Below are 111,603 nucleotides of genomic sequence, written 5' to 3'. Positions count from 1 at the left end.
TTTAGCAAGTCATGTTTCCAGCTCTCAGTTCTGTTCACTGTAGCATCACTCACCATCACTGTGGCATTATGTTGTGCTGTGCGCTTTGTTTGATGTGTTGGCATATGGAACTTACAATAACGTTGGCAGGACTGTGTATTGCATCACTCGTGTTCCCAACTGTCCTTGTGTGAAAAACACTAACAATACAAGGACCCACTCTTAACAACACAGCTCTGCAGCACTACTGGTGCTCAAAAACGCCACACAGTACCTTTAATATAGGCTGTTAATTCATTTATTTGCCATATTTTGTTCAGTGTGTGCACCCCACATTGCTAGCTCACATTTAGCCATATATAGAATGAATCCCCGACACTGTTTTATGATCTGGCTCACGTAGAAACTGTTTCAAGATGTTCATAAACTCTGACTGGCACAGCCGAATCGACCCCGTCCATCTTTCCAGGCTAAAGCTCAGAGTAATCAAAGAGAATTGAGGCTTTGCTGTTCAATCACTGCATTTCGGCCTGCTTTCCGTTGCCTTTCTTCACTTATCCCTCACTGCAGTGCAATTTATAGACTGCTCGAATGTACACACACACACACACACACACACACACACACACACACACACACACACATGTCTGACTAATGGCTTCCCTTTGCTTCTCTGCTTTATTTTCCACCACTTTTCCTCAGCTTGCCATGCTTCAGGCAAACACTGAAGACGTTTTTTTTTTCAGCACTTGTGAGTTTCTCATGCTCTTTATTTGAGCATGTTCTCCTCTTATCTTCCCCTGAACTTGTCTTGTTCTTAGAAAGATGGATGTAAATGGAGTGGAGGCCAGTTGTCTCATTTCCCCTTTCTTCTCCTTTCTTTCAAGCATCACGGCTCATCTGTCCTTCTCATCTCTTACTTTCTTAATATCTACTTTATTATCCTTGCAACTCACTCCATTACCGTTTGTCTTTTTCCTCCTCCATTCCTTTATTCCTCCACTCAAAATTCTCCCATTTCTTTCTTCTCTTCTTAAGTTAATCATCGCAGTCCACTGTCAGTTCATCCCTCCCTCCCTCCCTCCTGCTGGAACCTGCCATCTCTCAACCACATATCATATCATTCCTCTCTCTGTGCACTTTCCCTCACCGATCCACTCAGCCGGTCTGTCGGCGTGTGTGTGTAGTTGTTTGTGTGTGTGAATGTGTGTTGATGTAAAATATAACGGCGGGAGCGCGTCACCTTGTTCCATCAGCGAATCAGAGAAAGAGAGAGAGAGAGAGACAGAGAGAGAGAGAGAGACAGAGAGAGACAGAGAGAGAGAGACAGAGAGAGAGAGACAGAGAGAGACAGAGAGAGAGAGACAGAGAGAGACAGAGAGAGACAGAGAGAGAGAGACAGAGAGAGACAGAGAGAGAGAGACAGAGAGAGAGAGAGACAGAGAGAGACAGAGAGAGAGAGACAGAGAGAGACAGAGAGAGAGAGACAGAGAGAGAGAGACAGAGACAGAGAGAGAGAGACAGAGAGAGAGAGACAGAGAGAGAGAGACAGAGACAGAGAGAGAGAGACAGAGAGAGAGAGACAGAGAAACAGAGAGAGAGAGACAGAGAGAGACAGAGAGAGAGAGAGATGTATGTTATACACAATTCTACACCAGTTTTATTTGAATTCCTGATTTTGTTACTTTAAAACCCCGTTTTAACTCAGAAGAGGTAAATATAACTGCACAGGCTTGTGTCAGGCAAAATGTTCCAAATGTATGTGTTTTACAAAGCAGGGAATATGTTCTTTATGTGTAATCTGATGAGAGCACATACTGTCTGATCACTCACAGTAAAGAGCGTTTTTGTCTGTAATTGAAAAAGGAGCTGTTAGTGGCTATTGACAAGCTGGACCAGCTGGGACAGCTGAAAGATGCTCGGGGCAGTTTATCCACTCGGCTGGAAACACAACTCTAACATTTCATTTTGGCAGCTCACAGGAGAGCTTGTGATCGGAGGGGCAGAGGGTTGGGAGAATCACGACTGTCAGCAAACTGGAAAAGCATTCTTTTAAAATAGACCTGCTCATGGTGATCATTTTAAAAGCAGCATAGTCACACAAAGACGAACACTTTCTGCACAGCTCGGTCGCAGTTTTTCTTCAGAAAGACACAACACAACCACTCGCACACGATTACCCCTGAGGGCTGTCGTTCTCTCTTCTCTGGGCTGAACCATTAATGGCTAATTTGCAGGCTTTTTGGGGTAAAAGGTCAGCACACTGATGGATGGAAGGTCTAAGGACACATCAATACTAACCATCCTCTGGTAACACACACACACACACACACACACACACACACACACACACACACACACACACACACACACACACACACACACACACACACACATCCATTCCTTGCTTGCCATTTAACCGCAAGCCAGCAACATTACCATCCATACTAGTACAATCTATCTTGATAGTGACAAGTGTGAAGGGAAACCCACCGCAAACCCACAATGCATTTCTCCAATGCAGTCAAACAGGAAAGGGGAAATGGGAGGAAGCAGCAGCTGAAGGACAGGCAGCAGAGAGGCTACATGAGAGGTGGGGGGTTGGTGGAGAGGGAGCAGAGGGAGCAGAGGGCCTTGGTTGCTTAAAATGAAAATGTAAATCTGTACCTCTCATCGACTGTGATTTTAAGAGGAATGCTGTAACACGGAGCAATTTGTATGCACTCTACTTGTATGTGGCCAAGTGACTGACTGCAGAGGGGCATTGTTCGTTTTGTGTCGCAGCTCGTGGCTTGTACTTTTGAAATGCATGACACATATTGCTTTTATGCTTACACATAATACACCTTTTCACTGCTTGTATTACTTCTCAACCTCAATAAAGGCTGTGGCTTAAGCCGCAGCCTCGTTACCATGGATACGCGCACATATGGTGACACAGCATCTAATTAATTAATCAATGACTGACAGCAGAGGATTAATCAGCTTTGATGGCTGAAACACGGCCAAGAAGCAGAATGTAAATGCAGACACGGTCGCTCTCGGACAAACTACCTCAGCTTTTGACGCATTATTATACACAAAATCTATTTAACTGTACATGCTAAGGGCTTAGGCTCAGCTTTAAGCTCAATTGAGATCAAATAAAAAGGATTCACTGCCTTGTAAACTTGCTTTCTCATATCGGTCCGTTAGATATAGAGCCAACAAATAGTGCATGTCTGGGAATCCATGATGCAAACACTCACTTTAAATGGAAGGTCACAGTAGAGAAGTGTATCATGAACAAGTATATCTTTAGCTCGGTCACAGTGTCACCCTAGTCCCTGCTGTGTCAGTACACACACACACTCACACACACACACACACACACACACACACACACACACACACACACACACACGCACACACATAATTCTTGCCTAGTCACAGTACAAACAATGAACCATCGACTGGCCTTGGAACTTGACACACAAACACATCACATGCACACGAGAAGAGATGATGATGACGATGATGCAGTTAAAGATGTGAAGGCAGAGGGCAGAAAGAAAGAGAGACGCAAAAAAGGTAAACAGACAATGAAAAAGGAGAGACAGGAGGAAAACAAGAAAGAATAAAAAAGGATGAAAGAAAGAGAGGAAAAAAAGTGACAGAGGGAGAAAGATGCGAGAGAAAAAAAAGGGAGCAGGGAGGAAGGATATGGGTATATGATGATATCGAAATGAGGAACAGTTTGATCCCATAGGGCGGCCACGGCTGCTAATCAATCAGTTTTATCTCTCTATTACCAGCATGTGTATACACACACACACACACACACACACACACACACACACACACACAACCTTCCTCGTCACCCTTGATCATGCAGACCGTTAGAAAGAAGCACGCCCTAGAGCCGTGCTGCCATTGGCCAGCAATGATGTCATCTTTTCCTGGAGGTTGAGAAGCGAGCTGAACAATTGGCTGGCTGAGGCAGACAGTGGGAGAGCGCCGCTGAGGTATCAATTCCATTCATACAGAGGCAGCAATGGAGCGTGTGTGTGCGTGTGCATGTGTGTGTGTGTGTGTGTGTGTGCGTGTGTGTGTGTGTATGTGTGACCACTCCCCACAGAGGCATACAGGCAGAGCTATTAGGGCCGTGTCCATCATTCAGAGACACAGACAGTACCTGCTGGGATGCTCCCTAATGGACGCTCTCTCTGTCACACACACACACACACACACACACACACACACTGGAATTTCGCTCAAATGCACACTATCAAATATGCAAGTAATCAAGCATGCACACACACACACACACACACACACACACACACACACACACACACACACACACACACACACACACACACACACACACACACACACACACACACACACACACACACACACACACACTCTCGCACACACAAAACTGATGGGGGTTGGGAGGGTTGAGATGGGTGTTGTCTCCCTGTTGTTACCGGGCTGTTGTCATGGCAATGACGATGGAGCTTTTACTGCTAGCTGGGACTTTGCAATAAACAACACACACACACACACACACACACACACACACACACACACACACACACACACACACACACACACACACACACACACACACACACACACACACACACACAAACACATTTTCATTGATGCACGTGGAGTTTTTGAGAGCAGCCTTGCCCTTGCAACTGCTTTGAAGCAACAGAAAAAAATAGAAGAAAAGAAAACAGAAAAAGGACTTGCTTTCAGTGTGTGTGTGTGTGTGTGTGAGAAGGTGTGAGTGTAAACACTCCCATGGGAGACACTAGAGTCGTTCCTCTAAAAGAAGCTCGAGGGAAATTAGCCTGTGATAGCCTGTTAGAAAGTGCTGCGCGTTCACTCGCCTTCTCTTTCTCTCTCCCCCCCCCCCCCCCCCCCCCCCCCCCCTTACATCTTTTACACTCCCCTCCCCCCTCTTACCACCCACACCTCCCACTCCTCACCCAAACACCCCTTCTTTTAGAGTATGATGTCACTCGCAGGCTGGTAATTGCCAGCATAGCTGCTGACTTCACGTGTGAACACAAGATGCAAGCCAGCAACGAATCTCATTTAAACATGCTGTAGTTGAGAGTTTATATGAAAAATTCAACATGCACACTATAGATAGATACGAGTCCAGATACGGCACACCGAAAGCCATTTCCCCAACCGTGATAATGCGATTTGAGATGTCCCGACACAGAAAATAATTGCCTTGCTGCAGGATGTTCTTTGCCTGTGCCTTGTCCATTACTCTCTTATATCTGGGCACTTCTATTGCTCACTTGTTACACAGCGGACACATAATAACCGACATCCACTGTTCCGTCTCTCTGCTTGAACTTAATCACTTTTACTGAAACCGTGCTTATGTATATGCATGATTTATATGTGTTGGAGCACACGATCTGTGTCCACACAGCATGGGTTCTATCTTATGAGCAGAATCTGATTTGAATTGAATTAGATCCGACAAAGCTATCACATTTCAGTCAATTAAATCTGTTTAATCTGTAATCTGTATCTGTATCTGATTCACATTAACACTCCGATCTGCTTCATTAATAACTGATTCATGTTATCAGTATCGTTAGCAAATTTAGACTATCTGCCAAATCTCTACGAGTGAGCACTTTGTGTATCTGCAGTAGTGCTGGAACAATTAGTCAATTACCGAACTGACAGAAAATTAATTGACATTTTTGATAATCGTTTAATCGCTTAAGCTGTTTGATGAGGACAAATGCGAATGAAATACAAACTGTTTGACACCTTAAAGACTAATCAATCCATAAAATCTGTAGACTCATGAATACATGTGTAGGCATGTACATGTAGGGTGTGTGTGTGTGTGTGTGTGTGTGTGTGTGTGTCATACGAGAGTGTGTTCACTGTCGTTCTCAGCTGCTCTATGCAAATCACCAAGAGACGCTCTAACAGCCCAAGTCTTTTCTTGAAGGAAAATGCTGCGTTAGAAACTCCGCAGAGGTCCAGGGCCCCTTTGTTACTCAAATACACTCCACCCTGTGGGATTTATTAGAGATTAAAAGAAGGAGAACTGTGAAACCTTAAGATTCTGCACTGACTATTCAGCCTACATGAATAGTTTCCTTTCAACAATATTAATAAGGACATAGAAACAATACATATACTGTATGTAAAACAAAAACTTCAATGACTGGAGTTGTTATACTTTTAATAAATCTGGACAACGGGCATTCCTATAACTGCACCATGGTGAACTGAAAATAGATCAATGATAGTTTTTGACTTTAACTAAATTAAAATGACGCTTACATCAGCACCGTCTTAACGTCTGAGCAGCTGCTATGCTCCCAGACTGCATCCATTATGTATCATTTCACACCAGCAGGCTCTACTTTTTGTTCCAAACAATGGGCATTAAAAGAGAGCACAACTCCCTGTGCGACAAACAGCTTTTTGGTTTCATTTGGGAGAACTGAGCCTGCAGAGCTGCGGCCGGTCGCCTTTGATCCGATAGCCTCCGCTTTCTCCGAGGTCGGCTGAGGTCAAAGATGGGGAGAGAGGACAATTGCCAAAACCTCCTGCTCCGAATCCCTTCAGCATGCCACGCTCCCTCTCAGCTGTGGCGTTCCCAGCATATGTGAGCGTGGTGTGTCTGTGTGTGGATCCACAGGCATGTGTGATTTCTTCAGCGAGAGACGAGTGGAGAGACTTCAGAGGATTGATACACACACACACACACACACACACACACACACACACACTCTCTGTTCAGCCCTCTGAGTCAATTCTAAAGGTTTGCTTGTAAAACTAACAAACACTTGATTCATTTTAAAACTCCACATTAGAATTTGTGAATGAATGCAGCAGTAAGAGAAGACGGAGTGAGAAGTGAGAGGAGAATATTATACTTGTTCTCAATCAATGGCGAGCAAAGTGGACGCAATACATACTGTGCTAATGGTCTATCAACCTACGTTCAATGTGAAATTAGACCTTCATGTGCACGGCTACCCAGAGCTCTTTTACCATTTCATCATCTAGTTCTCTTCATCTAAACGGAGCGTCAACACTTTGCAGCATTCATAGCTCCATTTAAGTCCACGAAACAATCAGCGTTCCATCACAGGCATCAGTGTGATGCGATGGTTGCTGTTATTTAGCATATCTTACCCAGCTCTCATTTTGAAACAAATCTGTCAGATTAAATAAATTGCAGCAACGCCAAAAAAAAGAAAATGTTGAAAAGTTACGAGTTTCTATTGAGGCAAAGCCACTAAAAGATAAAGGAGCAAAATGTAAATATTCACCAAAGTAATTACTTTCAGCCCCTGCACCTTAACTGTTGAGAGAGAAGACGATCATTATAACGCTGAGGGCCATTTCCATCTCTAACCTGCAGGCAGGAATAATCTTTCTCCTCCACCAGCCAGCTGTTTAAAGGAGCCTAGTCTAAGATTAAATGCGCAGCAGCACTCGCCATACGTTCCTGTTCGTACGCTCTTGTGTTCTAAAGCTTTCCTCTATCGTGTCACGAGAGGGAGCAGACGATTACATGAAGCACTGAGCTGGAGAACGCTGTGATCCTGGCCTGCAGCTAAAAGCCATGATATGAAGAGACACTTTTTTGCATTTTTACTTGTTTGAACGGTGAGCACATTAAGCACTTGGTTTGCTGAACCATACAGCGCCCCGAAGACACATTTCTACCAGACAGCCCGGCCACATTGATTTAAATTACAGTACTTAAAGCCTGTTCACTGAAGCCATCCCCTGATTGCTCTTAAGGTCTGACGACTGATCTGATATAGAGCAGATATATTAATGTTTGACATTTGATCTTTTATAGGAATCAAAGTACTCTTTCTACCTTTTAGTATAAGCTGCCTTAGAGTGACCTGCAGCTGAAGGACCACTTCACTCTCAGTGTTTTCTCTGACCTGCGAGGCCAAGATGAAGATTAAAAGAGAGCCTGAGCACAATGAATCAGGTGCACAAAGCACTGCTGAAGAATGAGATAGCAGTGGACTCTTTAGCGTGCTGTTAAAGCCAACTCAACACTTCCTGTATCACAGGAAGAGCCTGCAAGCGAAAGCCAATAGTAGCTTTCCGTTTGGCTTCTACTGTAAAGCCCTCGGACATATTTTCTGCGGATAGCTGCTGTCTCGTTCCGGTCAAAACACATGAGGTTCAATACTACAATTGAGGGTCCGGCTGGTCCAGAAGTTCAATGCTATTTGGCTGTCTTAGTATTCCTTTAAAAACAAATGATATAAATGTTGGGTAATGGGGGATCTCCTAACATAATCTCCCTTTAACACAAACATCCCTTTAGTTATCTTCTTTTTCTTCTTGGAAAAACCTCAGGTGCATCCGCCACATATTGGACTGGAGTGTAGAACAAAACTGGACCAAGCACAGTTGGCACGATTGCTTAGCATATAGAACGTACGGTCACACACTTTGGGCTGCACTCAGACTTGGACCCTGGCAGACACGGCGGATGAAGACAGTCACGAGGTTTAAATAGCGCGAGACGTTTCATCACCTCGTTGCTGCTTGAATTCTTTGAGAAAGAGTAGAGCCTTTTCCATCCCTTCAATACCTAGGATGTTATTACAGCGCTGCAAAGAGAGGTCGAGGCGGACAGTTGGGCGTAAAAAGGATTTTGACTCTGGTGGTTCGCGTCTCCAACAAACATGTGGTTTCTTTAAACCATGACCCAAATCATTCCATCACAGCACCCAAACCTTAACCACTGATGTGGCAGATGATAAAAACGTTGATATGGATTGTTTTTGTGTGTTATCTAGGGCACAAACAATGTTTTCCTGCCGATAGGAGCTCCAGACCAGAAGATGCTCAAATCGGTCACTTGGGAAGGCAATGACAAACAACGTGTTCTGGTGTTTACGTATGAGGACTTGGTGTAGTGTTACTTAAATCTCCAAAGCAAAGAAAGAGTCATAGAAACTTGTATAAAGTAGTTAATCTGAAGAATTGTTGATCGATTACTCCGCCTTAAGATAATCCGTCTCTTCAGCTAATGCAACAAACAAACCAAAGAGCTGAGAAATATGAATGAACAAAATACCAGAACGGTCTGGAGCTCCACACACACACACACACACACACAACATACACACACACACACACACACACACACACACACACACACACACACACACACACACACACACACACACAGGCGTGTTCCTCATTACTGCCAAAACATCACAGTGCTCTAATGAGGATATGGACTCTGGGACAAGGCAATTTAAGCACACACGCACGCACGAATGCCCGTGCACGCACACACACACACACACACACACACACACACACACACACAGACACAGCTGCCCTTCACACTATGAGCCTGAGGGTGTGTGACAAGCAGGCACGCCAAAAGAGGATTTGTGGTGAAAAGCTTTGGGAGGAGGGCGAGAGGGAGAGCGAGATAGGAGGAGTGGAGAAGAGGGGATTACATGGTGAATATTTCAATGCTAAAACATACCAATTGGCTTGGGCTCCCTTTCTGGCTTGGACAGACACACACACACACACACACACACACACACACACACACACACACACACATATAAAGGACTTAGCACGGCTGTATCTTCTACAGTTAGCTTTAGCACTGACTAGACAGAGAATGGGGAGATGAGTAAAGCTAATAAAAAACCACTGGGCCCCCCGGGGACCTGATCTGACCCCTTAACCTGCAGTGACTGACTGGACCGAAACCGACCAAGCTCTCCCATTCAGTTCAAGACGGTGACATCATCTGGAAGAAAGTCTAAAAGACTGGAAGTAGATGTGACTACCTTGCAGGGGAGGAGAATGTATGAAACTGTTGTTTTGTTACTGTAAAACTAATAACATCACAGCCCAGAGTGTGAACTGTGTACATATATATATATATATATATATATATATATATATATATATATATATATATATATATATATATATATATATATATATATATATATATATATATATACTGTATATATATTATGTAGAGGAGGTGCGAAGGACATGCAGCTAACGGTACCGGTTCAATTTCTGTTTATCACACTGTGACCTTCTCTTGGGGATAAAGCATAGATGAGACATACAGAAGGGACATCAATGCAATAAAGCTTGCCAATTTAATATGAATGATATATTTGTTGCAGGATTTCTTGAGAAAATCCTCCCGCTGGACGTAATAAATGGAGCTCTGCGATGATCTAACTTGTTTATATCACTACAGCTGAACATGTTCAGGTGTTATCTAAAGAATGTGTGAATATTTAAAAATCTGATTCACAAAAATCAAGCCAGGTAAAAATCTGACTTTAGCAGTGTAGTTTTGCAAAGGCCAACACCCTGTGGTTTTACTTACTGAGATGGACTCTGGTGCATAATCAGCAGCATGTACTTCTCATTTGTCTCTTCACGTTCTATAACCAGAAGCTGTGCTTGTCACAAGAGTCCTTCATTTTGCAGTAAACTAAGGTGATCAGGATGCTCTTGCAGCAGGAAACACAAACAGGTTTGTATGCACAGGGGACATAGAACCACTGTGAAAATCTAATCTAATCTTCAAAACGTTTGGCTTCATAGTCTACTCTACTGTCATATTTTCGCCTTATATTCTGCCACAGTACGTGGAACGAACACCATGTGGTGCTGGATCGCTGAGAATCCACACGTGGCTAACAGTGCAGGGGGACTGGATGGCGGAGAGGTGCCATGTTGCGAGGTTGGAGGTCGACAGCAGCGTTCCAGATACAGTCGGGCTGCAGGAACGCTAAAGGACAGAGGGGCCGGCTGCTGGCTGGCATGACGGCTGCAACATGCTGGTCAGGTCAGCAGGGAGTGAGGCTACAGAGACAGAGTAAGGGCGAAAGAGAGAGAGAGAGAGAGAGAGAGAGAGAGAGAGAGAGAGAGGGGGAGACAGAGAGAGTGAAAGAGAGAGAGAGAGAGAGAGAGAGAGAGAGAGAGAGAGAGAGAGAGAGAGACAGAGAGAGAGAGAGACAGAGAGAGAGAGAGAGAGAGAGAGAGACAGAGAGAGAGAGAGGAGAGAGAGAGAGAGAGAGAGAGAGAGAGAGGCTCGCAGAAAAGAACGGATTAACTTCAAAAACAATTTAAGTAGAGGGGGCAGTTCTGTGTTTTTGTGTGTCCATGCATATGTTAATGTATATGTGTGTGTGTGTGTGTGTGTGTGTGTGTGTGTGTGTGTGTGTGTGTTTTCTGGCAGCTCATGGGGGTTTTAACGTTTTAAAGCTGCGGGAGTCCAGCGGAAAGTGACATTACTCAGTTACATCGATGCGCTGGAAGCACTGGGTATATAGCAATGAGCTGCATGTCTGTATAAATGTGTGTGTGTGTGTGTGTGTGTGTGTGTGTGTGTCCATAGTTAGCATACTGCAGTCTAGACCAGGGGATCAAGTGTAATCTCTCTCCACTGATACAGCTGATGAATTGTCCCGCTGTCCTCTGGATCCACATCATCTCTGCATGTTACTTGTGTAACAGTGCAGCGTTCTAAATCGATTCAGTTATAATATTTGTATTATATACGGTATTTTCCCCTTTTTTCGACTGCGATTATGGTTTAGAAAATCAACAGTGAAGTATCAACATGGCAATGTTGTTTATTTTGAGTTTTGAAAAGGGAAAATATAATGGTTGAGATAACAGCGGTGGATGCACTTCTTCCTGACCACTAATGATCCCGGCTTCAACAAGACAATCTGCAGTCATTAGCGGACGGATTCTTTTTGAGGGGTAAATGATAAGAAGACCAAGATCAACACCACTGGCGTGTTCACAATTTCACACACCAGCCAGGCAGCGGGTAATCTTTCAGTATCAGATCAAAGAAGACTCCATCACACTTTGCAGGTGTCTGAGAGAAGAAGAAAGCGTGTAAACATCATCACAAACAGTTGCCCTCCCCGGAGGCAAGGAAGCAGCATCTACATGACATTGAATGCACAGAAGAAGTAATGATTAAAGCATCACTTCTCTGGCTGGCAGACACTGTTTGGGTTACATGACACACACACACACACACACACACACACACACACACACACACACACACACACACACACACACACACACACACACACACACACACACACACACACACAGCGTTGTGCTTGACAGGCTATGTTTAATTAGGTTGGATTGGGGAATCAATATGGGTCTACAGAAAAAATTAGCACCGTTTGTAAACAAACCCAAGTTTCAGGGAATGAAGTAATTATTTATCTTACAATAGAAAGACTCCCACTTAACACTTAACTCTAACCATTCAGCGACTGCTAATTAATTTACCCCCCCCCGCTCACACACACACCCCCTTCCACAACCACCACTTTGCAGGCACCCCACGACAGATTGAATTAAAATAACCTAATTATTCTGAGCTTTGAAACACTTCACTCTAAACAAAAGCAGATGCCTTCAAAACCTCGAAAGAAGAGTCTCTCTCTCTCTCTCTCTCTCTCTCTCTCTCTCTCACTTTTTTTTAAACAGACACTTGTTTTTAGACCAATAAAACAACTGGAGACACCGACTGCCTCAGCTAGTTGTCGGGTGGGACACGCCAACACCCAACATGAGGATTACTGCCCTGAAACGCAGTTAAACCACACAGACACACACACACACACACACACACACACACACACACACACACACACACACACACACACACACACACACACACACACACACACACACACACGACACACACACACGCACACACTTGCCTCTGCTGCTTCCCCGTTTAAAGTAAAGCCATAATTATAACAACACAGTCGGCTACAAACAACGTGGCAGAGAGAGGAGAAGAAAAGAGAAGCTTGTACAGCCACTTCAGTCCAGCACTGATTCATAACCCTAGGCAATAACACACTTTGGTTCTTTATAGTCTACCATTAGCTCATCTATTAAGCAATTATCTTTAAGTATTCTCCTTCTTTTGTCACCGCTCTCACTCTGAAGACTCTCATATTTGGTGATATTCTACAACCTTTTGAGCTTTGCAAAGCAAACCATGGCAGAAACTGACAGAAAAGAGCATCAAGTATCAAGCATAACAGACACACAGCGGCATACTGTACACACACACACACACACACACACACACACACATATACACACACAAAACAAACTGAAGGTGTCATTTTGTCCCAGGAATAAGGTCAGATATTAGGTTTCAGACATGAAGCCAGAATTAGACCACAGCAAAACTGATATGCTTCGCTCTACTGTACCCTTCACAGACACACACACACACACTTTCTCTTCCTCTCACACACAAACACACAAACACATATTCCTTCTCTCTTTTTCCACCCTTTAGTCCCAGACCCCATGTCCTCCCTCACCATTCCCCACACAGTCCATCTGACACCCAAGTACTGTACGGCAATCTATGATATCATCAGACTGCCAGCTAGCAGGCAGGCTGACATTGCCGGCTGCCGGGACAGGAGGGGAGCCAACGGCGAGCACACCTCCCGCGAATACACACACACACACACACACACACACACACAAGCACAAAACGCACAAACACACACGTGCGCATAGACAAATGTGCCAAATATAAGGAAGCTTGGATGGTGAATGAAATCAGGACACACACATATGCCTGGTATTGACATATTGGGTACTGTGAGCACTTTGTTACACATCAGGAAGCCCAGGCTCACTGCTCCTGCATCACAACACATGCAAACAAACAGAAACACACATAGCTGCTCACTCACCTGCACCTGCATGAAAGACCCCCGGTAGAAGCAGCATGCTGCAGCCGACAGGGCACTCCACAGACTACACCTCTCCGTCATGGTGGGTGCACACCTTTCCTCTGCTACCTTTTTTTTTTTTTTTTTTTTTTTTACCTCTTCTTTACCTTCTCCCTCTTCTTCTGTTCTCCGTCTCCTGTCCCTTCCTTTATCTCCACCCCACCCAGGGTGTCCGATCTGAACCCCAGCCCCTGGGCTAAGCCTGTCCCACCCCTGGCTGCCTCTCTGCCTGGCTACCAGCCCCTGAACATAGTGCAACCACTACAGAACCGGGCTACGAGCTACACAGCTAACGCCACAGCACTTGCAGGCAGCTGCTGGCGACCACATCAACTATAGCCCACGAGCGAGCCACTAACAGCTGGTACTGATGACAGCTAGAGATATTACAGCTCCTGACATCTCCACTGCTCCTGCCCTGCGCCGGCTTCAGTCGCTCACGCTCTCGCTGCTCTCCCTCTCGCTGCACTTGCTGCACTTCACGCGGCTGCTAGGGATTACCTCATTGCTTGCTGATGAAAGAAGTGTGGGTGGGGGGAGGGCGGACCAGTGAGAGAGAGGGAGAGAGAGGGTGGGAGGGATGGATGGATGGAGGGAGGGAGGGAGGGAGGGATGGAGGGATGGAAGGTGGTGGGGGGGGGGGGGGTGTATGCTAGCAGGCACAAGCAGAGAGGAGTGCTGTTGAATTGCAGGCAGAAAGCCCCACCCACCCACCCAACGACCCCCGCTCCACTGCTGAGACAATGCTGACACGGGTGGGGTGGAGGGGGTTGAGGGGGGGGTGGGGTGGGGTGGGGGGGGGGGGGGGGGGGGGGGGGGGGGGGGGGGGATGAACTGAGTAAAACAAGGAGAAAGTGGGAAAGGATGGGAGGAGAAGAGGAAAGATAATCAAAAGATGAGCTGATGAAGGAGGAGATGCGGGTAGAAGGAGAGAAAGTAGGAGGAGTGCAGCCTCCCAAAGGAATCTAACCTTTCTTTTGCCATGAAAGGAACCCAGCAGGGGTGCCCCCCACCCTACCATACACACACACACACACACACACACACACACACACACACACACACACACACACACACACACACACACGCTTGAATACAAATTAATACCTTTTATGCATTTCAACACACACGCACACACACACCACTATATATTACTAGAGGTGGCAGGAGCTACAGAGCTTTTGGTTCCTGTTGTGATATAATGTTGATAGAAATTAAATGTGTGAGAGAGAGAGAGAGAGAGAGAATGTGTGTGTGTGTGTGTGTGTGTGTGTGTGTGTGTGTGCACGCAGTAGAATATAATGATGTGTCTCTAAAAAGCCATGCAGACTGCAGCTAGACAGCTCATTATAGGCTGAAACACACAGGCAGGTGTTTCAAGGATAACACGGTGTGATTTTCACCGGCCCATTTCACATATACACACAAACACACACACACACACACACACACACACACACACACACACACACACACACACACACACACACACACACACACACACACACAGGCACACATACCGGCAGGGAGATGTCGGAAGGGGTGGGGCGCTGTCTCCAGAGGCCTGAGTGAGTGACATCATTGAGGACGCCTCACCATGGCAACACTGCCGGAGTACTTGACAGCATCCAAAATTCTGACACTGCATTTAGTTGGGTCTGCACCACTGCAGGGAAGCATAACGCAACATAGCCCGAGGAGGAGAGGAACAGGCAACATACCAACCGGGTGATCGAAAAAGAACAAAAATACAGCATGCTCCTTCTTTTTCTCTCCTTTCCTTACTGAGTCTTTGAGGTCATCTCAACAACACACACACACACACGGCATGAGATGATGCCAGTGATCACTCTGCTAATCTGCCTCTTGAATGCATGCTAGTGGGTCACAGGCAGAAGAGAAAAGGCCGACAGATAAGGAGCTACAAGACACAGGATGGATTCATTAACTGCAGCGACTCCTCTTAATGTAATCTCAAACCATCCAGCGCTGGATTAGACAGATTACACAGCGGGGACACAAATAATCTCATAAGAGGGGCCCTGTGCTCTCCTTCCCTCAATCCTCTGTAATACCTTTCCAAAACAATCAAAACATACAGCATGCTACATCTGGCTGCTGCGCCACACACACACACACACACACACACACACACACACACACACACACACACACACACACAACTTAAAATGCATGCTATGGAGGGGGAGACAAGCAAGTGACAACATGATGGATGCAGAGTTTAAAGCATTGATGGTCTGCTTTGAGTTTAGCATTAAAATTGGCAATGTTAGCGGTCTAATTCCCACTCAGACAGGCCATAATGAAAATGTATTGCACTGTAAGGTCCATTAGCTAAAAGCCACTCCACAAAATTAGACTTTCATGAAACATATACTTTTTATATCACACCTCCTAAACCTATTGACCACGTGTTTTGATTTGAAGTGAAAGCGATCCTGCTAAAATGAGCAGATCCTCTGGTTGTTTTGAGACGAATGCATCCTGAATGCTCCAGCTTGTGTTTCCACACGTCGGTCTGCTTCCTCAGATGAATGTAAGCCAAACAGATGTCAAACGGCTACTTTGGGAGCTGAAACATTAGCGCAAAGTAGCAGATTTACAGAGTCGTACCGTGTTCTCTGGAGATACTGGACACACTAAAGGGCAGATGTTCGGGCGTGTCAGGCACTGAGCTGACAAGTGACTGAATGTATCGAAATACCGATATTATGTATTTATTACAGATGTGGTCGATTCATAATTTTCAAATGTCTGAATCCCACATAATTTAACTTAGTATGTACAATGACACTTATCCAGCAGTCCATCCTGTGTACCATACTACATACTAATCAAGACAAACATAAAAGACCAAAGTTAAGATCACCAATATTTTAAAAACTTTCTACGACATATCATCAAGCTAGAGCCCTCAACGCTCCGTTTCCTTTAAGACGTTTTAAATATATTAGGCTGAACGCTCCACAGACAGTAACTCCACCTTATTCTGTGCCTTTGGGAAGACTAAAGAGTCTCATTCTTACTTTACTGTCTTGTTCACTTCATTACGCTGTCACGTTCTTTTCCTTTCTTTGCTTCATCCTCACTTCGTTTCCACTGTTGCTTCCCTTTAAATCCTTTTATCTGTCTTCCTTTCATTCTCCCATTCCACACCTGTCAGAAAACGCCTGCACAGGTACTCTTTCCACCATTTTCTTGACTTTGTTTTGTTTTTATCTTTTACTCTTACCGTTATCCATTCATTGAACCGGTCCTTTCTCTTTTCAGCATTCCCTCAACTCCCTCTCTCTATGCTCTATTGAATCCAGCCTTTCCCCAACCCCTCTCATCCCCGTGCTCCTCCCCTCATCTCTCCCTTCTCCTTATCCCGACCTCTCATCACTGGCTGAGCCTCCTCCTTCAAGCTTCCACCACTCTCTGATCTCTGTCTTTCCTTCGCTTCTCTCCTCTCGTCCTTCCCTTCTCCTCCATGGTCATCCCTCCACCTTCCCCTCCTTACGCACATCTATCTGTACATCTCCTCCCCTGCTTGGAGGCGGTCTTCAGTTAAATATTAATTAGTGAGCCCCATCCCGCAGGCTGATAGGAGCACAATGGAGAATCCCTGCATGTGCCTGCAAGCCTCCCACTAATGAGAGTGTGTGTGTGTGTGTGTGTGTGTGTGTGTGTATGTGTGTGTGTGTGTGTGAGAGAGAGAGACACACAGAGAGATTGAAAGAGAACATAGACAGCGAGAGTGTGTGTGTGTGTGTGTGTGTGTGTGTGTGTGTGTGTGTGTAAGAGTAAAATGTGTGTAGGTGCATGTGTGTGAGAGACGAGAAGAGACACACCGAGGGCAGATCACGATTACATGTGCACACACATCATTATGTGTGTCTATGTGTTTGCACACGTGCGTCTCTAAAACAAAGGCCCGGGCTCCGTTGGGGGTTAGCGGGGGTGCAGCTAATGATCTCTGTGTGTGTGTGTGTGTCTGATTGTCATCAGTGTGTTTCTTCACAAGGTGGACCCCATTCACCGACTGGTTAATCCGTATCGAACCACCAGATGTGTGTTTCAAAGGCCGTTTGAAACATCAGCCCGCGATAATGATGCAGCGAGAGGAAGAGGCCTGGTGGAAAACGCTGGGACTTTGTAGGGGGAAAAAAAAAAGATGAATTTAGGTGTGAAATAGCGCAATTAAAAATCAGCTGTCCTGCTTTAATCGCATTGAAATGACTTAGCCTTACATAAATGTGTTGCTGTAGCAACTAGACACATCTTGAGCGTGAATAAAGCAGTGTGTAATACTGTTTTAGAGAAATCAATGTGACATTATTCTGTGAGACGCGTGCTGCTTAGTGGCATGGGTGTGCTGGCCTTGAATGGGATGGACAAAATAACAGGAACACTTGAGAATAACATGGTCCTTCAGTAAATGGCACAGCTTTTGTTTGCTCATCGTTTCTGATCGTGTGCTTGGGCCTTTTTGTTAACACAGTTGTATTTTGCATGTGGTCACAGGGTTTTGGAGACTTTTCTCTTTACCACATCACATCATCTTTTTACCGTTTTATGACTGGAATACCAGGAGGTCAGACAGCAACCGCTTTATTGTAAATCATAACGACAAAGGCAATTAGACAATGAGCCATTTCAAGTGAAAACCAATTAGCAAAGTGTTGCCGATAGTCACCATTTTTTGGCCACAAGTGTGGCTCGAGGGATAGCGTTGGCAGTCGAGTCGGTCTGTAAGTCACTTTGGTCCAGATTGAAATATCGCAACAACCTGAATCCTCTAGGGACCATCGGCAGGTCAAAGTCTTCCCCTATCCGGTGAAATTATCTCACCATTTACTACAGCCAATCGATGGCCACAAGATTTGTTACAGACGTTCATGGTTCCCAGAGGATGGATCCCACCGACTCCGACGATCCCCTGGCTTTTTCTCAAAGTCAACATAAGGATGACGTGCTAATGTTAGCATGCTAACACAATCAGATCAGACATTACCTGCTGGGATTGTCGTTATTGGTTTGAATTTTTGGTCAGCTGTCATGTCACTCTGAACATTTCACTAAACTGGTGTTTACTGCAGGGTATTGTACAGTTTTGCATTTTAAGGTATTTCTATTATTTTGTCAAAGTCAAATGTGACAGATGACTATGTTCCATAATGGCATTATTGGCCTTTTTGTCTTTGGTGACCTAAATAAACAGATTCATGCAAACAATCTAGACGTGACCGCGGTGTATGTACTGTACATGTGTGCAGCAATGTGTCTGTACTGGCTCTCTGTCGGTCTGTCTGCACGGTGAAGGAATGGTAACTGGAGACTTTCCAGGGGTGTGTTACCGACGGCCAGCCCTGACAGTTTGCACCCCCTCTCATTTACAGAGGCGCCACATTAATTCATCTGCTGCGATAGTCACACGCACGCATACGCACCCACGGGGCACTGCCTTTAATTTAAGGCTGCGCAGACACACATACAGATTTAGAAAATTCAAACCATTCGCATAATCAAACATGCAGGAACAGATACGCAGCTGAGCCCCTTCACACTCAACAGCAGTGGGACTCTTGTGCCAGACGTATGTTAATAAAGCACATATGATCCGAACCCATTCCAACCCCCCCCGCCCCCCCCGCCCCCGTCAGAGTAACACCAAACCACTAAACAGGACGGTAGACAAAGCAGGGCTGGGCTGCAGGCAGAAACAAACGCACACACAGTCACAGAGCCACACACATGCAGACCATGAGGGAACAAGCTCACACTTCAAGTGAGACCGAACACTTTTTACTGGTTACTGAATGACTCAGTGTCATCAGGCCTGCTTTAGCACCAACCTCAGCCATTTTAAAACTGCTTTTTTCATCTTCCACTAAAAGTCATAAAAACAAAAACAGCAGATATTGCTTGACCAGCCGTGCGTCAACATGAAAAATTGATGATGATAGATATTTTATGATAAAGCCTAAAAGATAAATAACTTGTCCTGAATTCTTTCGGGGCTTTTCTTACTGATTGCTTATTTTCTTTGAGCATACTCACATCAGATCGGTTTGTCTTGCTCTCCGTCTCACCTCGTCTTGTTTTCATTTCATGCATACGGGATACAGCGTGTGTGTGTGTGTGTGTGTGTGTGTGTGTGTGTGTGTGTGTGTGTGTGTGTGTGTGTGTGAGATTAAATAAGTGTACGTGCTCATGTAACAAACCAGGGGGGGAGTCACTGGCCTGGTCTTTCCCGTTATAAAAGGGAACACTGAGGCCAACTCCTGATTTAAACATCAGTTGTCATAAATGTTTCAGGGGAAAAGGAAGGAGATGGAGGGATTGCTGGCAGCTTTCAGGGAGTGGATGGGGAGGTGGGTGGTGGTGGTGGTGGTGGCGGGGGAGGGTGTTATGGTGTTTGAGAGCGATTCAAGGAAATAGGAAACAAATTTGGGTGACAAAACATGTATGAGGATTGGAAAAAGGTTGGGGCTTAAGGCAGAAAACAATGATCCTACTTCATCCAATATCACATGCATGAAACATGTTAAAATGTCAAGCTTATTTCAAATTGAAAAACTTCCAGTGTTTACTTTGTGTCAGCATGAAGGAGGCACTAATGGTATTAGGTACTAGTTACAAGGTGACCTATATCATAAGTGGAGCCACAGCGTTTTACAGTGGAGGTGGGTCACCTCGCCTGAAATAAAGAGCGCTTCACTGACATCATAAAAAATGAATACACCTTTATGAAATTAAACATTTAAGAGCAGAGGCAGCATTTCGGACAGAGTTGGTCAGACCTTCATCTTCTGAGTAAATTGATGAAGAACACAGTAAACACTATGCAGTTTATAAGAAGGTATTCTGGAGCTATTAGAGGTTTGTTTACAGGAGTTATGTTCATAAACACAGCAGTAAAACAAGCCTACTACTTCTCCTTTATGAGGACTCTTCGAGGTTCACATGCTGTTGTTCTGCAGTGTGGTGGGGTTTAACTACGTGCTGTGATCAGAGGAAGTTGTATATATTTGTTTTACAAAATGAATACAGGTCGGGGTCATAGGAGACGGCTTTAACCACTTGCCTGTGATAGAAAATCAATAGAAACACTGATCCAGCTCAACACTTCTTCTTCTGCTCTCAGTTTGAAATCCAGTATCTGATTTAATGTGTCTTTCTGGTGTACAGGATGCATGAATCCCTCTCACGCATCTCCAAGGTCATGAAGCAGCTTCCCTTGCTCTCTGGTCCACGAGGAGTTCACATCTCCGGCGCACTGCCCCACCTAGTGGCCGCAGAGCAGACTGCTGGCTGTAGCCGCAGCACCAGCGCTGCCTCGCTCCAAATTCAGTTAGCCGAATTGGTAGACTGAATCTGTCTGAATGCAGAGTGAGCCTGATGAAATGAGCGCAACTGTTGAAGACTAAGGGCTAATACTCAGCTACAATTACATCAGAGAGCTCACATTAAAGAAAACCTAATTCAATAGTGTGGGAGAGAGGAGGACATTTAAACTACTCGCATCTACTGGCATCTCAGGCATTACATGTGTCTGCATGTGTGTCACTGATAGAGAACAGACCTTGTCTCGTGGAGCGAGAAAGATTTATGTGGGAAAATATTCAATTACACACACACACACACACACACACACACACACACACACACACTGTCTGTACAATCATACCACACAGACTGAAGAGGACGAGACAAGGGCAGAGACACCTTGATAGAGCAGTCTTACCTGCACATATTCCTCCTGGCTCTCTGCTGGATCCATGTGGCTGAAGAAACAGACAGAGAGACAAGAGAGAGATGAATAAGGGGAAATGTTAGGTAACATTTCTGACAAATTGTGTGATACACACATGTTCACACATGTCCGTGTTTGATCTGGTCTTGTAACAGGTGCAGTGCATGCTATCCCTGTATTCCCATGACCCACTTCTGCAGCGGCCTCTCCGGTGAGTACAATATTGTTGCAGGCCAGCTTCATGGAAAACGGGGAGATAACAAACCCCACCGAGCATCTAAGGTTGCCAAATATGGAGCTGGCCTCTCAAATCTCTCAGGCGCAATAACTCACACGTTTACACTCATGATGCATCCGGATCGTGTGTCAGAACCCCGCTCCACTGGAGTCTAGGGAGCCATGCTGTGGGTACTTTGTGATACGGGGCGAGCGCGAGCTAAAGGGGTAATTACACTCGCAGACAAGTTTTAAGATCAATCACTCAGCGCAGCTCGAAAACGGCACGATGGGTCTCAAAGGGCCCAGAGCAAAGCCGTGTTACACATGACCACAGAGAGGCCAGATCAAAGGGTCCCATCACGGCAGCGGGCTTGGGAATGTTAATAGGTCCCATGACAGAGGAGCTCGACATTCCCTTCACAAACTGTCCTGTGCCTGTACATTTTTTAAAAATGGTTGTACAAATGTAAAATATATTCCCTCCATCATTTGCGCTGACAATAACTTCAGCATTTATCCAGAGAAGAATGTGAGCTGTAAATAGAAAAAACATGCCGATCATGCATCAGGCTTTGAAAACAAACAACTAGATAAAAACAAAGGCCATCTAGCTCTATAGAGAGGAGCTGAAGTCCAGGTCAAGCATACCAGCGGTGGTTCAAACACCTACGGACATAACTTGTGTTCATACTTTGAAACAATAGAAAATGATTTGAACTATTCTTGCAAGTCAGATTAGTGTTAATAATAAACATTTCAGATGCAGAACCTACTTCTCCACATAATCTTTTGCAAATCCCCTTGCAGCTGTTTGATTACTGCAGTAAGGCGATCTTTATTTTGTTTCTAAATAGTTGATCAAACAAACAAAAAAGCCCAACAATCCTTTAGTTTACTAATGGGGCGATATGAAAGACTTTCATGCTTGATTTAATTGAACTCATCACACATAATATGTGTATTATTTACTCCCCCTACTACTCTCTACTCTGCAGGCAGCAGCCACATCCGACTCAACAACAGAGGTTGTCATGTGTTGTAAACTGGACAGCCTGACACAAACGTGTGATTTTGAGCAAATTTGCAGGGTTTTTTTCTTGATTAATCAATGTGTCTATTACATGTCATAAAGGAGTGAAACATATTCATCACAATGCAAGAGAATTAAAAGTAATGTATTGAAATAGTATGTTTTATCTGACCGAAGGTCCACTCCCAACAGATGTGAGTTTAATGTCACATATGACATCAAAAAGCATCAAATCCTCACATTTGAGATACTTGAAAACAGACTGAGATGATTGATCTGCTGCTGATGAAGTTTCTGTTGATTGATTAGTCCAGTGATGGTAGGGCATCCCCCTGTTCATCCTCTTCTATAATCAGGGCCCAACAAAGGAGTTCACGTGCACAGGCAAAACATGCAAAACTCATAATTATGCCAGCAGAGCAGACTATCCCAGAGACACCAAGACAGCCCAATCTTACCAGTGACGTGAGAACAAATGAATACGGTTATCCAGGAAAAAAGCAGGCCCAGTCAGGCATGGGAGAGCTGCAGGTGAGAGACATGGACAGCAGGCTGAGGACAGCAGGCCGAGAGACGGAAGGACTTGTGATTTAGGGCTGAACAGACAGGAGAGATCTCGAATGTGACTTTACTCCACCGTACAGCCGTTATTCCCACGGTCCCTGGGCTGAACTAATGGGCTGATGCTGCACGCTCGCACGTGCACGCCCCCCATGCATACCAGCACAACTGCAGCCACGCATGCATGCGCACGCACACACACACACACACACACACACACACACACACACACACACACACACACACACACACACGCGCAGACGCGGTGTAAATCCCACTGTAACACGATACACGCACGCACTCTGCTATTATGCGTGGAATTCTGGAGGCAGGGAGACCTCGGCATGTCACGGTGGAAGCAACGAGAACAACGCAACGTGCTCTGCTGAGAGGAGGAGTCACACGACTTTTTATTCTCTCATCAAACTCTCCAATAAAGTTCTGAGTGTGCTGATACATCCACTTCAACGTCACAATAACGCGCACAATGAGCTGCGCACCAAAAACAGAAAAGCTCGTTCGTGTTGGTCTCCTGTAACAAATCAATGTAAAATTTAAAAAATAAGATCAACAGTGCGGCGGCTTTCCAGCAGCATCCGATCAATACAAGGAATCAATATCACCTGCTGCCTTTAACCAGTGAAGTAATGAATCCTGTTATGGTCTCACCTCACACCCATCGCCCGAGGCAAGTCCTGTTCACTGCAAAGTCAACACGAACTGTGAACCGTCCATCTCCCCCGGTGGGTCCACGCGCAGGTATAAAAGAAACAAACCGCTTTGCGCCCCCTGGCTTACGCACAGAGCATGGACGGAATCACAATGTGCTGCAGCCGCAGTTCCTTCACTCTCACAGCAATGTGACTGTATTGTGTGGTAATGTTACCTAACATGTCACTTTAGGGACATGCGACATGTACAGGGGCCTGAATGCTTGAGCAAATATGCCAAAATAACAATGTTAAAATGCTCCATTACAAGTAAAAGCCCTTCATTGAAAGTACAGTATTCTCAGCAGAATCTACTCAGTGAAAGTAAAAAGTACTGTTTCTGCAGAGCAAATGGCAGTAATAAAACCAAGTCATTATAGAAACAGGACAAGGAGACTTTCCTTAGCCAGATAATAGTGCTGTGCATACCAAACAAATCTGGGTCAAACTGTTACAGGACCTTACATGTATGTCACTCTCCCCTCCTCCCCAACCAGTAGCTGTTCCTCCTTCAGGGACTGTGTTGTCCAAGAAGAACAACAGGAAGGTAAATGAGCTGTTGGCATAAGAAGGAAAGATAATCACCTGGAAATGCAGTCAGAATGTGGGTTTGCTTCCGTCAGCTCTCTGCGCTCTGCCTCCACCTTTGGGTCCGGTGCAGGTCCGGACTCTGACTCGTGTGTCTGATCATCCCCCCGGATGAGTGGAGGTGATGAAGTCTCCTTAGGCTTCAAGTTCTGCTCGTCACAAGACTCTGGTTGGAGTGCAGCTCTTGAGCCACCAGATGGCGACATGGTGTTTGTGACACCAGTTCCACCTGTAGGTTCAGACTGGGTCTTGGGATCAGTGAGGGAGCCTTTGCCGAGCCCGGTGTCAGCTTCATCTCCAGACACTTTGGATGAGGCTGCTGTGGGCCTTCGGAGCCCACGGTCTTGATCCCCTGCAGGTCGCTGGCTTTGACTTCTGCCGATGCCGCTCTTGTCTTTGCTCTTCTTACTGCTGCTGGGGCCTGCTAGAGAAATCACAGATGGACGTGTTAGTATCGTCACGGTGAAGAGTTATCCCGTAGGTGTTGTTCCTAACCTCTGCTGCCTTACCTTTCTTGTCTTTCCTCCTCCTCAGAAGCCGTGGCAGCGTACCCATGTGTGTGTAGCTCTCACTGGAGCGGACGTAGCTGGCAGTGCGAGGACGCATGGCGCCCATGTCGTCCATCGTCTCGACAACTGGATCCAGGAGTGACAGTGCAGTGTCCCCGCCGCAGCCAGTGCCATCTCCAGACACACATCCGGGCCTAGACTTGGAAGGAGAGGACTTAGAGTCCGATTTATCGCTGGAACGGCGAAAAGAGAGGTTGGTGAGACTACCAAACCACTTGAAGCCTTGAGAGAGGAACAGTTAGAGAAGAAGAGGAAGTGATCATAATGTGGTAACAAATCATATATGGAGATGTGGCGATACACAATTCTGTCGTCTGAATCAGTAATAACAATAGCAATCTATTATTCAAAAATAATAAAAAAAAATGTCTCTTCTGCTCAGTTGTTTCAGAGCTAGTGTTTTCATTGTGTTGCTCTACAGACGAGATGTAGAGGCAGTCAACCATTTACAACCATGAAGTGGGACGTGTGTGTGTGTGTGTGTGTGTGTGTGTGTGTGCGTGCGTGTGTGTGCGTGTGTGCGTGTGTGTGTGTGTGTGTGTGTGTGTGTGTGTGTGTGTGTGTGTGTGTTTGTGAGTGTGTGCGGATGGATGCATAAGGTCCTGCTTGGTTGTCCCTGTGTGTCAACATCAGCAGTCATGCACATGTTTTGTTATTTATATAAAGGCCTGCTTTTACAAAGCTGTAAATAATTCAATAATCATATAGTGCATGGAAATTAAATATAATAAACTGAAAGCCAAAGCAGGTCCAACATCTCTTCATTTTTGTACACATCTTCCTTTGTTAACTGCAAGTCGATTTTTGCATGCCGTCATTATCACCAAAATGTTGCATATGACACACACACACACACACACACACACACACACACACACACACACACACACACACACACACACACACACACAATACTCACTCAGTTTCCGTATGCTCATGGTGTGACTGCAGTGTGGGTATGAGATCAGCTGCAGGAGGTTGACAGATGGACCATCTGAGAGGAGCTGCAGAGCGACAGAGAACAGAGACCCAGATAGGGGAGGATAACTTGTTGAGGAGGAGAAAACCTCAGCGCAGACCGCAGTTCCTCCCTGAGAAGTGTTTGCATGTGTGACAGAGACAACGCTGAGAGATGAGAGGCAGCGACAGGGGCAGGGCACACTGTGACACTTCCTGTGTAAAGCTGAAGAGACCAATGGCAAGAGGAACAGATGACAGGGCTTGAAAGGATAATATATCATATCATAAATGTATGAAACGTGTGAGTGTGCCCTCTGACCCTCTGAATGAAAAGGTGACAGAAAGAGTGGTGATGGAAACAGAAGTGCTGATTGGTCACTTCTGTCCCATTGAAAGTAAAATAACTCCATAACTATCACCTTTGACACCACTGATTATCTGTAAGCTCGGAGTCTTTCATCTTCTCAGAGCAGTTTATATACAAAGAGTTCATGTTTGATAGGATCAAGTTACTGTAACCTCTCTGCTGCACACTTCTGCGTGTCTGAGACACCTGACCTTTATGAGGGAATAAATGATTCAATCAGAAGTGAGAGAATATTTCCGTGGTAATGGGGACCTGTTGTTGTTTGTCAGCACGTCTCAGATCAATGCAGGACGTTCTGCAGAGCACCTGGAATTTGAATTAGATTTCTATGAGTCACACCGGGTTCTGATGCATCAAGGACGGGTTTGTTGCTCTTTTACTTCAGGCAGCACTGATGTGTGTGCCACTTGCTTTTTCCTCTCGCTATTTGGGAGATCATCTTGGATTCCTGATGTGAGGGTGATGTGTTAGAGCTGGTGTGTCACTCAGCATTATCAAGTTGAAACTTCAATTATGTTTCGATTGAATTACACAGAATTTTGGTTATGTGTATAAAATGGTGCAAAAGACATGTAGAATGATGGAAAAGTCCAGTTCTAAAAACGCGGAGGATTCATCAAACATCAAACATTGTATGTATAGTTTGTATATAAGAGTTGATTTAAGGGGAATCATATGAAACATATGAAGAAAACTTGTTGACACATTTGATGAGAAAGATCTTCATGAGTTGTTGTTTTTGTTTAGACTGTCCATTCTAAAACAGTGACAGAATGTACAGTTTGTTAGTTGGTTTTTCTGACAGGTAATGTTGTCAATGATGCAAATAATGACTAGTTAAGCAAAATGGTATGAAACCTTAAACCAGGGCTGGCATCCTGTTCCCCTCAGCGTTTAGCAATGTTTCTTCTAACCACAGTCTGCTCTTTGTTTTTGTCATTTTGCTGTGAGGAGAAGACGTTTGTATCTTTCTTCCCCTTTTTTCAAAGATGATGAAAAAAATAAAATACAGTATTCTAATGAAGGGGCAAACTCCATAAATGCAAAAATGTATCTTTTCCATTTCATTTAGACATTTTATATGAGTAGTTCTTTAAAAAGAATGCTTGATATTGGTATATATATTATTATTATTATTATATATTATATTGTGAAGGTGTCATCAGGGAGATGAGTGAAGATCACAGTAGTATAACGTCTACTCGTCTATATGGTGTTTTGTAGGAGCCAGATGCCTTCAAGGGCTTTCACTTCCTTCTGACTTTTGGGCGTGCGGCTTCTGCAAAGACGCTTTTCGTCTTCCTGTCAAGACCAAACCAGTAAATATGTAGCCCTGAAACCGTGAAGTGTGAAGGCGTACAACATGTACATCATGAAGCAAAATGAAACTCCAGCACATCTGACATATTTAACCTGCCCCTCATTATTAAAAACAATACCAGCAGCTGAAACTGGAGGTCATTCTATAATTGTAACATATTTATTTTATTTCATATTATCGTTGAATTATTTTCCTCCATTTTCCACCCAAAGAGGCGCTGAAGGTAACAGTTCAGATGTTCCTGCTCACTTGTTTTATCATCACGTTGTCTGGTTTTATTGGGTCAACTAAACTAAAGGTCACTTTTAAGGTGTCGCTCAAAACGCTCTTCAGATTCACACGGGCGTCCTCAACCAAAGAGCTTTTTGTCACAGAAGTCTAGCCACAAAGAGGAACTGTGGTCCTTTCACACAGAAACCGTGAGAGATCATTATCTTCTGTTTGTGCCCCATGTAATCCTTTGTGTGTCTTAAAGTGTGTCTGTCCCTCAGGGTGACGCCTTGTTCAGGACAAGGTCCTCTTAGGGGATACGGTCCAATGGGACACCTGGTTTTGGTTCAGCCTCCAGACTCCACCAAATGAGCATGACTCTGTAATCCACCAGTATGGAGGTGGATGGAGTGAAGAAAAACACACAAGCGTGTGAGCACACACACACACACACACACACACACACACACACACACACACACACACACACACACACACACACACTGAAGCTGAAGTAATGGGTAGGACTTTCATTTTGGGCTTCGTGTCCCGACCATTTTGTTTCCCGCAGAAGTAATTTGTTAGAGTGAATGACTGTGTGTTTGTCGTGTGTTTGTGTTGTGCCTGTGTGTGCGCTGCTTTAATTTCACCTTGATGAAAAACAAGACTTCAATAATTCAGCTCTCCGCCTCCTCATACGATGACAAATATCAGTCGCTTTGACCCGAGGCGGCGCTGATACACACCGCCGAGTGAGAGACACACAACTGAAACCTTAGTCACACAAAAACAGAAGCGCTGTCGGCCTGACTGAGGTCCCTGCACATGTTGCTTTATTTATATATATATATATATATATATATATATATATATATATATAGAGAGAGAAAACTTTATTTCCAACATTTCTTACCACAAGTATAAATATCAAGACAATTGTGATCCTTCATAATTTGATCACGCATCTTAATAACAGTAATTATAGCACCAAATATGACACAATTGTTTCTTTAGCCCCTTAAGAAATATAATACAAAAGCAGGACTAAGTCAGTGTACTAACACGTTGATGTTCTTTAACAGGTTATAGAAATACTTGTTATTCTTGCTTATTGATTATTTAGGGTTATTTATGATAATAGATAATAAACATCTAATAGATGTAAGGTAACTATCTTCCTGTTTTATCATAATAATGTCAGAAATAGAACATACACATGATTCTATCTTATTAATGAAGACATTTTACAAGCCCAACAATGTAGCCTAAAAAACAGAAAAGAAATATGGTTTTATGGTTTTTCCTTCTTGCTTCCATTATAGTTCCAATAATGTCAGCATTAACTATATGTGGAGCGGTGGTAATATTGTATTTGCTGGCATAATTCAGTTTACAGCGGCGACTTTGCGATTGTATTTTCTATTCTTCTCCAGTCAGACCTGCTGTGATTCAAAACACATTTGCAAAACATTGTTTCAGCACCTGAACGCCACATGAATGAATTATCCTTGAATGTGAAATATGAAGTTATTTCTGGCTGACATCCGCAATGTGTTCCGTATCTGCTGTACATTACTGTGCAATACGGGTGGTGTGTTTCAATACATTCACTAAATCATCCTTTCTGACGTTACTGCAGCATCAACTGCGGTACAAGTCTTCATTAGAGTGGGATTGTGAACTTTGGTGTGATCCTGCTGTCAGCGTTCGGCTGCAGGATCGATGACATCTGCTCACTTTGATTTACTGAGGACACTCTGAAAGCAATATATATCCTTCAATGTTTAAAAGTGCAGAATATTATCAGTAAAAGTGTTACTGATGTAATAATGTGTAAGAAGCATTTCAAGGTTGTAAATAACGTCTAACTGCGTTAAATGCTGTTGCGCTACATAACCTGTAAAATGTATCATATGTGATAAACTACAGTAATGATATGAGGGTTTGAAACAGTTAAAGACTGAAAGTCACAGCTGCTGTATAACTGAACATTGTACACTTCATGTCCCTGTGTTGTCCCCGGGAGGACAACAGTCAGTTCTCGTACCTGTCTCTTATTATTGTACGCTGTCCAATAAAAGAGAAATGCCGCAAAAAAAAGATCATCGAAAAATGATATTTTGAAGAGGGGAAGGTTGAGACGACAGTGTGTTCCGACTGTGTTGTCATCAGGTGTAGGCACCTGGTATTGATGTGGCCTCTGTTCGTCATACAAAGGAGAGGCTGGACTGTTGAAGCCTTGTCATCAGGATGAAATTAAAGCAGCACACACTCATCCATGGCGTACATGGATACATCCTTTGCTGTACTTGTGGGGACCTTGACTTGACGTCACACTCTCAGTATTCTGTGTACTTTTTCCAAAAGTTAAGAACACTTACATGAAATTTGATGAAAGGCTCGAGCCGTCATGCCTGCTTCTGGATACATTAGGACAATATGGATGTAAAGACGGTGGACTACGGAATGAGTTTCCTCCAATACATACTCCTGTGCTTTGTTAATGTTTGTCTTCACCGTCTCTTCTGTAAAATATATTTAAATTGGTACAAATAAAATGTGACCACAAGTCAAATATAGGTATATTAGTGAGTGCATAGAAACGTTTCCATATCTGTTTACAAATGGTTCTGCTTGCAGGTTCTCTCTTGCAGGGAGAATCAGTATCATTGTAATTGGATAATGGACTTAAAATACAGTATGGCATTTAAAATGTGTCATCATGTTTCAGACTGCGGGGGGCGCCAAAGACAAATCAATTTTTCACTAGAGAGAAGATCAACATAGACGACTCACAGCAAAGAACTGTGATGCATAACACTCAAATATTCAACATCATTTATAGCTGTGGGTAACAGCATCTGTTGTTCTACTCCTCAGAAGAAAGACTACAACTTAGAAACACAATATAAACATAATGTACGGGATCAAACGTGTCATTAAGACATTAATTAGGATCTCTTTATGAATAATCATCTCATGCAAACACTCAATTACCCACCAATCTGCTGCTGTTCATGTCTCTGTCATTCCCTTTGTGCTTTGGGAGGGAAGTCAAGAGGCCTGCTTAGTAATAGGGAATACAGATCTCTGTGTGTGTGTGTGTGTGTGTGTGTGTGTGTGTGTGTGTGTGTGTGTGTGTGTGTGTGTGTGTGTGTGTGTGTCTTTAATGAGTCCAGCCAGCTGAAGGTGACTCATCTGCACCAGGGGCAGCTCTCATAGTAACACTCTTCTCTGTTGAATCACGAGGAATAAACAACGATTCTTCAATTAAATCTGCACTTCTTTTTGATTAAGTGCGGCTTTGATCTTAAGCCGTACGTCAATAACTGTGTATACATTTCACTTTATTTCTATATCAGTATTTTTTTTTCTGCATACAAGTGCATTATCAGGGATTAAGTGGCGGGTAATCAGGAATATCATGAATTATATGTTAACTCTGATATATATAGAATGTGTGCACTCCTACTATTAAACTGAACGGTAGACTAAATCAGTACAGTCCACACAGCAACACTATCACGTTAATATCACTATTAATGATGAAGAAATACCTCCTTAAAGCAGATCATGCAGGTCGTGTGTTAATAAAGCACTCAGCACTTGTTTTGAATGGTTTGTCAAGATTGACTCATTTTAAGCTATAATGACATAAACCTGGTTGTCTTATCTAGAAGAAGGCACATGTGCTAGAACAGTGTTGCTGTTTCCTGTTACAGCAGTGGGAGTAGCTGCAGGCCACACAGGGTCACATCCATGCACTGACCCTAAGCCGGGGTCATTTCGCTGCTACTTTCAGCCCCTGACGAAGTCCACCGGAGCAGCTGGGGATTAAGTACTTAATATCACTTCACTGGGAGTCGTTGACGGACGGGATGACTTCTTCTATTTCACTCCACCGTCTGGTGTTCTTGGCGTTCCAAGGATTCAGTCCGCTTGCATTCAACTCGTATCTCTAAAATGATTAGGCTGCTGCCGCTGCTTGCCTTCAAATTGGGGGTGTTAAGAGAGTCATCGGAGGCCATGAAAGTTAATTAACACAAGCTTATGACTATAGAACCATTAACTGGGAGGTGTTCACATGCCAGCATCTCCGCTTTCTACAAACAGTCTTCTCCAACAACATCAACGCTCGCTTTGGTACAGTGTAGTGTCAGTCTTCAACCACTAGAGGACTGCAAATGACTGAGATTGCGATACACGTAATGCAAATTTGTGCGCTCAATTTGAATGCATTACACTCACAGTAAATCATGTTGTAATTGTGGATGTATGACTGAAGATCAGACTGCAGTGGATGTGCAGCATTTTCTTTGGAAAATGTTTGACGTCATGAGATAGTATTAAGAGCATAATTCATAATATCAACACTTGGACATGCAAGTGAAATTCATGCAATGAATTGGAGGATGATAAATCATTGCATGTTGAGAAGCAGCAACAGCAGTAAGGGCCACCGCAGGTTTCAACCACAGGATTGATTTCCTGTGAGGAGTAAATCTGATGGTCGGGTAAGATGATAATTCTCAGACGGACACTGTGGAGCTTCAAAGGGATCTCTGTGATTACTGAGAGTTTCAAAAACAGATGGTTCGCTGGCTGTGCAGAGCCAGAGGCAGGTCCTGTCCTTGCCCTCGAACGATGACGCTCTCACATATTGAGTGACGGAAGATTATCGAATCAGCACAAAAAACATTCCAGGAGAAAATAATAATCTGGCTCAAATTCTGGGCATTCAGTCACACTGACGTGCTGCCTGCTTCATTGTAGCTTTAATCTCCTCCACCGCATCAGCGGAGGCCAAGCAGACTAATTCACGTGGTTTTGAGTCTCACATGTGCTGTGATCTCAGCACCATGGACAGCGGCCCAGAGACGCAGGAAACAGAACATGGATGGAAATACAAGGGTAGACTTACAGCTCCCTTTAAATGGTATTAGTCTTTGTCCAATGAGAGGTATGTCCTGTTGAGAGAGGAGTGGAGAGTCAGGCCAGTGTGAGCTGTTAGTGTGGAGAGAAGAGACAAAAAGGTGAGATTAATGAACGAATGAGTTAAAGCTACTAGTGCAGGGTGGCATCACCACTGAAGAGCAACTGTTTTACAAGAAGTTTCCATTTCACTGGATCATAATGGAAAATGTTTCCTTTTTACATTTTTACTCCTGACATTATGAATGTAAACCGATCATGGAATTATAATTATATTTCCCTCCATCACTTTTCACTCATTGATGCTTTTGAGGCTCTTCACCCATTTCAAGATATCACCGATAATCTTAAAAAAAAAAAGGTTATTTATGTATTGGTGTTTTGCATCTTTATCCGTCTCCCAAGCTCAAAGCCAGCTTCTATAAAGATCTATAACGCCAAACGTGTCACTTCCTCTCCGTTTTCACGTCGCTGCTGACAAGGAGACGGGGATAGAAGAGGCCCATGCTGTTCTCATGATGAGCGTTCTCTAGCTCACCTCTTGGGAACACTTCTCTGGACATCAGAGAGAGTTTAGAACATGAACATAAAGCTGTTTTCTTCTAGATAATTGTGTCTCGTGAAAGCAGCCTCTTATCAGCTGCTTGTCTCTCCTAGTGTCTTCTACGTACTTTGGCTCAAGTTGTGTCTCTCTTCGTCCCTCTCATGACATATGGCTGCATTGTTATCCGTGTCAGGGATGAGCTATGTCCCGCCATGGCCTCGGTGTATTAAATGCAGTTTGCACTGATTGTGCACGAGTATATATATATCACATTTGGAGTGTTTGTAACGTCTGCAGAGCGGGGCCATGAAATCATCCCCTTTAGTTATGACGGCCGATGGGATCTCGGCTCTGTGTCTGCAGATTGCAAAGCAGCAGGCGGGACGAGTTGGAAACCCGGACACCTGCAGCGGCTGAAGGTAACAAGCGTCAGCATTATGCAATCAGCTTGACACCTCGCCCCCCCCCCCCCCCCCCCCCCCCCCCCCCCCCCCCTCCTGTCCTGTGTTACAGAGCTATAAATACAAGCTACAACCAGCAAGGCAGCAGCAGAGTAAAATGTAAGGTGGAATGCTAACAGGATAGGCGTCTTCAGTTGCTGTTCGGCTCAAACGTTGATGAATTGCGAGTCAGGGATGAAACTCAGTGTGTGTGTGTGTGTTAGATGGGCAGTGGGGGGGCTATTTGGACCTTAGAGCCTCCCGACAACCTGCTGAACTCTCTGTCACCTAATCTCCTGACTGCCGACACACACGCTGAACTCATGTCGCTTTAGCTAGGTTTCCTTGAGTTACATTCTAAAAGGATAAGTTTGTCTGAAAACATTATTCACACCCATGTGTCCATTGGTTGCTGTAATTTCCCCCAGATTCCATACAAAAGAGATCCCTGGTACAATTACACTGTTGGAGATGGTGGAAAAAAAATCCACAGTTTTGTCTCTTGTAAAAATGACTTCTATAGCCAATTACGACATTTCAACAAATCAGGTGGGTATCTTCCAAAAGGAAAGTCTTTTTGGTACAACATTCAGTCAGTCAGGAGGGGCAGACAGGAGTGGAGTTAATAGAACAGAACACACACACCTTCACATTCTAGTAAATAGATCCTGATTTATAAATAGTTTTGCAAAATCAATAGATAAATACAAAAGTTTTAGATGATTTAGACTTTCAACGGTTGACTCTATAATAGGACTACATCACAGTAGAGATACAGAATATATATTTACATATCAGGTGCATAATTTCCATTGAAGAAAAGCAACAACTAGACTGAGCGACTGCCGGAGAAAACACGGAGAAGCTCAGATACCTAAAATGATTTAGGAAAGACAACCTGCCAACCATCCAATCAGTGCCGAATGTATTTCTTTACTGCTAATATTTATAGATATTTCATCATAACTTCACTTGTGGATTTAAATGTTTGCTTCCCCAGTTTAATTTCCATACACAGAACACAGCATGTTTTCTCCTTGGCTCACACACACACACACACACACACACACACACACACACACACACACACACACACACACACACACACACACACACACACTAACCTTTGCTCTTCCAACACAGTGTGTTGACGTTTGGTCGCTTGAGGGGGAAATCCTGAGCGCTGAATCGCGTTAGTCTCGTCGCTGTAATCTCATTTGTTCGGGAGAGAAGTGTGAACAAAGCAGAGCCTCCACCTGTTCACAAAAGATATTTTAACTGAGAAAAAATAAATTCACACTTCTCAGCTGTGTCCAAATCATTTCCCTCTTAATGAACAATAAGCCTGAGTCTGTTTCCTCATCTTTGACATCTGATTAGCATATAGCTTAATCGTGCTCCTCAGGTTAGATGTGTTGAGTGTTGAGCAAAATGACAAGAACCTCGTCTCTAAATACTAATGAAGTCATACTTCATCATGTCTTTGTTGTTGTTTCCCCTCACTTTGTAATCATGGACAGTACACTTATTTTCACACTGATAATAAATGTCACAATATACATCAGTTTTCTGTTCTAATTACTCCGCCTGACTGCTCTGGATTAATATCAAATCACTTCCACTCCGCTTCATTTAAATCAGGCGTGTTGTTTACCCAGCTGACAGTGTTTACGGGTTTGACGTCACAAAGACGTCAGATGCAGATGGGAGCCGACAGCGTCAGCAGGGGTTATAGAATGTAGAAGTTGTACAGTAAAAATGTACTCAGACTTCAAACTGTAATGCATGTGGATTTAAAGTTGTGGTGAAAACAAGGAGGAGGGGCTGGCTGGACACCATGTCTAACTGCCCAGAGTGTGGAGGAGCAGGACGAGGTCTGCACTGGTCTATGCAAAGGATCTTCCTGAAAACGTCCACAAGGCTCCTTTAATGAATCCTTCGGCTCTTCTCAGAAACGACAACGTTAGATAAGCGCGTTGAAGGTGGAGCAACTCTTTTGTTCTGTTGATCTTGAGCGTGAGGACTGAGGATGGGAGTTTTCTATCGCCTCTCTTTATCTCCGTCGTGAGCAAAACAGTGCAGTTCAAATTCAGTTTTCAGCGAATGGCATTATAGATTGTGGGTGAATTGTTAAAAGGTAAAACATGAGCGTGTTTGTTCTGCTCACACTGTAAACGTGGACGTCTTTATTGAAGCAGCTGGCTGTTTTCGTTGACCTGAGCTCATCCACATCCATTGATCACCGTCTTTATCTCGATCAAAACGTGGCCCTCAGGAAACATTCATGTTCACGCCATTGATCGGTTCCGTCTCAGATTATCAAATGTTATGGCCGTTTCTCACCGGGGAGATTTGACTTGTTATTGTAGGAATACACACAGGTGCGACTAAAACATTTATGATGGCTTTGTTCCAGACAGCAAGCACAACAATGAGACCCTGGAATTGAAGCTGCGAAACGGAATTCAACAGTCCTTAATGTTATCATTTACTGTTACTACTAATTATTATGAATATTATTCTATTTACCTAGCTGTGCTTTTCCTGTTGTAATTATAACACATCAAACACATTTATTATCAGTCTTGTGTTTCTCTTATTGCTGTTGTTACTCCTGTTATCTATTCATTCATGTATTTATTGGAGTCTTTTTATGTAATGTTTACATCTGGAGCGTCTGTTTAAATTGTGACAGCTGTATTAATTAAAACACTCCCTGATTGTATACGTCTTACAGGCTCTTTCCTCCCAAAATGAGAGGCAATTGTCAAATAATCAACTTAAAAGACATTTGATGAATAATCTGTATAATATAGTCGACGCTTCCATTCCTGTGCTTTCATGTGTTTTGATGTTCCATCTTCAATCCTAAATGTTTCTGAGTAAATCGAATATTCCAGGCTAAACACATGCCGTCCTCTTTGTTTACCTTCTCTGTAGGTCTCCATGCTTCCACTGGTAACCCTGAAGTTAACGTCACATGGCTATGAATTGTGGGTAATTCCCTTGGGCAAAGTCGGACTTATGGAAAGTCTTCTTAAAAGTTTCAAAATGTCTGCGAGAAAAGCCCTCAGACCCTCACGACCTTTGCCGGAACGCGCCTCAAAGTCCGTGAGTCCTTGAATGTGGAGATGAGGATTGGGTCCTTCACACAAACTCAATGTCGGCCTTCCTCTTCCGCAGGGGAGCGTAGAGCGGTTCCTGATTGGCTGCTTCTCAGACAGCCAGTTCAACACGCCTGCAGAGGTCGTCCTGATCCCGACGTGCACATAAACCCGGAGCGGTTCTGTAGTCGAGTCTGACGCTGGTGGCACAAACTTTAACCAGCCGATCTGCCGTGCGTAATTGCGCCAAGACAGTGAGCCACACCCCTCCAGTTAGACACAGCAGATGGAACGTGGATTGAAGTGGATTGAAGTGGATTGAAGTGTCAAATGTAAAACTACATTTACATGTCAATTCCCATAAACATGATAAAACATAACTGCAGATGGCTGTAAAGAGTCTCCGGCGTAAAGGAAAGAGCTTCAGTATAGTACGTCTACAAGTCTACAGGTCAGGACAGACGGGGTAAATGAATGTCTGTCCATGCAGCTATGACAACATGTCAGGAATCAGTTCCAGAGGACACTACCGATGGAAGAAATGGAACTTGCTGATTGACAATTTTATCCAGAGCAGACGCTACTTTTCTAAAGAGGTTTCCACACTTTTGCAGTGAACTAAGTGAGATTAATCAACATAATGTACATGAATTTGGCAGCTCAACTTTTTAAACACAATTCCTGGGGGGGGGGGGGTTGAAGGTAATGTCACAGAAGGCCAACTCATAAAATGCACTGACTTCATAGATATCACTTCAAACTAAATCGAGAACGTGGCGACCTGTATGACAAACACACAGCTGTTGACTTGTATCAATATTGGTTTGTAGGTCTTATTAAATCTTCACCAGCAATGCTTTCTATAAACAGGCGCTGATGTCGTGTGGAGGGAGGGGAGGCTGTCTAACCAATCTAAATATCACAGCTTCCTGTTACCAGCTGAAACACAAAACGGGTCGTTCTAAGAAGCTGTCAGCAGTCCAAGTAATTTACTGCCCTGCAGTGTATGAACCTGGACCACGCATACACATGCCTCTGCTCTGCTGTGTGTCAGTAGATCAGCCTGAACATACCTGAACGAGAGACACGGACAAGTTTCACCGTCAAATTGGGATCCGATAGTTCTGCTTCTGTTCAATCCCATCAAAAGCAAAGCAGTGAGCTTCATCGCTATTTTGTTGCTGTTATGTTTTATCATGTTTATGGGAATTGACATAAAAATGTAATTGCTTTCATTTTTTTGACACATTACCCACATTTTTTGTCACTTTCAAGGGCAAAATATACTTTAAAAAAATGTATGTAGTAAAAAAATGAACTGCCACATTTGACACAATCCAGTAAAATCAGCTGAGCACGGTTTCACCTTCATCTTCTCTGTCCCGTCAGACAAAGGTGTCTTTTCCCCCCACACACCCACATGCACACAAACACACACTCATTGCTCGGCAGGCCGACTGGCAGCCGTGGCTGTGTTCTGGTGGTGTTGACTGCTGGAGATGTCACTCGATACTCGGACTCAACCGTCAGCAGCGCCGCTCTAAACATGACGGACAGCTCGTGTGCCGGAACTCTTCTCAGACAGACTTGGCAATTATCGCTCATAATCCTCGACGCTGTGATCATAGTTTGACATAACGACGAAAGCACCGTCGCTATTAAGTGTCGGCAATGTGTCATCGAGCGCCACACCAAAACACAGACCGTGTGCAGACCTGATGTTAAGAGCAACATCAAGCTTTTTGCATTGTTATACAGAGGAAGTGTCATATTATTATTCTTCTGATTTCTATTTTCTTTTTAGGTACGTTCTGTCTGTCTGTGTATTCTTAAAATCAGGACATATTCTTTCAAATACTTCTATACGTCAAAGAAAGTGTGCTATTATTTTCCGAACTTGTGTACATGGTGCTGATGTTTCGTGGTTTGTGTAATGGGACTGTTGTTTTCTCTTACAACACGTCACTGAAGACACTCAGATCATCAGTTTTCAGAGACTATTAAAAAACAGATACTGCCATATAGAGATTCAGCACTTTCTCAGGTTTATTTTCAGTTGGTCAAGCATAGATTATGTTAAAAACAGTGACAACCACAGATCGTCACCGCTGTAAATGTTGCTACTAATCAAAACGATCGACACAGTTGGAGTTGGAGTGACCCCCGCTCATTCGCTGCCGTCGGGAGACTCCCGCCCTGTCATCGTTACGCTTCACAAACACATCCTGTGGACAGATATCACTCCACAGATTTATAGGCAGCATCGTAAAACAGTTTCTTTTAATCCCCCTTTTTTTTTTGTCAAAAATATAATAAAATAAAATAAATCATATTTACAGGAAAAAGTAAACACCCATCACTCGTAAGACACTACTTTTGTCAGAACATTAGAAATAAAAATTCAGGGGGAAAGAAATATGAATCCTAAGGGAGGATACGCCCAAAACAACTCTCACACACAAGTAGCTCAAAAGATATATAGATGTATATATATGTATGTATCCATATATATTCCGTATATATATGCTTCTCTACAAAAAAGCAAGTTTACTCTTTCTATGAGTAAATACATTCTACTCTACAATCACTAGAACAACAGTGTACATTCCCAACCAAAATGCTTCGATCGTTTATCAGCAGGATATTAGACTTAAACAATCGGTGGACCATGACCAGGAAGTATGCGACAACATGCTTAATGTGGCTGCCATATTGTGTGTGTGTGTGTGTGTGTGTGTGTGTGTGTGTGTGTGTGTGTGTGTGTGTGCGTGCATGCATATGGGTGTGAAATAGCTTCCCATGACCCTCTGGTTTATGTGCTTGCCAGACAAACACACTCCCCACCCCACAACACACGCACACACACACACACACACACACACCCAGAAACAAATTGATGTGTTCAGCAGTTAGTCTGGTTCGCTTTGCCTCAGCAGTGGAAACGTGATCCCGGATCTATTTCTGCTGCTCTGCAGAGTTCAGGGCGGTTCGCGGATGAACTTTCAGGCTGGTTCTGCAGCTCTCTTCTCTCTGCTTCCAGACAGATTTAGCACGACTCCCAGACTTAAGACCCTACTCTCTGTGCCGCTGCAGGAATGAGCGAGACACAGTTTCCCTTCATTTTCACACAGGAGGAGATCAGATTTCTCTTTTCTTTTTGCCTGATATCTCATAACTGTCTTGCCGGTGAATATCAGATCACAAACCTACAGTTCCTCACTTCTGAGACTGCCGGGATGATCAGATTTGTGCAACAAAGGTTTCAGATTCTTTGGTGTCTGGATAAATCCTGATCCGCAGAACAAACCAGAACCCATTCCCCAACTGCATCTCTGCGTCATCCTCTTTCCTTTCTAACATTTGACCTGGCAGGGGGATGAAGAGGAGCCTTAGGGAAAACGGCCCGACAGTCTCCAAAGCAAGTCCAAAACGCTGACGTTACCTGGCAACTCAGCACTCAGAACCCTTTAAGTACTGCACATATTGCAGCATCTAAATGCGCAAAGCTCCTGCATTGGTTGCCAAAAAAAAAAGTTCTCTTTCCTTCCTCTTTCCTCCTGTCAGCACAGCTTGAGTTGTTCACAGATAACTGCTGTTTCTCCAAAAAGGCAAAAGTCAAATCCACGACACACAGCGCTACGGACAGCCCGCTATAACGCACCGACGTGACCCATGGGGGAGACGCGTTTCCTCAGCTATGCATGGCTCAAATCCTAAAGTACAAACGAGGCCTCACCACCTGTGTGACTCTCACTACATACAGAACGATCTCATGTGTGGTACAGAAACCACGAAGCAAACAATGTCACGCCGTCTCTGTGTGCTCGGCTGTTATTGACAGTGAACGCTGATATGTATATTTACATTTATGATCACATGTGTTTGAGTGTGTGCCTATTTGCATGCTTGTGTGTTTGTGTGTGTCTGTCTGTGTGTGTGTGTGTGTGTGTGTGTCAGGTGGCCCTGAGAACGATGTGCGAGTGTATTGTTTGTGTGTGTTTTGTGCTTCTTAGATTTGAAGGAGGGGCGGTGTGTGTGTGTGTGTGTGTGTGTGTGTGTGTGTGTGTGTGTGTGTGTGTGTGTGTGTGTGAGAAGGTGTAGATGTTTACAATGGCTGCCCGTCTTTCATAGTGATCTCTTAAGAGATATTTCTGGGGAACACTGGAGCCGGAAGAACATCCATCAGAAGACTGACCGGGACCCGAGTCCAGCACAAACAACCATTACTCTGTAGGAAAGTTCTACATAAGATAGGACCGTCCAAGCCTTCAAACAGGGGTACCTAGAGCATTCGTCTTCAGGTGAGTCCTGTATTCTATTGAGACATTTCATAGTGGAGCACGGCTGGTATTGTCATCTTGCTATTGGTGCAACATGGGAACCACAGCTGGGAACTATCTGACTATCTGCATGTATCGAATAAAGCTTTTTTAAAATATGGTTTGTAAAAGAAGCAGCGTTCGTTTCCTTCTCCTCTTTGTTTGTCATGCTTTCTCTAAATCATCACTAAATATATACTTTTAAAGAAGAAAGAAATTGACTCCCTGCGATAATCCCCTTTACACCACAACCCATGTGGATAGTTTGAGTACATCTTTTTCATTAAACTGGGAGGGACTTTCAGGTAATGGAGAAAAGGAGTAGAATGCTATTATCCTTAACATTTCATTGTAAAGCCTAACAAGGAAACACACATGCACGACCTGCCTAACTAGAAGACAACAACTCCCTAAGCGCTACAGTCCTACCAGGACCGCCTGCGTTTCCCTGAGCTCTCATCTGAACGCGGCCGTCCAGCCAGCAGACCGAGAGGACAAGGTCGGTAGTCAGGGTGACTCCTCCTGTGTGTCTGCTCAGTCTGAGGGGAAATGAAAAGGTTGCTCACTGAGGTATGACTGTCTGCCTTATTAATGTGGGCCATCTGGACAGAGAGGACGGGGGACCAGAGAGAGACAGAGAGAGGGCAGAGGGGAAATTAGGATAACTTCCTAGCTGATAGAGAGGGACCGTCTCCGCACAGAAAAGTTATTCACCTCCACGAGAATTTCACAGCAGAACGTCAGGGCGAAGCAGCGGCTCTCTCGGATGAGACGAGGCGACCAGAGGTGCTCCGTGAATTGATGGAAAAATGCTTGGAATAGCAAAACAAATGTCTCATAGGGAGTACAGTGGCTGCCACATGGCTGCAATAACACAAACACACTGCGCGGATGAGTCCAGTTGTTCCAGTTGAGGAACCAGCTGTTCAAACATAAATGGCAGAGTGCTCGCGTGCTTGACCTCAACTGGAGGAAGAACAGGATATCCTTCAGTTTACCTCCAATTTCCCGATCGCAGCTTGACGGCACCATTTCATTCCATCTACAGAGAAACTGCAGAATCTCAGGGGTGTCATTAGATCTTAACTGTAATTTTAGTTTTTGTCTCGAAAAATAGGCTTAGTGGCCCGAGTGAGTCTAATTCTCAGGTGTTGTTTTTGTTGAATCAAAGCAGACGCAAACACATGAGATCAAACTGGTGCCCAGATCAATGCACCTGTGAGGGGGGGGGGGGGGTCAGAGTCCTTTGATGCACATTCTGTTTGATTGTGCCTCTGCTGACTGACACCTTGTCTCTATTAAAGGCTAAAAATAAAAAGTGATGAAGAGCTTTCAGAAGCATGTAGAAATCCCACACAGCGCTGGGTGAATCCTGTGCATGTGCTGTGACTGCTCTCTCAGTGTGAACTGTGTTGTGACACCTGTTTGGTTCCAACAATACCCCAAAATTAGACCCAACGTACCGGTATGTATAAAGCCCTTAAGAGTTTAATGGAATATCTCATCTCTCAGTCTAATTACTACGAGTGTAAATAATGCGTGCAATAAAGCCACAACACAAGGACTACACGGTGAACTACTACTGAGCCAAATATACATGGAATTTGAGACTAAACATGATAACCAACCAAACTCCTTTTCCTCCATTCCCAAAATCTCTCCACGAGGGTTCAACAGCCTTGTGACTAGCCAGTGCAGAAGTGCCTTGAAATGCAGGAACACTAACTGTACGAGGATGCTTCAAATCTTCAAAGAGACTCAAAATACAAAGTCAAAATACCTTTTGACCTCAAAAGCTAACGTTGCTTCCTTCCAACGTGTGAGGGTTCAGAATCACGGCTCCATTAAGAGCACATTCAGCCTTACGGAGAAGTGTCTGAAACTAGGCATGCACCAATAAAACCCTCCAAAAAGCGATACAAGGCTTTTGACTAAATGTAAAATCTGTAAAGCTCACTGTGTGGAACTTAGAAATTTGCCATGATACTGAAAAGGCCTGTTTGATCGGTGCATCCCTAGTTGAAAATTCTAAAATCCACCTCAGCCGCGGCCAGGTTTCTGTTTCTCACATTTCATAGTTTCAGTGACCGGCAAAGGGCAGCCAAAGGTGAAACCCCTTCCCTCCAGAAACGTACAGGTGTCCTCACCAACCACTCCATTTCAAAGTCCCACTTTGGAAGATTTTTGCGGACTATTCTTTTAATTAGTCTGTGTCTATCCCATTGTATGAGAAGGCCCTTTGACAAAGCTCTATCTTCCACCAGCAGCATCTTGTTCGTACAGCAGAGGAGTGCCATAGGTCGGTGGAGGGATGTGTGTGTGTGTGTGTGTGTGTGTGTGTGTGTACGTCTGAATGCGTGTGTTTGCAGAAAGAAGGAACAGTAATGCGTGTGAGTGAGCTGTGCTTTTGGTCCCTAAGGCGAGCGGGACAGAGCTGACGATTGTTCTTGGTGTGTTGATGGATGAGTCCGCTAAACGTATGTTAATGGCAGATGGGAGGAGCGCGTACATCAGAGTATACACATATATACTATACACATACAGTACTGTATTTGTAACAACAGTATTCCCTGCCAGCAGTGAGACTATAGAAAATGTGCTTTCTGACAGGAAAAGTGTGTGTGTGTGTGTGTGTGTGTGTGTGTGTGTGTGTGTGTGTGTGTGTGTGTGTGTGTGTGTGTGTGTGTGTGTGTGTGTGTGTGTGTGCACAGGTGTGATTGGGTCGTGAGTGTGTTCAGTAGCGAGCGCCTCTGGTCCGGGTCACGTAAACAAACCTCGGGCGGCAGAGAGCGTGCTCAGAAAGGCTCAGAAAGACATACAAAGATAGAGGAAAGGTCTGAACAGAGGAGGAAAGAAAGAAGGAAGCGTTATCATTCTAACAGCGAAGGTTAATATGAATACCAAAGATAATATTGCATCTCCTAGAACTAGCTTCAATTGCTCAGTGTATATAAAATTGGAAGAAAGCTATACTGTGATATTACAGTTACATTTCACTTTATAATTCTAAAATAATTTATACCAACAATAGTTATATTTTATAGAATATTTACATAAATACATTGTCATATAGTAATATTATTGTCAACACATCGTTATAGAAACATACACCATACATATATGTGTATATAGTCATGTTATAGCCACACGTACACACACACACACACACACATACGATGAATATACAATCAGAATGAGCTATTGCAATGCTGTGTTGGGTAAAACTCCGTCGGACATTCACTTCTTCTCAAGTAAGTAAGCTGATAGAGAGGAGTTCTGGTCTATTGCTATAAGAAAGAAATTCAGCCTCAGCTGAACGTTTCTCGTAAAATCCGAGTATTGCTTCATGTAGTTTCTCTCCTCTGAAGTGATAATCTGGGTGGAGAGTAGAGAGAAACAAAGATAGGAGCTATGAGCCTCTCGGTTAGTAGTTGAGATCTGTCGCTGCTGTCGGGCAGAACGTTTTGTTTTTTTTCTCCCCCCCCAGCGGATCGATCAAACGGAAGCAGTTTTGGATCGACGAGTCCGTCACCTGGATAGAGAGGCGGCCCGCTCAGACGGACAGAAAAGCAGGTGTCCCGCGTATACAGACAATGTGAAGAGAGCGTCCGGCAACCTGCTGGCCCCTAGAAGTCAGAGAAGAGGTCTTGGGGACCCAGATGAATGATAAAAGGAGCGAGGGTCCGCGGCTGGTAGAAGGGATTGTCAATGAAAAGACCACCTGCAGGGAGTTCAAGAACAGAGACAAATAGAGCATGATGGATTACTACACACACATGTTCAACTATATCATCCATATACATCATCTATATATATATATATATATATATACACACATCCCATTCCTCCAAAGCCACTTCCCCAAAACACATGACCACACACTGCCAGACTTCTGCTGGAGAAGGAGTCCACCAGTGAGCGGTGGGGAATGGCGGTCTGCTGTCTCTGGTCCAGGTCCCAGAGGAGCAGCAGAACATTCAGAATGGATCTGCTGTGTGTATCTTACAGCTATTCCAAACATGAACATGTGGAGCTGAGTGAAACGCCTAATAACAGTTATTAAATCAAACCATGTAAAGACTGAACATGACATCAGACACTGGTAAGGCAAAGTACATGAATCAAGTCATAAAAACAGAAGATAAACACAGAATACAAGAGCTGGAAATGAATCTTCAAACATGTGAGATTGAAATAAGACATTGGTGATGTCAGACAAATGGCATTTGAAAGGTTTCACAACAACTCAATGGAGCTCAACCAACCATTGGACAACATGCTGGGTGCTCTCATCCAATGGCTGCGTCTCAAAGCTGTAATCACGTCATGAGTGTTCATCTCTCGCTGGTTCATCAATCATAGCTGTCTGACCTTCAGAGGGCCGTTTTCACCTCTTATACTTGTTTTTACCTGTGATTTTAGGTCATTGTTGTGTCAAATATGTAAAAGCAATGGTACTGATATTATGAAACAACATAAAACACAAAACACAGTTCAAACACAAATTCATGTCTGCTTCTGACTGTAATGTGCACCACAGTTTATGTTTGTGGTCCACATGCGGTGTTATCAGATCTATAATATACGTCCGATAACAGCCAACCCGGCAAGTTGCGCTTTAAGTCCATTTCTGTCCAAAATGTCATCACTTCATCACTCTATCTTATTATCATTTGTGTGACAGTGTCGTAGATAGGGCATCACGTCTTGAGTTAATGTGTTTCGTGAGGTCACAGTGACCTTTAGCCACCAAAACACAATCCGTTCATCCTTGAGTCCATGCGGATGTTTGTGCCAGATGTAATGCAACGCCCTCCAGGTGCTCCTGAGATATTGCTTTCACGAGAATGAGACGGACGTGAGGTCACAGCGACATTGAACTTTGACCACGTAATCAGCTGATCCTTGAATCCAAGTTAGGTTTGTGTCAAATATGAAGAAATTCCCTCCAGGCGTTCCTGAGAGATCGCATTCACGAGAATTGAGCGGACGGGAGCGGACGGAGGAACGAACACGGAGGCATAACAATATAGGGATACAGAAGTGGTCCATGTAGAAGTAACACGTCTTAACTATTTTTGGGCCGTTTTAAACCAATTGAATCCAACTACAATATCGTATCGAGCTCTAAAACTGATGGTGCGAAAAGGCTGCAGCTGGCTAACGTGACTCCCTATAAAAGGCTCTGCTTGTACTGTAGCTGATACCACTGATAGCTGTGGGAAATCTGCCAAGCATTAATCCACGTGAGGTAATGGGATCGTGCCGCTGAATGCAACATGCAGGATCTAACCGGAGCTTTCTACATTCATCCGTTGTCTTCTTGCCTTTCTCTCTGAATATCTATAAGCTGAGGGTCAAAAGGAAATAAGGAGAAGCCCTGAGGTACGTAGAACGATGGAAATTCCATTTGTGCATGTATGAGGGCGGAATATTAAAGCTCGATGTAAGTTTAGGTCACCGTATTTTGTGCAGCTTGAACGATTGGGTAGTTCCTTTCTCATGTTAAGTGACATAACTGCTCTAAATAGTCAAAGTCCAGCCCAAAGCAGAAAGTTTCTACTGCAGCAAATCTGGTACCAGATTAAAGCCTTTAAACCAGATAAACACCAGGCAGTGTTCAGCTTTTATAGGACATCAACTTTATTCATTTGTCAACATTATCATTTATTTATTCCTATACATCCTTCACAAAGCTCTTTATTATTTCCTTTTTACAGAGAACATGTGTGTTGTGTATCATATTGCAAAGGCTCTTCTCTTCCTAGCAAAGAATAAACACAATAACAAAAGGCTGATGTATATATTTATATATATATATATAATTTAGACTCAAAGAATGAGGTCAAAATTCACAGTACAAATCCTTCAAGTTTGTATCTCTTAAGAACTTAAACCTGCAGTATTTTTTTCATATTCATAAAAAGATTTTTTGGAACACAAAGAAATCAAAAATCGCTTTTAAAAATCTTCAGCTCAAGTCCTTAATCCTCTTCAAATCATTGATATTGTAGAAAAACTTTTCCCTTCTTAAAAAGAAAGCAAGTTGACAATCTGAATAAAAGTGTTTGGTATGGATGATAAAACGCTTGTTGCGTGTGTGTGTGTGTGTGTGTGTGTGTGTGTGTGTGTGTGTGTGTGTGTGTGTGTGTGTGTGCGTCTCCTGTGCTAAAAGAAGTGGTAGTGGGGGACGGAGTAGGTAGGCATTTTCATGACAGGCAACAGAAGCATTCTCTTGGGCAAACCTAGAGGGGAGACATGAGAAGAGCACAGCTCTGCATGAGTCCAGGGCGACAAACACACCGAGTGGTTTCACTCTCACTGCGCTGCACTGAGAGGACTCCCACAGGGGGAGTGTGAGTGTGTGAGAACAGGCGGGACTGGGAGTAAACAGAGTGACACCCTTCATCGGTGGTTAGAGGAACCGAGAAGGAGAGAGAGAGAGAGATTCAGAATGAAAGAGAAGAAAACAAAGTTAACGATTCATTTTGGTTAATTACAACTTGGGTCTTGTTCCTGTTGCTTTAGCAATCCTTTCAATGAATTTGCACACTGTACGTATGTCAAGATGGTTGCTGGGAAGTGCAGGTCAACGCTGAAACCTTTGTTTTTGTCTTTTAAATAAGTTTGGCATATCTGGGGTTTGGTTCTTTTCAATGACGTCACATTGCCACATCTAAGCAATCCCCTTGCTGAGCACAATGTTGCTTCTATTGATAGGAATGATGGACAAAACCAGGACCCACGTTGTAATGAAGTGGAATCATTATTTAGGAGAGATGAGCAGGAGAAGCTGCGGTTGGTACTGTCCTGTAATTTATAGGAAATGAGTGATAATGTATATGTTCAGGGATCTAATGCGCTGCGTTCTGAGACGTAATGCAGAATCCTGTTCTCCACAGAAGGTTCTAGTGTCCCAGTGAGCCCTGCAGGACTCTAGAATGCATCGCGTTTGCCGACAAGAAAGCCCAAAGCGGCTGCGGGTGCCAGAGCATGGCGGAAAAGCAGGAAACGGGATGAAAGCTTTGTTTCCAAAAGATAAAAGCAGTAGTTCCCAGTGTTTCCATGTGCCTTTTTTCTTCCTTCTGATTGAAATGTAAGCCCCACTGGGCCCACCCAAAGACCGGTTTCACTAATTAGGACACATCTATTTCTCAGTCGTATTATTCCCCTCATCTGCAGCTCTACATCATTAGACAACTGGGTGTATAAAGAGAAAAAAAACTAACTCATCTTCACAGCAAGTGCTTCTAACATTTTGTGTCTATTTGCGTATTGCCTCAGATTTACCACAGGGTCTCTGGTCACACGTTGGGAGCCAGTGAGCGAGCCCGGCTTCAGAGACAAAAACCAGCACAGCCAGGTCTCAACCAACATGCTGGTCTGACACAAATTGCGAGGACGAAACATTTCATCCCAGAATCTAATTCCCAGTATAATTGTAGTTTTTCACATCCTTCTTTTCTTTCTCAAATAGCACTGAATTGACATCCGTCCTACTTGCAGGAGGCTACAGCTCAGGGTCAGCTGAACGCACAGGGGTCGCCCACCAGGGTGCGTGACAGAGCATACTGATGAGTCACGGTGGCAGAGAGGCACACGACATGTATGCTTCATCACCCCCAGCTTCCTGACTGAGACCATTTAGGCGCATTATCGGACCATTTTTGGAGGCACTGCTCCTACATTTTTTTTAACTAGGAGCACCAGTGTGACTCACAAATAACTGTGTGTGTGTGTGTGTGTGTGTGTGTGTGTGTGTGTGTGTGTGTCCTGTTCCACCAACACTGGGGCGCTGGTTTGCGATGGCACTAATGGCATTCATTACGTACTTAAAAAGTACCAATTCTGATCTATCGACGGTGTGTAGATTGATTTCGAGAGTGCAGCTGAAGGTGGGCACTAGCCCTGAAACGAGCAATCCCAAAACAATTAGTCATCGGATTGGAAAGTTGTAATTGCATATTGCCTCCAGACAGCGCTTTACCCAAGAGAGAGAGAGAGAGAGAGAGAGAGAGGGAAATGAAGTCAGGGAGTGAATGTGTGTGTGTGTGTGTGTGTGTGTGTGTGTGTGTGTGTGTGTGTGTGTGTGTGTGTGTGTGTGTAAAAGGCACGTTTACAGTCTCTGGAACGCAAGCATTTGAATGTCACATTTGATAAGATGATGCTTTATTCACGGCGGGGGGTTGGGCTCCTGTAGCTGCTTTTGGGCTCATGATTTAATCCGTTTCGAATCTATTCTTTGACGTCTACGTTTAAAAAAACTTCACTGAATGACTTTTGTTTATTTAAAGCTCCACATCCCTTTGTGACTTGTCCTTTCAAATAAAACAGCACATTGCTACTTCTGTAAATTGTCCATTCATCACTAAAGCATTTATCGGTAATACAGTTATTATATTAAGAAGAAATGAAACATTTCAACGTGTTGCCTTGCATGTCGATTAAGCGGTGCTCCAAAACGTCGTCCTACTTCTGTTGTGGAAGAAGTCAGTTTAGAGCCCTGCACCCCCACACAAGGAACAGGCCATCTAATCACCGATGCATTTGCCAAGTCTTTTCATTGGCCAGGCATGAAGCAGCCTACTGAATGCCTTCTCAAATATTTTGAATGTCATGGCCATTAACAAACACAACATAATGATTCAGCTGCTTAACTTTTCTAGTTGATTAAATCAGAAACTACCATTGGATTCTTAGTATTTCAGGAAAAGAATTTGAAAACACCCGCAAACGGACGCAGAGCTCCACCATGAACAGAACTACTAAGGCACACTTCATATTCAGGGCCGTTGGGGGTCTCAGGAGGGTCCCGGACGTGAGCCTCGGGCCCCGGATCACGTTCTCCGAGCACATAAGACCCATTCAGACTCAAAGCTGTAGGATGGACAGAAAGGCCTCCCGACGCTACATGTGCGCTCACGCTACACAAGGCCGAGTCTGTCGAGGTAAACGTCTGACCTTGTCCGACAGAGGGACGCATGTGTGATTGAGTTCTGCACCAATACCTCTGCTGTCCAAGGTCAGGGATTAGTATAGATTTTAGCCTATGCATGTGTGTGTGTGTGTGTGTGTGTGTGTGAGAGAGAGCCCAGTGAGGACATAGAAACCCCTGAGCAGCAGTAATATGACAGGAGCAGCGCTGCAGTGGCAAGGCTGCTCCTGTCACCCTATCTTAAATTAAGTGGCGGGTAAAGTGACAAACCCACACTATGTGTTCTGCTAATCTCAACAGAACTATATATGCGGCAAAGCAATGCGTCGGGGTTACTATCAGTCCAGAAAAGCTTGTGTAGTTCATCAGAGGTGGCCGTTTCATCGTACAGTTTCCATTTCAGTTCTAAGGTGTGCGTGTCATCACGATCACGATCAGTTCCTTTTGAGAGACTAGCTTGAGGCCGATGGCGGCTCTTCACCGACAGATCGGTGATCCAACCAGAAGAGATGAGGAAGAGGATGGCAACAAGCAGATTAAGATCAAAGTGGTAAGCGGATAATAAGCCAAAGAACAGACTGATTAGCTTGAAGCACGGTACAAAGAAGCAACAGTTTAGGCTCTGTGTAATTGGCTCAGAGACAAACCCTAAAATGAATAGTTAGAAGTTACGCAGGATTAGAAGGGAACTGTACGGCTAAGAGAGGACAGAAGGTGGAAGAAGGTTATAGATGGTAGGAGGAGGGTAAAGACGGGTTGACAGGCTAAACAAACAAGAAGCACATACCATATGCAGGAGCAGCTGCTGCAGCGGGGCTGTAGCCATACGGTGTCCCAAAGCCTGTTGGGGAAGAGGTTACAGTGTCTAATTCAATCGCGCACTTGTTTAATTCCAGGCTGCATTTAACAACATGTTGGTCATCCTGCACTCCAGCAGACACATATAGGTTCAGGCTAAGGCCCCCGATTGGAAGCTACTATCCTTCCTAACAAGATGACACTCTAACATACTGTACATTCACAAACAACAGGGTCATACATTAGTGGAGGTTCAGCACCAGCTGAAACCTAATTAAATCTGATTAAAAATCAAAAGGAAGGGCTATGAATAATATCATGTTCAATAAAACCTGATGTGAGGATCCAACAAATGTAAAGTTATCTATCAATACATACATATATAAAAATATGAATCTTATTGCCTCAGTAAAAACAACAGAACCACACACAGCTACCCTCTAGCTACCTGGTGTGACGTATCCCGGTGCGGCTGCACTGACGAAGGCTCCTCTTGCGAGGGCCGCTCTTCCTCTTCCTCTGGCTACCTGAGCTGCTACTGCTGAGGCTGCTGCTGCCGCGGCCAAGGCTCCTTTAGTCTGGATACGGACACACTATAGGTGAGTGTGTTTGAAACGTGCATAAGGAAAAAGTCGTTTTTAGAGACATAGATTAAAAGAGGTGTGTCTGCATACATATGGTGCACAGATATAAGGCATACAGGCAATGTTCTAATGCATCATTGTTAAAAAAGAATCTGTTGGCACATTGACAAAAGATAATTATTGATCTGATTGGACACTTGACAAACAGTGCCACTGATTACTGATGGATGAGCAAAGTGGACAAATTGTCCTACAGCTCTGCAGAATTGATGATGACTATTAAACATAATCATCTACAGAGCTGCACTGACAGTTTGGCTCTCAAGGTGGAGAGTAACGGATCGCTTCGATTGTACGTTTCATTGTGTGTGTAAATTCCCCATATTGAGACGGTGCCCTGTGTGTCTGGGATGTGTCGTACGTGTGGATCTCTTCACCTGAGGCAATATCTTCTTCTTTTTGTTTGCAGCTGCGTTGGGACCAGAGAAGAGCTTCTCCAGAGCTGCCAGAGCAGCACTGGCCTTTGCTACCTTTTTGTTGGGGCCTGCCCCACGAAACTTCTGTCCATCGACCTCCACCTGACGCGCGCGCACACGCACACGCACACGCACACACACACACACACACACACACACACACACACAGAAGGTCAATCAGAACATGTTTTATGATTCGAGTTAGACAAAAGGAACACGTTGTACTTTGGGCATCGGGTAAAACGTCTTTTTCCACAATGGATTTTCTATTCTAATTATAAATGCTACCAGTGGTTTCATATTTTATGGTGCAGCTCTGTCAAAACTAACAATCCCACAATCATTTTGCCCAAGACCCATGCGTTTATCAGTCATCAGTGAGTCAGCCAGCGAGTCTGGCTGAACAGGACGGCTTGTTTAGCGATGCCCTGCTGTCAAGTAGGCCTGCTAATCAATCAGCAGAGCGATGGAGCAGCCGAGCATGTCGGAAAACAACACACCCCACAGAGAACAGCCCTGCTCCAGGAGCCAAGTTGACTGATTGACGTTGCCGGTTTTCAGGTTGTATCTGAGTGTGTGTGTGTGTGTGTGTGTGTGTGTGTGTGTGTGTGATTGTGTGTGTGCGGCTTAACCTCTGTGTGTGTCTCCCCCTGGATAAAGTGCATGTGCATGTGTACTTGTGAAATATGATTCTGTACTATTTGGATTATACTGTATGTCATGGCAGCACAATCTGTTACATGTTTTATAATCTTCTGTGAGCGTCAGACTGTGTGTGTGTGTGTGTGTGTGTGTGTGTGTGTGTGTACATTCACCTCCATAACAAAGCGTTTGTCGTGGCTGCCTCCACTTTCAGAGATGAGTTCATATTTGAGGCCTCGTCTCTTTTCGTTGAGCTCCATGACGGGGTTCTTCCCGCTTGCTGTCAGTATGGGACCCTGAGTTCGCACCTGGAGAGCGAAAAAGATTATTTAAGTAATTTAACTTAAAAGCTTCTTCTTTGCTGTATTATAAAGCACACGGTGGACAGTAACCCTCGGAGACTGAGCGTGAAGACTGAACACAGTTTGGATACCTTTAAACCAGAGACACTGTCACATTTGAATCACTTACAGTGTCAGACTTAGACTCAAAAGGATTTGAACTTAGCGCATGCATTTGTGTATCGGCACACGTTTCTCCATCCCCACCTCCAGCGTGTTGGAACTGTCCGTGGAGTGAGCTGGGTTATTGCTAGTGTGTGACGACGTCTCGCTCTTCCCCTCGCCGTCCGACTTCTCGTCTGAACTCATGGGGTCCAGGTCTGAGTCAAAACCTGTCGGGTAGCCCATCGCCTGGAGAACCTAGAGAGGGAAGATGATGTCAGAAGGGTAAAACAGGAAAGCAGACAAAAAAACCCCGAAAGCTATGATCATTTTTCTGATTCAAAAACAATTTGTGTTTTGCTGCTATTGTGCAGGCCTAAATGAATGTATTTACTTTTGGTGTGTTGTTTTCATCGATGTGAAAGTGACTAAAACAACAACGTTGTGTTCGCACTGTACTTATACACAATCTGTGTAATAAAACAACACTAAATGGGATGAGATAGAGCTCACAATATGAGAACAAATTCCCACCGGCACATTTACAACCCTTCGTGTGTGATGGCTCTGTTTTGAGCAGACTTTATTGGCATTATCAGCCATAAAGGAAGAGAGCTGCTACCTAGGGCAATAAGAATAAAAAGGAGTGCCTAAACAGGAAATACAACCATATCCATAAATGTGTTAACGACACAAATTACTATATTTTAACAAAGCAATTCTACCAGATGCAGCAATAGCGCACAGTCTACTGCATGTACTGAGATGACAGCCTTTAATCTAATCCACACAATGGTTACAATAAAGACATTGTAATATAGTGTCGGCACACAGGTCTACTGTGAGTCCTGGACAGCACACAGAGCAGCAAAGTGATTCAGAACAATATGCATGAACAGAAGTGTGACACGTTTGTGACCCAAATGGATGATTGCGTTGTAGCTGCTAAACCAGCCAATGCAGTGAGAGAGAGAGCGAGAGAGAGAGAGAGAGAGAGAGCAGCACAGAGAGAGAGACAATGAGAGACAGAGGGGGAGATCAAAAGGTGAGTACATGAGAAAAAGAAAGGGAGCGACAAGAAGAATGGAAAAGGGGGAGAAAGAGCCTTTTATGGAAATGGTGGGATAGCGGATTAGCCTGGCTCTGTGCTCTGGAGAGCCTCTATGTTCACAACCACTTTGGGATTACATGGATTTGCCCACCTTCATCCCTCCACACACACACACACACACACACACACACACACACACGCACACACAAAAACATATTTATAGATACACACAGGTTTGGGCTGCAGCTGGAGCTTGGAAATGTCTTCAGGTAGCCAAAGTGATCTCTCTTTTTTATTCGTGGGTCTTTTATCATTTCGCTGTTGTGTGAACAGGATGTCCAAATAAGCTCAAAATAAATCAGAGCGGATGTTCTTTCTCCTGTCAGTTGCACACACACTTCCCTCCTTTTTCACTCGCTCTCCTCCTGCTTACCTTAACAGCGACGTGGAGCTTGGCGGTCTTCTTGGAGGATCCAGATGCTTCATAAATGGTTCCATCCAGATCCACAGACATGGTGAAGACCGGAGCGTGAACCGGGCCCGACTGGGACAGCAGGCGATACTGCAGCCCCGGCCGGATCTGGTTCAACCGCATCAGGGCGTTCATTGGCTGGTTGGAGTCTATGGCTTTACTGTCCAGGACTAATGCAAAAAAGAATGGAGGGGGTATGGTTACAGTATAAAGTAGAGCATATCAGGACAGATCTAATAAGGTTTTGTAGGGGGTGTACCAATTATTCAGCCGAAATTGGACAAACTGGGCCAATTCAGAGACACTGTATGCAATAAATCACATTTTCAAAAAGGTTTTCAGCCCACTCAACGGTTGTTTTCATGATGAATAAAGGTGCCTCTCTATTTTCGCTCTCTTTCAATCACTTTCCTCGTGTTTGCCAATATCTAAAAATGCCTCTCTGTCTCCATTAGGCGTGGATCATCTTCTCCTTGTATGAAGAAAGAGCTGGGGATGGTTGGGTGGCCTACTAAAACGTTAGCAATCAATACTATTGATCTGGCTGCGAGAGATGGAAAGGAATGTGGAGAGAAGCAGACGGGGGAAAGTATAGAAGTGGAGGAGACACGCAATGCTTGTCTGCAGACAACAGAATAAGATTACTTCCATCTCTAAGCATTGCGCTGCTTCCTTTTTAGTGGTTTGAGTGAAAATAAAATGTAAAATAATTGGTGTGAATTAACAGAAAAAGCACGAGAAACAGATTTAATCACTTATTCGTTCTTTCCTTCCCTCTCTTACCTTTCCTCAGATTCCTCTTCATCTTCTTGATGAGATCCTTGTCATCCATTGCTCCATCCTCATAAGGCCTCTTCAGACCTAAGCCTGAGAGAGACACCCAGAGAGAAACATACATAAAGTTACTCATCAATCATTGACTACAAGAGGTGATGAACACAAACAAAGGCACTGAAAACAAGCAATATGTGAGAAGAAGCATTAAGATGAATAAACCCACAGACAAGGCAAAGCAACACAAATTCAAACAATGGGAAAGACATAAATATGACAGCGTTATGAGGAACCAAAAGGCTTGAATCGAAACGTTCCTCAATAAACGAGTAAAAAAACACGGTGGAAAAAAGCAAGCTAAACATATTTTTTGTGGCGCTTCACATGGCAGCAATATTGACAGCGCTGCCAGTGCTGATGTGTAGAGAAAAAAAAAACAGCAAATGCATCCAGAAAGGTCACGTCACGTGTGAAAAGATCTGACAGGAAGTCCGACCTATGACCGAAAGCCATCTGCCTGAATGCTGAAGGTTTCATGTAAGAAAGACGGACTGACGAAAAAAAGCCTTTTCACAGACGGAGACAAAGTAAAAAATGGTAACATAAATAATCAGGCACAGACACAGACAGACAGACATGTGGAGGATATAGTGGGCAGAAGATAGAATGTGGACACACCTTCTTTATCAGACCAAGGGTATTTCTGCGATGGCTTATTTGAGGGAAGAGGCTCCATCTCCAACACCTTGTAGATCTGTCCGAACGCCATGAGTCTGAGAGCATGCTGAGAAGATAAAGACAAGTTGGAAAGAACTTGATTGACAGTATGGACACAGTATGGACTGGCATAAAGGTACTTCAGCTTTAGTATTGCACTTTTCCCATAATGCTGATTGAGAGTGTGTTTCTTAGACCTTCCCTGCCTCCTAAATGCCACAGAAGACGTCCAGTTAAGGCAGTAAAGCCATCACAACACAGACCAATGCAAAATGAATAGCCTGCAGTTTGCTACATGTATCCAAGACATATAGAAGATTTGTGGTTTCACGGTAGACTTGTAGCTTCCCTCGTGAAGAGGAAGATGAATCCCCGACGTTCTTTTTGTTCTGAAATTCTGTTGTCGCATCTTCATTAAAGCTGCTGTGCTAATGTAGGACAGAGGTGGTACATTCTGGTTGAATAACTGAGACGGAGAAGAATTTCATTTCGAATATTCAGGCTGATGTAATGATATTCATCTTCACAAATATCAAGAGGCCAAGTCTTAGCATAGAAGCACATGGGCACAGGTGTACATCATTAAGTGAGCACCGAATCTATGGCCAGGTCTGTGCACTAATGACAAAAGAACACAGAGAATCAAGCATGTCCTCAAAGATATACTGACCAGTATGTGTGTGAGTGTTCATTTATCATTCTCAATCGAGTGTACACATCCTCAATTTACACAAACAATCAGAAAGATGGGCCACAGTGGCTCTGCTAATACACAACCATTAGGGAGGTAGAGTGTCTCAGATATTCATGAGGCCTGGTGTAGCTCATTGACAGAACAGCTCCCTCTCTAATATCTGCTCTTGTATCTGCTCCAACACAATTATCCCCATTGACATTCCAGCCTCGTTCAGGCTGCCTTCAAAGGAAATGGACGGCAGGATTCACTAAGCCATGCGGCTCAGAGGCTGCCCTGCTCAGTCGAGTGTGTGTGTGTGTGTGTGTGTGTGTGTGTGAGAAGGAGGACATGACGGCACGCACGCCCCAAAGTGCAAGCACACAAATACCGTCCCCGGGGTGTCAGAGATGGATTTATGGGTTACAATGGCAATAGTTTCCCACACCAATCATTAAAATGCAGCACCACACAGCGCCTTCTGGAGAAGCACACGCACAAGTGTGTGTGTGTGTGTGTGTGTGTGTGTGTTTGTGCATGCAGATTGTGTGGTTAGGGTGGTGATGGGGTCATTCCGTCTGGTAATAGGCGTGTTGCTTACAGATTCCCAAACACTGACAGCTCAGGGCAAGTGCAGCTGGGTGATAACAACTGTGTTTTTAAGCTGATGTATCTCTGTGTGTGTGTGTGTGTGTGTGTGTGTGTGTGTGTGTGTGTGTGTGTGTGTGTGTGTGTGTACCTGTGCACGGTAGGTAATGGCCTCAGCCTGCTGGTCGGTCATGATGGCTAGTGTGTTCGTTGGCTCTTTCTCACATGGGTCGTGTAAACCTGGACCACCTTGGGGAAGCCAAAGAAGATGATACACACACACACACACACACACACACACACACACACACACACACACACACACACACACACACACACACACACACACAGTCAGTTGTTGTCACTTTATACACTTAATTCAAAAGGTAAAAGTCCTCATCCTCTACTTGCTCCACATTTGTGTTATATCTATATATATATAAACATTCATATACACTGCTCTTTCCCCTTTTAAAATATATTTATTATATATTTAGCATCCAAACTCAATTTCTTAAGTCAAGTAAAATTAAACTCAGCTTTCACACACTTTTGAATATGTTTTGCTAAGAGTGTAAGAAACCCTGCAGCTGCTCCTAATTAAGATGCTCTCATAATAACGACTTTCCTCAGACAGCTGTGCTGGGTCACCGATAATGTGTCGACCTCTCTTAGAGAGTAACGGCTCAAAAATGTGCCAAGCAGAGCCTCCACATATCTGCTCATCTGCCCAAACCTGGCATGAGGCAGTGCCACTTTGCATGGAAAATACACAGACATGCTCCTCTGCTGATTTCTTTAATCTCTCCTGCGTATGTATATTTGTGTGTCCACCGTGGATCCATACCTGGTAGCAGTATTCCTGAGGCCAGGCACTCCATGACTCGACGCAGGGCTTCTCCAGCCCCGAGAGGTCTGTTGCAGGTGGCTATTGCCTTCTCGCAGATGAGCTCTAAGGGCTGCAAGAACACACACACACACACACACACACACACACACACACACACATATGAAGACAGATGAACATGCAACAATCATTCAAAAAATGTCTCCCCATGTGTTGCTTAAATGTTGTGTACACATGCTATATTCACATAAATATAAGTCAGCTTTATCGCTAACAAAATGAAAAGTACTTCTGTCAATCAGATATTAATGAGAGCCTGTTTTGGGTTCTTCAGCCTTGTACGGGCCACAAGGTTCACTTATGAATAAAGACAGGAACCTCCCATTACAGCAGGGTGATGAAGGGTATTTTGTATGCACAAATGCAGACAGCAGCATATAAAATGAATGAAAGGTCAAGGGGGCTGAACACTCCCTTGTTGTTTCACAGGATCAACACTCAAACACGGGGCATGTGGCAGCAAAAGACTCACCCATCCCTTGAGAGGTTCCCAGACGGGGTGTCTATTGCACATGTCTCTAAGCATCCTGAGAACGATAACGCAGGACTTGAGCCCGTTCACTCGAGCCTGAGAGAGATCGAGCGATCGAAGGGAGAAGGAGGAAAGGCGGAGGGATGCGAGAAGGAATTAAACAGAAAGAGGGAGGAAAGGGAACACATTGAGTGCAGGAGGAGTGGTATTTGTGCAAACACATACAGATAAACAGCCTGCTTTACAAGACAAAGACACACAATGAAGTGATGGCTTCTGTCAAAACCCCCACAACACAGTGAGTTCTGAAGACACTAAACATTTTGAATATAGTTCACTCATCATGTTTTACTAAAAGTATTCCTCTAAATTAAAAAAAAAAGATGTTGTCAGTAAGGTAAGTGAGTGGGGGAGATAGATGGGGGGAGGGTATGGGGGGGATCAAAGGGAAGCACTGACATACTGTACAGAGCAGGCAGGTTCACATAATAGCCAAAAAGAAAAAACAAGTATTAATCATTGCTTTTGTAGCCTTACGATTCTTCTTACTTTCATCTTTTTTGCCAGTTCATATACTGTCCAGTGGGTGGAGTGTAAATAAAAACAAACACACTTTTTGTGCAATATTTGTTCAAGATTTTGAAGAGCAACAATCTTGCTAGCTGAACTGGTGATGACTATGCATACGAACACATGTTTACCAGCCATATCGCCTTTAACTTTAAGACCACTTGTAATGATTCTAACGTGTAAATTAAAACTGACGATAGTAAATCATGTTTCCATGGTTTGAATCTCTTCTAGGTGAGTCTGGTCTGATCATTAGCACCACAGTATTAGCTGGCAGTGAGTCTGTGCCCTCTGGGCGAATCGTCAGGCTACAATAAGCATCGGGCAGGAAGACAGGAAGTGAGTGGGTGCCGACCTGGAACCACTTGGCGTGTCGCAGCGCTGCCAGGGCCAACAGACATCTGTGTCTATCCAGCACCTCCCCCTCCTCCTCCTCCTCCTCCTCCTCAGCCTCCACTGTCTGCGCAGCAGCAGCACCCAACACTGCCACAAAACAATAACAACCCAATGTAGAGAACGTGAAACACGCACACGTCATGTCTGAGTGTGTGTGTTTGAATTGTGCGCGCGTGAATGTGTGCAGACGCACTTGGTATGGAGTGCGAATGCACACATACACAGACACACATGCATGGATATTTTTGGTACATACAAGGTGCTTTTCATGCCACAAAGTTGTTCCCCTCCTTGTAGAAAGCGCCGACTCTCTACAGGTCACAGATCTGTGATGAATGCACAGTAAAAAAAACCCCACCTCACTTCTATAAACGGCGTGTCATTTTCAACACTGTGATAAGTCGAACATGTGTTAACTGCATCGCATGTCGACATCTTGAGCACATAGTAATACAGGATGCTCTGTCCCCCGTATGCATACAGTCCATGTGTTGAAAAGGAAACACGCTATTCAACAGAGATTAGGTCGTTTTCATCCGTCCAGTCACCGACAAATCAGTGAAAGGGAGAGCAACCGGAGTCATGAGGGAGGAGACAACTTTTTGGGATGGAGAGCCCCCCCAAAGACATACACCAAACAAATACCTAAGGAGTGTTTGATTTAATGTGTGGGCATTGTTGGGACACATGCGTTCATTTCGCTGTGCCCAGCAAGGTAAATCAATCTCTCCTTTGTGTATTTGAGGAGGATTTCATTCATTTTGATCCAATCCGCGGCAAGCAGGAGTCAAAATAGAAGTTTCATTTTTCATCTGGATTACTTCAGGTGCACTTGATTTCACAGGCTCAAAGAAATATGTTGCAGAGAAAACAAATCAAACTCCCTGTCTGGGCAAACACAGAATCAAGCGCTCCTAAAGTAGAACTGAAAAGAAAAGAAAAAAACTAAAATCTAAGATAGTTTGACCCAGTCTCAGACAAACACAACACAGGAGGGATCCAGGCAGGGTTTAGTCAGAGCATCGGGTTGGTAAAAAGAGGAGCATTCTTGCGCTTTTTATATGTAAACGTTTGATTCATGCCGCCGAGCACACCCTGATGGTTGAGTTACGACGAGCCCACCGATTCTGCTGCTTCAGTATTCGGTATATCTGATGTGCAAGGCGAGCCGAATCAAACGCAGCAGTGTATGAATGAGTGTGGTTACATGGGTTTTCTGAAGAGGGTTTATTGTGTGCGGGACCGAGTGGAAGTGACATAAAACACGCTAAAGAGCCCCTTGGGTCTCTATGAAAACACCACTAGGTAAATACTTTTCTGAATCCCTCTCCCGTGAAAAGAAAATCCTTCCCCGAAGAAATATTAAGTTGAAATGTCAAATGTGTGCAATGTGCAGCAGCCTGAGCACATCTACGTCACATTATCCCTGGACTCATCCGGTCGCTGTAGCTCCACCACCGTCGGATGCGTGCGGTGGTGGTGGTGGTGGTGGTGTGTGTGTGTGTGTGTTTGTGTTTCTATGTGGTGTGTGACGGTGTATCTGAAGGTCTGTCAGCGTGAACACAGCTGCATGCGGGACCTCTCTGATGCTGGTGGATCATTATAGTGCTTCTGCTCTCGCCTGCCTGTCCTCCTACTGCTGCTCTGCTGGCTGAACCCTCGCTCTGCTCTCCTGTTTTTAATCATTAGCTCCTTCTGCGTTATCGACGCCGTCCTCTCTTTTTAGTCCGATTCAAAAAAAATTCCACAAATGTACCCTCACAGCCCCCTTCCTCCCTGCTACACGCATGCAACAACATATATTCAATCAAATGCTAAACTATACACAGTCTTGTAAAAATGCATACAATCAAACACAGTAACCCGGATTCACACGGCGACTGATTAAAGTGGCAGATGAAATTAGCACGCACTATATTAAATCAATGTATCGATTGCCTTACATCAAATCAGAAGGCATTATTGATCAAAGCTTTTAAATAGCCAAGACTTACTGCTTCAATCCTATTAAATGTGTGCCCCGTGCCGTTTGTGCATTACAGCTTTGTGTGTCTTTCAGAAATAGTCTAAACAGAAATACGACGTTGTAAAACACCTCTGGTATCTGTGCCTGTCGATGCACCTGTTAATGTGTGGAAGTCTTTTTTACGATGTGACCCTATTAGACGGACCGGCCCACATCCCTCACCGCCGCGGCCGCCTGATGATATCTGAGCAATTAGACATCTAGTGTGACGGGCGTCTCTATCCGTCAGGTGCAACACACGGCCGTGTGTGTGTGTGTGTGTGTGTGTGTGCGCTCCTCCTCTTCTCGATGTGCGAGAGAGAGAAAAATACGAGCGGTCCTCTCCGTCTTGCCGTGACGTACGGCTAACCTCCTTGCTATCTCTCATCTGTCTCTGAGACCGGAGTGTCTAGTTGGACGGGAGCCACAGGATGGATGAGCAGCTTGCTACTGCTCGGTTATTGATTCCGCTGGCCTGCTGGCCTCGCCGTCCCGTCCCACCTCCCACAACCACTTATAATCAGTTCCTGCTACTGGGGGAGGGGGCGGGGTGGTTGTTATTAGACTGAACACTGAACAATTCCTATGCGTTTCAGCTCCTGCATGCATCCTGCAGCCGTCTCGTCTGTCAGTTAATGAGGTCATATCTCTTGTTTGAGGCAAATTCAACTGTTCTATTAAATATGCAAATACATTATGAAATGAAAGAACGTGTTGGGGTGTGTAGCAAGAAAAAGGGAAAAAATGCAACTTGTGTGTTCCTACCTCGCCCATTCTGCTTCTCCTGCTCCTCCTTTTTATCATCCACTTCCTGCTCCTCCTCCTCCTCCTCCTTCTCCCCTTCCTCCTCCTCCTCTTGTCTTTCCTCCCCATTCTCCAGCTCCTCCTCTTCCTCCTCCTCTTCCTCCTCCTCCTCATCTTCCCTCATAGTCGGCGAGGTGAGGGTGATCGTCAGCGTGAGTTTAGGGTCTGTTGTAGTTCGTACCAAGATGGCCGCCTCGGGCAAGGAGCTCGTGACCTCATATTTCTCTTCTGTCAGCTTCTGTCATGTGTCAAACGAACACAACTAGATGGTCAGAGCGGCCGAGGTCACATCATGACATCATGACTCCGTGCAGATACAAAAAATAAAAGAAGGAAAAGAAATCTGAGCCTGCTTCTGGTATGACGGGAGAAATATCAAATACAAATAAAAACAGAAACTGAGGATCTCTTGGTATTTCGAAACGCGAGACTAATATCTTGAACTAAAGCAGGATTTTGAAATGTGAGAAGGATCAAACTTGCTTGTCCACACATGATAATGGGCAAACAGCACAGACTTGTTTTAAAAGTCACATTTGTGCCAACTCTACAACGTCCATCTTGATCCACGTGTTGCTTGATACAGTCATGCATTTAAGCACACATGTGACTGCAGACAAGGAGTAATGGAATAACAACAACAACAAAATGTCTTCATCTCAGAACGACCTGCAGACACAAATGATCACACAACCACACACACACACACACACACACACACACACACACACACACACACACACACACACACACACTCATTAGCTCCACAGGTACAAACAGGTACACACACACTCACAAAAACCATGTAATGTCATAACTGACTATAAATACTGAATAAACAGAAGATGTGAAATAAATCACAGCATAAGTGAAGGAGTGTGTGTGTGTGTGTGTGTGTGTGAGTGTTTGTGTGTGTGTGTGAGTGTTTGTGTTATGTTGTATCTAGCAGAGGGTCCATCTACATCCCATTTGGCCTTGATGAGAAAATCAAAAACTCTGTTCACTGGGCCGAGACATGAGATTACCTCTCCGTGCGTGCACGTGCACGCACGCACGTAATGCCGTTCCCTCCCTCACACCACTTAACTACTAAAGACAATAGGCAGAGAAGAGGCTTAGGGGCAAAATCTATTCAATGCGTAATTTTTGCACTAGTTGGTCATTGTATATACAGTATATATATATATATATATATATATATATATATATATATATATATATATATATATATGCATCTGACAACGGTGTACGGTGTTTACAATTGGGAGTCTACATAAGGCCTAAAAAGTAGAATACAATTGAATTCCCAGAGCATTTAAGATTACATGTAAACAACTCCAAGAGTGAAAGTCACAACATGTAAAAAACGAAAACATGTCTGCATGTTGTGTGCACTCTGTGTGCATTGTAAGGGTCAGTGTGTTTTGTGTTCCTGTATCATGACTTGTTAATGAGGAAAGCAGACACTGAGGCAGCGACGGGAGCATTAATCACACATACATACTAAAACCCCTCTCAACTTCCCACTTGACCACACTGCTGCCTTCTTATGTCAACAAGCTTCTCTCTACACTTACACGTGAACTTATACACACACACACACACACACACACACACACACACACACACACACACAGAGCAGCGAGTTGCCAAATCCAAGCAGAAACACTCAATCAAATGTGGAAGCTTATCCAAAAAGCTTAATTTGTGGGAGAGGACAGTGCAATAAAAATAGAGCTTTTTGGATCATATTTGGGAGACTATGACTGAAGGTTTGATGCAAGGCTAAGATGCATTGTGTGTGGAAAACAAAAGACAGAGACTACAAAGCAGCATCATGTGTCTGTGTGTGTGTTTTCTGACCTCTATCTGTGTGGGCAAATTGTGACAGACAGTGTCCAGCAGTGTCTGTGTGGGTTTGTCTCTGCACATCAGCACCAGCTCCAGGTCCATGTCACCTTTGATCAGCAGGCCTTTGGCCACGAGGCCGATCCTCATCACTCCACACAGCACGCCGCCGCCGCCGGGCTCTCTGTTTTCAAAGAAAAGCAGACAACAGGTAGCATTCCCACCTCATGTGGCTTTTAACAACGCACGTCAAATCACAGCAGAGCAAATTCAAACGTTACGTCACGTCTCATGAAAGAGAAGTTGTGAACCCTTAATAAATGGAGTCATGAAGATGGCCGACCATGGAGGCTGTGCCCAGAGTTTGTCAAGTGGTTAAGGTCATTTCTTCCTATTTCCTGGAGCTGCACGCGCCTCTGCTGTTCATCTTACTCTTCAATAAGTGCATTTCCCAATATGTCGACCGATTCCTTAATGTTGCCTCTGACGTCATGTAAAGCTTTATATAAATAATCAATCCATTCACCTGTTGCTGTCAGTGGAATCCTCAGTTTCATTGCTGGGCTCGTCGCCAGTTTCGTCCTCCTCTGTGCTGTCTGCTGGTTGGCCGTCGACCTGGCCGGGGACACCGCTGCCGGTCTGATCCAGCCAATCGGAGACGTGTTTGAGGGCGCACTCGACGGTGGACACCAGCGTCTGAACGGCCTCCAGCTCCTGAGAGGAGGGGTAGATGGTGGAGTGCTTTGCCATGACGTGGCGGTCATCGTTACTGAAGGAACGGAAGGACCTCTGGAGAGGAAGGATGAGTGAGGAGTTGGTTATCAAATCTAGAACATTCTGATTCAAATTGACAGGAAACGCAAAAAACACAGAAAACATACAAACACGCTGGCACCACAACCGCACAGCAAAAACACTCATTCACACTTACTGTCCCACCAAGCGCGAGTCAAAAAACAGCTTTCTGTGTGTGTTGCTTTCATGCAGACTGCACATATATCTTTCTTTTTTTATGGGAAATAAATCAATTTCTAACTCAGTGACAGCTTCCATTTAATGGCATTGACCCTGACACGCACGCACGCACACGTTCACACAGCTATAGGAAATTCATCTGACCACCATCCTCATATCCTCTCCACCTGTCCTAATTCAATCACACACTCTGGACCTGGGAATTTATCTCGGTCTTTCTCATTTGCTCCTTCTTACTGTCTGGGAGTTAAGAAGTGAGGGGCGGGGGGCACCGGAAGGAGGAGGTCGGGGGGGGGGGGGGGTCAGATGGGGGGAGCACAGGGGAGACTTAAGGCTGTGGGAAAATGATCAAATGGTTGATGCTCAGGAGGCTGAATTCAACGACGAATGGAAAAAGTGAAGAGACGAAGGGGAGTAGCAGGTGCAACTGAGACTTTTGGGATTCGCACTCTGCAATTAGCACCACCCAGAAGGGTCCCTGTGCGTTTATGTGAAAACACCATGTGCATTACATGTCAGCTGTTCACGTCTTTTCACACGTCACGGAGGGCTCAGGGGTTGGCTTTGTTGTGTGAGGAGATTGTTCAAACATCTGACCGTTAACGTTAAACTAATGTAATTTAATGTAATGTGAAACTGATCCGACGGGGGACTTAAGTGGCAACGTAGAGACAGGTCGATGGGATAACCCTTCACGGGCATAGTTACACTGAGAGTGCTTCATAATCTAAACACTCTGGGGCAACTGTGTAGTTAATAACAGAAAACAATACAACAAATAGAGGATATATACACACGTACATTGCTTGTCATAACACACTGTTGTTTGTAGCTTCATGTCTCCTCCTTCACTTATCTTTTTCTCCGTCTTTACCACTCTTTATTTCATTTTTTTTTTTTTTAAACGTAGAGACGACATGGTATTTATCGTCTGTCACCTGGTTAGCTGAGCGTGAAGGATGAGGTTCACTTCTCATCAGCAGAGGTTGTGGCAGTAGTGTGCTGGGGGGCGCCTGAGGTACATAACCCAATTCAACACGAGTAGGCTGCTCTCAACAAGCTGCTTATCTGCAAGACCCACATTTCCCTTCATTCACTACACACATCGAGTCAAAGGGAACCGCACAGCAGCCATGCTAATTTACACACACACACACACACACACACACAAGAGATGACCTTTTTTGTTGTATTATGGATAGTGTAGCTTGAGCGCTACTATCAATCTAATTGAAATCCAAGGACCAAGCGCGCGCGCGCGCGCGCACACACACACACACACACACACACACACACACACACGCACACGCACACGCGCGCGCGCACACACACACACACACACACACACACACACACTTCATCCCATCCCTAATTGTACGGGTGACATTCTCTTTCACCAGATTGAGTGAGATAAAGCTATTAACAGAATGGAGGACAAGCGCTGCACAACACCGGCAGCCTCTCCGCCGGTGCAGCTCAGCATGCAGCGCGTGGCGCAAATAGTCGTCGGGGTCGGACTCTACGTTCTCCAACACTAACGACATAGAGTGAATTTCGATTACCTTGAAAGAATTCGGCAATGTTAAAAAAATCTGCATCATCATCAAGTCTCGTTTTGATCACACCGACATGCTCGGCTTTCATTTGACATCTTCTGACGATCAATAGTAAGATATGTTGTCTTCTACAGATCTCCCCCCGTGGTCTGAGGCATCCTTCAGCCAAACAGTACAGTCAACACAGTTTCAATTGTGCTAGAACATCAGCTGACGGACCAACAACAACACATACAACACATGAACAAAATATAATGTGTAAGTATAACCCCTGGTGGACAAAGTAAGGTACATATGTTGATGCGTTTTTCATTAATTAGATCGTTACTGAACATTGGCAATCGATCACCGCACTGTTCCTTTACTGAGCCATGAGTGATCAACGTCAGCAACTGGTGTTTTACCTCTTCATAGAGACAATGTTGTATTTTTGGCTGCAAGCAGCGTTGTACAAATACAGCGAGTGTACCTACACGTGTACCTCTATACGTGTGTGTCTTAGAGCAGTGTTTAACACACCAACAGTTGCAGGTTTTATGAGCCGTTGCTAATGTGAGCTTCTGCAGCCATAAACCACATTAGGAAGAGAGTGTGGATGTATCTGTGTGTGTGTGTGTGTGTGTGTGTGTCGGTATTACTCGACCGTGGGGGAGTTGTTGCCCTGCCGCTCTGATCACCATGTAAATCAGAGCAGTAAAGGAGAACTCACTGACAGGAATCGACCCCCGAGGCCAGCGTGTGTCCAGATAACGTTGCAGACATTTAGACAAGCGACACGATAAGTAAGCTGTGGCCGAGATAGGAAGTGATGCAGGAATCTCACGCTTCCACAAAGAAAGGTTGAGTGAAAATGTCAAAAACTAACCGCTATACGCTGTGTTTCTTCAAAACGTTCTTCAAATGGACTGGACCAAAAAAGAAAACAATGCGTCTGAAATGCTCTCTGGTGAATCAGGGGGAGTTGCCCTTGTGCCCTCTTCACGACCCGATTAAAAAGACACACCCTCAGTCCGTTAAAGACAACACCTCGGTTGTCCTTGAATCCATCCTGACCCAGAGGTCAATCACGCAATATGTTCTCCTGTCCAAGTGAGCGATGTGTGAGCGTGTGATTGAGAGTGAAATGAATCTCAGATCTCTATCCAGATGTCAGTAACAACCCCCAGAGTCAATAACTAACCAAAATAAAAACTCTGTCCAATTTCAGCACATTGACCTAAAGCTGATCCTTGGAAGAGGAAATTCAGTTCAGGGGTCTTACTTTAATGCCGCTATCTCTACAAACTGAATATGCATCCAGAGTCGACAACGTAAACAGAAGAACTCGTAACATGTCTCCAAACTTCTGCTTTAAACAAACCGCTTTAAATGAACAACATCATGCACTAGAGTTGGTTGCAGCAGCCATAAATCCAAGCGCTGATCGCCGATTTGATCCCTTGCCATGTCCTAAAAATAGAGAGGCTTTATGGCTCGAAGCTATAGACCGGACCAGCATCGCATCATCGCCAAGACGCTCGCTGGCCCATGAGGAGAGAGAGAGGAAGATGAAGAAGAGCTTTTGTGTAGCAGGATAACAGAACAACAGACTGAAGGGGCCGGGCAGCAATAAACCTACATTTATTAACAAACGCTCAGGTACAGACATGGTGTATTAAAACAAAATAACGGTCGCTTAACAAGAAATAAATGCATACAACTTGTCACAAGTTACAATCCGACTATCCATCAAATTGCATTGACATCTATAGGATCTTTGGTTTTCCATCAGCTTTGAGGTTTTGCTAAGTACCTGTAAAAAATGAAACCTGGCAACATCTCCACAACAAAGTGTGCAAAGATGAGACACACACACAGACACACACACACACACACACACACACACACACACACACAGTATCGAGTATCAGACAGGCTGTAAACAAGCCAACAGTTTAGCCGACATTATCCAAAAGCACTTCCCTTTGAGTGTCAGAAATACTCGTCTGGTTGTCTCACTGCTCCTGTTCCCAAATATCGCAATTAGCTCGGAGAGCGCAATGTTGTTTTGAACGATGACCAAATAAATGAAAATAACACAACGCCAGAATTATCCTTTAACGTGTCCCAGGACAAAATGTCCCCCAGTAATTACCTGAATGGTTGACACGTATAAAAAAAAAACGACTAAGCTGTTGTATATCTTGTTTTTCCTTCTGAATCACTCGTTAGATCCTGTTATTAATGTTTTAATAATGGGAATATGTAGTAATGATGCATATTATTATCAAGAAATGAAAGGACACACATTATTTCACTGGTGAATGACCTGGGCACGGATCTACACTGTGGCATGGCACTGCACAGGCCGGGTAAATTCAACATTTAGCTCCGAAGCAGAATTGTTTCTCTAAAGCTCAGACACCCAAAACAAATGACAACTTTGCAAAGAGCCAGATGTGACTTAACAAGGGAATCTGTTGCTTGTGATTCTTCCCCTGTAGGATTCAGAAACACAAATGCACTCACACTGTCAACTCCCAGCTGTCTGCAGACCCCCAGCGCTCACCAGCGCTGTGCTTTGTGTGCATACATTTGAATGCCATCGTGCTCTTAGACCACACAGCCACCAATTACACTCCATTTCACGCTCCGGTGGGGCCAAACCGGCTGGCAGACCCACGTTACATAACCGCTTCACACAGCATTTACAACTCGCTCTGCACTGAAGAAAATCAAACGTATCATCACTTAAAAATAAAAAAGTATGAATGACACGTGCACATAAAACCCATATATTACCCACGCGCTACTTCCATCACTTCCATCCATCACCCCCCCCCCCCAGCCAATGAGGCCCTGAAATGAAAGCCTTTCAGTTCAAGGTGTTGTGGTTAGACAAGCACCCGGGACAGTAGTGACGCCGTCCCTCTAGAAGCATCAGAATCCAATGATTCTCCTCTCCATCACTGCCCTGCCCCCCCCCCCCCTCTCTCTCTCTCTCTCTCTCTCTCTCTCTCTCTCTCTCTCTCTCTCTCTCTCTCTCTCGCCATCTGCTAAAAAGTACCTGACCCAATGCCAAGGACAAGACTCTCTGGAACAAAAGCAGCTGTGATTGGATTCCATACCGTTTACAAAAATCATTTATTTTTAGAGCACCATAGAGAAACATTGTACTGTATGTGTGTGTGTGTGTGTGTGTGTGTGTGTGTGTGTGTGTGTGTGTGTGTGTGTACGTGCTAAGGCAGCACACCTGAGGCGTTTGTGCGCTCTTATTTTTAATAAGGCATGTGTCCTGAAGTGCACGCCGAGTGCTTGGAAGACCACACACACACACACACACACACACACACACACACACACACACACACACACACACACACACACACACACACACACACACACACCACGAGAGAGAGTGAGAGATGAAGGAGAGAAGAGGACGACAGAGAAGGCCTCAGACAGTAGAGATCGACAGAGATAAAGACAACTGGAGTTTAATATTTTTATCCAGCTGCAGAAACGAACGTTTGTCTGCACTGAAGCTGACAACACATCCTCGTAAAAATACACCGAAACCCAGAAAAATAAAATAATATAAAACTATAAATACCACGCAAAACTTTTTCAGAGAAAATGTCACATTTGTGCAAGTGAAGTTGAAGGAAAAATATATATATTTAAAAAAAAAAAAAACACATCACAAAACAGGCTTGGAGTGATGGATCAAGCAACAAAGACACACAAATAAAACTCAGCGCCTTCTCCGTAACATCCAGCAGCCTCCGGGAGAAATTGCATTAAAAATTCATCCTGTGATTTATCTGCTCGCTCTCTCTCTCTCTCTCTCTCTCTCTCTCTCTCTCTCTCTCTCTCTCTCTCTCTCTCTCTCTCTCTCTCTCTCTCTCTCTCTCTCTCTCAAATTGCCACATGTGTTCAGACACTCACACATGAGAGCAGGGTAAACGTACATCAAAATATATGCGATAAATCATCTAGCGGCAAAACAACGTCAAACTACCGGCCCTCTCAAGTGCCCTGATAAACATTTCATTAAAAAAAAGGATGCATGAAAAAAACAAAACATAGTCATCACCGTCTGCAAAACACCTTCATCTAAAATGTGCTGTCAGCAATCCAGCTTGTAAAGCAGCCACTCCAAACTACAGTACCCAGCCTGCTTTGCACTAAAGGAAGAGAGTTTCTTTTCTCTGCCCTTTGCCCCCCCCTTCAATGTGTCGGCATGGTTTTAAAGGTTTATGATGGGCCTATAAAATATTATGACCGGAGCGCTAAAAGCAGATGAGCTGACGTTACACTATTTCTGGGCACGCTGTTACAGTACGGCCATGTCTACAGGAGGGAAAAAGCAGAACACAATAAAATAAATAGAAAATGATGTCATACGGAAGAACAGGAAAACGGGCTAATGAAATACGTTTCCCCGTTTCGACAAAAGCTTTTTTTTTTGTATTCTTTTAAGGGAACGCAGTTATGTCTTTTACTAATTGTAGAGAAAGGAGTATTTTACATTCAACATGATATGAGAAGCCAAACTGAAACCACAAAAATTACAAAAACTTTCCGCTTGGCAACACCAGCGGCGTCTCCTCCAGAAACCGATGACATGTACAAGGACAGAGCCGTGCAACGTGCCCGACAGATACCATATCAAGCCAAAATGTGTGTGTGTGTGTGTGTGTGTGTGTGTGTGTGTGTGTGTGTGTGTGTGAATGAAGACGCAGAGAAGCACTGTGGACATGTAAATTCATTAAATGCAGAAAGCTGAGAGGAAAGTCAATAAAGACGCCGTTTGGTGTTTTGTGCGGTGACACCCTTTGCCAAGGTCACCCTCAGTATTTGCTGCATCACCATAACTCAAGACTAATCACACACACACACACACACACACACACACACACACGCCCACACACACACACACACACACTAGTCTCATTACCCTTGGTTATTTATGAGCTCAACCATGTGCCCTCTTCTGCGGGATCCAACCTCAGCAACATCTTGTTTTCTCTCAATCATTCATTTTTCTCCCCTCTCCTCCCTCCTTCCACTCTTCCTCCCTCCCCTACAAACCACTCTTCAACCTTCTCTTCCTTTTTCCGCTCATTTTTTCCTCCTTCCTCCTCTTGTTCTAGTTTTTAATAATTCATCTTTTGCTCTGCTCGCCCCCCTCGGGGGGAAAAGCTCCCACTGTCACAGGCCAAGAGCATTAATCAATCCCTCCTCTCTCTCTCTCTCTCTCTCTCTCTCTCTCTCTCTCTCTCTCTCTCTCTAACCTCACTTCTCTCCCCCCTTTCTTCCCTCCACACTTCTCTCTTTGCTTCCCGTATCCTTTGTGCTTTTCATCTCCCATGTTTCTGTCCATCAGTTATGTTTTGACGCTCTTATCTGCCCCCACTTGTCGTTTCCCCCTCCACTGTTCTCTTTGATCTTTTGACACGCCCTCCTCTCCTCCTCCTTAAAAACACACGAGCATTTTTTCTGCATCTTTTTCCTCTCGTAACACGTCTCTTGTGCTAAGGAACAAACCTCATTTTCATATTTTTATTTATTTATTATCAACAAATGAATACGGGCAGGATTTGACACATTCATTCCTCGCATAATTACTCAACTATAGGAATATAAGCTTATGGAGGAGAACAAATTCATTGTCTTTGGATCAAAATCACAAGAAAAACATCTGGAAAACCTAATAAACAGCCAAGAGTAATTAGACTGATTGTGGTTTTTCTGTTTAACACCACTGTCCTCTTCTGTTTCCCTTCATTGTTCTTCATCTTCTTCACCTCCTCTATCGCTTTCAGGCTTCTCCTTCTCCTCTTTCTCCAATGTCAGCATGTATCCTGTATAGTTCCGCCCTCGCTACACAATCTCTTACCTTGAACTCTCACACCCTCTAGTCTGGAGAGTGTTTCCTTACTCTAATGTGGATAATTCACCAGCATCCAAGCAAACACAACCACAACACACACACACACACACACACACACACACACACACAGAGTGTATTACCATGCCTGCAGGAGGAGTGGTCGCACGTTTCCTTCCTTGTGACGCCCCTCTTCTGGAGTTGCTGTGCTCGTGGTGGTGGGGGGGGGGGTTACCGGTCAGGATGTTGCTGTCACGCCGTTTACGCTCCTCATGTGCTCCTCCGTCACTCTGGCCACCACTCGACGGGAGGTTGTGCTTCTAAGAAGGGATGGAGGAGCAGAGAGAGGAAGGAGAGAAAAGGATGAAAGGTTGATCGGCGCATCATCGACTATATGAAGGGAATGTCATTCTGCTTCTTCTCCAAACACAAAAAAAGGAAATAAATGTAGATTTTAAACATAACTAAACTATTAATACAACACAATAGGTTTTAAAAACCAGCATTAACCCCCATCACATTACACCAGCATTAGTCTAACCCTGCAGAACCCAATCCCACCCGTACCTTCAACACCCAATTTACTCTCACACGCTTCCTAAGCAGGGCTGCGGTCCCCGTCCTTGAGTAAAAGATCTGACAGAATGGTTGACCAACCCATGTGGAGACATGTGGAAACACACGCACGCACGCACGCACGCACGCACGCACGCACACACACACACACACACACACACACACACACACACACACACACACACACACACACACACACACACACACACACACACACACACACACACACACACACACACACACACACACACACACACAGGCTTTCATTCATTTTTCATGAGCTGGCAGGGGTCTGAGGGAGGGGGATGTAATACAAACTTGTTCTTGTTTCTATACACTGGGTTACACACTTAAGCCACACCCTCCTCCATTTACACACACACACACACACACACACACACACACACACACACACACACACACACACACACACACAGACCTAATTGACAGTCTATATGTAAACTAGTCTTTCTTCTGTTCTTCTGGAAAAATATACATATGTACACACACACACACACACACACACACACACTCACACTCACACTATCTATATGTATATATAAATATGCCAGTGCCATCGTGGCTGCACTATGATATTTCCAACCACTTTATAGAAGAAGCAGTGATGAAATTGTGAAAAAAGAAATATGATGTATTACTGGAGACTATTGTGTCTTTGAGCTTCCGATTCACCCCGTGATGAACAGCAGAGAAAGCGGCAGCAACAGAGGGGACAGAGCAGAGAGTGACGAAACAAAAAAGCTGGACATGAAATGACAATGTTTGGAGCTCGAGAGCGAGAGCCGGACCACTGTGCTCGAGTTCTATTTGTGACAGTTATGGTTCTAACCCGGCTTTTAGTGAACAGAGGTGACAGTAAAATAATACTGAAAACAGAGAACGCTCTATTTGACACACAGAACAAAACTAAATTATCATTAAATTATTCAAGGTCAGTAAACTCATTATTTATGGATTTCCATGCCTGTTTTTGTAACTTAATGATTTTCAAAGATCTTGAAGCTACTTGTGTCTTCAGCTCATCTTAGGGCTCCGTAAAGTAACCCAAACATCTGGCGACGCTCTGAACACACAAGCCAGTTTTTATCAGCGCGGAGCGAGCCGAACAGATACACAACGTTCCTGTTCACAACACCAAATGTCAACAGACACATCTGGTCAAAGTCAAACCACAGCAATGACATTCATAGAGCCATGGTGTGTTCACACGAGAGTGTATGAGATGATTCCTCAAAGGTCTTCATGGATCGCCTATTTAAGCAGGTGTCGACAAATGCAACAGCCTTAACTGTGACATTTTTCAAAAACACACAGACGAAAAACAAAACATTTTAAACTATTTATTGTTGAGAAATTTAGCTAAAATGGGATTTAAAAATAAGAAAAACCTGATAATGACAAAAATGGGACATTTTCATTATCATTATCCATTCATCAGCTGATTACTTTCTCCAAATCAGTTTCCCTGAACTTCAGGTGATGCTCTAAATGTCTTTTCTTGTCTCGTCGGAGCAAAAGTCCAAAACCAAAAGATATTCCACTTATAATAAAATAAAACCCTCACTTTGGAGAAGCTCAAACAAGCAAATGTCTGTCAGATTTGCATGATAAATCATTGAAATTATTTAATCAATTATAAAAAAAAATATGAGCAGATACATTTTCTGTTGATTGGCTCATCGTTTAATCTAAAAAAAAAAAAAAAATAGCCTCCAAAATAAACACTCATTGCTGCATTTTGAGTTTCATCAGAAACCCATTCGATGAAGCAGACACTGCGCTGCTACGGAAAACAATACAGACACTCGTCCACATACGTCTATTAGGGTCCATCACAGACACCAGACTGCAGCTCTGCACCTTACAGGACTATCAATGACAGTTTCCTTTTTCATACGCTCTACCTGATAAATAAACACCACCTCTTATGTGCAGAGCGTCTCACCACCTTGAGACTACTGAACATACATCCAGGTTTCTAGCCGGATGCTGTCGGGGGACCGAAAAGATAAACACGCATGCGAATGCTGGTGAGCGGACCTGCTGGGGGGTGGGGGGATTAAATGGAGGTGAAGCTGCAGCCTCTCAGTGAACGCTCAGCGGGCTCCAGAGGGAACGAGAGAGAGAGAGCGAGAGAGAGAGAGAGAGAGAGAGAGAGAGAGAGAGAGAGAGAGAGAGAGAGAGAGAGAGAGGAGACGCACGGAGTAGTTAAAGAAAGGTCAGTGAGATGTGCACCAACAGGAGCACATAGGTGAGCGGCAAAAAAACGAGACAAAGAGCAGAACTAGAAGGAGAATACGAAGTGGTGTAAAGGGACAGAGGGGGATGGGATAAACAACATGAATGGCATATATTGAGCTCCACCGGAGGGCTGCTCCTCATTTCCTCTGCAGGTCTCCTTCTCTGAGCCACTGGCCTGACACCTCCTCAGCGCAGCTGGCAGCGACGGTGTCTGTGTCTGTGCTTTTGCCAGTTTACCTTACAGCCAACACTTTGTGCCTGAGGGGGTTAAAGCTCTCTTCCAGCTTGGCCTGGCCACTTAGGATTGTACATGCACACTATATTATAGTGCACACAAACACAGACACAGACACAGACACCCTGCCAAGAAGCATAATAACAACGTGCCAGCCCCCCATTCGATTCTCATTATCGGAACAATTCAGTGATGAACAACAACAACAACACCAATTCCCTCCCTTTGTTTCTCTCTCGTGGCACTTTTTCCTTCTCATTTTCCGTTAATTAAAACCATGTGTACGCGACTGAAAAATACACCCGCGCTAAAGTAATACAACAGAACAAAAATAGAGTGCTTGTGTTGTCTGAATCCGAGCTTAAACGAAGCCCTGGATCTTCTGAACAACAACATGTGTCCTCCGGTGTACCCGTCCTCCTCTGTCTCCCCCTGGGACTGAGGGCGACTGAGAGGACCGTGTTCTCACACGCAGGACGACGCGTCGCCTGCCTGCTCAGAAATCCTCTTGTGGATTTGTCTTCCTTGGGCTCAAGCTGACCAATTATTACATTCCCCCCTGCATCCCCCCTCTCCGCCAGCTCTTTATGTAAGCCTCCCACCAGTATCCACTCTCCATTTTTCTTCTTCTCTCTTCTTCACACCGTTCTGGTGGGACATTAATGACGGATTTTGAATTTTTCTCCAGAGCAGAAAGGATGAGGGGAAAACTGGCAGAGGCCCTGCCTCATTAACACTGGTGGTGGCTCATCGACATTAGCATGTGCGCGCACACACACACACACACACACACACACACACACACACACACACACACACACACACAGGCGCCATCACCTCAATTTGGTTTCATAGTTATTGAATATATTTCCCCCTCAACATCTACATGCTTCTACTAGCTCAGATTATGGAAAACAACAAAGTGTGTTATCATAGTTATGCAGACGACACACACATCTACATAACTATATCACCAGGAGACTATAATCCCATACAGGGACTGGCTAAATGCATTGAACAAATCAACAACTGGATGAGCCAGAATGTTCTTCAGTTAAACAAAGATAAAACAGAAGTCATTGTTTTTGGTACCGAGGATGAACGATTGAAAGTCAGCGCTCAGCGTCAATCACTGACGTTAAAAACCACAAACCAGAAGTCTAGGTGTAGTTATGGATTCAGACCTCAACCTGAACCACCACATCAAGACCATCACAAAACCAGCCTCCTATCACCTGAAGAACATATCAAGGACTAGAGGACTTATGTCTCAACAGGATATGGAAAAACGTGTCCATCTTCAGTAGACTGGACTACTGTAACGGTGCGTTCACAGGTCTCTGTAAAAAGTCAGTCAGAAAGCTGCAGCTCGAGACCTCACTAAGACCAGGAAAGTGGATCACATCACTCCAGTTCTGAGGTCTTCACTGGCTTCCTGTCCAACAAAGAGTTGACTTTAAAACCCTGCTGCTGGTTTATAAAGCACTGAATGGTTCAGGGATCTGCTGCTACCTCACGAACCATCCCGACCCCTCAGGTGGTCTGGGACCGGTCTGCTTTCTGTTCCCAGAGTCAGAACTAAACACGGAGAAGCAGCGTTCAGTTCTTCTGCTCCACACATCTGGAACAAAGTCCTTTGTTTGTTTGCTGCCTTTAACTGAACTTGAACCTCCTGCATTTTACTACTGTATTTAACTGCTTTTTAATGTTTTAATGACTGTTCCTGTTTTTAATGTTTCAATAAATGTTCTTAATTGTTTTTAAATCTCCTTTCCTTTCGCCTTATGTTTTGATGCTTTCAATGGTTTTATGTGAAGCACTGTGAATTACCTTGTTGTTGAAATGTGCTGTACTAATAAACTTGCCTTGCCTCGAAGTTTATGCATAAGGAAACACACACCTGTGCTGTGTCCTTCCTGCGCCAACAGTCGGTGAAAACGTCCCATTTTCCCTCCGGAGATGAAAGGATTCAGGCAGAGGATGAGGAACGAGGGAAGGGAAGTGATTGCACGCCACAGGAGAGATACCGGAGACGGAGAATTTTGCTGAGATGGCTCTGAGCAGCAATTTACACCTTTCTCATCTGATAACCATCAAATGAAGATGAGCAGTGGAAGACACGGAGCGAAGGGAGACAGAGGACTGACGGAAAAGCCAGAGAGTGTGCTAATTAGTGTCGGAGGAGCTTATTGCTCAATGCGTCGCCTTTTTAGGGTTTTGTTTATCTGCTTTATATTGCGATCAGATCATCGGTCGGCACGTTTTGAACTGATGATCAATGAGATTATGATGTCGGAAGTGTTTCGTCCACATCACAATTCAAGACACTCTGTCAATGTTTCGCCAGTGAAAGGGTCTCCAATGGTTACATGCACGGGTAGCTGGAGGACCAATGGAATACAGCCACAACTTAAGTGTGCCGGATAAGATATCATCTCGCACAAACAGAGTCCACTGGTTTGCTTTGTACTCAAGCCCAAGGTGATGTCTTCAAATTGCTTGTTTTACCGAACGGTCCAAAAACCCCAAAAATATATATTCAGGTATTCAGGTAACCCAAATATTAATCAAAGAAAAGCAACAGATTTCCACTTTCAAACCAGCGATTGGTCTCGGTGAATGGTTCAAACAATTCATTGATTCTCAAAGTTGCCGGTGAATAATTTTCCCTCAATCATCATATCAATGAATATAAATTAATTAATAAATATGACTTATCGACACTTAAATCCTGTGGTGTAAACTCAAGCTTCTTTCAGTTGACACCATTAACTGCACCACACTGTGTCCTTCAGAGATGAACCTTGACCATCAGTCCAAGTAGAGGCTTGAGCCAAATGCAAAGGAATTGACTGAAAGCGTTCCTGAGATATCTCGTTAACGAGAATTCGACCGACAGACACACGGATGGGCAGACAACCCCAAAACCAGAACAGATACAGTAAGATGAAAGGCAGAGGCTGAGGAACCCGTAATGAGGTAACAGGCTTTGGTAGGTACTTGCAGCTCTGTGGATTCCCTCCAGCTCCTCCGTAAAGACGTCTCCATGCACTCCAATGAAGCAGCGCTGTGAAGCTAACCTTGAGCAGGTGTAAATATGGCTGATGTTTCTGGCTGTTATGTTAGTCTGAAGCTATTTTAGAGCTCAACTGTTGATTTTTCTCTTTTTTATTCTTGGGTAAAGTATTTTTGCTCTCATTGAAATGCTTTTCTCACCAGAGCTATTTCTGATCCTGTTGAGAACATTCATCACACACCTCAAAGGCCGCTTGTTCGACAGTGTGAGTCGCCTCTGTGTTGTATCAGTGCCGACTTGTGTGGGGCTGGCTCCAGGGTTATTAGTGCCATAATGTTTGCATCTGGGAAAACATCTGCAAAAGTGTGTGCTGATGCGTTGGACACACACACACACACACACACACACACACACACACACACACACACACATTAAAGAGAATGGATGCAGAATCACGCCTCTCTCTAACTATCTCTGCTGTGAAGAGCGTGCATCGTGTAAACAGGTGCTATAGCTGACTGCGATGTCTGTTTCTCTGCTGGGGTCAGACAGATAGAGACAGATGGTGAGACAAGCGGTCAGAAATATCGACGGCGTTACAGGAAGAGAGAGGCATGCTGGGACAGAGATAGAGGTAGAAAGAGTCTCCTTTATGAAGCTCTTCTTTTGACTGCATGGAAAAGCTTCAAAGTGGTGAAAGGAGACGGTCGAGAAGAATATTGTCTCTGTTCTTCATGAAGATGTAAAAGTAAATACTGAATTGTTCTCTACACACTCGTGTATTTTCTTCACATGTCCGTTTTCCACACAATCTTTACTATTCATCTACTTTCCTCATCTGTTTCCTTATTTCCACTCGGCCTTTTTTTATCTTTTCTGAGCTGCCAACGGAGCAGCTAAAACGCTTGAAGTACAGCAGACTTTAACAGACTCGACTTCAAACAGGCTGCCTGACAAAGAAGACTGGAGAAAGCAGGGCCGAGGGTCTTCTTTTGTTGCCACAACGGCTCACAGTCATGCTGATAGAAGGTAGTTATGATAAAAATAAAAACATTTGCACAAGGAGAGCAGCAAAGACTACTTGCCAGTTGCAGGATTTCCGTGACAATTTAATTCCGTCATGATGTCACAACTATAACAAGCGCCACAAATATGCAAACAAAACGAAATGGAACATCCTCATTAACTACCAATGCAACTTAGTGACAATGTGATCCCAAACCGTCCAGTTATGCAGTGTCACCTCGGCTTCAGAAGGCTTTTTTTCTTCCCATAATTTCCTTTCCAGAAAACATTTCTTCACTCCCGTACCTTTCTAGAATTAAGGAAGCACTTCCTTTGTAGATAAGGAGTCATGAGAAGAAGAAGAAGAAAAAGAGAATAACAATATCCAGGGTGTGAAAATGTGGATAACGACAGTCTAGCGTAAGGAAACAGTCAAACAGAGGAAGCCTCTTGGTTCGATACACCGTTCCTTTTATTGTTTTAGGGCCGGAGGCAGAGGTTGGACACGCTGAGCCCTCTTGTTGGTGTGCAGTATGTGGAGACCATTTATCCAGATGTGAGGGGCACGTCCTGTGGAGGCTCCAGTAAGCTTGCCCCACAGCCACAGTAAGAGGCTGTAGTCCGTTGAGAGTTGAGAGGTACGCCCAGATAAGCCGAGTGTAAGGTCGCCTTTGCTAGTTCACTGTCAAGGCTTTACGAGCTCGCATAGCGTAGGAGGTCAGGCATTCCTTTGCGAAAAGAATCAGCCAGTCATCAAAAGTATGAGTGGAATGCCTGTTCCAGTAGCTGTTCAAGCTTTCTGTGAACGAGGACCAACACCGAGTAGAACCCTGAGGTGTCTGAGAGAACCTGGAAGTGCAACGGTGAGATCACCCTCGACTGTCTGTACGAGAGAAGGATGGAAATCCAATCCTTGGGTTATGAACCTACCAGCAGAAGCAATACAACAAAGTAAAAAGCAATGCTAACCAGGAAACAGAGAGTGGTCGTGAGAAGCTCCTTTGATATGGATGTAATGGAGGAGTTAGTAGTCAGAGAAAGAAGCCAGTTTGTTAACCGTCTCACAGATCTTGAGACTGAACTTAAATAACTGCAAAAATGCTGTTTTTTTTCCCCCCCAAGAACAAATTGTCTTCCTGACCACAAACTCTCACATTTCCCCCACGTACAAACACACCACAAGGTACAGGAAACAGCCACGATACAAAGAACGCACGAGCCTCTTTACCATACAGCCTACACAGCGAGGCGCGCTCAGGAGGAAGTGACATGCTGTGGATATCGTCTGCATTATGTCTCATTAATGCAGAACTATGCAGCACCATAGACACATGCTTTAAGGATATCGGAACAAAGGACATCAGGAATGTGGTCTCAGGGATGAACTGCATGTGTGTCGTGATGATGTTAATTCTTCGTTGCCTTCCTCTCAAAGGCGTCTGTACGCACGGTAAACAATGGGTCTGTTTTTCTCTCTCCTTTCTCCAGTCTGCTCCTCCCTTATTGATTGATTTATTTTCTCTTCCGTTTTGTTTTCTCTGTCCGTTTCCCGACAACGCTGCAATTGTTGAGCACTTGGCATGGAGATTAATTAACAGGTGTGACAACAGGCGGAACAACTGCCAACTGCTGCTTGACATCACTGTGAGGAATTGGCACATTCAAACTTCACAAGATGAATTTAAAACTGGAGCGCTGGGTTCCGCTCCTCGGAACAACGAGCCCCGCTGCTTTTAAACCTGAGAGTGAAGGGGAATGCAAATTGAATAGTTCCATTCACGTTAACATTCAAATTCTTTTTTCTTTTTCTTTTTATGCAACGGCGGACTAGATTTCTGTAATTCTGTAAAAGCAATTACTTCTCATAGAGACTACCTTGCTGATTTCCCCACTGATCTCAACTCACACACCTGGTCTGTTCCAATTCATCTCAGCCCTCCTCCTTCTCCTGTGTTCTCCTGCTGTTTTATCGTCGTTCATCGTCAGTACGTCTGTCATTACATGCGATTGTCATCCTTATTTGTTTGCGTTTGTTTATATTTTCTTTTGTGATGAGACGAGGATGAATGACCGTTCTAATCGGTGATCGCTGATGAGCTCCTTTTAGGTAACATTTTCACGTCTTCTATTTGTAGGCATCTGGCTTCCCGGTGATCGTCAACTTGAAGTCTAAAATGTAAGCTCCACAGCCCTGTATATGTTTTAGAGTGCTACAATATGGAGGCAGGTGGAGGCCAGAGGAGGTCAGACCACAGAGTACTGATGAGATGGCAGAAAGCAGAGGAAACGCTGATGTTGCTTCTGGAAGGGAAATAGATAACATTGACAGGGGCGCACAACTCCCCTCGGTCGATTATTAAAATGCAGAAAAGCAGTGTGTGTGTGTGTGTGTGTGTGTGTGTGTGTGTGTGTGTAGCTCCTGCTGACTGGCTGACCGACTATCTATCTACCTACCTATCTACATTTGTGCATCCGCATCATCTTAAAATTAGCATAGCATTAGTCATCTCAGACACACCTGTCATCTCCATGGGTTACCTTACTTTTAACTGAAAACTTAACTGCTACACACACACACACACACACACACACACACACACACACAATTGAATAGTGTCCTGCGTCAGCGTGGGGAATAAATAGACTATCACTATGCCAGAACTGAAGCATGCTGCAACTGTGTGTGTGTGTGTGTGTGTGTGTGTGTGTGTGTGTGTGTGTGTGTGTGTGTTGGTAGGCTCCTGCTGTGCTGATTTCAGCAGGAACAGATGGTGCTGCCAGGGCTCTGCCGAGGCTCCACAGTCCATAGTCTGTAAGAAGAATGTGCATACAGTGTGTGTGTGTGTGTGTGTGTGTGTGTGTGTGTGTGTGTGTGTGTGTGTGTGTGTGTGTGTGTGTGTGTGTGTGCTTTTTACCATTAATCTACCACACTACTTTACATACTTCTGTCCACACACACTGACGCTGATAGTTGCAGTGTAAGTGATATCCTAGTGGTCTTTGGCCTAGTTGTCTGATCCATTGACACTTCGCAGCTTAATCCTGCTTGAAAGGCTCTTCACTGCTAAGCTCATGTTTGCCAACACACAAAGCTGTAACACTCCCACCCCTGTGTGTGTGTGTCTGTGTGTGTGTGTGTGTGTGTGTGTGTGTGTGTGTGTTTGTTTGTCCGAGCAGGTTTGTGAATATGTAAGTGGTTATAAACAACTTATCACATAAACGCAAGTAATGCCAAAAAGGAGTGTGCGTGTTCGCTGCATCCTACTGACGCTTTTACAGATTAATAATTAATAAATACACAAATAAACAAATTAATAAATAGCAAAACAAAGAGTGCTACTGACACACAGCACTCATTCACGGTTACGGTAGGAGACAGAAAGAATCCATGTAGAATGTGTAGAATCTCTGAAGGTGGATTGTATTTAGTGTTTCCCTTAAACCCCCTTAAACTATCTTCATGTTGAAACAATGAGCTCCAAGGCTTGAGGCGAGGTTAAAACGGGTCACAGAGAAATCACAACGGCTCTCTTCAATTATTTGGCGTGAATTGCCGACTGATCATCAGTGGTGGTCGTCTACGGAACGCTGTTGTTCTGAAGCATATGTGTTACAGTACGATGTGTGAGCGCATGAGGACAGCTAGGGTCGTCCAGATGTGGACCAATTCCCTAATGGGCTTCTACCCCACAACACACACACTGGCAGGCAAGCTGTCAAACACACACGCACACACACACACACACACACACACACACACACACACACACACACACACACACTACAGTAGTGCTTGACATCCCAGTGGTGTGTCCATTCTCTCTCTCTGTCCATTTTCATTAATAGAAGCAGTAGTGTGGCCGGCGGTGGCAGATGAGCAGATTAGCGTCGTGCATTACGAAAGCCAAATCACATTGAAGGATCAAGTGTTTTTAAGAAATTAATTTTTACAGGATGCACTCAGAGTGACATCGTTAATAAACAACTTCAGTGACTTTGGAGGGGATGCATCCCATCGTTCTGTCTCTTTCCGTTTGTCCGTGCGTCTCTAACTTTCGCTCTCTTTAGCTGTTGCCGAGCCGGTCTGCGTCTCACTCCTCTGCTCAAACAGCAGAGAAGAAATTCTCCTGAATACAGATTGCTTCCTCCTTCAGCTGAAGTCACTGAATTCATGGACTTTGCCAAGTATGGATTTTAAGGCAGAACGCAGCAGGAGAAAGTTGTTCTTCTGCACACATCTATTATTTCAAATACAGCTCACAAGTAATGTAATAACAGCCCCGAGTAAACACACACATACACAAATTAAACATGTTTGTGTTCTCATTCCGTACTACATCAGGCAGCTTCTCTCTTATCTCCCCGCCCCCCACTTCTTCATCTGCACAGCTTCAGCCGATCAGTGACTCCATTCATTCCAGGTCAATTTGGGCAGTGTGCTAGATATGGCCGTTTCATTACACACTTCCTTCCTGTCGGCCTCTCCGACTCTGGTGAGAAGACGGAGAGACCGAGTGGGAGCAAGGAAGGGACAGAAGGAGAGGGAGAGGGAGGGAGAGAGAGAGAGAGAGAGAGAGCGAGAGAGAGAGAGAGAGAGAGAGAGAGAGGAAAGGCAGGATTTAAGTGGGTGACCGGTGGGAGGAAAAGCGTAAGGGAGGTTAGAAAGACGAGAACAAGAGAGGTAAAAGGCAATAAATGAACAGAATGAGGGAGATGGAAAAGGTGTATGTGTGGTGAAGAGAGGGAGTTCAGTGGAATATGATGCGTTAGTGTGGGAGGTGGAGGGTGAGAGATTAGGAAGATAGAAATCAGGATGACATAAAGGAGAGAGAACGACAGGGTGTGCCTGATTTAGATAAGAATAATAGAGCCACAAGGAAGGACGCGCAAAGCAGAAGAAAAAGGGAGGCGAGCGAGGAAAAGAATATAAACGGCACGGGAGAGAAGCAGAACGAAGCGGGAAACATGGATGAACGGAGAAAGGTGGAGACAGGAAGGAAGGAAGGAAGGAAGGAAGGGGAGGCAGGAGGAAGAAAAGACAAGTGAGAGGATGTGAAGGAGGGTTAGGATAGAAAGAAGGGATGAAGTGAAGCCCGAGGAGCCATGACTGAAATGATTAATTTCAACTGTCTTCATCGCACTTTATAACAAAATGTTTCATATTAATATTAAAACAAACTTTACGGAGCCACAGGGACAGGACTTGTCATTAATAATTAACCATTAATTATCATTAATTCACTAAATTGTATTTCCTGCACTTTTAAATCTCCAGTCTGTCCCAAGGCTGCCTCCATTAGAACCAGACATCAAAAGATCATTCCATTAATAAGGAAGGACTAGTTACTAGAGAAACTCAAACAAAACTAATGAAAAATACCTCATAGAAACCCACATGGTCACACACACACACACACACACACACACACACACACACACACACACACACACACACACACACACACACACACATTTCTGTTCTCTCCTCCAGACTCTTTTTTTGTGCGAGTGTTAAATTTCCAAAAGGTCAACTGTAACAGTCACGGTCACTAACGAGCAGCAAAGAAAGAAAGGAAGTGTAGAAAACAGAGGAAAAGGTCCCTTAACTGTGTCCCTGGGTTAACTGTTTCTCAGCCATGCAGTAGACACCAGTCATGTGAATGGAAGCGTTGAATGCCACCACCACTGCATTCATTTTGATCGCCGTTTATCGATCCAATGCAGCTATCAATTGACTGGAGACGTTTTGATACTTTGTACCTGGTAACCTACATTATATTACTTATAAATAAAGTTATTCATTGCTGATACCCAGCCCTACTTATTTTACATTCACAATCTACGCCAAGAGAACCAAAACAACATGTGACTCATAAACTGCGTCTCCTCTGCTTTTAGATTCTGGCATGCTAGTATATGTGTGTTTGTGTGTGTGTGTGTGTGTGTGTGTGTGTGTGTGTGTGTGTGTGTATGAGTATGTGTATATGTGTGTGTGTATATGTGTGTAAGTGTAAGTGTGTACAGCATTAGATGGCATGAGACAAAAGAGAAAAGCAAAGTGAGAAAGAGATTCAGCATCAACTTTTCCCCTCGGGATTGGTCGCCATGGCTACGGAAGCATTTTCAGCTGAACGTGGGACAAACATGAGGAAGAGTGAGAGACACACACACACACACACACACACACACACACACACACACACACACACACAGAGAGAGAGAGAGAGAGAGAGAGAGAGAGACAAAGAGAGAGATAACATGGCGGCAACGATATATTGTCACTGCAGCATTGTTTTAATGACGGTGGTGATAAAACTGTAAACTGTAAATTGCATGAAGTACTGTACTTAACATATAATACAACTTCAATGTGACTCATCTAAACCTTCAAGATGCAGGAACAAAAACACTTGTCCCGTATATAAACTGCAGCACTGCAGCTAGGTAACCACAGGACACTCGATCTCCAACAGAAAACACGTAAGGCAGCAGGAAAAAAACGCTGTGACCCAATCCGCCCTCTATGAACTCCAACGGAAAACAGAGACCGACGAGAACAAACGGCATCGAGAGACGATAACGTCTCATCTTACAAGCAGACAATCAGACTCCATCTATATTTCAAAAGCTACGGAAAACTGTGACAATGGTCCGTCATGATCTAAGATTAGTGGAGGGCGCCTTTAATGAGGGGGAGGGCACAGAGGGGTTGTGTTCCCACGCTGGCAGGCGAACCGCGGTATCACCTGAGGGGCAATTTGTCGGGATTCTGTAACGAACCTCGAGGAAGAGTAATTGAACTTGTGCATCAAATCCAGTTTTATGAAATGTCTGCATCATCTAACCAACAGACAAAAAGGATGAGTTATTGGTGGACTTCTGAATGGACTCTGAGTCATGTTTTATGTGACTTATCATCAATGGGGCTCAGCATTAATAAAGATAAACTGATTATTAACTCCCTTTCACTTCCTTCTGAACAGCTGATTTTTGGGAACACTCTAGATTGCCATGACTTTGAGGTATTTTACTTTATCAGCAGTTTGTGGACGAACACAGGACACACCTGTCTCATTTTTTTCTCTGCAATAGGTTTGTCAATATTTGCATAAAGTACAGGCAACATTACTGCTCATGAATTATTCATGAGGACTAAAGGGAAGAGACTTGTAAGGGCTGGTTCTGCTTGACAGTGTTGCCATGGACCAACCAAATGTTTGTGTGTGAGAGAGAGAGAGAGAGAGAGAGAGAGAGAGAGAGAGAGAGAGAGAGAGAGAGAGAGAGAGAGAGAGAGAGAGAGTGTGTGTGTGTGTGTGTGTGTGTGTGTGTGTGTGTGTGTGTGATGCGCTCTGCTGCGCTCACCGGCAAAGTCACTGCTTTCTCAAGGACACTGCGGCTAAGGGGCAAGAAAGACAGAAGGGATGACACACAGGAAGAGGAAGCACCGAGGAGGCAGAAAGAAATAAAGACATTTAGTGATAGAAGGCCGAGCGAGCGAGAGAAATAAATAAGCGGAGAAAACTGAAAAAGAAACGAGAGTGGAGAAAATAGCGGATGAGAAAAGTGTGACAACAAGAGGGAGTAAACCAGAAAAACGCTGTCTGGCTTATTACCTTGAATCTGTTCCAAAAACACAAACCAGGGCTGAAGCTACAGATGATTGTCCAGTGAGCAGCAGCAGACATGTTGCAGTAATGTTACGCACACCGAGGAGCATCTTTTTCTGCCTCGCCAGCGATCCACTAAAAACCTCTACAGCAATCAATTATTTACACATAAACACACACAGGCAGACCCCAAAACACTCCCACTGAGATGACAGCGGGGGAAGGCCGCTGGGTGAATTGCATAAAAGCTACTTAACATACATAAGTAGGCAGTTTACCCAAGCAGCGAGTGAACTCCACAACCACTTGGACCACAGGCCCCCTGACCAGCTGTGATACAAAGCGGTGTCTAACGTGAAGGCAACCTCGGCGGTCATCTAGAACACTGAGCACCGGACCACAGGATGAACCCGTTCATTCAGATACACAGAGATACACGGGCGGAGAGACATACGAGTGGACTTCGTTATTCTATTCACTCACCTCCCCTCTTGCCTCCAATCTGTTTATCTGCCCACTTCAAATTCAGCGTCCGTCAGCCGGCGCGCGTCTGTCTGGAGTCGCGATGTCAGAGCGGGTCAGGGTTCGGTACCTGAGAAGACGGAGGTTCAAAAAGGTCAGTTAGCATCAGCGCGACAGCACTTAAGGATCATGTTCAGCTTCAGGGAAACAGAACGTCACAGAAGGAGTAAATAGAGGCGCAAATAAGGATATACTCGTTTACCTAAAGATTAAAATGTGTCCTCATACAACGGCACTCACACAAACACAAACGTGTGCACGGAGTGACACTCCACTGCCATCCATCTGAGGTACCGGGGGGGGGGGGGGGGGGGGGGGGGGGAGTGAGCAGACACTTAAAGATGAGAGGTTGAAAGACTACAACCTCCATTAGCTAAGAGTATATTTACTCTCTGTGCAATAAGAGTACTTATTTTGCCTTGAAGTATGACTGAATGGCTTGTGCACACAGCAGACCCTCATTTTGAAAGTGCTTGTCCCTCTTCTTCCTGAAAACAGCATCAGAAAGGCCAGAGGAGAACGAGCGAGGGCAGAGGACACAGGGCCCAGGTGCTAGGAAAATGAAAAATAATATTAAAAAAAGAAAAGAAAAAGAGGAGACTCAAAGAAGAGCTTATAAGAAGGGACAGGAAGTGAAATAAATGACTTGTGGAAGAAGAAACAGAAGTGTGTAAACACTCACTGACCGGAAAATTGAGACCCTGTCGCTGCAGAGAAAGTGGGACCCTCCCTTTCTCATTTGCATATGAGCCGCTACATAAACACACGCATGGAACATCGATTCCATTTTCCACATTTGCTCTCCATGCCAACAGATCACAGAGAGGGAGTCTGGAACACGCAGCAGTGTACAACAGAGGTTCAGAGGATGCTGGACTTTCTTCCTGAAGGACATGACTGACTTTGAGAGAAGCCGCCTGTTAGTCATGTCCGCTGAATTCTCCCAAAGACCCGGAGCTGGTCTGAAGCGTAGGGTCTTCTCGTATATATGCCCAGCATGAGAGAGTGGCTTACTTTAAATTAAATGTGACATGATGTACTACCTAACTACTCTGCATGGACTACATTTGTAAAAGAAGAACAGTTGAATATTATAATAATTGGCAGGCCTCAACGCTGACTTTTAAAAGTGGTTGGCAGGCTGGCAGCAGTCATAGTGCAAGAAATAATAAAATGTATTTATTTCGCAAGTTTTGCCGTTTGCCGTATGTTAAAAAGTTGTAACAAAGAATTGCCAATTTCTCAGAAAGGATCCCAATTTCTCAACCTGGCAACCCTTCCTGTGGAGCCGACACTGATTGGTTTCAGCTGCTTCTGTTCATTGTCCTAACGACCGTTCTCATAGTCACTGGAGATTTAACTATGAAACAAAGCCACAGTGACACTTAAGAACTGCCTGCGCTGTTAATCAATGCGGTATCATCTTTTTCACATTTTACTTATGAACATTAGTCTCATTAAGTTGTGTTTTTTTTTTTTTAGATTGTCCTCTTTCCTCTATTAGCTAAAACATCTTTCGGCACCATTAACGGATGAATGAGCTCCCGTAATTAAATTATCTTGTTGGGTTTAATTTGCAATATTGTAAATCAATAAGAACAACCCTCTCTGCTGGACTACTGGGAAATATCAAACTGCTCTGCTCATTATTTATGAGTGGAGCTAAGAAACGCATGAAACGGCAATAATCCGTATCCGTATATAGTGCTTTACAATGCGTAAAATACAGTAAATAACACGTGATACATGTCCCTCCCTGTGATGATCCTGACAAACCTGATACAAAGAGCAGACGGCGGTGCACCCTCCTACAAACATCAGCCCCACAGCCAAGAAAATCAAGAAAATCAAAGCGCAGCAGTGCTGTGGTGTCAGAGTGTTGTTTGTTGTTTGAGGGAGCAGTCGCACCTCCTTCAACAGCACATAACTGAGGAGGGTGTTGGTCGGTGTAGATGCAACGCCATCAAGGCAAACTGGTTCCCAGTCACGGACTATTCACTCTGGCACACACACACACACACACACACACACACACACACACACACACACACACACACACACACACACACACACACACACACACACACAATTCCTTCCTGTAGAGTCAACACCATGGTAGTTAGTTTTAATAATACCTTATCATGCTCATGATTATTTCTTAAAATACTCTTTCTGATAAACTCTTGTAAACTCTTTAATGTACTTATTTGAGTAATGTTTAGACTGTCACTGACTCATTCCATATAAGTACACCGTTTTGATTTATATATTTATATACGTTGTTTAGGAAAACCTTGGCAGATGGCAAACAAGATGTGACGGTGTGACCGTTCTTGTATATGTTTAAAATCACCATCGCATGCAAATCATAAATGAAAATGATTTTTTTTTTTATCATCAAACTAAAACTAAAAAGTCGGCAATCTGTTTTAGTCCTTGCAGTTTGATACCAGCAGATATTATAAACCGTTCATCATATTCAATAAGGAATTAGCATACACGCTATAAAGGCCCGCTGTGTTGAGAGATGATATCATATCTAAAGATAATCTTTATATAGTTGTTTTTCACAGGAAATCTGGCAGATTTATTAGGTTAAAGTATGGAATGTAGCTGAGGCTTGAACCTCATTTTTCACACCTCTAACAGGCGCAGTGAGTCAGTTTAAAGATAAAGAATATATAAAAAGCTCAAATCACAGGTTTGTCTGTCTTCTTCCTGAAGGGGGTTAGTGGAGACGTGCTGACAGACAGCGGTCTCCAGCGACTGACACGCCTTCTCAACAGAGGAAGAAAAATAAACCCTCAGCCGACAGCATTATCTAATTTGCCGATCCTTCACATCTCATTTGTAAACCATTACCGCCAGTGAGAAATAAGACGCGAGGCGTCAAACTGGGACGCAGCAGTGCAGCGGAGCGTAAACAAAGACATCACTTTATTCTGCGGTAGATGGTAAAAAAAGACTCGGTGCATAAAACACAACCTGCGAGACACTCATCTTATTAGTGACAGATTGCCAGTGGCCTCGATCGCATTCTCTAAATCAGACAAGCTGGGAGAAAAGTAACTGAAAAACGCACGTGTCAACATAAAAATAATGTTGTTTGAGGATCCAGAGGCAGGCGAGAGCATCTCTCTCCTCTGCCTCCTTGAATAAAGCGAGGTGCTCAGCAGTTCATTTCCTCACACGTGAATGAGAGAATGAGATAGCGACTCTCGCCAACAAGCCCCTGGATCCACGGGATACATCTCAACCTTTCACGCTGTCAGAGCTTTGTGCTCTCGGAGCGCAGGTGCCTTCACATTACCTTCACCTTCACCTTCAAACGGCCACAGAGCTCCTGATTAAAGGGAGGCTGTTTAATCAGCGCCAGCCCTCGCAGTGTAATGTGTGGCGATGTCGCCTTTAGCCGGTAGCGGTGGACCACAGGCACTCATAGTGAACCTAATGAAGAGTGAACACAATGCATGTTTAAAGCAAACTTTGAAACCATTCAACATCTTCAAATCTATGAAACTCCCATACTGTGACATCACCGCTACTGTCAGCTCTGCAACGATGGACGTTTAAATATACATTCACACGACCGCTCTTAGTCAATTAGTCAACTAATCGGCCCTTTTGGCTTTAATTTACAAGAAATGATTTAGTCAATTTGTCATTTTTTTATGCTTTATTCATGCTGAATGACTTATTTCCAACACATTAATACCATTTTTCCAGTTTCTTTGATTTAGGACAGGCCTAATTTACATTAAAAGAAATGTAAGTCATTGATTCACTGAAGCCGTACTACCGTCCAGTCAGCGATTTCTCAGGTTCCCTGTGTTGCTTCAGTACAGCGTGTTGGTCAGTGAGTGGAACTTTGGCCATTGAGTGTTTCTTCAGCGTTGAACCCGAGTGAGACTGACGTGTCACGGGAAGCACATGAGTTGATCTCGCCGTGAAACACCGGAGTGCTTTCATAAAAGCATAATAGATCACTCCTTAAGTCTAAATTAGTTCTGCTATTCAATTTGCGAGGTAAAATTAAAAAGGACAATCCCACTGTAATACTCACACACCCTCAAAAGTAATTATGATGCGAGAGAGTACGCCCAACCTCGTTCTCAATTTGAAAATATTACACGTAATCCTAATCCAGATAATCTCCGTCACAAATCATTTTCATTACGGTGATGCTCTCGCATACACGCCGGTGATTTATAGCGAGTTGGAGCATTCGCCCAGCCCGAGGTGTGAGTAAACAGACACTTTAAAAAGTCCCAGATAGGAAGACAGACCACCAGCAAATGGAGCACAGAAAGACTGCAGTCCACAGAGAACCACTTACCTAAGAGGAACAAAGCCTTCTCTCAGCCCATAAAGGCACACGCGTGTCAGAGCACACATGTGAACACAGCGGAGGAAGCCCTGGAATTCTCCGCTTCTATGTATCCAAGGTGAGGCAGGCCGGCCCGCAGAGCTCCACTGACTTAGCCTTGGCCGGTGGGGGGTGGGAGTGAAGACAGAAGTGTGTACAAGATCGCAGAATGCAGCAGTGAAATAAGACGATGAAGGGCGACGGAGCGAAGATGCCACTACGCACCTAACGCGAGGTGAAAGAGGTAGAGCGTGAGGTTCAGAGAGAGAACGTGGGAGGCCGAGAGCAGACGGGGAGTTTCCAGGTCCAGCCTGTTGTTCTTCATTCTTGTGTGTGACCTCCTTTCACCCAAATATGAAAACAGTTGAAGCTTATGCAGATGCAGCCGCTACGGAGTCCTCCGCTGCCGACTGCGTCGTTTTAATTCAAGAGGAGCGAGTGCTCCAGACAAATGGAACAGCCTGTCCGTGTGAGGGAAATGATCTAGTGGACGGACTTTTTGTGGCTGAAACGATCCCGGAGGTTCACGGACAGCCGCATCAATTCTGCTGGAGTTACTCTGTTTGTTCAAGCAAAGCCGGTGAGACACTGAGCCAGGGCTCCAACGCGAAAACCGCCACACACTGTTCTGAACGAGGACACATCCATTCACACATTCATGCACAAAGTCTGCAACGCGCACGCACACACACACACACACACACACACACACACACACACACACAGAGCGAGCCCCCAATCATTGGTTGTGATCTGACATCTACAGAGACGCCTCTGTTCCAGACATCAATAAAGACCTCCTCTATGTTACAGCAGTTGGTGCTGGTTTGTGTTTCTCTAGGCGTGGGTCCCTAAAATCACAAATGAGTCGACATTCAGCGGTGGTTCAACACTAACCCATTCTGCAGCAGAACACACACACACACACACACACACACACACACACACACACACACACACACACACACACACACACACACACACACACACACACACACACACACACAGGGCAAAGTGCCTTTGACACCAATGCAGCGCAGAAGGCCCAACTCAGACATCTTGTATGGAACGGCCAACAAACGCTGACAGATAGACATATAGTGTTTTATCTAGAGCTGAAACAAACAATCGATGAACTGATTACTTGTGACAGAAAAGACGAGCTTATTAAAGACGTCACATTGGGCTCTGGGGAAGTGGGACGGGCATTTTAGGAGGTGAAACATTGGGCTTCTACGCTCCATTTGATGTCACAGCTGCTCTTTGTATCTCCTCCTGCATTTGATTTCATTCAATTAGCCACGCAGGTTAAAGTGACTGATGAATGCTGTCCACAGTCTTGTCCCAGGTTCATGGACCACGCTGAGGGGAGGGAAGCTCACCCAGATCTCTCATTTAAACAGCCTGACAACGGACGGAGCGTTCAAACACAAGACAGGAAGAAGACAGACAGGGAGACAGACAGGGAGACGGGTGAGGAAGAGAAGTCTCGACTCCTTGCGTTTCTCTCACCCACTCTTGTAGCAACACACACGCACGCACGCACGCACGCACACACACACACACACACACACACACACACACACACACACACACACACACACACACACACACACACACACACACACACACACACACACACACCAAAGAAGTGACTAAGTCTCACCCGAGGCTTCTTACAGTAGCACTTAACAAATTCAAGCCATGCCCAATCATTTCCCTTCTCCCTGGGTTGCCATAGCTACAGCCTGCCTCCTTTTCTGTACTTTGGGAAGGTTGAGACTTTACCACTGTGTGTGTGTGTGTGTGTGTGTGTGTGTGTGTGTGTGTGTGTGTGTGTGTGTGTGTTGCATGGTAACCCCACCAGACGGGGTCTTAACACTTCCTATCCGTCAGCCTTACATCCTCACTCCTATTGGACGGCTGAGCCGGGAAGCTGTCAGGCAGCAGGGAGGTGAGACACGCTGGGAGAGAGAGGGAGACAGTTACTGTAGTGTAACTTGTGACCCGACACGTGTCGACACAGTCAGCATCCACACCATGTCTAAAGAGCAAACAGCCTGGCTTCTATTGTATGGACTCTACTTCTTATTAACTTCTCAAATGTAAAATGTACAATACCTTTATTTAAATGAAAACTTCACAATTAGGTGTGTGTGTGTGTGTGTGTGTGTGTGTGCACGCATGCATGCTCAAGGTGCATGTGTGTCTTCAGAAGTGTGCTTCTCAAGGCACCGGATGTCATTTTGCAAGCATCCCTCACAGGTGTGTGTGTGTGTGTGTGTGTGTGTGTGTGTGTGGGCTATCAGGTACTGTAGATGACAAGAATGATATAAACACTTGAGGATCAACATATCACTAAACCCCTCCCCCCCCCCCCCCGTCTGCCCGCCAGCACACGCATCTAAACACAGTCTTCTCTTACTCGGCTGTTTCTTTATCTCCCTGCATCGCTCCACTTTCCTCCCTGCTCCTGCTCTCTGCAGTCCTGCCATCCATCATCATTAGGAGGCGAATAGATGACCTGTCTACACCTGCAACCACTCTCTGTCCCTTTCCTCTCTGGAGAGGAGAGAGGAGAGAGGAGAGGAGAGGAGAAGAGAGAGGAAAGGAGAGAGGAGAGAGGAGAGAGGCGAGGAGAGAGGAGAGGAGAGAGGCGAGGAGAAGAGAGAGGAGAGGAGAGAGGAGAGAGGAGGAGAGAGAGGAGAGGAGGAGAGAGAGGAGAGGAGGAGAATACAGACACAATGAGTGAAGCTGTTATGTGTATTATTTTTAATTATCTAAATCATAGAAAACTTTCTACAATAAACTTCATTTGAACAGTTTCACACTTTGCACTGATTAACCAGATTTGATCATTTTCTCTCAGGGTATTGTGAAGTGAACATCATCTGCATAACTTAGACAGGACTGACACGTTTGAATGTGTTTGTATATTATTATTATGTGATATCATACTACTGTATTTGCATTAAAATGTAAATTCCGAATAATAAGTTGTGCTACGATGCTTTGCTTCGAGAATTGCACCGAGTATAACAATACCAAATAAAGTCAAGTCCCAAGAGTATAATAGGAGATTTGACTCAGAGATTTAAATTTAGTCTAAATATCTAAAATCATAATTTTATGGCCATATTGCCATCAAGAATACCAGAATACCACTGAACAAAGCAGATACTTGGGGAATCTCTAAAAGGAGGACAAAGAATCAAAGCAAATTAAAAAACAAATAGAGAAAAGAGGAGGGAAAAAAGCATGGGATGGTGCGAGAGGAAAGGATGGGAACTAAGATGGAGGAGGAGAGGAGCAGAAGGAAGGAAAGGAAGCATACCGATGAGAGGGGAGGACGGGCAGAGGACAAAGTATTGTCTCCTGTTAATATGTAAAAATAACTCTGCTGCTGCCTGGTGGAGGAGCTAACTGGGTCAGAGAATTCCCACAGAGAGAGAGAGAGGGGAGAGAGAGAGAGAGAGAGAGAGAGAGAGAGAGAGAGAGAGAGGAGAGACAGAGAGAGGGAGAGAAATAGAGAGACAGAGAGAGAGAGAGAGAGAGAGAGAGAGAGAGAGAGAGAGAGAGAGAGAGGAGAGACAGAGGGAGGGAGAGACAGAGGGAGGGAGATGGAGAGGAGAGGGAGGAGAGAGGTTTCACATTGATTCCGTCTGTGCTATCAGTGTGAAGCAGAAGTCTCTCTCTCTCTCTCTCTTCACCTTCACTGAGAGACATCTCTGCACATCTGTTCTGTGTATTTGTTTATCTAATCCATCCATCCATCTATCATCCATGTACCCATCGATCTTCCCTTTCCTCTCCACTAGTTCCTCTGTTTACACCCTCATCCCCTTGTTCCTCTGCTAATAAACATAGCCTCGACTTCGTCACATACCTCTCTCTCTCTCTCTCTCTTTCTCTCTCTCTCTCTCTCTCTCCATAAATACACATTTCTAACACCTCCACACCAGACGGGTGAGTAGAACAGGGTGTGTGTTCCACCTCCCCGTGTTAATCTATTCATACTACATTTGATTACCCAGCAGTTAAGCAATGCGACGCATCTCGACCCGATGATAATGGACTGATAACCTTGTAGCAATAAGAAGAATGTATGAACTTGAGTTATTATTATTATCATAACACAGTCTGTGTTATCATCAGTGGCACAAGATCAGTCACTGGTTAATGTGATTCTCTCATTCACTGGGGCTCCATAACCTGATCCTTTAATGGGATTTTAATTTGCTTAATTTAAAGACTAATTTACAGCAATATTGATGTTAAGTTACTCAATGATTTTGCCGTTTGGTCACACACTGCTCTGCACACCGCTCCATTCCAGACTCTTCCTTCCATCAGGACTTTTCCCCACATTTCATTCATTCTTATAATTTATACATTATCTCCACTCAAACCTTTCTTTGCATGTTCAGCACCTCTTCTATCTCTACCGAAGTATATTCAAAGTTGGAACTATTTTCAGACTCTAAATTACAAAAGACACTGTGAAGCATCTTCACAGTTTTTATTAATCTATGAACTGTAATCCCATGCACCAAATATTTCCTGGTCTGCTGGGTTTCTGTGTTTTTTTTTTCCTGTTCCCCCAGTAACACCGCAGCCATAAGAGTAACCCATAAACCATAAGATGTGTGCGGGTCAGCAATTCTGAGCAGTAATTAAAATCTTTATTGATGAAGACCGCTGTAAGCATGCTAACTATTGTGCAGACTATTCATCAGGCTACTGTACACACCGTGTTAGCCAGAGTCATACATCTACAAGACAAATGAGTGTGTGAGCGCTGCTGCACACGGGGAATTCCCACCTGTGTGTTTCCTCGTTAACTCAAATAGTCACATGTCATTTTTTATTTATTTTTTTTTGCAATGGAAAGCAATAATGTGAAAAAAGGGGACGATTATGCAAATAAGTTCTTGGTGAAGGTCAATCCACTGCTCATAATCAAGCTAACCTTCACCTCTTTGTTCCTTTCACTTGCCACGTTTCTGCTATTTCATAACATTCCTTGTTAACGTGTAGATTATCTCCACCATGAATTCATGCATTCATGCGCCTGGATGGAGCTACTTAAAATGCGTCCGGAGCTTAAAATGATTAGGAAACCTCAAGGCCTCGGTGGATTAACCTGCAGGGTTTGGTCTGAAATGGGCAGGGCTGCTTCTCGGCTGACTTGGGGGGGGGGGGGGGGGGGGGGGGCAACAGAAATAGCTTTGCGCTGACTACAGCATATGTAAACGCACTGCAGCAGTCCTCCAGGGTTCCATGTCTTTGCATCGAGAACCACCTGCTGTATTTCTGCGAAAAACAACGACATCATGCGTTTGTGAACCGGAGAGGACGAGTGACGGGGCGTCGGCGTGGTTTCATGAAAGGGAAGAGGAGACATACTTGCGTGTTGAATAACTCATATCTTAATGGCGCAGTGGTGCTCTGCAGTCTTATAAAGCCAGGGCCCGGAGAGAGCCTTTTCCTAATGAACATAAAACACGATGTTACCCCGGTCATGTGGAGGCCTGTGGTTGAGGAAACACTGCACTACAGTGTTGCTACAGTAGATCTTTGACAGCAAGTCACTACCCAGGGTTGACTGAGTGAAGCACTGTGCAGCTCTGTGAGCCTTCTGTGTGTTTGTATGCTTTAGTGGAAGATTGAAAATGTGTGATTGTGTGTTTGCTGTGAGCTGACAAACTGTAAAAGCTTTGAGGTTACTGTGAATTTAATTACTCAGCAATTCAAGAACTTGTAATTCAAGCAATATTCATGGTTGTTAATTAACACAAATGTTGATATTAAACTGTACAGTATTTCATGCTTTTTATTGATGACTTTTTTTGTAACGGTGTTCATAGTGAATCGTCTTTTAATGCATTTGAATACTGTAAACATACTCTATTGTAACTGACAATGATGCACCAAACTAACAGAGGAGCTGTTTAAACTACTGGGTTCAATAAAAACCTCTGCCTTGCAATGAAGCATATTGTTGTGAGAGTGTGTCCGTGATATTTCTGTACAACTCCACTGCACCACAGCCCTGACACCAGTACACAACGTGTGCATTCATTTCATTTTATTTCAGCACCTCAACGATTCAGCAAACCGCTGCATGTTTCTGACAGGAAACGCTGCTGTGCATCGTTTAGAGTCCACTTAACGGTGGTTTAAAGTCCAGACGCATTGAAACCATAAAGACATTTTATGACTGAACAAGAGTTTAGCAAACCTAAAACCTTCCATCTCTACTGGGACTTTGCTCCTTAAAACACCACCTCCGACATGCACAGTGCTTACAGGCCTGTGTGTGTGTGTGTGTGTGTGTGTGTGTGTGTGTGTGTGTGTGTGTGTGTGTGTGTGTGTGTGTGTGTGTGTGTGCATTTATCGGACACAGTTTAGCAAATACACACAGATTAGAGTAGAGCCTACATCCTAATCCGCAGACCAAGTCTGAAGTCTGACTGCCGCCACTGATTCCATCCTCTGTTCATTCAACGCTGAAACGAGCACAGAGCCTGAAGCGAGGCTGACGCTACACATGGGGCTGGTTTTGGTTAACATTAGTTAACACATTATCTAGCAATGCTGGTTTAGTAACTAGCACATACACTGACGGATCCATGTGTGTTGTGCCCGTGTAACTGCAATGTTTAGAGGAAAATATGATGGTATTCAACACGCCATCACATGGCTAATATCACGCCGAATACAGACTTTTAAAATGATAATATCCCCACAAAACAGACCGACGGCACAGCAGGCTGAAGGTAGAGAGCCACTAATTAAAGGGAGCACCAGCAGAAGGTCACTAATCTGTCGCAGCGATCAAATAATCATGAGCGATGACGAGAATAGATACAACTACATTATCTCACCCCGACTAAATCAACAATCTGAAAAAAATATATTTAAAAATATATATATTTTCTCACTTTTGAGTCACAGCAGATTACGGTTGAGGGTCAAGCCCGCTCCTCAGGATCAGGGCTGGACGCAGGAAGCATATGAATAAAACAGTGAAGCCACATACCAATACACTGATAATCCTGCATCCTGAAACCGACGCGTCCCAAAGCCGGGAGATTCATAAGTAACAGTCGTGGTCCAGGGTGTGAGACGTCAAAACCCAGCTGCTCGGCGGCACAACATTCCACGCTGAAGCAACCCTGAGTCGCATGGAAACGCACGGATTAAGGATCTGAGCCATTCGGACAATAAGCCCGACATTACAGCAGGGAGGAGCGGATCAAGGACCCACTATAAACAGCCGAATCATGTTCACCTAGAGTCCAACACCGAGGACTAACGTGACGGACAACCACTCCAAGTACCGGCCAACGAGCAACGATTTGAGGTTCATATGTATTTCTGATATCGAGCGACTATAAACGAGGCTCAAGTCCTCAACACAACAGAGGCCTTCAGCACCATGGAGAGCAAACATCCCCAACTAAATATACTATTTTAAAGTTCTCCAAAGTACAACAGAATAGTTTTCACCAATAACATTTAAGCTGCACAACATGCATTATCTGATATGGACTCTCCAGCAGCGGAGGGAGTTGCAGACGGCGAGTCTCAGCACCCCATCAAACCCAGGGTTTGATCAAACAGTCCATGTCATGAGTCACAAAATATAATACAACTCACAGGGTATTATTGCCTCATTCTTAACAGAAGCAGGCCTCTTCCTCACAGGAAACCACAGCATCACGTCTTGCTAAGGTTCAGACGGCTCGATAAACAGCGTTTTCTTGTGAACTCTTTATGACTCAACAGCGAGACGGCGCCTCAGCAGAGGTTTACAAAGCGATGTAAGACACATGTCTCTGTGGTTAAACAGCACGCGGTCGTGAATCACGGTCTCTGCATGGTTATCTTTGCCACTTGCTGCAGCGTATCACGTCACGTCTGTTCAGCAGCTCTACGCCGGCCACCGTTCTTTTAGGTCTCAATTTTAATTTAGTGATAACTAGAAGCCCCCAGCGACACATCAGACCTCTTGTTTTATCACTTGTGAGCCGAGCACAGTTCGGCCCTCTTAGCGGAGCTGCTAACGGAGCTTTACCGGGCCTTTGCCGTCAGAACTCTCTGGCGTTGCAATTTCCTGCCCTTGGAGCTCGTGCTGGAAAAGATCATGACACGATATCGGCGTAATGTGAACGGCTGAGGTTGGGAACAGAAGGGGGGCGTTTCAGGGAGCCTTTTTTAAGGGTGTCGCTGAGTCAGCGAGTCATTTGTGAAGGAAGGCGCCCGACTTGATAGAAACGACTGAAAGCTAGACGAAGTACTGCAAGTGGTCGGTGCGAGTCGGACGGTGCGGAGGAGCCTGATGTTCGCTTGCTATAGCTTGACTTTGAAATGGACCTCTTCATGAGCCACACCCGTCAGAGCTACACCCGTTAGTCAAAGCTACACCCGTCAGTCAAAGCTACGTCAGTCAAAGCTACACCCGTCAGTCAAAGCTACACCCGTCAGTCAGCTCGGTCCGATCACGAGATCACCGTGTGTGTTTGAGCTAACGATGACGTGTGGCTTCTATCTGTTCTTCTGATTTTGAGGCAGGCAAGATGGTATTTACAAAGCTCCTCTTCTCAATATTACCCGTATCATTATTCTATGACTTATCTTTTTGTGTATTTCATGTATTCTTACTCTCCCCACCTACACATGGAACCCACAGCTGAGTGCAAAGTGTGTGACACGCGTTCCACTGAGGCAAGTCGTTACACAGAAAGGAGAGAAACCACATTTGAAGTAAAGAATATAAATTGCAACATGTCATGACTGAAGATAAAGATTACTGAAACACATTAACATCACAGTGTGATGACAAATAGTCATGAATTTAGGGTTATTTAAAAAAAAAAAAAAGTTTGTGATTGTAAAAGTGTCACACAACTATTTCTGCACATATACACATCTCCTGCTCCCCAGTCCTTCCTTTTCCTTTCTCTCTCTCACACACATACCCACACCCACACACACACACACACACACACACACACACACACACACACGCACAGACAGCTGGCTGCACGTATGCAAGTCAGGCTGACAATGGTGTGTGTGCTGGAGTGAGACTGTGATGTTGCTCCAAAGGATCTCAGGAGAAATATGGTGAAGCTTCCTGCTCCATGTCTGCTCACAGGCGTGCGTGTGTGTGTGTGTGTGTGTGTGTGTGTGTGTGTGTGTGTGTGTGTGTGTGTGTGTGTGTGTGTGTGTGTGTGTGTGCGTGTGTGTGTGTGTGTTTGTGTGTGTGTGTGTGTGTGTTTTGCTCTGTTGCATCCTTTTTATCCCCATCATCCCCAGGCACAACAAACATGGGTGGACACACCCTAGTAGCTCTGATGTGTGTCTACTGTACATTAATATCTTTGATTCTACACTCTGTGTGTCTGTGAAGTAGCACATAGTGTATATATATATATATATATATATATATATATATATATATATATATATATATATATATATATATATATATATATATATACATACATATATATATATATATATAAATAAATGTATAAATGTATCTTTGGAGTTTTTTTTACTTTATAAAACATTTAAACTATTAATCAGCCATCAAAAGAAACTTTATGTCAATTGTCTAATCAACAAGAAGTTGTCTCAGCACTGACAACGATGACACATTTCAGCTTTAACCCTTGAAAAAGAAGTCATGTAGAGGTCTGAGTACTGAGTAAAGGCATTGCACTATGCAGTACCATTCTGTCATGAATGGAGCTCTGCAGACTGTGTGTGTGTGTGTGTGTGTGTGTGTGTGTGTGTGTGTGTGTGTGTGTGTGTGTGTGTGTGTGTGTGTGTGCGTGTCTGTGTGTGTGTGTGTGCAGAGGAGAGACAAGAATCCCATAAATCCTACTTTATTAGATAAACTCACTCATCAGATAAAGAAATCTCACACACCCCTGTGTGTGTGTGTGCGCACACACACACACACACACACACACACACACACACACACACACACACACACACGCATGCAGCCTCTCACCGATAATCTCCATTACCAATTACGGGGTGATACGCCACAGCTTAACATGAAAGCAGCAATTAATCTGCTAACACCGGTCACTGGGTCACTGTAGTAGAGATAGACGCCTGCAGGCACGCATATCAACACACATCACTGAGACTTACTGAGAGAGAATCATCTGTTTAACTCATTTCTCCAGAGATGCAATTCAAATATATATATCTTTTTATTTATTTCCCTTTTCCATCTTGTGTTCTCAACGTGTTCTCAACGTGTTCTCAAAGTGTTCTCAAAGTGTTCTCAGTGTGGTGAAGGACTTGAAAATTGGTCCCAAGACTTTTGTCTTGTGGGTTCCTTTTCACAGCAGCACAAATGCTGGCTTTAGATGGTCTAACGGAGACACGCGTGACTGCAGGTCTTAATGACGGGCTTCATGGTGCTCGGGTGGTCTACTTCACATCTACATCATGGAAACAAGTGCTCCTGTGGATTACAAGAGGAGTCCATCCACCAACGTTTAGCACCCTTTGTTGTCAAATGGCGATTAAGACAGATTGAGCTGGATTATGTTTTTCAAGCTACAACAAGTAGACGCTACAGACTTACAACAAGAGCTGGCAGTGTGTGTTTCTTTTTATTTGTTATGAAAAATGGGAAGCCAACAACGCTTCATCCGTTCTAATGTATTAATAAGGAAAACGAATGGAGGGACTTAACGGGGACAGACGAGGCTCATGAACGCACACTGTGATCGACACACAGCCTTTCATACGCTGGTGACTGGAGAACGCATGGTGAGGAGATTTTTCCTGGTAAATTTATTTTATAAAACAAAACAGCCACGACTGCGCCAGTGCAACCGCACGCCTCCAACCGCCCGTCGGAGCACACGGAGGGGACCGTCTTGCTCCGCTGCACCTTGACCGCGGTTTGGTTCAACCAAATTTGTTAAAACCATACTGGGATTCAAGCTGGAAGCCCTCCAGTCACGGTCCAAACACGGTCTGATTTGGTTTTGAATAAATAGCCCGATCTTCCAGGAAGTCCACATCGGAGCGAGCTATGGTTTCCCTGATCTAAGCTCTTTTTGAGGCAGTAAGCGGAGCCGGGACATTAGAGGAGGGGGATAGGGGACGGTTCTGAGTGTGTGTGTGTGTGTGTGTGTGTGTGTGTGTGTGTGTGTGTGTGTGTGTGAGAGAGAGAGAGAGCTCAGAGCTCGGATGGGGTCTGTGCAAATGGGTTATCAACATGTGTACACTATATGCGTTGCATGTCTCTGTCAGTGTGAGTGAAGAGGTGACACTCAGTGAGTCAGGGTGTGAGTGACAGAGCAGATGGGCCTCCCATACCGACCCGTCAAACCCAAGACGTTCCCCCTCACCCCATCGCTCACTCCTGCAGTGGACGTCTACATGCACGCCGTCATTTCTGCTAAAGCAAGAGGAAGGCCTTCTGCTGAATGTTGTAATAATAACAATGTGAAAGAATACGTCAAGGCTGTCGTACTACACTGAGGGAGAAGTAATACTTCATCTTGGAGCGATACTCTTGGCATGTTAACAGAGGTGTGATTAGTACAGCGAAGGCGTCAGAGAGAAACGGGGTTTGGGTTGTCCGCTTGTTATCCATGTCAAGCTGTTACCATCGTAGGCATTTCACAGCAATCAGATATTGGAGGAAATGTGGAACTCTAACTGAATGCAGCTAATCCTCTCCTTTCACATCCTCAACTGACTTCTTCCCTTCTCTGTGTGGCGACTGACAGCAAAGATGAGAGACAGGAAAGATCTGAAAATTCATAATAAATACATTCATAACCTCCACTATGGCACTAATCCCGGACACACCTTGGCCTATGTCTACCGTCTGATCATTACCTCGTCAATAATGGTAATACAAAAATCATATTTCCTTTTTCGTGCACACACACACACACACACACATCAGTGTGATGATGCATTCCTGTGGGGAACTGACACGATCTTATGTGGATTCTCTACTAAGTAATTGTGTTCATATCATCTTAGTGAAAATGATAATAGGAATTAATGTAGCTGTTGCGCGCGCGCGCGCACACACACACACACACACACACACACACACACACACACACACACACACACACACACACACACACACATTTGGCTTAATATAAAAGGTCAATAGGTCAGAGTTGATACGAATTTCTTCGACCTATAATAAATGTATAAAATACATGAATATGAATAGTTCTTTAATCGGCAAAACCAGTGAAAAACAAATGGAATGCAGTGTCATTGCTTTGCACGATGAATTGAAAATCAAATATTGACGTATTTTATCAGAAGGGAAAAGGCTCCAGATGGCACTGATGTCATTTCAACATGTTTTCAATACATCTTTAATCACGAGTGTTGAGAAGAACCAAGTTGTACCTAGTAAAGCATTAACTTTGTCGACTTTATAGGCCTAATGGGAAATTAATTCATCATATAGGATGGATAAATAAAGTGAGAACGCAAACAAAGCAAGCCATTCCTCAGCAGGAACGCACCATTATTACACGTTCCCCGATGCATGTTGTGCTGAAGGCTCCCTTTGTTTCATTGTAAAGCAGCCGCACAAAGTTCAAGTTAACGGTGACTTGAGAAGCCAAACCCTGAACAGTTCACTTCAGGTTCAGAGTGTGTGTGTGTGTGTGTGTGTGTGTGTGTGTGTTGCAAGAAACCTTACATGGCCATCTCTCACACTCTCTGCCTCCGTCTGTCTGGCAGTCCTCTCTTTGTTTCCCCTCTCTCTCTCTCTCTCTCTCTCTCTCTCTCTCTCTCTCTCTCTCTCTCTCTCTCTCTCTCTCTCTCTCTCTCTCTCCCTCTCCCTCTCTCTCTCTCTCATCTCTTGTCTCTTGTCTCTGTCACTCTGAGCTATTCCTGGATTCCACACTGAGGTGAAGGGAAACAGGAACAGTGGATGCAAAGAACCACTCTTCCTCTTCTAACAACACACACACACACACACACACACACACGGTCAATATTCCTCTGTTGATGGCATTGTTCCTCAGCCAGTTGGCTTCCAGTCGGTGTTTCCTCAAACATGTTTGTGTGACGAAAGTCGTTCTTGTTCCTGCAGATGGAATGTGAGGGCAGTGTGTGTGTTTGCATGTGTGTATTTGCATGTGTTTGGCAAACAACACAGGCTGAAATTGAGATGGTCAGCTGGATGGATCTTTCCTTTATATTGCCATGTGGAGGGAATATTCAAAACAGTAGCACACTCGCTCTGCTATCTGCCCTTTGTTCAGCCTCTCCTGCACCACAGCACCACTGGGACGCTCCCCCCAACTCCCTGTTGTGCTTCTACTGGAACCTTGGCAGCCAGCTGCCCTGTCGGGCCAATTAGGAAAGCTTTTACTAAAGCTCCAGCCAATTGGATTAGGGCTACATTTCCTTGCCAGATGAGAACTCTCAAATGTGCTGCTGTATGCTTGAATCTGAGAAGTGGTGAGCGGACTCCTGTTTCGCTGATGGGCAACTGGGCACCGGTGAACACACACACACACACACACACACGCTGCAGAGAAAAGAGACCCGTCCCGTGACGCTCCTGTGACTCGGAGTCCTCCGCAACCGAGAGTGTGGAACTGAGATTCTAATCAGGTTGAACCAAGAACGTAGCTTAAAGCGAACCAGAACCCAAAGCAGCGGAGGAGCACCGCTCCCAACAGACGCTTTGACACCGACGGATTTGAAAGAGATGATCCAGGCTAAGAAGGCAGCAGACAGACAAAGGAGACGATGGCAAAACTGAGATCAGACATTTTCATTCGTCAAGTAAAACCGTTACACACCCCCCCCCCGTTAAAAGTTGTTTTCCCTCATCAGAATGGAGGATCAGCATAGAGGGTGTTGTATGCTGTGCAAATAAAGCCATTGGAGGCGAATTTGTAATGTCAATAAAACCTAATGGACTTGATTTGAAAATAAATTAAATGTTGTTGGTTTTGTAAGCTGACTGAGTGTGGAATAGATTGGAACAAATTCACTTGACAAAAGCCTGTTTTTGTGGTTTGTGGCTCCACTGTGTTTGTGTTTCCTGTGTGTGTTTGAGTGTTTGTCTTCGCCATGCATGCTCAGTGTACCGATGCTGAGAATCTGGGCCTAAGTTAGTTTCATCGGTGGACATTAAAGCAATGTTGAAAACCCAATGGAGCAATTCAAATCCACTGTGCTTCAATTACCTGTTTGAACATTAGGATCACACACCAAAAAGCTAAATATAGAACGTTAAAAAACAGACTGTTTTATATGGAAAACATCTTTGTTATTCTGATCAAATGATTTATGTGTGTAGATTAATGTGTACTTTCTCAAAATGTCAAATAAGCTAAGCATGGCCACATTTAGGACTAAAATGTACGTCAGGCTTATTTATAAGTGTAAGAGGATAACGGGAAAAAACGGGGCTAGAGATGCCAGAATAAAAAAATACTGTCTAAGAAAATGAAGAAATGCAGTGCGTCACATTCTCCTCCAAAAATTCAAATAAATAGGAAATAAAAATAAGAAATACCAAGAGATGCTAGAAGACAGAAGTAGTGACGGAGACAAACAATATATAGAGTTCACTGCAAAGTCAATACTTATGAGGAAGAGTCTGTGAAAGTGCTCATGGGGGCCTGGAGCGCACACACACACACACACACACACACACACACACACACACACCCCACATGTCTATCTCACCCGGGCAGGTGTGGCCGTGTGTGTTAACAGGGACACCTCCTGCACACGTGAAACAGAAATAACCCAACAGGCTATTAGTCAAGCCTGGAGACCTGCAGTGGGGCACCGAGCGCTGATAAAAGTCCTGAAACCAGCACAGACCGACGGACCACGACAGAGACCACATGCAGCTCAAATCAGCCAGTCAACGAATACACAAACAACCTGTCCACACATTCAAAAAAAGACTGAGGAATGATGCCAAAATCTGCAATAAAGCTGTTTCAGCAGCAAGAGGAACTGTTGGGGGGGGGGGGGGATGGGGGGGGGTGTTGCATGACAGGACCAACTGTGCAGCTGTGGAGACCTTTGCACACTAGACGAGGTTGTGTGTCTTTTGTGGTCCTTCTGGTTGTTGTAAGACCGACAATACGGTGTTCGTTTACCGACTGGCCTACTTAACAGGTTTAGGTACGCAGACGAGCTGGTTCAGCAGGAACAGAGGGCAGCTCGGGGTTTCTTTCACCCACTGTCGTTCACTTACAATCCACGCACGCATGAACGCACGCACAGAAACAAAACACATTCTCTCTCTCTCACACAGACACACACACACACACACACACACACACACACACAAATACAAAGCCAGTATATTGTATGAGGAAATAACCTCAATGATGAAACACGCTTCAATAACGTACTTTTGGTTCCCTAAAACAGTGCCTCGTGTGGGTTAAAAAAAGAGGAAATGAAAATACTGAACATAACAAATACAATTAATAAGTCTACTAAATGAACCACTGGCAGGACCTTTAACAGCCGAACGCGAGTTGGAGAACAATGATTCAAATAGACCTCAATGGGTTCTCATACAATCGATATCTCTCGCAGCTCAGTGCGGAAGTGGTCCGTCAGACACCTGCTTTAAAAAGATGAGCTGCAGTCAAACCGCCACCTCACGTCTACCTGAATATTATTATAATTCACCAAAAATATCGTCCTGCAAACGCGGACTGGAAGCACAGAGGAACCCACGACACGGGGAAAGTTAACGTTTCACGTGTAGAGTTCCTCTTTTTGTTCTTGCCACGTTGAAAAAAAAAAGAAAAGCAAAAGTAAAAAGCGAGAAGAGACGATACATTTCAAACTCTACCGACCGAGAGATGAAAGAAACGAGCCAAAACTCCCCAGAATCTTCTCTCTCCGGTGTGACAGCGATGCACATGCGTGCACCACCCTCATGAAATAGACAAAAAAACAGAGCTGGAAATAAAAACATCAAGCAACTTACGGTGTTTGCAATAAGTTGTCGATATTCCGTCGCTGCAACCAAAACATAGAAATCCAAAAGAGGCGAAAATCCGACAAAAGGAGAGAGCCGAGCTGAGCTGTCACCGTCCAGCCGCAACGAGGAGAAGTCGGACTGCTCGTGCCTTCACAAACCGGAGAAGCGAGCGCGAGCCCGGAGCCGCCTGCTGGTTTCTCCGCTCTCGCACGAGACAAGAGAAAGGGGGCGAGATTCCCTAGAGATGGCTGTTGCCGCGAGTGCGCAGGTGCGGACCGAGTCGATTCATTCCGGTGGAGTAGGGGCTGCGAAAAGGCAGAAACATAGCTTGGCAAATGCGCCGCATCTATTTAATCGTTTATTCGTTTGTTTGTTTTTCTGGAGGGAACATTAGAGACGAGCAGAGGAGCGGCAGTGAAATAAACAACCGCAGATCTAGAGACAACAGAGCTGCTGCTCACTTCTAGTGCGTCCAATTTAATTAAATGTGGGACTACTATTGATCATTTTCGCCATCAATTAACCTGTCAATATACATTTTTTCAGAGGAATCCTTATCAATCGTTAAATCGAGGCTGTAATCTGTCAGAAAATTGTGACAAATGCAACATTACAAGTTCCCAGAGCGCTTATTTTGCAACACTCCAAAACTCAAAAGATATTTAATTTGCAGTGATGCAGGCTGAGTAAGAGAAATTAGATCATTCTACCATTTGAAACGCTCAAATCAGACTATCGAGTCATACGCGAGTCATGACTGAAACGCTTGATTTAGTCATTTTCTGATGGTCGGCTAATTGGATTTTCGCTTAATCCTGTCAGCACTTAATTAGATTTATTTGCCAAAATAAAAAGGAACGCACGGCCTAATAATCAGCCTAGTCTATAACTTTAATTTGTCAAAGTAAAATAAAAAGTGGACATTTAAGTGGAAATAATCCCGATTAGAAAGCTTCTAGGAATATATCTTGACTCCCTCTCAAGAGAAGCATTTCTCTCTCCAAATCCCAGACAGTCTTATAAATAATTCAGCAATAAAAGCTCTGCCTCAGCTTGCCTGGTTGCGTGCAGCACCGAAAGAAGCCCCCCCCCCCCCCCCCCGAACGGCGTCAATCTACGCGGGCGTTACCAATTAAAACAAATCTCGAAGCAAAATAAAGTTCAATCAACATTCCTGTTTTCGCAAATGGCTGTGGTCGGTCAGCCAGATCAGCCAGGGATTACGAGGCTTCTGTCAACTATCAATAGCCTCGCGCGCCTGCGAGAGACGGTTGGGTATAGCGAGGGAGGAGCGGGATGGCTCCGTTTCAATGCGCAGACGGTGCAGCGATGATGCTGTTTGTCCTGCCCGCGGATCGGAGGAGAGCGGAGATTTACCCGCAAGCGACGGCAAATGTAATCCAAGACACCCCATCCCAGATCCCCCCAACACCTGAACCGCGTACTGACCCAGCAGAGCTGCTGAGAGGGGATGAAAAGGGCGAAAAGTGTACAGCCGGGGGGGGAAAGCAATTTACCTGCACACAGCTCCCGTTCGGCTTGCCGATATTACTTCCCCACTCCAATGTGGCTTTCAGCGCTGCCGCTCACTCCGAGCTGCTCGCCGCCGAACGGGAATTTAGACAACGGGATTTGTTCACGTGGTCACGCTCAGTGATCCTAATTGGCGGAGCGACTCGAGCCGCTGCTGGCGCGCACCTGTATACGGTGAACGGTACGACGGTGCAGCCGGGAGAGGAGGAGGAGGAGGAGGAGGAGGAGGAGGAGGAGAACGACCGAAGGAAACAGATTGGTGCAGAATGTTTATATACTTGCATAATATGGATGGATCTCCCACACCACCGTGTGTGTGTGTGTGTGTGTGTGTGTGTGTGTGTGTGTGTGTGTGTGTGTGTGTGTGTGTGTCTGTGTGTGTCTGTGTGTGTGAGAGAGAGAGAGAGAGAGAGAGAGAGAGAGAGAAGGAGGGAGGGTGGGAGGGAAAAAACGATATAAAATCCACTAGTAATATAATGTCTGACAGTTAAGAGGCTTGCCAATTCTTTTGAAAACCAAGAAATGAAATTGATACTAAAATCCTACTGCAGATGTATAATAACGTAGTGAATAGCCAGGATTTAAAAGTATTGCCTATGAACACAGTTAGACCAGAACATCTAGACAACAATTAGATGTTTCGTATAGCAGCTGTTCACGTTGTGGATGAGTCTCACATGAAGCTCAAGCAGAAAACTAACAAATTATCATCGGTCAAAGTGGGTCTGAGGAAACTTTGAGCTCGAGCGCTTCTGCTACTGTACGAGTGATGACCCGTCCGCAGATGAAGCCAGGCTCTACTGTAACATGAACAACACGACACATCTGTCACACATCTGTCATTAGCATGACGGTATAACCTTGTAACATATAGACACACAAGTAAGCAGAATCATCCAAAGTGTACACTACACCAACGCACACATCCTGCTGATATTGTGATACATTTTAAGTCTTACTTTTTCACTTTGCTTTTACATTTTCTGTACAATATCATGTCACCTCTCCCATGTGAAAGCTGCACTCAGTCATATGCCATGAATGGTACAGTGATTGATGCCTCTACTATAGTGTAGCCTAATGGTCACACACACACACACACACACACACACACACACACACACACACACACACACACACACATATTTACAAAGAGGTTTTGAGGTTGAGGTTTGTAAGCGAGGCAGTGGCAAACATCAGAATATGCTGTGGTCCATACCCTATTCCCACTTTAACACATGCACACACACACACACACACACACACACAGTTATTCATCTACCTACTGAGGCCACGGTATAGTAGCAGTCAATGGTGCGGGAGTATTTTTAGATTTCATGTGGGTTGCAGATGCTGCTCTACTCAACCAGGTCACAGCAAATAGAACAGTGTTTCAACACATCCAATGCCCTTGAATTCCTCTCAGTTTCCCCATAAACCTTTGCTTTCCCGTATGTAGCGTCAATTTTTGAAGAAGCAATTTGA

The 111,603-nt window shown here is 44.4% G+C and overlaps 2 protein-coding genes across 12 annotated transcripts in view; both read right to left on the bottom strand.

Annotated features, from left to right (window-relative positions):
* Positions 1-26,324, bottom strand: part of sh2d3ca (SH2 domain containing 3Ca) — a 47,539-nt gene extending 21,215 nt beyond the window's left edge. For 2 of the 5 annotated variants that reach the window (XM_068705841.1, XM_068705837.1), the window contains exons 1-4: positions 26,161-26,324; positions 25,182-25,463; positions 24,670-25,096; positions 21,556-21,595 (exon numbers count right to left, since the gene is read on the bottom strand). In XM_068705841.1, coding sequence (XP_068561942.1) covers positions 21,556-21,595; positions 24,670-25,096; positions 25,182-25,463; positions 26,161-26,179 — 768 coding nt within the window. In that variant the 5' untranslated portion in view covers positions 26,180-26,324. Of the gene's footprint in view, positions 1-13,766; positions 14,339-21,555; positions 21,596-23,271; positions 23,317-24,669; positions 25,097-25,181; positions 25,464-26,160 lie in introns of those variants that run through there. The other 3 variants (XM_068705838.1, XM_068705840.1, XM_068705839.1) reach the window with 3 other exon arrangements.
* A 12,817-nt stretch (positions 26,325-39,141) lies between these two features.
* On the bottom strand, positions 39,142-110,206 carry strbp (spermatid perinuclear RNA binding protein). 7 transcript variants are annotated; one of them, XM_068705830.1, is made up of 20 exons: positions 110,103-110,206; positions 108,592-108,890; positions 88,181-88,289; positions 73,140-73,316; positions 65,120-65,382; positions 64,609-64,777; positions 62,707-62,983; positions 59,896-60,023; positions 58,971-59,066; positions 58,439-58,550; positions 57,743-57,840; positions 56,292-56,397; positions 55,623-55,706; positions 54,801-55,009; positions 53,422-53,574; positions 53,047-53,181; positions 52,193-52,333; positions 51,620-51,764; positions 51,161-51,214; positions 39,142-45,159 (listed from the first exon to the last, which is right to left on the bottom strand). In XM_068705830.1, the coding sequence occupies exons 4-20, from the start codon at positions 73,140-73,142 to the stop codon at positions 45,065-45,067; spliced, it is 2,268 nt and encodes a 755-aa protein (XP_068561931.1). In that variant the 5' UTR covers positions 73,143-73,316; positions 88,181-88,289; positions 108,592-108,890; positions 110,103-110,206; the 3' UTR covers positions 39,142-45,064. The 7 variants fall into 7 exon arrangements, with proteins under 7 accessions (XP_068561931.1, XP_068561932.1, XP_068561935.1 ...); XM_068705831.1 differs by lacking the exon at positions 108,592-108,890; XM_068705834.1 differs by lacking the exon at positions 110,103-110,206 and having other exon boundaries at positions 51,620-51,749; positions 108,592-109,333.
* Between the last annotated feature and the right edge of the window lie 1,397 nt (positions 110,207-111,603).

Source organism: Cebidichthys violaceus, unplaced genomic scaffold (genome assembly GCF_023349555.1).
Source record: "Cebidichthys violaceus isolate CVI_PGR_0920_01 unplaced genomic scaffold, fCebVio1.0.p SCAF_12, whole genome shotgun sequence".
NCBI lineage: Eukaryota > Metazoa > Chordata > Actinopteri > Perciformes > Stichaeidae > Cebidichthys > Cebidichthys violaceus.
Note: the sequence above shows the minus strand (reverse complement) of the source record. Positions and strands in the feature narration are given on the sequence as shown.

What these genes read in the sequence shown, in the direction of transcription:
- strbp (XM_068705830.1), bottom strand. An exon ending in GACACGCCAAGTGGTTCCAG is followed by an intron (nt 59,067 to 59,895) that starts GTCGGCACCCAC and finishes GATCTCTCTCAG; the next exon opens with GCTCGAGTGAACGGGCTCAA. An exon ending in ACCGGGATACGTCACACCAG is followed by an intron (nt 51,215 to 51,619) that starts GTAGCTAGAGGG and finishes CTTCCCCAACAG; the next exon opens with GCTTTGGGACACCGTATGGC.